We start from the raw sequence: 144,179 nt of genomic DNA, 5'->3' as shown, positions 1-144,179 counted from the left end.
CCACCCAAATCTGGTAATTTTCTCATGCAGAGAGGCAGTAACATGGGGGCAAGCATTGTCACGAAGAAGTTTTACACAATCAGCATTAATGTTATGGTGTTTGTTATGATGGGCATGACACAACTTAACCAAAGTTTTAATGTAGGCTGCAGAATTCACAGTGGTCCCTTGTTCAGCAAAGTCCACCACTAATACACCATGCATATCCCAGAACACTGTCACAAAACTTTCCTTGCAGACTGAGTCACTTTGAACATTTTTGTATTGGGGAATCAGCATGTTTCCACTCCTTAGAGACCTGCTTGGTTTTGGCTGTGTAATGATATGCCCAGGTCTCATCACCAGTGATAATTAGTTTCAGAAAGTCATGCGCCTTGGTGGTGTAACACATTAAGTGATTCTAGATTGTCACCATTCGCCGGCTCTTGTCGTTGTCTGTCAGGTTCTTAGGCACAAAGTGAGCACAAACTTTACAAAATTTCTATGTGTCATCAACAGTATTATACACCACATTATAAAAAGTGTTGAACTACTGCAAAAAGGTTTGCAGTTGCACATGCCAGACGTTCAAAATTACTGCCTTAGTGGCGCCAACATTCTGTGGAGTTGCTGCTGTTACTGGCCACCTGGAGCATAGTGTATCACTAAGGTTCACTCAGCCCTCTCGGAAGAATGCACATGACATGGATACATTGCTATGGTCCATACAGTCATCCCATCATCTCCATACATGTCATACATGTGCCTGTGAATTTCAATTGATTTATGCCCTTTGGCCCATAAATATCGAAGGACATTTCGCTGCTCTTCACTAGTTAATGACAGTAACATGTGCACCCCATTTCATACTTCAAGCCTCCATCGTTTGTGCTGCACATGGAAACAAAATACCCTCTGTAGCACAAACTTCAAAGTATATCATTGTGAAATTTCAACATTCCAGCTGCAATACCAGGGGAAACAAATTATTGTGCATTAATTTCCGATTCTCCCTCATATTTTGCCTATTTGAAAATCAGTACTGCAGTAATCACAAAATGAATAATATTTAAAACATTAAAATTTTTTTCGAGACAATTGAATATGAAACTGCCACATAGCATTTAAAACAAGAAAGGTAGTACTGGAAAACCAAAAAGCATAAGCAAATATTCACAAGAGCAACCAAGCACAAATTCAAAGTAAATATGGTAACTGAAACACACAGATTATTCAATGCATGATAATCAGCTTGGGCTTGGCTCATCCCCAAAATGGTTAATCAATTCAGTACAGATCCTTTTTTTTTAAAAAAAAAAAGAAAAAAAAACATAGACTACGCATTAAATTGACACCACAAATAAATGGCCAATAGCACATGAGCTCCAACCATGACAGAAAATTAGTGCAGACAACTGAGCCTGTTTGACCCATATATGCCTAAGGTTAACAGAGTAAAATTGACATAGAAAAATAAATTACAACATGCATATGGGCCATTTAGTTCTGACTGAGCAACCCAATAAAAGTAACTGAACCTATTTGACCTGCAAATACTTAAAGTTAACTGACAATGAAATGTAGTAAAGATAACTAAATCTAGGAGATACATGCACCACTAGTGCAGATAAAAGCAAGTCATTCTGGATCAGGTACTCACAAAACAGCACTATGTAAAATGTTAGTCCTCTTACAATTGAATCAATTTTTGACTCGAGCACACAGTCAGAATGTTGATCTATGTTAAGGGCAACGGCCAATGTAACAGCCAATAGTATAAGCTGCACCAGCTTACAGTTAGAGCACCAAACAAAACTCAGTGGCAAAAGTATAGGAGTTTTCATGAACTGCGGCGGACATGATACTGTACACAAGACATGGTGTTCACTGTTTCTTCCTGGGTAACAGTTGGGAGGATTAAGGACAGTGTATGTGGCCACATCCACCAACCTAGGTAGAAAAAAACAGACCTAGTTGATCTCCTAAGTACAGTCCACTGAGGCAGAGGAAAGTGGCGCATCTCCAATGGGTATAGGTACACTCCACAAAGTAAACATCCGCCATACAAACATAGCTAACAGACCTGCATGACTAGCAAGTTCAGGCCATGATCCAGACAAACTCCTTCACTGAAAGTTAACTGCCAACAGACCTCTAGCATGAGCTGCATGTGTGCTTAAATCCTGCTTGAGGCACCATGAGGTCACCATTTACTGAGACACTAGAGAAGCCATAGCTAAGTAATCAAACCCAAAGAGTTCCACATGCAAAAGAACTCACATGAGAATGCATGCATTGCTCAATTCTGTTTAGTGATATGTTGTGCTTACACAACTAACTTTAAGAAAGGAAATCAGTTTTGGAGAGCCCATCAAACTTTAGATACCACTATCACTGTGAAACATAACAGACCAGTTTCGAAAGCATATTGAATAGATTAGTACCACAGGTCTCAGGTCATTGAGAGCAAGCCATTACCCAGATTCCAATTAACAAGATAATTATAATGTCAGAACCAATAATATCCATCTTGTAAATGATGTAATATGTAAATGGTTATATATAACAGGGTATCAAACCTATGAAACTAGATCAATTTTGAAAGTGTTGTATTCTGTTTTAGTTAAAACATACTGAAATAGTAATATACCATTCAATATACCATTGTTGGACAAAATACTTGTAGCAGAGTTTGGAACAACATGAGAATTGATGTTATCCATTTTTATATCTAATGTATGTAACAAAATTTATTAATTTTCAAAATAATTATGAGACTTTGCAAAATAATGAAAACCACTACATGTAAACAAATAGTCAAAAAAGAAGTACTGTTAATAGTGGCCAAAGGCTTCAGTCAAATGTACCTCAAAAACGTGGTAGAATATTAGGCTTAATTTTGTTATTGTGTAAGTAATGAAACAGTAAAGTCATTGTTTGTTCTTCATTTTGATGTAAATTCAAGTGATACTACTGTTTTCTGGCTGATTTGTATGTAGGAAACTAATATTAGCAATTATACCATTTCTGCATGTATGTTAAATTAACTTGATGAAATACTTTTTAATTGCAATATCTAAAAGTACGCTGCTGGTGGTCTCACAGTAGTGTTCTCGCTTCCCAAGCACGGGGTCCCGGGTTTGATTCCTGGAGGGGTCAGGGATTTTCACCTGCCCCAAGATGACTGGGTGTTGCTGTGTCATCTTCATCATCATCATCATTCATCCCCATTATGTTTGGAGGAAGGCAATGGCAAACCACCTCCATTAGGACCTTGCCTAGTGCGGCAGTGCGGGTCTCCCGCATCGTTTCCCTACGCTCTGTCAAGAAGCATGGGACTTCATTGCCAATATCTAAACATTGTAATATCAACAATGAAGTAATTGTTTGAAAGTGTAAATTACGAGGGTGTGAGTTGGGAAGTTCATGGTTCACCACCTGTCTCGCTCTGAGTAATAAAATGCCATAAATGTATATTGGTGTATTCTTTACTTAATTCACCTAGCATGCAGAATGGATACAGATTTAAATCATTTTCTTGTAGAGAATTCCAGGAAATTGAATGAGAACAATTTAATTACCTGAGTTACTCCACCCATCTGAACTGTTTATATTTCACTAAGTCTTAATTGCAACCAGATTTTATCACTTCACTGTTAAGAAATAAAATACATTTAGTTGAAGAAAGTTGTGTGTCAAGTGGCAGGTAAGAGATTTCATAGGTCTGAGGAAAACAAGAGACTACATCCAATAGAACTAAGCCTACCAAAGATTAGATTAGTTACATTCAGTTTTCATTCTACAGACCCAAAAATGAAATGATTCTCATGGGTGTGGAACAAGTCAAAAAGTATGACATAAAACATTTGAATATAATACTCACTACTCTGATCATTTGTCAGGAGGTTGTCAAAATAAGTGAATACATTATGGTGAACTGGAACTGCTAATATTTACAGAATCCATACACTTCTGAATGAAACATAGTTGTGCACTATTAATAAATTTATCATACACAAAACAACTAGTCTTGACTGTTGTAATCAACAGTACTCTTTGTGCATTGGGAACAGCCTTATTTTATTCATTTATTTTTAAATTAGAAAGAATGTTGCTGATATATCAGTTATCGAACCAAGCATGAGATTGCATAGTACTGGTAGGTTCCAAAAAGCTGCAAGCAGAAATGCTATTTTGCAGGGTATCGTGTTTCAGATTTTATTGACCATAGAGGTAAGGGGTCAAGTGTTTTGGATAGCCTTTGCCTTAGGGACCGTTTGTATACCTTTCAGAAGATTGGGAATGCTGCAGCTATCCCACAGTACAGAGTCAAAATTTAAACATTGCACACTTCCCCCAGCCCAGGGAAATTAAGAAAACCAGTTAGTTCTTTTGCATTCGGTGTGGCCAAGGGTGGTCTGAGGCAGCTTATAAGAGCACCATTTCTTCAAGGGTGGTACCTGAGAAAACCCCAAAATTCTATTCATGGCAAGTCATTGAAATATTTACTATATGTTCTTAAGGTCATGTTCTCAGGGAATTCCAAAACTTTTTTTGATGCCGTTATCTGTTATTGGGATCTGGAGGTCCAAAGTTACCGTAAATCACAGAAAACTGCAAGAACCAGTTTTTAGTCATTTTTACACCATGAGCTGCAATTATCTATATAACTAAACATAGTAAATTGCTCAAATTTTGACTGCACTTTCTTTAGACATTTATCTGGAATCACCACTTCGCCATTTTCAAAAATCTTTATCCGTTATCAATGTATTGCAGACAGTGGCAGCCGAAGAGAGAGGAGACAGTGCCAGTAGGAAATAAAGAGAGAGGAGACAGTTGTGGTATGAGAGAGAAGTGGGTGGCACTGAAAAAGAGAGATGGATGAAGACAATAGCAGTGAGAGCCAAAGAGGGAGGATATGGTGGTGGTCAGTGAAACACAGTGGCAGTAAAAGTGCAAGAGAGATGGATGGAGATAGTAGCAGCAGGAGTAAATGAGAGAGGAGACAGTGGAAATGATAAAGAGAGATGAGTGGAGACTGTACATGGGTTTGGAGGGTCTGAACCCCCGTACCATCAAATTTTAAACTAAAAAGTATGCCCTATATCCCAAATCCCTTACACCAACATGTTAAAGTTTCCTAGTCTAGGGATAAAAATCCCAAGCAAACCATCCCAAAGGACATACACACAGAGGAGACAGTGGTAGATGGGGATAAATACAACATACTGCAAGTAAGAAAGAAAGAGACAATGGCAAAGGGGGAGAAAATGAATGGGACAAAAACAATGGCAGCAGGACAGAGAAAGACAGTGCAAGTGGCAAGGAAAAAGACAATGGAAAGCAAGAGCAAGACAGAAGGATGAAGACGAAGACAGTGAGAGAGACAGACAGGAGAAAGTTCCATTGGGAGGAAAAGGAGACAGTGGGAGAGAAACATATATAGACAGTGGCAAAGAGAGGGAAATACTGAGTATGAAGGCTTCACTACAAATAGAGACTAGATGTCTGGATAAAAGGATTTGAAATGTTCTGCGTTGAAAGAGTATGAAGACATTTGCATACCAAAATCTTTGGTGAGAAAGGTGGAATGCGGGCTGAAGCAGACGATTTGACACTTTCTTGACAGAGTCTTTAAAGAGGTGCATGTCTTCTGTCTTTTCTGTGCTCTGACAGGAACATTTTTCAGCTGCTTTGATATAATTGCTGTTTATCTTGCAATAGTAGCTTAATTTTCTTGATTGCATTTATATTTTTCACAGGGAGTTGTTAGTTACATATCAGTACATACTCTGCTAACCACTGTGAAGTGCATAGCAGAGGGGCATTAGCATGGTGCCACTTGTTGGGATTTCTTCTTTGTTCCAATCATGTACAGTGTGTGGGAAGAATGACAGCTTAAATGCTTGTGTTTCACTGTATGAGGTCGAATAAAATATAAATGGGACTTCAGTTAAAAAAGTCATTTACTGAAAAACAAAAGGCAGTTACAATTTATTTTTACACATAGTTTCTCTCTTTAGAAACACATTTTTCTGACTGAGAAGGAAAGTTTCTTTTATCACTGCATCGTGGAATGAAACTGGTTGCATCAGGAGCCAACTGCACACAAATTCCTCACCCCTCACCATTTTCACGTTGTTGTCCTTCTAGAGCTTCTTTAAGCAGTCCAAACAAATAGAAATTGCAGAGCAATAGGTCCAGGCTGTACGGAAGATAATCAAGTTGAATCCAGTGCATTTTGCGTAGTTTGGGGTGTAGTATATGGCCTGGTATTGTTGTGGAGGAGGATGACCTATTGAATTGGTTGGTCTCTTCCTTCTCAATGATATGTATCCCTCACCTTCTTCAACAGCTTGCAGTAGTACCACAGTCCAACATAACAGTCGTGACACTCTGTCTGGTTTTTGTTACCCATAATGATAGCAGCACCCCAAGTGGCCAGCAAGCAACACTTCTGAATACAATATTGGATGAGTGTGAATAGTAATGATTATACTGGTTTGAAACATAGTTTTTACACTAGGAAGTATATGTAGTGCCATAAAAATCAGCAATAACTAAAATACTACAGCACATTTGTAATTATTTAGTTTCCTAAGGACACAGGGAGGTATGAAACAGTACATCACAGGACAGCTCATTCACAATTCTCTTGCAACAGACCCATATTTACTGGATAATGTCATTTTCCTTTAGCAACAGAAACTTGCTAGTAAACGCCAGAAGACCTAACACATCATATATCTACCCAACAAAGTTGAGTTATGTTCACTATACTTTCAGCCAGATCAGTGAATGTGGAATGTAGGAAACCTATATGGAATGCAATACTTACATTGTTTAATCCACCAAATAAGCCACCACACCTGTAGCTTGAAGGGAAATTACACAGATGTGATAATAAATTGTGGAAAGCGATAGAACTGTTTCCCAACACAGAAGAAACCAGTTCCACAATTGTTACTAAATCTTAGTCACAAACATCAATAATAATCAATGCATGTTCTTTTGAAGCAAAGGTAAGTTATGTTTTAGGTAGCCTGGTGTGAGTTACAGTATGGTAGGTTCCTGCTCGGCTTTCCTACCGGTGACCTGCTGCAACGAGTTCACAGGTAGGTGTAGGTAATGGATCAAAAAATTACATTCACAAAAATAATCATGTATTAGGAAGTCAAATGAGGTGTAAGAATGGGTAAATCACTAAATAAATAGGAAAGTTGTTGTTGCAGAATTTTTTACATAAATAGATTTCTCATTGATTTCCTCCCTTTTTAGTATATTGTACAGTATTTTGATTTTTCACATTAACAAAGCCGAAATTACATTGTTTGCTCTTATTATACAAAAATATGTCTGATCACATTAGAGGCAAGCATACTACTGCCTCACTCTGTGGAAATAACAATATTCCAAAGGACTTACAATTTTTCTTAATGAATGAATTCCTACTAGTTTCCGTTACATTATTGATTTCGATTATTATTTCATAAATGAGTCCAGAAATAAACATGGTAAATGGTACAGGATTGCATAATTAATAATAGAAATTTTAAATGTGCAAATAATTCATAATTTCAAATGTTTCTAAAAAAATAATTTTGACAGTACATTTGGAACTAGTACTTATTGATTATATCATTGAAACTAAAATATTTTATAAAGTAATTCCTTTTCATAAATTTTAGCTTGAAATATAAGATACTGTGTATGAAATTATATGAAAGTTTTCAGAAAAGCAACTGAGATTCTACTGACCAGTCCAAAATTTGGAAAATAATACTGGTATCAACAACTACTATTGAGGAAAAGTAATGCTAGAGGAGGATGTCCCATTACGGACTCAATAAAAATTTTTTAAGTGTCAAGAAAAGTGCCTATCATAATAACAACAAAAAATGTGCTTCTCAGGCATGAAACAAGAGTTTCTATTGTCTTGCTTTCAGCAGATAATGTTGCAAATATACACATATTTGAAAGTATTTCTTCATGAATAAGTTGTAATTTTTGTCACTGAATTAGTGTGATTCAGCTGTTTTTACATGTACTTCAGGGTAACTTATGTCTCTTGGTAATTACTATTGCATGAAGTACACAAAAATAGCAACTACTTTGTTAATTACTTAGAAAATAAGTAAACACAAACATTATACTTACAATGCATGTGACTAGCTGTTATCTGGAATGCTAGTGCTGCTCCATCTGTCGAATGACAACAACTTCCACACCAATGAGGGTTGTGACTGTATGTATTAGACTGTGGTAGTATGCAGCATTGATTGTGTGTCCTTTTTGCACATGCAAGAAATCAATGAGCAAAATGCTTCACTGGGAAAGAAAAAAAAAAAAAAAAAAAAAAAAAAAAGAAACCACAGTTGAAAGAAATTTGTCAGCTGACAGCTGAATCTTGGCATTCACTGGGCTCATTCCCCTTTCATCCACTCTTTACTGGCTTGTTTGGAATCGGGAGTGTAGTGATGGACCAACATGATCTGACTCAAAAATGAGTCACATTCTTTCACAGTCCTTGGTGTACACCTCTGACAGACCTCCAAAAGTCTCAACTTCTGATTTTTGGTCAAAAGGTGAGGGATCCATCTAGAACTTACTCCAACCTCTTCTGCAATTTCTGATACTCTTGCCTGTTGATCATCTTCAAGAATGTCTTGAACCACATAAATATTTTCACCTGTAATGCTGGTCCAAGGACAGTGACTGTATTGCTGATTTTCCACAAATTCAAATACTCCCTTGAAGTCCTTATGCCAAGCAAACAGCCTTGCAATTAGTGTAATTTTGTCTTTAGTAGAGTGATATGTAGGAGCTGAAGAATATCTCTATATTCTTCACTTAATACTGGTTTTCGAAATTTAGTAAGAAGGCTTTCATAGGATAATTTGCAACTGTCTTCAAGAGTCTGCTGTTTCGAGGTTTTCAGCATTTCTGTGATGCTTGCTTGTGAATCAAACAAACCTGTCACCATTCTGCTGCTCTTCTTTGCATACATTCAGTATCCCCTGTTATTTCTATTTGGTATGGGTCCCATACACCTGCACACTTTTCTAAGATAGGATACACAAATGATTTGTAAGCAGTCTCTGTTGAAGACTGGCACATTTTCCCAGTGTCCTGCCAATGAGCCAAAGTCGGCCACTTGACTTACATACAACTGAACCTATGTGATCATTTCATTTCATATCCCTACCAATTGTTTTACCCAGGTATAAGTGACTTATTCTAATTATGAACCACTGATAATAAAGCCCTAGAATACTTTTTTTGTTTGTTCTGTGAAATGCATAACTTTAATACACTTAAAGCAAGTTGATAATCTTTAAACCACTTTGAAATCTTATCACAATCTTGCATGGCACAGGTGCCAACACACCTCCTTCGGGCAGGCCTGAAGTTACTATTACTTCTGTAGATGACTCTCCATCCGAGATAATATGCTGTGTCTTGCCTACTAAGAGAGCCTCAACCCAGCCACACATTATGTATTAATAACCCATATAATCATACTTTGGTTAGGAAATGATGGTGTAGTAGCAGGTCAAAGGCTTTTCATAAGTCAAAAAATACTGCCTCTACATGATTTCCTTGATCCATTGCTTTCAGGATGTCATGTGGTATTCTGTATTTATTATTTATTTGTTGCTCAGGCAAATCTAGGATTGTACAGTGTACAAAAGTTATTCCATAATTACTACTATGCGCGTTTCTTTAAATGTTTTATGCACATCACTTCAACAAAAAAATAATATTACCATACACAATATTTTATTACTTTATACGCTTCACTGACACAATCTTAATCAGTTCTACATTTTGTTTTTATATATCTATACTCCCTTTCCGTATAGAAGCAGTGCTTGACCAAGTAATCCTTCACAGTTGATGTGAGATTATTAGTGCCCCTTATTATTTTTGTGGATCTGGACAATATTGTATTGTATTTGTCAGTTGTACATTTAAATCATTTATTTGTCTTGTGTGGCAGCTGTTTACAGATTCATTGAGGATGATTCAAGGATGGTTAATGTTTAATTTTTTATAATAATTACATTTTATAGTATGTAAATAAATGGAACTGATAGTATTTATAAATAGGTTTCTGCTTGATGATACTTCATATACTCTTACCATTAGTGTAATAATCTTTCTCTGTTATATAAATTACTTCAAACTTGCTCCACAATTCCCCCAAATACTACACTAAATTTCTGTACCAAGTGAGCAGTAAGCAAAATGTATACTCCTGAGATTATCATTTAATTGGACAGGTAAAAAATCTACTCACCAAGCAGCAGCACTGGAGAAGTCTGGAGAAAGGGATAGATTTTGGAAAAGTCACCCAGAACCATGGGTCTGGGGAGACTTACTGGGTAGGATGAGAAGGAAAGACTGATTGTTGGGGACTGCACCAGGAGAATTTTGAAAACCGAGAGCTTAAAGGTGGAAGACAGCACAATATGCAAGACAGAGATTACTGCTAAAACATTGTTTATGAGTTAATAAGAGTGAAAAACTAAGTGCATTGTACATAACATTGTATTAATAAACAACAGTACTTACATTTTGACAGTTGCCATCCCTTCCATGTCAAACATTCCCTTCCATACAGCCTTGGGATTTGACACGAACGTATTTGTGATGCAGACTGATCACAGCAATAAACCACCATTCTGACCTCAGCCTTCACTGGACGTAATTACCCTACCAGCCTACATCAAAAGCAGATTTCCTGGGCCATCACATCCAGTCCTAGTACTGCTGATCCTCGAAAAAACAACTTTGGAGCACACCATTGGTCACTCTATAGTAATTTATTATCCAGCTACTTTGACAAGGCCATGACTTCTTGAAATAATGCCCTGAAATGAGATCCATTCCTTCTGAGATTTTGCTCATTACCTAGGATATCTTTTCGTCATCCTCCCAATCTCTGCAAAATTTTTATCAGACCCATGCTCCTTCTGCACTCATTTTCCTGCCCTATAGCTCCTACTTCTGTGGCCATCCCTGCTGCAAGATTTGCTCTGTCCACCCTCTTACCACCACCTATACCAGCCCTGTAACTGACAAAATATATACTATCAAAGGGAGAGCCACTTGTGAAATGACACGTTATACATCAGCTATTATATAAACACTGTTCAACCTTCTACATCAACATGACTACTACCAAATAATCAGTTAGGGGGAATGCGTATAGGCAGAGTGTGTATACTGGCAGCACAGAACATCCCATTGCAGAGCATGCACTACAACATAACATGACCACAGTGCCTGTTTCATCATACACGCCATCTGGATTCTTCCCCCAGACACCAGTTTCTCAAAACTCCATAGGTGGGAACTACAACTACAACATATCCTTGGTTCTCACCACCCACCTGGCCTTAATTTCTTCCATCTCAGCATTTCTTCACTGTAACTCTCTTTGCTTCACTCCATTTTACTTTCCTACATCTTTCATTGTCTTTCCCATCTATTTTTTTCAAGGCTCCTTCCCACCTCTGTTACATAGAATGCACTTAGCTTTTCACTCTTATTAACTTGTGCATGATGTTTAAGCAGTAATCTCTGTGCGCATATTACCCTGTCTTCCACCTTTAAGCTCTCAGGTTTTCAAATCTTGTCCGATGTAGTCCCCAACAACCAGTCTTTCCTTCTCATCCCATACAGTAAGTCTCTCCTGACCTGGGGTTCTGGGTGACTTTCCCAAAATCTACCCCTTTTCCTAGACCTCTCCAGTCCTTTTCCTTCACGCCTCTTCCTTCCCTTTCAATCCTTCTGCCTGAAGAAGGAGCCACTGACTCCGGATGCTTGTCAATTACAACCGTCTTTTATGTGTGTGTTCTACCACTGCTTGGTGAGTAGACTTTTTATCCATCCAGCTACATTACATTGTCAAAAATTGAATATTTTCATTGTGAGATTATCATTTGATGTACGCTTTCTTAGTATTCATATTCTCAAACATGGTTTGCTCAGTTTTGTCTTTTTGTAATCTACATGTGTATCCAATTTCTTGCTCTGTAATATGCATGTACTGAGAAATTTTGTACACTCTGTTTTTCTATTTGCCACTCCATTTATTTCAATTTGAGGATAGCTGGTGCCCTTCTCTGGGTTATGAATAGTTTTTTTCCAGATTTATAATCAAACAATCTGTATCAAAGTACTTTTATACATTCTTTGTGATGACTTTAATGTTGTCAAAGGTTTCTTTGGTACTTTCTGTAATTAAAATGCTGGCATCATCTACAAATTCATGTAGTTTTCTGTTTCTACTGTTTATATCCAAATCATTTTCATAGAGTAAAAACAGGATCAGATCCAGTATAGAACCTTGGGAAACTCCATGTTTGACTACTAATATATCTGACTGATGGATACTAACTGTGCTATTTACTTCATGTGTTATCTCTATGAGCTATTTCCTATCATGGAGGTATGATTTAATTCTGTTATGTGTTGCTGCCCTAATAACCCAATTCTGAATCGTATAAAATAATTTATCATAACTGATGGTATCAAAAGCTTTCAATTAGTATATGAATATGCTTTAGTGATGTTCCTTCTACAGGTACAAAAGAATGTTAAACAAACAAGCTTTATCATTTGGTGTGTTGACACAGAGGGGTATCTTTTGAGAGGCTAGACAATGATGTGGCTCCTGAAGAGGGGCAGCAGCCTTTTCAGTAGTTGCAGGGGCAACAGCCTGGATAATTGACTGATCTGAGTTTGTAACACCAACCAAAATGCCTTGCTATGCTGGTACTAGAAATGCCTGAAAACAAGGGGGAAGTACAGCTGTAATTTTTCCTGAGGGCATGCAGCTCTACTGTGCAGTTAAATGATGTTGGCATCCTCATGGGTAAAATATTCCAGAGGGAAAATAGTCCCCCATTTGGATTTGTGGGTGGGGACTACTCAGAACAAAGTAATGAGAAACTAAACTGGCATTCTACAGATAGGGGCATGGAATGTTAGATCCATTGATGACACAGACTAGAAAATTTAAATAGGGAAATGTAACATTATGAAAAGGAAAGTTGCTACTCACCATATAGTGGAAATGCTAGGTCACAGATAGATACAACAAAAAGATTGTCACAAATAAAGCTTTCAGCTATTAAGGCCTTTGTCAACAACAGATGTACACACACACACACACACACACACACACACACACACACACACACACAGACACACACACGACTCTGCAGTCCCAGGCAACTGACTGGTTTCAGTTGCCTGAGACTGCAGTTGAGTGTGTGTGTGTTGTTGACGAAGGCCTTAATGACTGAAAGCTTTATTTGTGACAGTCTTTTTGTTGTGTCTATCTATGACTTAGCATCTCTGCTATATGGTGAGTAGCAACTGTCCTTTTCGTAATATTGTTACATTCCATCCTGGATTTTACATTGTTTAATTAAACAGTGAAATGGATATGTTAAAATAAGATATCGGGAGAATTAGTGAAGTTCAGTGGCAGGAGGAACAGGACTTCAGGTCAGGTGAATACATGGTTATGAATACAAAATCAAATAGGGGTAATAAAGAACAAGAAAATAGGAATGCGGGTAAGCTACTACGGAAGATTTAGTGAACACATTATTCTAGCCAAGATAGACACAAAGCCAACATTGCCATAGTAGTACAAGCTTATGAGTCAACTAGCTATGCTGATGATGAAGAGATTAAAGAAATGTACGATAAGATAAAAGAAATGATTCAGATAGTTAAGGGAGACAAAAATTTAATTGTGATGGGGGACTGGACTTCGATAGGATGAGAAGGAAAAATTGTAGGTTAATATGGACTGGGGAAAAGGAATGAAAGAGGAAGTCACATGGTACAATTTTGCATTGAGTATAATTTAATCATCGCCAACACTTGGTTTAAGAATCTGAAAAGGAGGTTGTACATGTGGAAGAGACCTAGCAACACCAGAAAATTTCAGATTGATAGTGAGGCAAAAATTTTGGAACAAGATTTTAGATTGTAAGACATTTCCAGGACAGAAGAGGGCTCAAGCCACAATTTATTGGTTATGATGTGTGCTCCAGGGAAGTGTGTTGGGATTCTTGCTGTTCATGTTGTATATTAGTGACCTTTCAGACAATATTTATAGTAACATCAGACTTTTTGCAGATGATGCAGTTATTAATAATGAGGTGCTATCTTAAAGAAGCTACATAAATATTCAGTCAGATCTTGATAAGATTTCAAAGTGGTAGAAAGAGTGGTAACTTGCTTTACACATACACAGATATAAAATAGTGCACAAAATGAAGAAACGTAGTATCCTATGACTATAATTCCAATGAGTCACTGTTGGAAACAGCTGACTGATGCAAATACCTGGGTGTAATACTTCATAGGGATATGAAATAGAATGATCACATAGGCTCGGTTGTGGGTAATACAGGTGGTAGACTGGTTTATAGGTAGAATACTGAGGAAGTGTAGTCAATCTACAAAGAAGATTGCTTACAAATCACTCACGTGATTGGTTCTAGAATATTGCTCAAGTGTGTGGGATCCATACCAAATAGGACTAACAGGGGATACTGAACGTATTCAGAGAGGGGCAGCACAAATGGGGAAGTGTAGTCAATCTACAAAGAAGATTGCTTACAAATCACTCATGTGACTGGTTCTAGAATATTGCTCAATTGTGTGGGATCCATACCAAATAGGACTAACAGGGGATACTGAACGTATACAGAGAGGGGCAGCACAAATGGCCACAGGTTTGTCTGACCGATGGGAGAGTGCCACAAAGATACTGAAGGAACTGAACTGGCAGACCCTTGAAGATAGGCTTAAACTATCCCAATAAAGTCTATTAACAAGGATTGGCTTTAAATTATGACTCTAGGAGTATACTTGAGCCCCCTTTGTATTGCTCCTATAGGGATCATGAGGATAAGATTAGAATAATTACTGCATGCAGAAAGATGTCCAAACAGTCATCCTTCCTGCTCTCCATATACAAATGGAATGGGAAGAAACCTTAATACCTGTTACAACAAGACATAGCCCATGCTATGCAACTCATGGTGGTTTAGAGTATAGCTTAGATGTAGATTAAAATTAAAGAAAAACTTGTAGAAGCTGCACTTATGGAAGGTCAGTTTGGATCCTGGAGAAATGTAGGAACACACAAGGCAGTACTGACCCTGTGACTTATCTTAGAAGGTGGATAGATCATGTAATTAATGAGGAGATACTGAACAGAATTTGGGAGAAAAGAAATTTGCACTACAACCTGACTAGAAGGGATTGGTTGACAGGACACATTCTGAGACATAAAGGGATTGCCAATTTAGTAGTGGAGGGAAGTATGGGGGTAAGAACTGTAGAGGGAGACCAAGAGATGATTATCGTAAGCAGATTCAGAACGATGTAAGATGCTGTAGATATTGAAAGATGAAGAGGCTTGCATGGATAGAGTAGCATAGAGAGCTGCATAAAACCGGTCTTTGGACTGAAGACCACAACACTTCCTCTTTCTTTCTTTAGAAGATTCCAAGCCGCTTTCATCTTATTGGCTGCATTTCTTAAGTGTCTGTCGTCATTCACCATTTTGGCTCTTTTTATTACCTTCCTGAGGATTGTTTTATAGTTTTTAAAATACTCATCAAATTCATGCGTTGAGTAACAGATTTTAGTAATTCTATTCAGAAAATGTGTCCATCCACAGGATTTTCTAATACCTGGAGTGACCCATTTATCTGCGTGACTGCTTTTTGAACTCTAATTTTGGTGGAAATGCTACACCAAACTGATATGTAGTTGTATCAGTGACGATGATGAGGTCCCATACTCTGAGGAATGTAGGGGACAATGTGGGAGACCCACACCGCCGCCTAGGCAAAGTCCTAGTGGAGGTGGTTTGCCGTTGCCTTCTTCCGACCATAATGGGGATGAATGATAATGATGAACATGGCACAACACCGAGTTGTCTCGAGGCAGGGAAAATCCATGACCCCGCTGGGAATCGAACCCGAGACCCCATGCGTGGGAAGCGAAAATGCTACCGCAAGACCATGAGCTGTGGACAGTTGTGTCAATAAAGACATTAAATTTCTCAGGTATATTTGCAGTGCTTTATGTTTGTTCCACGACTCTTATGTTTCTATATATTTTCTAAATGGTTTGATCTCCTAATCATTGTTAAGTTGTACTCTCATATATGCTTGTCAGTTTGTTGGCATTATCACTTTCAATGTGGGAACTTATGGCTTGTCGATAGTGGTCTTCAATTCCAGTCTTTAATATTTCTGCTTTATATTTGTATTTTTTATTTGGTCCAATTAATTTTACATGTACAGTACAGCACATCAGATATTAGACTTGTTAGTGGAAATATATCTTCATATAATAGAGGGAAACATTCCACGTGGGAAAAATATATCTAAAAACAAAGATGATGTGACTTACCAAACAAAAGCGCTGGCAGGTCAATAGACACACAAACAAACACAAACATACACACAAAATTCAAGCTTTCGCAACCAACGGTTGCTTCATCAGGAAAGAGGGAAAGACGAAAGGATGTGGGTTTTAAGGGAGAGGGTAAGGAGTCATTCCAATCCCGGGAGCGTAAAGACTTACCTTAAGGGGAAAAAGGACAGGTATACACTCGCACACACACACATATCCATCCACACATACACCAGGATGGATATGTGTGTGTGTGCGAGTGTATACCTGTCCTTTTTTCCCCCTAAGGTAAGTCTTTCCGCTCCCGGGATTGGAATGACTTCTTACCCTCTCCCTTAAAACCCACATCCTTTCGTCTTTCCCTCTCCTTCCCTCTTTCCTGATGAAGCAACCGTTGGTTGCGAAAGCTTGAATTTTGTGTGTATGTTTGTGTTTGTTTGTGTGTCTATCGACCCGCCAGCGCTTTTGTTTGGTAAGTCACATCATCTTTGTTTTTAGAAATATATCTTCATGTTTATATGTGTTTTATTTGTATTAATGAATACAATTTTTTCAAGCTCTGAATTTTTTTTTTTTTTTTTTTTTTTTTTTTTTTTTTTTTTTTTTTTTTTTTTTTTTTGGGGGGGGACTCAACTGCTGAGGTCATTAGTCCCCTAGAACTTAGAACTAGTTAAACCTAACTAACCTAAGGACATCACAAACATCCATGCCCGAGGCAGGATTCGAACCTGCGACCGTAGCGGTTCCAGACTGCAGCGCCTTTAACCGCACGGCCACTTCGGCCGGCTACTGAATTATAATTAAAGCACTTTAACTACAAAAATAAAACTGAAAATATGAATAAACTGATATTAATGATTACAGTCTTTACATGCTACAAGTAAATAGTCATATTTATGAAATATGTAAGTGATAAAGAATGTGTTATATACTTAACATTAACATTCCAGCCCAAGATGCTGGAGTTGGTGGTTATGTGTGGATGAGATGTGCTTGGTTGTGTGTATCTCTCTTTTATTGATGAAGTGTCTTTCAATTGTGCCTGTCTGCAACTTGACATGTCTTTTTTATGGTGAGAAGCAATCTGTCTTTTCCTGCATAGTTGATGTTCCTCCCTAGTGTTTCCACTGTTTGATTAACATTAATTTTCTTTTTTCCAGACTATAGAAGCAATGTATTGATAGTAATTTTTTATTTTTGTTTTAAATTTTTTAGATCACTTATTACTGCAGTTTCTTTTGGTAACTTATTGCAAATAATTGTACTGTGGTGCAATGTCTCTTTTTTGCACAAACTGTTTTTTATTTGGAGCACATGAAAGTCAGTTTACTGTATTGTGTTATGATGATGAAGATTTCCATTTTTGTGGAGGACACTAAAATTTGTTATTGCATATTTCTTTATAAACACTGCACTATCAAAGAGGAAGAATAGTCAGCAGGGTTTGTTCCTTTTTATTCCAGCTATGATTCTCACTATAATTTTTTTGCATCCTGAAGAGCTTTAGACAGGATGGTGAGTTACCCCAGAAAATGATCCCATACTTCAGAACCCCCCCCCCCCCCCCATGAACCATGGACCTTGCCGTCGGTGGGGAGGCTTGCGTGCCTCAGCGATACAGATGGTCGTACTGTAGGTGCAACCACAACGGAGGGGTATCTGTTGAGAGGCCAGACAAACATGTGGTTCCTGAAGAGGGGCAGCAGCCTTTTCAGTAGTTGCAGGGGCAACAGTCTGGATGATTGACTGATCTGGCCTTGTAACATTAACCAAAACGGCCTTGCTGTGCTGGTACTGCGAACGGCTGAAAGCAAGGGGAAACTACAGCTGTAATTTTTCCCGAGGAAATGCAGCTTTACTGTATGATTAAATGATAATGGCGTCCTCTTGGGTAAAATATTCCGGAGGTAAAATAGTCCCCCATTCAGATCTCCGGGCGGGGACTACTCAAGAGGACGTCGTTATCAGGAGAAAGAAAACTGGTGTTCTACGGATCGGAGTGTGGAATGTCAGATCCCTTAATCGGGCAGGTAGGTTAGAAAATTTAAAAAGGGAAATGGATAGGTTAAAGTTAGATATAGTGGGAATTAGTGAAGTTCGGTGGCAGGAGGAACAAGACTTTTGGTCAGGTGATTACAGGGTTATAAATACAAAATCAAATAGGGGTAATGCAGGAGTAGGTTTAATAATGAATAAGAAAATAGGAGTGCGCGTTAGCTACTACAAACAGCATAGTGAACGCATTATTGTGGCCAAGATAGACACAAAGCCCATGCCTACTACAGTAGTACAAGTTTATATGCCAAATAGCTCTGCAGATGATGAAGAAATAGATGAAATGTATGATGAGGTAAAAGAAATTATTCAGGTAGTGAAGGGGGACGAAAATTTAATAGTCATGGGTGACTGGAATTCGTCAGTAGGAAAAGGGAGAGAAGGAAACATAGTAGGTGAATATGGATTGGGGGGAAGAAATGAAGGAGGAAGCCGCCTTGTAGAATTTTGCACAGAGCATAACTTAATCATAGCTAACACTTGGTTCAAGAATCATAAAAGAAGGTTGTATACCTGGAAGAATCCTGGAGATACTAAAAGGTATCAGATAGATTATATAATGGTAAGACAGAGATTTAGGAACCAGGTTTAAAATTGTAAGACATTTCCAGGGGCAGATGTGGATTCTGACCACAATCTGTTGGTTATGAACTGCAGATTGAAACTGAAGAAACTGCAAAAAGGTGGGGATTTAAGGAAATGCGACCTGGATAAACTGAAAGAACCAGAGGTTGTAGAGAGTTTCAGGGAGAGCATAAGGGAACAATTGACAGGAATGGGGGAAAGAAATACAGTAGAAGAAGAATGGGTAGCTCTGAGGGATGAAGTAGTGAAGGCAGCAGACGATCAAGTAGGTAAAAAGGCGAGGGCTGATAGAAATCCTTGGGTAACAGAAGAAATATTGAATTTAATTGATGAAAGGAGAAAATATAAAAATGCAGTGAATGAAGCAGGCAAAAAGGAATACAAACGTCTCAAAAATGATATCGACAGGAAGTGCAAAATGGCTAAGCACGGATGGCTAGAGGACAAATGTAAGGATATAGAGGCTTGTCTCACTAGGGGTAAGATAGATACTGCCTACAGGAAAATTAAAGAGACCTTTGGAGAGAAGAGAACCACTTGTATGAATATCAAGAGCTCAGATGGCAACCCAGTTCTAAGCAAAGAAGGGAAGGCAGAAAGGTGGAAGGAGTATATAGAGGGTTTATACAAGGGCGATGTACTTAAGGACAATATTATGGAAATGGAAGAGGATGTAGACGAAGACGAAATGGGAGATAAGATACTGCGTGAAGAGTTTGACAGAGCACTGAAAGACCTGAGTCGAAACAAGGCCCCGGGAGTAGACAACATTCCATTAGAACTACTGATGGCCTTGGGAGAGCCAGTCATGACAAAACTCTACCATTTGGTGAGCAAGATGTATGAGACAGGCGAAATACCCTCAGACTTCAAGAAGAATATAATAATTCCAATCCCAAAGAAAGCAGGTGTTGACTGATGTGAAAATTACCGAACTATCAGTTTAATAAGTGACAGCTGCAAAATACTAACGCGAATTCTTTACAGGCGAATGGAAAAACTGGTAGAAGCGGACCTCGGGGAAGATCAGTTTGGATTCCGTAGAAATGTTGGAACACGTGAGGCAATACTAACCTTACGACTTATCTTACAAGAAAGATTAAGAAAAGGCAAACCTACGTTTCTAGCATTTGTAGACTTAGAGAAAGCTTTTGACAATGTTAACTGGAATACTCTCTTTCAAATTCTGAAGGTGGCAGGGGTAAAATACAGGGAGCGCAAGGCTATTTACAATTTGTACAGAAACCAGATGGCAGTTATAAGAGTCGAGCGGCATGAAAGGGAAGCAGTGGTTGGGAAAGGAGTGAGACAGGGTTGTAGCCTCTCCCCGATGATATTCAATCTGTATATTGAGCAAGCAGTAAAGGAAACAAAAGAAAAATTCGTAGTGGGTATTAAAATTCATGGAGAAGAAGTAAAAACTTTGAGGTTTGCCGATGACATTGTAATTCTGTCAGAGACAGCAAAGGACTTGGAAGAGCAGTTGAACGGAATGGACAATGTCTTGAAAGGAGGATATAAGATGAACATCAACAAAAGCAAAACGAGGATAATGGAATGTAGTCAAATTAAATCGGGTGATGCTGAGGGAATTAGATTAGGAAATGAGACACTTAAAGGAGTAAAGGAGTTTTGCTATTTAGGGAGTAAAATAACTGATGATGGTCGAAGTAGAGAGGGTATAAAATGTAGACTGGCAATGGCAAGGAAAGCGTTTATGAAGAAGAGAAATTTGTTAACATCGGGTATAGATTTAAGTGTCAGGAAGTCGTTTCTGAAAGTATTTGTATGGAGTGTAGCCATGTATGGAAGTGAAACATGGACGATAACTAGTTTGGACGAGAAGAGAATAGAAGCTTTCGAAATGTGATGCTACAGAAGAATGCTGAAGATAAGGTGGGTAGATCACGTAACTAATGAGGAGGTATTGAATAGGAGTGGGGAGAAGAGAAGTTTGTGGCACAACTTGACTAGAAGAAGGGATCGGTTGGTAGGCCATGTTTTGAGGCATCAAGAGATCACAAATTTAGCATTGGAGGGCAGTGTGGAGGGTAAAAATCGTAGAGGGAGACCAAGAGATGAATACACTAAGCAGATTCAGAAGGATGTAGGCTGCAGTAGGTACTGGGAGATGAAGAAGATTGCACAGGCTAGAGTAGCATGGAGAGCTGCATCAAACCAGTCTCAGGACTGAAGACCACAACAACAACAACTTCAGAACAGAATGCATATTAGCATAGAAAACAGTCATTAGACAGATCTTATGACAACAGTTTTCAAGCACTTTCATTAAACAGCACAAGGTACTTAGTCTCTGAAATACACAATCAGTGTTAATATTTCATCTAAAGTTATCCTGGAGCCAGATCCCCAGAAGCTTTTTATTAGCTATATCTTTGTCTGAAATCTGAATTTTTATAGCCTCTTCACTGTTTCTCTTGACTTTATGAAAATTTAATGCTACTGTTTTACTTTTATTTATTATTAGCTTGTTTTGACTGATCCAGTTTACAACACTAGTTAACGTTTCTGATAGTGTTGTCTGTACATTCCTGCTGTCTTCCAACTGACTAAAATGCTTGTGTCATCTGCAAACTGGATAGCACTATGACACTATGCTGTTAATGCTAGGTCATTTATATAAAGGGTGTGTCTCCTATGAGTTGACAGGTGGTTTTTTTCTGGTGTTATAGCAGATATTTGCAATTTCGATTTTTTAATTGTGTGGATGGAGTCAGGCCAAGCAAATAGTGATCATCACATCTTTCATGTGACACCCATTGCAGATCAGGAAGCTTTGGTCTGTTTTCCATTGCAAACAAAATTATTTTTAAAGTGGAATTTTATGTATTCATTCAATAGGGTGGTCTCAGATTAGTGTGATATTTGTTTTATTGGTATGTACTAACAGGGACAGTAAAACTCAAAGAATAATCAGGACTCCAGCAATGACAGGCTGCCCCAGCCAGCGCTATCTGCAACAGCCAAGCATGCAGCGCTACTAAGTCACTGCTGGATTGCTGTTTATTCTTTGTGTTTAACTGTCACTGTTAATAAAAATAAAATTAAGATCAGACTAGATAGTTTGGGGGCTCCCTATTGAATGGGCATGTCATATTCTGATTTAAAAATAGTTTTTTTTTTGTAATGGAAAACTAACTGATGCTTTCTTTTGACGTGGGGCATCACAAAAAGACATGACAAGCAGTAATTGTTTGGGCTGACTCTAGATACACATTGCACAAATGAAATTGCAAATATTTACTTAAAAAATGATGGAAAATGTGCACGAAGACTTTTAGGAGGCACACCCGGTATATCAAAAATAGGCTGGGACCCAGTACCGAGGTATGCCATACTTTATTTCTTTGTACTCAGAACAGTTACTGTCTTCTTGAAATGGTATTCCTGCTACTTGCTTGCAGTCAGTAAGACATAATCCAAACCAGTTGTTAGGTGTACCTCAGATAACAATATTCTCAAGTTTCTGCAGCAATAGGATATGCTCTATGATTTCAAAGCCATTAGACATGTTGAGGCATATGTCAGTTACTTTTTCTCCACTATCAAGTTTTCTCTTTGTAATGTTCTTGGTTAGAGTTAATAATTATTTGACCTATAACAATTTGTCCATTTTATTTGGACTGTTGAGCTCCGTGGCCGTGGATAATGATATTTCACTGTAAAAATACAGCAACCAGCCACTTTTTAATGCGTTTTATTTATGCCAATATGCATTTCGGGTTTGCACCCATCTTCAGCTGGCAAATTACATGGATCTTCAGTTACTACAGTAGTACAATCTCGACAGCAGTTTGGATGCTGCAGCAGGCCTGTGCAAAAGCAACGATTCCAATCATTTACTTCAATTTGCTTTTGCACAGGCCTGCTGCAGCATCCAAACTGCTGTCGAGATTGTGCTACTGTAGTAACTGAAGATCCATGTAATTTGCCAGCTGAAGATGGGTGCAAACCCGAAATGCATATTGGCATAAATAAAACGCATTAAAAAGTGGCTGGTTGCTGTATTTTTACAGTGAAATATCATTATTTGACCTATTTTGAATTTTATGCTACAAGTTTCTCCTGTGGGGAAATGTATTGTGATTTCCAAATTACAAGAGTCTAAGAGATTCAGTAACTTGTTCTTACTTAACGGGGTTTGTTAAAGCCTATAGTGCTTCACTATACATGAGATATATTGTGTGTAATAGCACAACCTGAGTCTGAGCAGTCATGGTACTTCTGTACACTCAGAAGCATTAAGCAAACTGTCAGTCAAAGATCACTCGTGTGTGGTCACAGTTGATCACCAGCGATATCGTTTCTTGTTGCAGAGTTTCCACAAGTCTATGTTGAAAATACCACAGACGAGGATGGTTTGCTTATTTTTTAGTTTGAATTAATGCATTTTCCACATGCTGAAGAAAGTAGGGGCTTCTACAAATGTTCTGAGTGATGGCAATTCTGTGGCTATTTCAAAATGCTGTTCACTGTCTTACATTGTGCTAGGTATTTGTAAGCTACTCCTTTTTTGACAAAAACACTGTTTCCATCATATTGGAGAGTTTTTCTACAAGTGTATGCTGCCAATTAATAGTTTGTTATGTTCACTGTTTGTAACGCATCCCATCTTACACATTGCTCATTCAGACACAGTACAAAAGCCTCAGCTGACTCGTCTGCAGGCATCATTTCCAGTTCTGTTACCTTATTGCGTAGGAACTGAACAATCTGATAGAACAGCATAAAATAATGGAGTGCTTCAACGAGTACCTATCTTTGCTTTGTTTGCTGACTTTCTTGTTAAATCTTTCATGTGGATATTCTGTTTTTCTGGGGGATAGAGATCTATCATTTTTTGACCCATGAAAACCTGTAACAAGTCTGTTTTCAATACACTGCCACCTCAAATGATCAGGTTTGCCATCAATGCTCTGTCACATCTGTGGAGAGTTCCCCATACCACAATGATGAAACTCAGATGTTGTGTGATGGTGCATTGCCTTGCTGAATGTGCAGGTCCCCTGTGGTCTGCTGTAGGTAGGTGTGGATGTGCATGCTACCGGACAGTAGTTTCCTGTGTTGTTTACAGCCAAGAGACTAAGGTAAGCTCATCAGGTCTTCATTTCATTCTGTGTGAACGTTCTTGATATGAGAATACCTTGCTCACCTACCCGAAAAGTGCCTTATTGGCCTGTGGTTTTTGATGCACTTGTAGCCTGCCAGCAATATGTACCAACAAATACCATTATTTGACAATTCAAGCATTGTTCTTCCCTTTTCTGAGCATCCAGTTGTTGGGTTCCTGCACCTATAACAAAAAGTACTCCATATTCTTGTCAATTTTCTTGAAGGCACATAAGTGGGCCATGAAATAGTAGTTTTGACAGATTGTTTTATTATGTAAAATATATAATTGAATATAAAAAATATGTGCATACTAAACAACTCACACATTAGAAAATCGTGTAGGATTATGTGATGTACTGGGTGGTGAGTAGTATATCTACCATCTTCAAATGACAACAGTAACATCATGAGTGCAAATAGCAATGTAATACAGAGATGAAATACAAGTAGATAAATTGGAAATTACTTTACCATGTAACACATATCAGCTGATCTCACAACACCACAAAAATAACTTTCTCCAAATGTCTCCCATTCATCTGGATGCATTGGAGGCATCACAGGAAGACCTTCATAACACATCTTAACGTATCTCGTGGAACAGTGCTTGTTTCATGGCAAATGACAGTCTTAACTTTGTTAATTGTCTGCAAATGCCGAGGCGCATTCCTTCACATAACTCTAGAAGAAATGCTCCCGAGCTGTTAAATCTGGGGAGTGGGATGGTCACATCACATTGCCAAAGTGGGATATGATACTATTTGGAAATTTTTACTGGAGTGCAGCCATACTTTGGTGAGCTGTGCGAGCCATTGCACCATCCTACAGAAACCAAATATCATTCAGCAACCCTCTTTCCTGAAATTATGGAATGAGGAAATTCTGCAACATTTTGAAGTACCAGTCAGCATTCACCATTGCTACACATCCAGTGTCATCCTCTCAATAAATAGGGGTTCTTAACCCCACAGCTGCCAGCTCTTGCAGCTTTTGGATTCAACTGGGGCTTCTCACATAAATATTATGGATTTTCCTGAGACAAATACCAGACGTTTTGCTTGTATCCAGTTTGAAGTTGGCTTCATTGGATATCAGTATTTGTTTTAGAAGCACAGCTGTTTCGATTAATCATTGTGATACATCAATGCAGTTGATGAGTATGTTTTGCCTGTCAATAGCCCTCAACTCTTGAATCACAAGCAGTTTCTGTGGAAACTTCAAATCATCTAGTAAGTAGCCCAGTGAACGTGGTGACACTTGTATGTGCATGTCACCGTGCTGAACATCTGAATGTGTTGATCGGCGACTCCATGGCGTGTTGTGTGCACCACGACCAAATAGTGGATAGATTTTCCTTCAAATTCTATCTGAGTGTGTGTTCAAGTATATGCACACTTGTTCCAGGTTCCCACACATTCAGATAGTTCTTCCCTGGCCTTGTAATTGCCAGTTCAAAACACTACCAATGGTCCTCTACAGCCTCACCCAGCTGAGAATACTGTGCTTCTTGGGTATAGCCAAACGGTGACAATTACTGTTCCATCACAATACCCACGGAGTATCTGACACACATTCACTGCAGTTCACATCTGCACATACCATCACTTATTGGTATACTAATTGCCTGGTTCCCTCCTATTCAACTCACATTTGGCCAGTATTGGCAACTGCAGCTGGAGATACAGTACAAACCACCCCATATACTGTCACACACAACAACCGACTGTACAGTGTAGAAATAAACATAAAAGAGCTATATACATATTGTCAAAGACAACAATAAAGGAAGCCAGCATGGCATAAAAGAGTAGTTTAGTTTTCCACCTTATTTTATTATGCAACACATCAATAAGTTCAGTATTTTGGAGGGAAGTATGGCTCACAAATTGTGGAAAGCTATACTCTATAACAAAGAGCCTGGTTTTACACTTTGTCACTACTTCTCTAATGGAGAAGATGGTATGCTTACTGTCGTAAACTGAAACATCTGTAAATTAAATTAACCTTTCTTACTCACACTTTATAAAAATGTTCAATAAATTTGTCAGACAGGTCACTTACGAGATGTCCAGCCCTTGGGGTGGTGGTGGAGAGTGAAGCGACACAATATCCAGTCTCCATCTAAATAGATTATAAGGTTTTAAGGGACCAAATGGCTACGGTCATTACTCCCTCCATACTGGGTATGTAAGAATCATGGGAAAAACCATTCAGTTTTAAACTACAAACAAAGAGGGATAAAAGAAAACTGGCACAGGGCAGTGATAAATAGTGTTAAGAATAAAATTCTAAGAGAATGAGGGGATAAATTGTAAGAGGGTAGAGTAGACTAGTAACCAACCCAATGTTGATTCTAATAGGTCTACGACTTTGCTTCCAACGTTTTGTAATAGATAGTAGTAGCGGCAAGTGGTGATGCAGATGGTAGGTCATGTCATATAATAAGCTCATGCATTTTTAAACATAACACCATCAAAATATTAGTTGATTTGTAATTGCATCGTAAAAATATTCTAAACTGAGTATGGCAACTTACAAGCTCAATTCTCATCATTTGTGGGAAGTTTTAACTTTATGTTTCAATATGAAGAAATCTATGGATGAGGCTCACAAAATGCTGGATAAGACTTACAGCGAGTATCTATTTGTGAAAGAACATGCTGATATTGTTTTCAGTTCTTCAAGAAGGGCGATTTTGACATCAAAGACGAGCATGGCGATGGAAGAGGAGGAGAAGACGAGGAGGAGGAGGAGATTAGTGTTTAACGCCCTGTCAACAACGAGGTCAGTAGAGATGGAACACAAGCTCAGATTACAGAAGGATTTGCTTGGAGCGATTCAGAGAAACCTAAATCAGGATGGCCGGATGCAGGTTTGAACCATCGTCCTCCCGAATGAGAGTCCACTGAGCCACCCTGCTCAGCCAGAGTAAGAGAGAAGATTTTTGAAGTTACTGAAACCAATGGAAACAGTCACGCAAGGTCATTATTGAAAGCAATTGATGCGTTTGAGTCGAGCACTGAAAGACAAGTGGCCAAAATACACAGATAGATACGAAAACGTGATTTTGTAACATGGTAATGCTTGACTACATATCGCAAAACCTGTCAAAACACACATGGAAACGTTGGAATGGGCAGCCCTAGACCACCCCCTGTATTCTCCAGACATTGCTCCCTCTGAAGACCACCTTTTTCGATCAATCAGTGGCTTGGCTGATTGCCACTTCTGGTCATGTGAACAAGTGCAAAATTGAATTTATTCACGGATCTCTTCAAAAGACACCTAGAGTTCCTCCACTGTGGGACTGGTATGTTGCACAAAAGATCGGAGAAAGTAGTGGATGGGCTTTGAGTCATAAACTGTTGTACATTTTTCACAACAGAGCCTCAAACTTCAAGAAAAAATGACAGAAGCGTAGTTGTAGATCTAATGTAAGGAATCAAACTCCTACATATAATACATCTTCAAACATCTGATTATTTTGCAAATGAATGGTGTTAAAATTTAACATTAAGCATGTAAAAGTTTATCATTGAAAATAGAAAACCCTAATTATGTTGGTCTTATTAGTTTTGTGTTATTCACTCACACACTAACTAAAGTTTTGTACGTGTCTTCAGTGGTGTATGTGGACACTGTCTGTAAAATGGATAATGAAAAGTTAGTGGTACAGAGATAAAAAAACGACATGCTCGATGTTGTTTCATCACATAAACAACGAACATTCGGGAAGTGATACAATGTTTTCCTTTTCATTATTTTGTGGGGCGGCAGGTGAGAAAAAGTTTTAAATTATGTTTAAAGTTTGTTGAAGTCACAAAGTGCTTTCAGTATCGAACACTTGGTAAGTATATCCTGGATAACTTACTCTCTGTTTTAAGAAAAGGTAGTTTTTCACGCATCTTAATGTTTATGGTGTCATAATTCTTGAACTGGGACTCATAGAATGGTATAATTTTACAGGTACATCTTCGATGGTGGTATAATTGGATACGGTCTGCAAAAATGTGTTGTGACTGGAGGTAGTAGCAAATAAGTCATAATTAAAATGTCATACCTGATGCTGGAATATTGCTGCATGAACAGTGAAAATATAGTAAGCAATAAGCTTTCTTCTTTTCATTATTTTGTGGGCAGTGTCAGTGACAAAAAATTTCAGGAATGTTCATAATTATGTGTAAAGTTGCTTGGAAGTCACTAAGTGTTCTCATTCTCAAATACTGGATGAATATAGTCTGGGCGAAGAGGGAGACCAAGAGATGAATACACTAAGCAGATTCAGAAGGATGTAGGCTGCAGTAGGTACTGGGAGATGAAGAAGCTTGCACAGGATACAGTAGCATGGAGAGCTGCATCAAACCAGTCTCAGGACTGAAGACCTCAACAACAACAATTTGCATGCTTTGAGTTTGCTGTCTCAAGGCACAGACACAGTTTATAACTTTAATACAAAATTATTATAAGTGACTGAAGAGATTTCATGGATTCCTGCAACTACATTAACTCATTTACTGTAACAAGCTCAACAACTCTCTTAGAAAAATTAAAAAATTTTTGTTGCAGCCATGTTTCAGATTTCTTCCCTGAGAGCGCAGCAGTGAGCAGTCAGAAAGATAGTGACAGGTGCCGAGAAAGCATATGTTATTCTCAAAATGCATTGACATCTGTCTGCCGTACCAGTGCAAAACACTTCAGAATGAAGTCCAACAAAGACCCACCAACTGAGAAACCCATTTGGCAGCAGTTTAAAGTTTCGGGATGTTTCTGCAATGGGAAATCAACAGGTTGGCCTACAGTCAGTGAGGAAACAGTTGACCTAGTGTGGGAAAGTTTTGCACATAGCCCACAGAAATTGATGAATAGAGGAAGCAGAGTGTGGGAACGTAACACATTAAGGAAATGACTGAAGCTGATGCCTTACCACTTGCAACTGCTACAAGCACGGATTCCAGATGACATTTTGAATTTTCACCACAGTTAATGGATGAGGATGGGTTTTGTGAGAAACTCATCTTCAATGGTGAAACAACATTTTTTGTGAATGGTGCACTGAACAGGCACAATGTGCATATCTGGAGGTCAGAAAATCCCCATGCTATCATGCAGCACATTCAAGATTCACTTAAAATTAATGTGTTCTGTGCAGTCTCATGGTTTACAGTATAAAGTCCTTTTCCTTCTGCAAACAGGCTGTTACGGGACACGAGTATCTGGACATTGTAAGGGGTCCATAGGCCCTTACTATAACTTTGCACTTGGCACAGGTCGATAGGACGAACAATCGATTGTGACGTGTTGAGAGAGCGAGTGTCGAGATGCACCAGTGTGGTTGGCGGGTGTGATGTGTGTATGTGAAGGCCATTGTTGAAATAAGGTCTTTAATGGAGAAGGGTGTCGCCATCGCCGTGGTTAGACCCCTATGTAATAGATTAATACCGGGAAAGTGAAGAAGTATCATTACGAAAGTGATCAGTGACGTTACTAGTGCCGATATTTGGTTTCGCGTCTACCGCGCCGGCCTAACCTTGGATTGCAGTGTTGGATGCAGTGATGGATTAGCGTGTGACGATAATGGAAAATGAAGAAAGCCTGTGCTGAGATTAGCCATAATTAGACATGTATGACAAAGGCAGTGGCTATCTCCTTTTTGTGTTTTGAGAAGAATATAAGTTCGTAATTAGTAAAACTGTGTTGGTGTTCCTCATTACCAGACATTCAGTATTATAGTATTGAGCAGAACGAACTGGGAAGTAACAACTTCCATAGCAGTCAATTCCGATTACCAGCCCCATTAGGTTCACGGTCGTATTAATAATAAATATTGGACTGCTATTCGATCAGATCAGGCCGGGATAATAAACGGAGGTGTTACAACATGCTAGAAAATCGACTCATGCCACATATGGAGACTGACAGTGTGGATCCCATCCACCAACAGGATGGTGCTCCACCCCGCTCCCACCACGATCTGCATGAATTTTTAGAAAAGGAAACTGAGAATGGTTCGGTCGTGGAGGTGTTGATGATCAGCAATTCACATCATAGCCTCCTCACTTTCCTGATCTAACACCATGTGATTTTTTTTGTGTGGGCTTATGTGAAAAATTCAGTGGTGACACCACCTCTACCAACAAATGTACCAGAACTGCAAGCTCACATCAAAATTGCTTTTGAACGTGTGTGTTGAGCGCACGCGCAAAGTCTTGTGACAATATTTCAAATATAGCCACAGCAGATCTGTGGAATCACTCCAGCCATTTATAATAACCTTGTACTTGACTTTTTGTGGTAAACATTTAACTTAAGATTACACCTCTTAATGAGTAGATTATGACAGTGTTTTAAATCCAGTCTATAATTATATGAAGTACTGAAAATAAAATTTTTGTTGCCTGTAGAAGTTATCAGAAATGAAACCTTCAACTCTTGTTCCTCAGTGACATCTGTATTTGTAAATGGTTATGGGTATCACATGACCATTTAGAAAGACAGATGTCAGTGGGAAACAATTAGAGCTCCATCACAGCTCACCTTGTGGCAGAAAGCACATACTCTGCACAGGACCAGAAGCCCCCAACTACCATACACAGCCAGCAATTGGCTTTTTAATAAGAAGAGTACTAAAACATTATTTTCATTCAATTAAAACTCACAGTAATGTTAAAAGTAAGTATATCTGGGGGAGGGGAGGGTGGTGGGGAAGGTTCAAACCAACCTTACATCCAGGGCAGCCAGAGGCCCCCCCTCCCCTCCCCCCACTTATGGTAGCGCAGGAAGGTTTCAGATAAAATTACACGATCCATTCAGGCAGGTGAAATTAAAAACCTAATTCACTGTTTGGACAGTATTAGCTAGGATTTTACAGAATGACTAAGCCAGATGCAAAGCTTTCCGCATAGCACCTAGTGTGGGACACTGACAGGATAGGACTGTCTGTAAGGAGGGGTATGAAGATTACAACAGGCTGAGGCAGCTTGTTGTGGGATGCATCTGTGGGTCAGATACCCCCATTTTGAATCTACTAACACACTATCTGATCAAAAGTGTGGGGACACCTATTAGTAGACATTAATATGGGGTGTGTCCACCTTTTATCTCTATGACAGTTTGAACTCTGCTGGTGATACTTTCAATGATGTGACAATGTCTGTGGAGGATTGGCAGCCCATTCTTCCTCAAGAGCTGAAACCAGAAAAGGTAGTTATATTGGGTGCTGGAATTTGGAGCAAAGTCGACACTGTAATTCATGCTAATGGTGTTCCACTGAGTTCAGGTCAGGGCAGGCCGTCCATTTCAGGAAAGTTATTGTCCACAAACCATTGTCTCACAGAAGCTGTGTTATGGTAGAGTGCATGGTCATGCTGATACAAACTATTATCTCTGAATTGTTCCTATGCTGTAAGCATTACACAATGTTGTAAAATGTGTTCATATCCTTCCATATTTAGGATTTTCTTAGGGGCAATAAGGGTATGAGATCCTAACCATAAAAAACACCCCATACCATATCACCACCTGCTCCTTACTTCACTGTTGGCACTACAGTTAATGGTAGGTAACATTCTCCAGGCATTCGCCAAACCCGTATCCTCCCGTCAAACTGCCACAGGGTATAGCATGATCATCACTCCAAATCACTCATTTCAGTTATCCACTGTCCAGGGGCATTGCTGTTTACACCACCTGAAGCAACACTTGGCACTGTCTACAGGCACGTTGCTTATGAGAAGTTGCTCGACCACTGTAAATCATTCTGTTGAAATCCATATGTGTGGTTACTTTGCTAGCTTGTCTGCAGGCAGCACTTTGGAAGTCACGAATGATTCCTTCTGCTGATTTCATGCAGTTCTTTTACAACCTCCCCCTGCAATGCTTGACTATACCTGTTTGCCAGTCAATGAAGTCTGCCTGGGCTCAGTTCAGCTGTGATAGTTCCTTCACTTTTCCACTTCACAACCACATTGCTAACCTGAATTCTAACTTTGCATCATGGAATTTGTTGTTGACTATTCTCACATTCAGAAGTAACTGCTCATTCTGTGAACAGTAGGTGTAAAAACCAATGATCTTAAACATTGCACAGAAAGCTGTGCAGTATGTAGTTCATATCATTTTCAGTAAGTTTCCAGCAGAACTGAAAATACTGACTGATAAACCCCAAGTATCCAAATTGAAGTTGAAAGGTTTACTTATGGCACACACGACTCTGTATAGGAGTTCCTCACAGTAGTTAAGAATTCTCTCTGTGTGTGTTATTTATTTGTTTATTTTGTACATTATGTTTTATTGATTCTTTGTTCACAGATTTTCCAATCTGGATTCTGTAAATTATGTAGTGCCTCATTCCATGATCAAGTAGCTTTGGCTCTCATGGTCCCCACAGAACATTATTTTTTTATACACTTATTCCCACATTCATTTACACGACAAATTAAAGGTACATCCCTATATGGAATTGGCATAATTAAAGGTGAATGAAGAGATCTATCTCAATTTTGTCTGTCTTAACTTTGGTTATAACTGGGAGGAAGCTATAAACCACAAAAGATGCTGACAGTGACACACCTATTTCTCATGTGGTAAAAATTTAGTACAGTACATCCCATATACGACTTGATGCAGTGGGATACCAGACCAGAAGGATGAAAGCCTCAGACAGATGAGGAACAGAGACAGAAGGAACATCGAATCTCTCTGTGCTGTTATCATTATTTGTGTTATGTGCTTCCACAGAAATGTCATTGGCCAAGCTGACAAACCTGAGTATAGATCACAGAAGGTATCTCAATTCATTCCAGAATTTGATAAAGATTAAACCACAAAATATAAACTTTTAGCAGTACATAATAAACACACTATGATTACTGCAGTTCTACCACACAGTGTACAAACTGACATTGGCAGCAATTAAAACCAATAAAATACAGGCCGACATAACCCAACTTGTGTAAATATTCTAAGCTACAGACAGCATCAATGCTGAGTTGTCTTATTGTGGACAATCTCTAGTCTTCACAAACACAGCAAATGGGGCAATTGTGGAGTATACAAATAGAAGGATCAAAAGCTCATCCTGCTGTATCAGAAGATATTAGCATGTTGCACACATGGATGAGGGTAAGTGATGGTATAACATAATACTTGGAAGACTAATACGTAAATAAGCAGTGAAAGGTTGAAGACAGTAGAAATCTCTCGCCTGCGTTTCCTCAGCCAGCTCCTACCTGTTGTCAACTACATAAGGCCATCAAAATGATCACACAATTTGGTTACAGTGCGGAGGGGGAGTTGAGATGGAGAGGCAGGCCAAAAAGCTGGGATCTATATTGATCACCTTGTTTATGTGCCTTCCTATTGTTCAATAATTCGTCTATACTCTACGACTGTCTTCTACCCTATGACTGATGGAGTGCAAAGATTTATAGTGCTATATTTCAATGGAAAGAGCAGCTTATAAGTATCATATAGATTTATCTTAATTTTAGGAAATCTGAAAACATGGACTCACAGGCAAATAGCTTCCACAACACTTGAGGACGGAAAAATTTCGTCAAAAAAAATGTTTTCAGCAAAAAATGGGTGATTTTTAATGAGAATGCACCAAAATTGGTACAAGAATAATGTAAACTTCACAAAAACATCAAGCAGGGGTGGGGGGAGAGAGGGGGGAGGGAGGGGGGGGGGGAGAGAGAGAGAGAGAGAGAGAGAGAGAGAGAGAGAGAGAGAGAGAGAGCGAGCGCATCTGATTGTGGGGGAAAAGAAGGGAAGGTAACACTGAAATCAACCATAAAATAACTGATTTTTTAATGTCCCTAACAATACTACATGTATCACATCCTCCATCTTTTTATTCTTTTGATGATAGTGTCTTAGTGTTATGTCTTTATTCCTGCAGTAGAACCAGAACGGTTTTCCTAGTTCACTCAACCAAATAATGCTAGACAAAGGTTTACTATTGTATTACTTCTTGTTGAAACAGTCAATAAGTTAGGCTAGCAAGACAAATTACTTTAATTCTTCTAATTAAGAATTCTTGTTATTATCCCAATAAATTTATTTAACATAATATATGCACTGCATACAGAACAACTCCAACAATACAACTGTATTGTGTGGTAAGTGTTGCAGGAATTTCAAGTCTATAAACAATTTGTGATTCAATTAACTATAACAAGAACGCATAACAAATATGCTTAAACATTTGATACATGACACTAGCTTTTAGGTTTAGGCATTGGCTGGGGTACATATGATCAAGCAGGTGAACACTGTTCTCACAAGGCCCATAGTAATATGAAACAAAAGTAGATTTTTAGCAGTAAGGAACACACAATTTCATATAATTGCACACATCAATTAGCTACATACAGTTCTCAACTGGGGATTTCAATTTAAACCTCTCTGAAAACATTACAACTGACTATTAAACATATTACATTCTATCACGTAATCTTGTCTTTTATTCTGTAAAGCAGTATAGTCAAATTTAACTTGTCATTGTTAGGCCTGAAGTAACATTCACACATGTAGATAGGGTACACACTTCATAAACCTCATGTACTCCAAACATGCAGCATAAATGAACATCACAAAATATACAGAGCACGAAACAGTGCAACCACTTTGCAAAAAAAAGTCTGAAACTGTCTGTGTAAATACTAGATACAAATTATTATAAAATACTTATGATGTTACACACTGATCAGGCTCAGTATATCTGTTTTTTATTTATTTTTTTCTCTAGGTGGGGAGGGAAGTACTCTGCATATTTACATATATTAATAAATGTATATATAATTTTTCTCTTATTTACATTATCCGCTAAGTACAAATTCTGTACATCAAATGTTTTGTGGGATATGAGCCTCAAAATATGTAAAGTTCCATAATTTACATACAAACTCAAAATTCAATATAGATGTCAACTGAATCAGCAGAAGACTTATTTATTTTGAAAGGCTAAACTGACTGCATGTCATACCAATAAAGCTTGTAAAAAACCACAAAACAGATTATTAAAAGTGACTATTTCAAGTACACTTAATGTCTTTCTCTTATCAGTACAACCACTTTTGCATGGGTGAATACAGGATTCCTTTCTCAATGGACATAGTTTTGCTTAGGTACATCTCACATCATTTCACTATTCCTAAAAGAAATTGGTTAAAGTTTAAAGACAGTACATTCTGAATGAATTGCATAGGGTTGAAATTCATAAAAACTACTCACTTCTAATCTGTAATCTACTGTATTTCTAATGCAGCACATAATTTAATACAGCAGTACCTCATAGTTTGGTGGTTAAGTCTGACAATATGTCATTCCTCTCTGTCACCGTACAGGTCAGTAACTGTTACACACAGGGATATGATGGATGGGGGAAATCACAGCAGTGGAATACAGAGTTCAGTTTTTTTCAGAACATTATTTCTACTTTTTAGTAACAACTTTACAGGCTACTTACAGTCAATCATAGCTGTTTCCACACACACAAAAATGGTTACGATTCTCAACGAAAGTGCGGGTAGTATTTTAGTCATTACTGATGACAAATGTGAAAAATGTGTCGTCTGGAAAATTGGTTTGTCAGCAGCAAAAGTAACAGTGCAATAAAGTGACAATCTTCAAAAGAGAGACTTTCTCCTCTTTTCATTATGAAACTCATTAGACAATTCTTAGCCACAGAATTGTATAATAGTCAATTAAATCTCCTGAAAAACAGCTTGCACACTTTATGTTAGGTTTCTGAAAACCACAAATGATAAATGCATAGCGGTCAAAGTCAAAGCTTTTGGCATAATGGAAGTTATAATCTGTGGAAACTGTTGTGTAATGCATGGCAGTAATTGAGATAATAATGAACAGGGCAGCACACACACATAGTTAAACTATCTATGGAGCTGTATGATTAAGCATCCGCTAATGCTGCCTCTAGAGTACATTTTCAAATCTTAAGATTTATACATATACTATAAACTACGGTTCACAGATTACTACTGAGGAACAAATGAAGTGAAACATTGCTTTTCTTCCCCGTGCATCACACTAGGAGCCTTAAAATGTAAATGAGTACCTAATGAGGGAACAGTCACACATTTCCAGGAAAACGGTAACATGTAATGAGACACAAAAAATGCAGACAGTTTCACTTTAGCAAAAAATGTTCAACTGTAAGAATTACATTAATCTCCTGAACAAATATTTTATTTTTTTACATGCAGTGACAGAGAGAACAGGTCTTTTCAGAATTTCATTTACAACATAGCTATAGGTGCTTCAATCTCCATCCTTAATCACTAGGCACAGCCACAATCAAAACTAACAACTTTTATACATATCATGCTATAGTTATAACGACATATGTACAACCGTCACAGAAACCGTGTTACTTAAGTAAATCCCAACAAGTGACTGACAAGAGTGCTCTTAACAGCACAACATGCAAATTAACATGTTGTCTGGAGGAAGGAGGGAGTGTACAAATTTCAGGAACACACCCTCTGAGTCCACAGTGCTTAGTGACCCAGTGCCAATGGGTTCATCGAAGCCAATGACTACCTCCGCTCCTCCCCCTTCGAGGATTTACACTTCCGACACCTCATGTAGCTGCTGCACCTTCCCCCACCTGTGCCAATCGTGCCCTCAGTGCTGCATTTTCCCGTTTCAGCTCTTCATTCTGCCTTCTCAACTGTTCCAGTTCCTTTTCACGATGACGTGCAGTGTCTGTCATGTGGATGTTGGCTTCGCGCAGCTCATTTATATACTCGCAGGCCTTCGCCAGAATTCCGCCTTTGCTCTGGTAGACAATACAGGAATCATAAATTTAGTATAAGCAGAACAATTTTATTCTTCATGAATATTTCATAAATCCACAGATGCAAGGATGTGGAACAAGTCAAAACACATATTTTATTCCTGCATGTCATTTATATATAATTAATATAGGTATCACATATCGTGATACATGCAAACTGTTTATCATTCACACAAAGATAAAAGGGATCTAACTATGTGCTGCAGAATATCATTAAGTAATTACATAAAGATTTCTCTAGTAGGAAAGGTAGTATTATGTTGGACTGAAGAGACTGGTAGAAGAAAGTGCTAATCTCAATTTAGCAGCAGTTAGGATGATCACTTGTGTTTTCGTATAGTAACAAATAGTTACATATGTACTACTAGAGTATGGCTGTCTAAAAAAATACATTGCTTTGTAAAACTGTGTGTGTGTGTGTGTGTGTGTGTGTCCATATAGTTTATTATCTTTAGATCTATAAAAGACATATCCTAATATAATAAAACCAAAGTGGCACTGTCAAGAGAGAGAAACAAAATTATATAAACACTGTCCAACAGCTAGTTAATTTTGTTTGTGTATCTTTATTATGCCACTGTGGCTTTGTTATATTAGGATATATTTTAACAATATAGGAAAAGACAGATTGCTACTTGCTGAAAGATCAAGTTGCAGACAGGCACAATTAGAGGTCTTAATTGCACCTGCAACAACTTAATGTGTAATCTTTACAGTAAGTAGCAATCTATCTTTTGCCACATTTCTGGTATTCCTAATTGGGGTTTCCACTGCAAGATTTAGGGGGAATTAGTGAAGTTCAGTGGCAATAGGAACAGGACTTCAGGCCAGGTGAATACATGGTTGTAAATACAAAATCAAATAGGGGTAATAAAGAATAATGAAATAGGAATGCGGGTAAGCTACTACGGGCAATTTAGAGAACACATTATTCTAGCCAAGACAGAAACAAATCCAACACTTGCCATAGTAGTACAAGTTTATATGTCAACTAGCTATGCAGATGATGAAGAGATTAGGGAAATGTACAATAAGGTAAAAGAAATAATTCAAGAAGATGGAACAGATTTCAAACATTTATTGCTTCCAAACTACAGAAAATACGAACATAATCCAACATTCCTGGGAAGAGAAAAGTTCAAATTTTTATGCATTCAGTGTGAGCACCATGTGTTACTTGACAGATATCGAAATAATGGCTCAAATCCAGCCACACACAAAGCAGCTGATCTCTGGTTATTGAATTCGTATGTTCAACAATGCAATGTCGCAGACTTTAGTGTCAGGAATGGGGGAATAAAAACACAGTCTTTTATTTAAGCCCACAGATAGAAGTAACAAGGTGTGAGGTCTCCAGAACTCACACCTTGTGGCTTACCTGTGGGGTTATGTAAAAGACTGCATTTTTATCCTCCTCAGTCATACCACTCTTGAAAATCTATGGCAGTACATTGTTGAAGCTGTGAATTCAGTGAGACCAAATGCTCCGTGTGTGGCAGGAAATGATCCACCATTTTGATATCTGTTGTGTAACATATGGTGCTCACATTGAATGCATAAAAATTTGAACTTCTCTCTTTCCAGGAATGTTGGATTGTGTTTCTATCTTCTGTAGGCTGGAAGCAATAAATGTTTGAAATCTGTTCCTTCTTTTTGAATAGCTGTCTTATTTTAAACAGATCTGAATATTTTCACCACTAAACAGAATTAATACTCTGATAATTTTTGTCACTGCAGACAGCAATAAAAGAAACAAATTTTATATTTCCTGGATCACACTTTATTCATCATGATGTTACAGATTGTGGTAGTAGTATGTGTTGTAGAACGTAAACAAAGTGTTTGATACACCACATGCAACTAGCACAGGAACAGTGAATGGAAATGTGAAAAATACGCACCTGTCTCAATTTAAAAAAGAAAATCACCTGCCTATACGATATGAGGTGTTTTCAAGCCCAAACTTTTAACTAACTTGTGAACAGTTTATTACCTCCTAGGGCTTGTACAAATTTGAACTGAGTTATAGAATTTGGTGCTACTGTATTTCACATGTTTTTGAACCAAGTTCAAGTCACAGTGCATGTCATATTTCTTCTAGTATTACAACGTCCACAGCTTGTAGTCTGGTGGTTAGCGTCCCTGCGTCTAGATCGTGGGGTCTCTAGATTTTAAGAGATTTTCTTTGCTCGGGAACTGAATGTTTGTGTTATCCTCCCCATTTCACATCAATATGCAAGTCACTGACGTTGCATCAAATAGAGAGGCTAGAATCTTGTGACCGAATAACTGCAAATAGAATCCAGCCAGTAATGCCATTCATTCTGTGGAATGTTTCATTTCTTTCATGGTGAGAATGGTTCCCAATTATGAAGTTCATGACTGAGCAGACTGTAGCAGGGAATTTTTTAAGGCACACCACACTATTCTGGTAACCCCCTTATGTTCAATAAATACTTTTTTATGCTGGTGAGTCACTCCAAAACCTAATTTTGTAACACATAAGAGAGAAGACATAACCAAAATAGGCAGAGCTCGAGATATGTGTATCTCCAATGTTGGAAATTATCTGCAGCTCCATCTATACTCCGCATGACACTTCACAGTGTCTGGTGGAAGATACTTTTCTGTACCAGTGTTACTTCCCTTTCCCTGTTCCAGCTGCAGATAGTTTGCAGGAAGAAGGATTGCTGGCAAGCCTGTGTGTGCTCTAAGCTCTCTAATTTTATCTTCACAGTCTTTTTGCGATATACATACAAGGAAACAACATATTGGCTTACTCTTTCAGGAACTTACACTCCCTGAACTTTAAAAGGAAACCAAATTGTGATGCAGAACGTGTCTCTTGCAGCATCTGCCACTGGAGTTGGGTAAGCTCCTCTGTGATGCTTACGGGCTTACTAAATTAACCTAAACAAATTGTGCTGCTCTTCTTCAGATCTTCTCTGTATTCTCCACCAATCCTATGTGGTATGGATCTCAGTTTGTCAAGCAGTGTTTCCAGTAAGCTACTTTCTATGTTGATGGAGTACATTTCCTGAGGATTCTTCCAATGAATCTCAGTCTGACACCTGCTGCACCTGCAATTTCATGAAGTCATTCCACTTCAAATCGCTTCATATGCATACTCTTAGGTATTTTATGGAAGAGACCCCCCTTCTAGTGGTTGTTCTGCTATTGCGTTTTCATTAATCACAAGTCTTTGTGTACATGTACTCTTAATACATTACTTTTTTTTTATGTTGACAGTCAATTGCCTCCCCCTGCAGCAAGTGCCAATTGTCAGCAGCTCTCACTGTATTTTGCTACAATTTTCTAACTTTTTGACTTCTCTGTATACAACAGCATCATCTGCGCAACGCCTCATCGTATTTCCGGTGATACGGACTAGGCCATTTGTATATATATATATTATGAAAATAACGACCCTGTAACACTCCTATGGGGAACATCCAAATTTACTTTCATGTCTGAAGAATTTTTTCCAGTGAGGATTACATGCTTCGTTCTGTTTTCTAGAATCTCTTAAGTTCAGTCGCACAGTTTGTCTGATATTCTCATTTCTCGTATTTTGTCCATTGGGCCGCAGTGCAGACTGTATCCAAATCTTTCTGAAAGTCAAGGTACATGCTATCTACTTAGGTACCTGCACTGATACTTGGGTCTTCAGAAATGTCATAGTACATAAGCATAAAACAGGTTCCAAAATTTTACAACAGACGCCCTTCAGATAAAAAAAAGCCGATAGTTTTGTGTATCTTTTTGATGATACTTTTTGAAAATGAACTGACCTGTGTTTTTTTCCAATTCTTAGGAATGCTATGCTTCTCTAGAGCCCCAAGGTACATTGCTGCTATGAAAGGAGAAAGTTCTTTCACATACCCTTTGTAGAATGTAACTGGTATCATGTCACACCCAGTGGCCTTTACTCTGTTGAACGATTTTTGTTGCTTTTATATCCCTTGGTCACTTATTCCAACATCTGTCATTTTGTCATTTGTGTGAAAATTTAAAGGAGAAACTACAGTATGCTTCTCCTCTGTAAAATGATTTTGGAATAGACATTTAGTATTTTGGTCTTTTCTGTATTATCCTCCAAATCTCTCACAGTCAAAGTGTCTGAACAGATGGGTTTAATCTGTTTACCGATTTAACATAAGACCAAACTTCTTAGGTCTCTCTGTCAAGTTTGCAAAGAGTGTTTTACTTTTGAATTAATTGAACAGTTCATGCATTACCCTCCTTATGCTAATTTTGACTTCATTTGCTTTTTGTTTGTCTGTGTCTTTTGGTTATGTTTAAATTTGCAGTACAGCTCTCTTGGCTTCGTTTTGTTTTAGGGTGCAAAACACACGGCCATCTCAAACTGGAGAAAATGAAGAGGAATTAAAAATGACTACACATCAATCCCAATCAATGGAAGAGAAGACAGCTAAAAACAAGACATGGAGAAAGATCTATAAAATACACCATAGAGAAATGGAGGTCCAGAACTAAAAATTAAGTGGCCTTCACCATATTGCTAAAATAGATAAAAAGCAAAACGTGGTCAACAGCCTGCATGTCATTTGCTAAAATGGCCGATAACTCAGACGGCAATCACAATTGAGAACATACGTGGTAAAAAAAAAAAAAAAAAAGGGCATTCTGCGAGGAAATGGCAGAATGGTGAACTGTCAAAAGCTGAGCACAATGTGCACAAAGTGGTGGGGGAGCACCACTTACCAAATGGCTATGGCTCGAAAGACAGTGCCCAACAGGCAACCTAGTTAAAATGATCTCCTCGCGGCGAGAGGAGGTTGTCCAAGCTGATGGGAGAGGCTTAATTCCACAGAGCTTGTTCCCATGAAAGGAGTACGAGAGGTGATGCCAAAGTGACATCACCTGCTGGCAGACAACAACACTGAGATCAGGAAGGTAAGAACTAGCGGCTGAGATTTGAGGACTGCAGCCTTGGCAGCAGCGACAGCCCACATCGAAACTGAGTTTATTGTGTAGTATCTCTTCCCATGTAATTTTAGAAAAGCCAACTATTAATACCAAAGTGCAGTAGAAGTACCTCTGCTACATCTGTCAGCTACAATTTATTCAGAAATTAATGAACCAAATATTGTGTGTCTTGTTCTCAAATGGAATTTGGGACATTACTGCTAGTCACACACCTGCTACCTACCATGTAGGTAACACGACTTTTCAATTCTTGAATGTAGAAATTCAGTATGTTGAAAGCATTACTATTGAGGCACATTTGTAATTTTGCTTTGAACCTGTTTAAAATTCCTATTTCATGTTTTTTGTTAGATGGGAGCTGGTTGGCTACAACTGTATCGAAGTCGGTAACACAACTCTAAGATCTAGACAAGGAAGTCAAGTCTACATTAATTTGTTTTGTATTGTGGATGTGTAGGTCACAGTTCCTGTGAAAATGGTTTTTACTGCAAAAAGGAAGGAAGAGTAAATGGAGAGAGAGAGAGAGAGAGAGAGAGAGAGAGAGAGAGAGAGAGTTACAAGATCCTTAGAAAGAACCCTGAAATATGTACAGTTATCTACCTCACGCCATACTGTTATTGCTCACTGCCATTGAATTATTAATACTATATTTACTTTGCATGTACTGCCTCACATGATGATTTCATACGGTAAATAGTAAAAGTATACAACATAAGCCAACATCTTGTCCTTCGATGAGCACAATGATTTTGGTGCTTGGTTCCATTTACGCTAGGAACATTGGGCAAAAAAGTTTAAGTTTAGTCCATTCCAACAGCCATTTGTATAGCCATTCCGATATCTGACTGTAGCTATATTACAGTATATTAAGCAACGTTTTAATGACAAACTGGACCTGGTGCCAACAAAGAACTCCTGGACTGATGGTTCAAATTTGGTCCAACGGTGTATCGGACCTTGGTCTAAGAAAAGTTTAAATTGTTTGAAAAATCTGGCTTCGTTTGGATTTCATGTGCAACTACGTTTTTTGAGAGGTTCTTTACACACACCACTTCTATGCCTTAAACCTGTGTGAATGAGTTCAAATCTTTTAAGAAGTTAGACAAACACATGTAATTAATGGTTGTCCTGCACTGTGAATGCTTTATCTGTCACAACAATATGACAATCTAAAGTTGCACATAAAATGTATGTAAAATCCAGTTTCGTGCAAATCTCACATGCTGAGAAGTTTTAAAGTGACACAGATGATGATAGAAAAATGTATTCTTACAATAATTAAAGAAGCATTTGCAATAATCTTTCATCACTCAGGGTTTATGTGCGAAAAAGCATGCATCTGCACATGAAACAGTGTTTCATAGAAATACGTTGCATTTTAAGAGTTGCATTTGGACATAACCAGTTTTAATTATTACAGTTGATTATCATTTCACTTCTTATATGTATAAGATTTTATTCACCAGTGGCTAAAAATTACTGATAAATTGTTGAACATGCAAAACAGTGCTTGAACCAAACCAGACTTATGCCCAGCCCTCTACAAAATGATATATTGTTTAACGGAGCATTTAAACCTTTATCAATGACCAGGCATAAAATTGAACTAACCCAAAAATTGCTACAAAAATAATCATCAGAATTATCATGCAAACATTGCTTCACAGTTCTTTTTTCAGCATTTAAGTTTGCTTTTTTGTGTGCACTGTATAAAGCATTTATGGTTATTTTTGATATGTTTGTGTATACAGTCTCGTGTATATGACTAAAGTGTGTTTAAAGAAAAAGAACAAAATTTAAAAAATTGAAACTAAAACACAAAACCTCCTGCACCGTGTGACCTTGACGAGGGAGTAAAGCTTGTGTGCTCTGAGGACACATTAAGCTACACTGGACAACTTCAGCTACAGCAGGCAGGTAACTGTAGAGACATCAAACTAACAATGCCCAGCTCAAGCAACATGGTCCAAAAGACAATTAAGACTTGTACCCGATTGATTGTCATCCGAATGAACAAAAAACAACATTGGTTGCAAAGCTATGGTAGGCTAATATCAAAATTATGGTAGAGTAAAAGTTGGGAACCACAATAAAATATTATATACTGTTTACTACGGCTGGGGAATTTTCAGGATTTTGGGCACAGGATCAGGGACTTTAGCCTATAAACTGCAAGATGCAGGTGTACCAACATCTTGCAGCTGAGTGGTTAAATTGTAAAAAAAGTGCAAATGTGTCTTTGAAGCTACCAGATAAGTCAAAAAGCTAGTTCCCTTCTTTCATATCCCTAACTCTGCCCAGGACATGTTCACCTTTTTTGTGCTATGATAGAAGCAGTTTTTATTCTGGTTAATTTATGTTTCTGCTAACTTAAGTTGTAACTTGTTATCCAAATGGACACCAAGGAATTTTAAATAATCATTAATGTCTACTTCTGGTGCTGGCAGATAATTACTGTTTGTCTGAAATTGCAAATCTGAGTCTTTGGAAGATTAAGGTTTAAACACTTGGCTGTGAACCACTAGTAGATCTGCTCAGCTATCATCTGAACTGTCTCTGGCACATGTTGAGTTTGTACCTTTGATTAGTCTGCTAGCCCTGGATAGTCTCATGATCCTGATTTCAGCCAAAAAGATGTATGTGCAGTGATTCATGATGAGGTGTGAACAAGTAGTGCAATATTAGTTTTGCAAGTAAATTGATGTGGCAAGTAATTACACCCCTGCATGTTTGCTAGCTTTTAATAATTTTTTGTTGTTTTATTAACTAAAATGTCTAACATTATTGTAAAATGATCTGTGGATGAATAAACAAATTTGTTGCCCCACCTTATGGAAGTTATTACAAATAGAATTCCACTCATCCTGTCATGAAGTACTCAGTATATGTACACTCGACATTTAGACTTTAAAGTATCAATAACTGATGTTTACGCAAAACTGATATTTTCGTGTCTCTGGCCTACAAAAGGATGTTCTGTGTCATCAGAGTCTGAGTAACTGACAGTAGCTAATGATTGTTAGTAACTAATTTTGCCTACTTCAGAAATTAACTGAATTACTGGAAAAACTATAAAGAGCTTTCTGTTACTAGATAATCACTTACATTTCCAGCTATGATGACAAAGAATGACATAACCTTTCTGCATCTCATTTCTTTTTTGAAATTCTGGACAGAACAAGGATACAATACAGGGAGCAAAAGGTTATATATAGCTTACAGATAAACAAGACCACAGTTACAGGAGTCCAAGGACATGGAAGGCAAACAGTGGTTGGGAAGGCAGTGAAACACTGTTGCAGCCTATTCCTGATATTGTTCAATCTGCACACTGAACAAGCAGTAAAGGAAACCAAAGAACAATTTGGAGAAGAAATAAAATCTGACAGAATTACATTGTCAGCAGCAAGCGTTGGAGACAGCCAAGGACCTGAAAGAAGGGTCTAACAAAATGAACAGTGTCTTGAAAAGGGGTTACAAGATGAGCATCTAAAAAAGGATAACAAGGTTAAGGAATATAGTCAAATCAGGCAATATTGAGATAGTTAGATTAGGAAAGAGATGAGATTTGCAATAAAGTGCAGACTGCCTATAGCACCGAAGTATTTCTGGGGGGAAGAAGAGGAATTCTTAACATCTGATACAAATTTAGTGTTTGAGAAGACTCTTCTCAAGTTATCTGTCCGGGGTGTAGCCTTGAATGGAAGTGAAAACGTGGATGACAAGCAGTTCAGACACACACAGAATAGAAGATCTTGCAATATGGCACTACAGAAGAATGCGGAAGATTAGATGGGTAACATTAACTAATGAGGAGCTATTGAAGAATTGGTGGCAAAAGAAATTTGAGGCATAACTTAACTAAATGAAGGCATTGGATGACAGGACGCATCCTGAGACATCAAGGACTTGTCAATTTGGTATTGGAGGATCGAAAATTGTAGAGAGATTGAGGGATGGGTACAGTACGTAGGGTCAAATGGATGTAGGCTGCAGTAGTTTGAGACAAAGAGGCTTGCATGACAGGATGCAGGCTCTCTGTGTTGCTAGTTTCGTAGGTACATGTGGAGCCCCCCCTAGTGTGGCTGGCTCCACTCTGGCAATATTGCCATCATTCTGTATATCTGCACACAGCAATGTTTTTCTACAGTAGCATGAATGTCAGTTATGTCACCAGAATATCAATAAACAAATAAAAAAGAATATTTGTAGAATGAATATTATTCAACAGTGGCATGTAATCTGTTGTGAAACATCCACTTGGGTGGGAGTGAGGCAGGCAAATTTAAACTATCAGTCACGACTCATTGTGTCTGGATAGTTCTGTGGTCAGTATGAATACTGTCTGCTGACGAGAAGGGTTTGAGACCCTGTCCTGTGTACAGTTTTAATGTGACCAGAAATTGTAAATTATTCAACAATGAAAGATACTTCCTCCAAAATTTTTCCTAAGCACAAAAATGTTACAAACGCACCTATCGCAATCAGGACTTTGGAAGTAAATCATAGGTATAACATAGAGACACTATTACCCCTGTCAACTGAGTTCCCGCTACACCATTACTTTCACAACAGCTCCACCGATGTAGATTCCCACAGCTATGTGAAGGTTCATTCCCAACACAGGGTTCATACTGTGAAGTGGTGTCAAATTCTATTCAAGTAATTGAATGCTTCACTCAGATTTAAAATGAGAGTTGAGAAATTATTATTATTAACACGACAAAGATAAACTATTACAGCATTACAAATTATTCTGAGACGTGTGCTCTTTAACCCCTTAACATGTTATTTCTCTTCAAATTATGTTCCAAAAAATGTTAATGTACTATGTCCTATAATGAATGACATTACATAGAGACAAAGAAGGATAGCTTTTAAAAGCTCAAAATGATGAGTTAAAAAGTTTTGAAGATCACCATTAATAAAATCCAAGTATACTTGTCCACTGGACTTTAACCAAAATATCCTGAAACTTAATACATTTTAGTTTCTGGGTAGATATGAAGTCATACCATATATTTCACAATGATTTCCTGTGAACACAAATCTTTGAGGACCTGGGTAGAGAAAAGTGGATGTGTTTATTTTGTACCACTGGTGAACAGTTGGCAGTGAACTGATGTACAGTCATGACTTTCAGTGACTTGTAAAATCACTTTCTTCTCAACTTTCTGCACTGCTAAATTCACTGGAAAACTCACAAGCACTGCCTAAACAACAATATAGGACAGAGGATGAAAGCACAACTTTTGTTGTAGAGTATCCATAGTTTCACACAGTAAAAACTACATTTTTGGTGGCAAATACCTCAAACAAAACATGGCAGTCAGGCTACAAACATAGTACTGGATGCTCTCCAGCAGCTGAACATTAAACTATGAGCACTGAAATGCCTATAGTGAGCCATTCTTTCCAAAGTTGCCCGAGTATATCTGGAATTTTAAGTTTCTGTCAAAATAATAAAAATCATACAACTCGAAATGTTAAGACGGTTAATGTTTGATTTTTCAATGTTTTAGTCACTGTTTAAAATTTTTATTTATTTATTCAGGTATGACCAGTCTGACAGCCTTGCAACCTAATAATTAAAATGCAACTGAAGCCTGTATGAATGACTTTTAGGTATTTTTATGGCACCAGATAATATCCACAGAGTGACGTGCTATGAGCTACATGGGCAATTTCCAGCTACCTTCTTGTTTTTCCTGGTCTTGTCTTGTGTCTTCATGGGGTCGGCATGTTACTCTGGATGTGGCAATGTTAGTGTTAGACGGTGGCCAGATGCCTCTGTTGGAATTCGTGCATTCCATCATTCTGCATTAATTGCTACCCCATGTGAAAGCGTGAACAAGTTTTCTAAACGTTTGTGTATCATTTAACTGAGGCATACTGTGGGTAACAGCCCGGCATTCACTTAGTTTGATTTGGGAAACTACCTAAAAATCAATACCCAGGCCAGCCAGCACACTGGCCCTTTTAGTTAGTGTGTGCAGCCTATCGACAGATCAATGACCAATTAATACAGAGAAGATATAAATGATGAAACACTACTAGGGCTGAGGATTGTTACTACTTTTTGGAAAGAGTCGGTGTGTAGTAGAAAGTTTGCCATGTGGTGATAACTTTTAACTGCATAAACTTTAGTAAGGTCTGAGAATAGTAAATGTAAGGTTAATGAAGTGATGTCCATTTTCGGTCAAACATGGTATGTGGCAATATGTACCACTAAATAGGAGTGTGTTTCCCTACATATCCTTAATGACAAATAATACTCGCAAATGAAAGCCTTAGAAGTTATTTTAAGAAGTGCACAAATATTGTGTGGACCTGTTATTTTTGCTTGCACGTGGAGAATCACGCAGAGATGACACGTATCTTCAAGAAGGGATGGCAAGTGCAATAAGTTCCAGAGAGAAAGCACCCACACAGACATGAATATAAAAAAAAAAGTTCTTATCATTACTTTGGATGAGACCTAAGTCCTTGGTGAATATATATTGACAACAGTTATGTGGCTTTTCGCGGATGATACTGTAGTATACAGAGAAGTTGCAGCATTAGAAAATTGCAGCAAAATGCAGGAAGATCTGCAGCGGATAGGCACTTGGTGCAGGGAATGGCAACTGACCCTTAACATAGACAAATGTAATGTATTGCGAATACACAGAAAGAAGGATCCTTTATTGTATGATTATATGATAGCGGAACAAACACTGGTAGCAGTTACTTCCGTAAAATATCTGAGAGTATGCGTACTGAACGATTTGAAGTGGAATGATCATACAAAATTAATTGTTGGTAAGGCATGTGCCAGGTTGAGATTCATTGGTAGAGTCCTCAGAAAATGTAGTCCATCAATAAAGGAGGTAGCTTACAAAACACTCATTCGCCCTATACTTGAGTATTGCTCATCAGTGTGGGATCCGTACCAGGTCGGGTTGACGGAGGAGATAGGAAAGATCCAAAGAAGAGCGGCGCGTTTCGTCACAGGGTTATTCGGTAATCGTGATAGCATTACGGAGATGTTTAGCAAACTCAAGCGGCAGACTGCAAGAGAGGTGCTCTGCATCGTGGTTCAGGTTTCGAGAGGGTGCGTTTCTGGATGAGGTATCAAATGTATTGCTTCCCCTAGTTATACTTCCAGAATAGATCACGAATGTAAAATTAGACAGATTCAAGTGCGCATGGAGGCTTTTCGGCAGTCGTTATTCCCACGAACAGCCTGAATAACAACTTTTTGCAGTGCAGACTGCTGTGAGACTAGTAGTATGAGAGTCAATGACGTTCTGGAAGGGCTGTGGAACCATGCCAACCCCAGCTGCACTAGGTTTATCAGTGGAGGATCAATGATGCGAACAGCACAATCGAAGTAGTCCCACACATTCTCGATTGGGTTTAAATCTGAGGAGTTTGGTTGCCAGGGTATTACGGTCTACTCGTCCTGGTGTTCTTCGAACCATGCATGTACACTCTGAGCTGTGTGAAACGTTGCCATCGTGCTGAGGAAAAACAAATTAAGTGTAGGGTTGGACACGGCCCCAAAGACCGTGGCATGCTTGAGTCGATCCACTATGCTTTCCAGAATGACATCACCCAGCAAATGCCTGAACCCTTCTGATGATTGTTGCTCAGTGCTTGTTTTCAGATGTTTTACACCATACATGCCAGCGGCCACCTGTGTGATGGAGCACAAAACACAATTCATCTGAAAAGACCAGTTGTGATGTTGGAATGCAAATTCCAATCTTTGTCATCAATGAACAGCAGTCAGCAAGGGTGCATGAACCAGATGCCTGCAGGGGAGGCCCATATGCAGCAACGTTTGCCGAACAGTCGCTCAACTGTTGCACATCTATTTGCCCGTACACATCTCCACAGTCATAATTCATCCCTGTCATCTATGGTCTGTGGTGCACTACAGTCACCTCGGTGCCAGTTTTTTTGGTAGTGCCATTTTGCCACACACAGCGACATATGATCAGTTTACAAACTCAGCCATTTCAGAAATGCTTCCACCCTTGGCCCAAAACCCAATGATCATGCTCTTTTGGACATCAGATAACCCCCGTTTCTGTATAACGACAACGACTGTACTGAGGAAATCGAATGATTTCTTTTTAAAATTTCATCCATCTCAGTTGCACTGGTATAAAATCCAGCTATAGTAGTTATCAGATTCGGGCTGACAGAACCATTTTCAAACCACAAACATTGCTATTAATGCTAATTATTCTTATAAATTGGTGCCAGAAATCACAGCAAAGTATACAGTGGGCAACAAGTGCCCTCTCTGATCTTAGTTTATGCGACCGTTGCTAATGACTGACACAACCAAACTCCTATGAGCAGCATGCCTTGAATAAGCAAACAACTACACTGTTTTCTGCATCCTCTGCCATGCTTTCTATACCCTCCACTGCTAGTGCTACCACTTGCTGCCTGAGTGATTATCCACGTTGATGTCAAACATGGGCATTGTATATATATTTATTTTCTAAACATTCTTTTATTTATTCTTTCACGTCAGGACTTTTAATACTGACCTTCACGCGAGTGGAAGGATAGAGAAACTTCTCTGGCACACAATTATAGATACATTGTGACATTTAGGTTGCAAACGGTTTTTAGTCTGTGTGCAGGGTTGTTAGTGGACTTTTGTATAACACTGACATATGGTGTATTTGCGGATATGATAGCCATCGGTTTTCTGAGGCTCAATTTGGAGTCAGAAATATCTAAAAGCTAAACCACACAGGTAGAATGGATGGAAATGCATTAATTTAGTGTGATTCAAACACAAAATTTCAGTGCGAAAGTTAATATAATAATCATTAAACCTAGTAGACAGTTGCATGTGAAGAGTTTAGTGTAATTATCTTTGAAAAATAATCACTCTTTCTATACTAATTGTGTTTCAACATTATCAAACAGAACCTTTTGTGAACCATATTCCAGTAGTAAAGGATGTAGTGTACAACGTTGGCTCTGTTTCAAATAGTGCAGTTAATGACAAGTTCATGGCTTGTAGAAAATAAACTATGGCTAAATCACAGTAAGACTTAAATTTTACAGTTTCTAACACACAATTCAACAAAATCTGATGTCTTAATTTCACACAATGAGCATATGATTAGTGTAACTGAACAGTTTAAATTTCTAGGTGTTCAGATAGATAGCAAACGGTCATGAAAAGCACACATTCAGGATCTTGTTCAAAGACTTAATGCTGCCACTTCTCTACTTGAACAGTATCTGAAGTAAGAGATCATTTGACACTAAAATTAGTCTACTTTTTTTATTTTCATTCACTTATGTCATATGATATTATATTTTGGGGTAAAACTTCCCTTTCTCAAAGGATATTTTTGGCTCACAAATGGGAAAGCGCTGGTAGATAGACACAATAAAATACACACACACACACACACACACACACACACACACACACACACACACACACACACACACCCCAAACTTTCACAACCCACGGTTGCTTGATCAGAGGGAAGGAGAGGGAAAGACAAAAGTGTGTGTGTGTGTGTGTGTGTGTGTGTGTGTGTGTGTGTGTGTACCTGTCCCTTTTCCCACCCAAGGTAAGTCTTTCCACTCCCTGGATTGGAATGACACCTTACCCTCTCCCTTAAAACCCACAGCCTTTCGCCTTTCCATGGGCTGCGAAAGCTTGAAATTTGTGTTTGTTCTTGTTTCTATCAACGTACCAACGCTTTCGTTTGGTAAGTTACAGAATCTTTGTTTTTAGATATATTTTCCCCACGTGGAATGTTTCCCTCCAAACAAAAGCACTGGCAGGTCGATAGACACACAAACATACACACAAAATTCAGGCTTTTGCAAGCAACGGTTGCTTCATCAGGAAAGAGGGAAGGAGAGGGAAAGACGAAAGGATGTGGGTTTTAAGGGAGAGGGTAGAGTGTCATTCCAATTCTGGGAGCGGAAAGACTTACCTTACCTGTCCTTTTTTCCCCCCTAAGGTAAGTCTTTCCGCTCCCGGGATTGGAATGACTCCTTACCCTCTCCCTTAAAACCCACATCCTTTCGTCTTTCCCTCTCCCACTTCCAGGTCCACTCCCTCCAAAACCTCAAAATTCCAATCAACACAATCTGGAACCACAACACCCTAATTCAGTAGTTAACCTTTCCTCCAAACCTCTCTCCCAATCCGAAACCTCTGTCCTATCCAAAGGCCTCACCTTCAGCCCCACTCCCAGATTCAACCAAACAGCCCTCGTCAAAGATTTACTGTCCTACTCTCGTGCTCTCTGCTGGAAATATCACTTTGCCACGAAGAAAAATGATCCTAATCCTACTCCCAATGATCCAACTCCCCAGGACACTATCCAAATTGAACCCTGCCTGGAACAGTTCCGTCCTCCGTCACAGCGGGACCCACCTCCTCTTCCTCAAAATCACCCTCTCCAAACCTTCGAGGAATTTCTGACTTCCAGCCTTGCATCTCAATCCTTCTTAAAAACCTTAATCCTACTCCCAACATTACCACTGCTGAAGCCCAGGCTATCCGTGATCTGAAGGCTGACCGATCCATCGTCATTCTTCCGGCGGACAAGGGTTCCACGACACGTTTATTGTTAACATTTATTGTTAACAGGGAATGACAATATCAGTTTATTCCCAAGAATTAGCAGGTGTCACTCAGTTAATACTGAGGCAGAAATCCAGTTTGCATTTGAATCGCTCTTTCTTAACTCTTGTACAGAAAGGTGTGCAGTATACTGTCACATCCATTTTCGATAAGCTACCACAAGAATTCAATAATCTTTGGAGTAATCCCTGTGAACTGAGGAGTTCCCTCATGGGCCACTCCTATTGTCAAGGAGGAAAAATTAAGCTGATTCCTATTTTATATTGTTTATTGCGTTTACTCGAACTTATGGTTTGACTTATTATGGGTTCATACACATTTTGTTTTATCTGTTATTATTTTTATGTTTTAGTTTCATGTACTGACACGTTCCATAACCTTGGAGATTTGATTCTCAATTTGGTACTATGGAACTAGACACGTAAATACAATAACAAAATTAAGCCGTCCCGACGAAAACAAAGAAATCTGAGAGACGAAAAGTCAACACTGACAGTCAACAATAGTTGGTAACTATGGATAGTACTACAGCATACAAGGGAAGAGATGCCACCTTATACATTTTCAGTAGAGACTTTCCATATCCAATTCCTGTATGTCTCATACTATTTGTGCTGTAAACAGTGTATGTTGGCAACTCATGTTGTTAAGACTGTCAACTACAGCAGTCACCCACCACATCTTACAAAGTTAAAAGTACAAGTTTCTTACCTGACCAGTTTTTGTAGATTCAGGTGAGCAGTTCGGTATGATCTTGCTGAGTTTCCCAATCCAGTTGTTTATTTTATCCCTGCGCCTCCTCTCAACTTCATTATGCGTTGCTCTTCTCCTGTCATCACGCTGAAACACACACTAATCATTTACTTAAAAATATCAACATGAACAGTACAATTTTTACAATATTTACATTTGAGAAGTACTTGAATCTGCAATATCTTTAAGGGGAATGACATAGATATGATTTGTATAATACAGCCAACTGGTTGCAACAAAATTTCACTTTAAGCTGGTTTCAAAACCCACTATGGGTGTCTATCAGAAAATCCAAACAATTACAAAACCATTAACACAGAGAAAACCAAGAGTAGAGTGTTATTATACTGAACAAATTTATGAGAAGACTATACTAACATATAGAAAAGATTAAGAACAAAAAGCTCTCATCATATAAAATACATCATAAGAAGATAATATCTGAACTGCATACACTGGACCAAACAAAAACTTGGTAATTGTCAGTATAGTTATAGCTACATGGCACAGCACACCGTACACCACTAAGGGCTGTAAGAGAAAACAGGCACTAGATGTGGCATCAGACAGAGTGTCACTAGCTGAAGCTGCTACAATGTGATCACAAAACAAGTCGTGCCATCTATTAACAGTTTAAGAAATCAGCTGCTATAATTAAAAAAATAAACAACATACAAGAGTTTATCTCACAAGTCAATTGCCAGTAATATGCAAATTGAAATTTATACAGGCAATCCATAGCAATTATTCTACACATTTTGTATGAAAATGATTACAATGTAATAAATAAAAGGGAGAGAGGAAGGCAGTATTTTAAAGTCCGCTCTGACGAAAAAGACGAGTCAATTTTAGGTGTTTCTAAGTAAGGGCTTTATATTACTGGAGGAATTTTTATTGCATAGTTGCAAATGTTCATTCAGAATTAAATTGTCACAAAGAGAAAAGTGTTTAAAAATTTTGTAACACTGAGTATTTTAAGTCTAAAGCCATACTGTCGTGAACTTATGGTCAACAACATATGAGATTTTGTACCTCTCCATTAAGGAGATGGGGCCTGGTTAAGTTAAAAGAGCCCGAGTTCATTGAGGTTTTTGAAGTGACCTTTAGGCAACGATTAAAACAGGAAAAGAATGCATTAGAAGGTGAATGAGTGGTCTTGAGAGATGAAATAATGAAGACATCAGAGGACTGAACAGGCAAAAAGACAAGGCTTGGAGGTAATACTTGAACAACGTACAAATCACTGCACTTAAATAACAAAAGTAAAAAATATAAAAATGTAGCAAATGAAGCAGGCAAAAAAAGGGAACACAGACCTCTACAAAATAATACTGACAAGAAGTACAAAATGGCTTAGTAAAAATAGCTACAGGACGAACATTGAGCTGGAGATGTATGCAAGACTTGGGTAAGAAGAAATTTTTGGAGAAACACCAGTTTGGATATCAAGAGGCTAGATCGTATTCCAGTACCAACCAACAGCGGAAAGGTTAAAGGAATATACAGGAGGGTTATACAAAGCCAACATACTTGAAGGGAATATTATAGAAAGGAAAGAGGAAGATGAAATGGGAAATAATATATGACAACGTCTTTCATGATGGTACTGTTGTGTAACACATTCCTGGACTTCTTGCAGTGTCTATTTACGATAAAACCTCATCCTTTGTCAGGTGCCACTGACTGACTACACTGCTGCTGAGGTGGCTTTATATAGTCCATAGACGACTTCCAATTGATAGGTAATTACATAATGCTGCCACAAATGGTATCAAAGTCTGCACCTTTGGTGCCACTGCTCCCGTAATACCGTAAACATTGCGACTATTATCTCTGCCTCTTCTCTGCATCAAGAGCTCGCTTCCGTGCACCACTAAGATTGCATCCACTGTCACGGTTGAAGATCCTGTCATACATTCTTATTTCTACAGCCTCCTTAATTACAGAATCTCAGAATGTAAAAGCATAGGACAAAACCTTTGTTTTATCAAACAGTATTTTGCATTTTCTGTGAGGCTGTGCCCAGCAATTGCAAATTTCTCCAGTTTTCGCTTTTTAATAAGCCATTAATGTTCTGAACAGTGGTCAGAAATGGTTTGGATAAACTGACTGATTTAATTGCTACCACACTCACGATGAATGTTACAAATCCCAGGGATCCTGAAGCTGAGAATATCATTAACAGATCGCAGGACCTCTATCTTCATAGCTGGTCAAAAAGTAAGTCTTATACCTCATCTTCCCACGATCCTGCCTGTTTTGCTCAATGTAGCACTGTAAAAAGGAAGGAATACGGTCCGTAGCTGATCACGTGAATGTTTCAACATTTTTCACATGTAGTTCAGATGGTTGATTTCAGAATCCAAGTGGTCCTCAGCAGAAACAGTTTCTGCTTGTGTACCCACGTATTTACAATTGCTCTCTTCTGGACTGGATGATGAAAACTCTGAGCACTAAGATATAGATCTGTGTGCGTCGACTTGTTGTACACCGAGTGGCAAAGATGTACATCCAATTTTAATTGTACCAACAAATTTAAAAATGGCAGCCACCTCCTTTCTATTTTTGTACATACTGTTCATATGTTCAACAAAATGCTGAAGAGCTTCTCCATTAGATGGCCAGACCATAGACATATTGTCAATGTAACAATAAAACAAAAATGGACATAGGGGAGTCAAACAAATTTGACGCACATTCCTGAAAATGTTCCATAAAAAAGTTGCTCACTGCAGGAGACAATGGAGAACCTATAGCCATTCCATCCACCATTTCATAAAATTTACCACTACACAAGAAGTAAGCGTTCGTCATCTCATGTCTGAACAACTTTATCGTATCAGACGGAAAATGCTCTGACAACAGTTTTACTGTGTCCTCCACAGTATCTACTATCTTACAGAAAATGATAGCTATTATGAGGGTGGAAAGACGCGAAAGGGAAGCAGTAGTTGAGATTTTGAAATTATGAAGATAGCTGCGGTAAAAATACAGGGAATGAAAAGTTATTTACAACTTGTACAGAAACCAGATGGCAGTTATAAGAGTTTAGGGGCATGAAAGGGAGGCAGTGGATGAAAAGGGAGAGAGACAGGTTGTAGCCTACCCATGATGTCATTCAATATGCGCACGCACGCACACAAATGGAGTAGCAATTGAAGTTCAGAGAGAAGAAAAGAAAACTGAGGTTTGCCAATGATACTTTAATTCCAGAGACAGCAACAGACTTGGAAGCGCAGTTGGACTGAATGGACAGTGTCTTGAAAGAACGATAGAAGACGAATATAAAAAAAAGCAAAACATGGACAACTGAATGTAGTCTAATTAAATCAGGTGAAGCCAAGGAAACTAGACTAGAAAACAAGACACTTAAAGTAGCAGATGTGTTTTGCTACTTGGGCAGCAAACTACCTGATGATGATCTAAGTAGAGAAGATGATTGGCGACAGCAAGAAAAGTATTTCTGAAAAGGTAAGTCCTAAAATTAAACATAAATCTATACATTAGGAACTCTTTTCTGAAGATATTTGTCTGGAGGGTTAATGCGGAACTTCCTCAGTTATGTAGGAATCATTAATTTTGTAATTGAGGGGGGGGGGAGGATGGGGAGGGGGAGGAGGGGGGGGGAGAGAGAGAGAGAGAGAGAGAGAGAGGAGTGTGTGTGTGAGTGTGTGTGTGTGTGTGTGTGTGTGTGTGTGTGTGTGTGTGGGGGGGGGGGGGGGTAAACATCGTAAAAGGAGACTAGAGGTTGACTACAGTAAGGAAGTTCAAACCGATGAATGTTGCAGTAGTTATGCAGAGATGAGGATACCTGTGCAGTACACATTAGCATGAAGAAATGCATCAAACATATCTTCAGACTGAGGGCCACAATAACATCAAGGATTAAAGTTATGAGAAGTATATTATCACTATAATATCAGTAATGCTGTGGTACACAGCATTTAGTAATTATTTTTATCAGTGAAAGATCTTACCTTTAAGACATTCACACTAACATGAAAACATAGCCTACCAACTTAAAAAATCAGTTCACAGCCATGCTTACATGCACAGACAATAATCTTCACAGACATATTATCTTGATTACCAATGAACAGTCGCTTACGAAACTACATACCGTGGGCACTATCCCCCTTCCCAAACTTGATTCAGATGTTCGTGTAGCCACAGGCCTTGCAGTTTGTGTGGTGAATACCTCAGGTGTGCTGCCAATCACATATACTTGGCCTGCAATGAGGAAACAAAAGTTAATATTGTGAGCAGCAGGAATACATGTCCTGCATAGGTTCGAGCAGTTGATAAGAGTGCTGTACATAATAATTTCAGTTTTCAAATTACTTAAAATTTTCTTTGCGTAATGTTTTATCTGCATTCAAACTGTTACTCAAATTCACATTTGTGCCCATTTACAGTATCAACCAGGAGTGGGAGCGAGTCATAAGTAATAGGGTGGCAACTAATTAATTTTGATTGCACTCTTAATCATGCCATTTTGCGATTTCATCTACGGAGTCTGACAGAAAAATGTATACACTCTTTGTCAGGCTCTATTGAGATATCGATATTGTCATATGATTTCAGTTACGAGTGTGTCCTAGTATGGGCTTTGGCTCAACAGATGTTAGTACTTTCATCTCGGTATTAAGAAAACAAGATAGCTGGAGCACACTTGACATTTGAGCAACAAAAATGTATTGTGAAATGGTTTTAAAGTTTGATAATGCTGCTGAAGTGCATTGTCAGTGCAGGTGGGAGTTTGAAACAGAACCACCAACTAGCCTAACAATTATACGCATCATTGACAAGTTTGAATTGCATGGAACAATTTGTGATATTCACAAAGTAAGATAGGGAAGACAGGATACAGCTAGCTACAAGTCCTGCTCTCGTGTTGGACACTTTTGGTAATTCTCCACAGAAGTCTGCTACACAATGTGCACGTGAAGTGGGGGTTAGCAGTACAAGTGTATGAAGAATTCTGAAAGCTGTGAAGTGGAAAGTTGACATTCCACGATTACTGCAGGCGATTAATCGTGACAATCCTGATCGCTGAATGCAATTTTACAAATAGTATCAGCAAATGGTAACTGATTATGAATAATTTGTGATGAAGGTAGTGTGGAGTGGTGAGGCACAATTTAAACTTAATGGAACTGTGAATCAGCATAACTGTGTGTACTGTGCACTGGAAAATCCGCATGTTTATGTAGATAAAGCAGTCAATCTACCAGGGGTTCATGTATTGGGTGGACCATCATCTAGGCTCTTAGGACGACCCTTTTTCTTTGATGCTACTGTCACTGGAGAAATGTACCTGGAAATGTTACACACATCAATTTTACCAGGTATACATGCACTTTATGGAGCTGATGAAGAGGTCTTCTATCAGCAGTATGGGGTGCTACCACACTACCACCTAGCCGTACAAGTTTCCCTGGATGGTGATTTTCCGGGACATTGGATTGGACAACGAGGGCTCGTTGAGTTCCCTCGACGCTCGCCGGATCTAATACCTATGGACTTTTACTTGTGGGGAACTGTGAAAGCTAGAGGAACTTTGCTGGGAGATTACAGCAAAATGTGCAGCAATCACCACTGTAACAATGACTGATGTAGTTGTGGTGATCACTCGTCGTTCTGCTGTGTGTATAGCAACCAACAGTGAACATTTTAAACATTTAAAGTAACGATGTGCTAAACTGAAGGTTGTACAACATGTGTCATCAATTGCTAAATGTAAAATAAATATACTTTTTGTTCCTTGAAGGATGTATACATTTTTCTGGCAGACTCTGTATTTCCTTAAGTATGAGGATTTGTGGAGACTCGCGAATAGCAATAATCCATGTTGTTACTGTATAGATTCGAATTGGATGGTTAACCACAGAAGGTTTTAACAACGTACACATTACTTAAAAATTTAATCACTAATCCGATTAAAACCTGCTGTCCATGATCTAAATACATCCATAACTAAATACATCAGAAATGACACCATACTTCCTAATATTTACAGAGAGCGCCTTTGATGTCTCAGATGGATATTAGTATGAAGTGGGTGCTACCACTGACCATCGCAATAACCAAGGTTGTGCTAATCTAAGTCATTTAATTTTCTAGCTGCCTGACAACACTCAGAAACTTGTTTGACAAGTGGTTTCGAAGGCAGCATCTTATAAATTCAACCAATGGAATCAAGAATGGCACACTGGCAGTGTACAACATGTGTTCAAAAAGTAAGGTGACTTTGTATTTTTATGAAAGAATATTTATTTATTCATCAATATTCATGTTCTTCCCTCCAATGCAATCCCCCCCACAGATACAATACACTTGTGCCAATGTTTATTCCAATATTGGAAGCACTTCTCATAAACACTTCTCATAAGCACTTTCTGGTACAATCTCAAGTAGTTCCAGCGTTGCAGTTTTTATTTCCTCAATTGTTGAAAATATGTGTTCTTTCATAGGTCTCTTCAGTTTTGGGAACAGGAAGTCAATAAATCTGGTGAATACGATAGCTGAGGCATGATTTTTTTTTTTTTTTTTTGGGGGGTGGGGGGGGGGGTGGGGGAACACACACACACACACACACACACACACACACACACACACACACAAAAGCAACGATGATGAGCTGGTGCATTGTCACGATGCAGAAGCCCTGAATTGTTTGTCCACAATCCTGGACATTGTTTGCCTATTGCTTCTCACAAATGGCGCATAATGTCAGGGGTGCAGGGGGGGGGGGGGGGGGGGAATTGTGTAAAATTTTGACGTCTGATTTAACTTGGCATGCTTTTTTCGGTCTTTGCTCTCCGCGATGCTTCCATTTGGACAACTGGGCTTTGGTTTCACCGTCGTAACCATAAACCCATGTTTCGTCACCAGTTATGACCATTTTGAGCAAATAAGGATCATCACTGAAGTCATTCAGCAGCTCATGTGACGGATCTTCTGATCAAAATTGAGAAGATTTGGAACTAACTTCGCTGACACGTCTCATGCCCAAAACATCTGAAAAAATTGCATGACACGCGCTGACCGATAGGCCAACATCCTCAGCAACTTCTCTTACGGTAATTCAACAATTTTCCAAAATAATTTTCTTCACAGGTTCAACATCATCATCTGATGTTGATGTGGTGGAGCACACAGAGCGAGGTTCGTCCTTAGCATCTTCTTGGCCATCTCTGGAGTTTGTACCACTAGTTTTTTTTTGTTTTTTTTTTGTTTTTTACTTAGAGTAGACTCAGCGTATGCCACTGTCACCATTTCAAGTGTTTTAGAGCACTTGATTCCATTTTTCACAAAAACTTCGATCAAATTCTTTGCTCTATTTTTTATAATTGAAAATCGCCGAGCACACTAAAACATGTCTAACCTTTTTATCTGTCAGAAACAAACGAAGTATGCTGAACACCTTAAACTGTGAACATATTTCCAGGACATGTGTAAAAGAGAGAGAGAGAGAGAGAGAGAGAGAGAGAGAGAGAGAGAGAGAGAGAGAGAGACAGAGAGAGAGAGACAGACAGAGAGAGAGAGAGAGAGACAGAGACAGAGAGAGAGAGAGAGAGAGAGAGAGAGAGAGAGAGAGAAGAAGAAGAAGAATATCGATACTCAAATGTACGTTGCCAGCGCAATTTGAAAAGTCACCTTACTTTTTGAACAGTCCTCTTATGTCACTGGAGTTTCCCTGTGTGTATGGGAAAGTTTTAACTGCAATTTAGTATTGAATTTGAGGGACTTCTCAGTGGAAATGAGCATACAGCATAGTGGGCCAGAAGTTACCCATTTGGGGAAGTTCGGCTGCCGAGGGCAAGTACTTATTGCATTCGATGCCACATTGGGCGACTTGCGCGTTGGAGATGGGGATGAAATAATGATGAGGACAACAAAACACCCAGTCCCTGAGTGGAGAAAATCTCTTGCCCCAGCCGGGAACCAAACCCGGGCTCCTTGGCATGGCTTTCCGCCGCGCAGACACTCAGCTAACAGGGGTGGACAGGGAATTCTCAGTGGCTTCAGTACAAGGCATGGTAGTAGCTAATGGAGGAAGTGTACATTATGTAATGTCATGTCCAGTGCTGAGACTCATTTACAAAGGACCTGAAATCTGAATTACTAACAGATGTAAATCAAATGTGTGCTTTCGGCTGATCAGTAAGTCAACTGATCCATTGTTGATGCGGGATAGCAGCTGGTCAAATATTCAACAAAGAAATTCGCCAAACGGTGGTGCAAATTGAGAAGTTATTTTATTTTCGTTACCTGTTTCGGCAATTTATTATGCCATCCTCAGGCCTCACATGCGCCTCTAAAAAATAATTGACACTGGCATACTGGGGCCATGTGTTCCTGGATGTCATGAATTCTCAGGTGCTGAAGCAGTCAAGTTTTCGAAGAAAGCACTTAATAATTCACAACATACGGAAAGATATGGACCCAGTATGGCAGTATCTACTATTTTTGAGAGGTGCATATGGGGCCTGAAGATGGCATAATGAATTGGCGAAACTGGCAGTGAAAATAAAATAAAAGAAATTCTCAATTTGCACAGCAGTTTGGGGAATTTCTTTGTTAAATAAAGATCAGAAAAGTTGTTGATTCTATTTTTCTGCCTGGTATTTCAACCAATGACCCAGTCATCTACAGGTACTCCATGGGCTCAAACCAGACTGGAGTAAACCTAGCAACACAGCTTGTAGCAAGTGAAAAAGTTGACTGAGCCCGTCATCGAAATATCGGGCAGAAAAATACAATCTATGAATCTGTTGAACACCGAAAAGCTCAACATTAATCAATCATGCCAAGGAAAAGGGTGAGTAGCCACTATCGTTTTCGTAATATTATGGAGATAAAACTCAAACAGAACTCGGACAAACTTAGTCCTCTTACACAAATGTTCCGAACACTGGCATATGTGAAGAATGCAAACATTGTTATCGAAGCATTTTATACTAGTATGCAGCAGGGCAGTAATTATGAATGTATGTTGACAGTATTAATTGAAAACTGTCAGTAAAATTCGGCAGAAATAAATTTATAAAACTGACATTAACTCATTGCACATTTATGAAACAAAAACCGACAGTTCTAGATATGAAGTTAATTATAATTAATTTCATAAAACCCTTTGTTGCCTGTTGCTACTTCTAAGTGCTGTACCATCCCTTTTGATCCTTGTTTATTCTGACTGCACACACATTTCCCACATCCTGGGATAATGGTAGATTTAAGTACATGTTTATCTTGAGTTAGAAATACTTCACTGCCTTTTACATCTTTTTTGCTGTTCAAAAAGAATGTTAGTATTGTCTCTGATGATAACTGAAGATCTGCTTTGAAGATACCATATTTGTTTTGTGTACTGTCACACCACTGTCACCAATTTTTGTGTTTACTAGGATATTTATGAGGAAGATTAGGCCGTATTTTCATCTCGTGCACTTTTTTTGTTAAGGGCAGATGCAGGACAAAGTTCTGAAAAAATTATTCATGCTTTCAGAATAACGTCACAAAGTTTCATAATCTAATTCTGGCTAGAAATACATTTTTTAAAAGTTAGTTTGGGTGTCTGCACCTGCCAGATCCTCTATCTCTATGCTGTGATCCACACCTTCTCTACACTAGAAATTTTTCGTGCATTAATTTTTCATTCAGACAACCGAAACAAATTGCAGACGAGTCTAAAAGGCTGCAAGAAATATTATCTGTGCTTGTTCCTTTGTTTACAACATTTGGGGGGGGGGGGGGGGGGGGGAAGAGAGACAGGGGAAAAAAAAAAAAAAAAAAAAAAAATTGTGTGCTACAAACTTAAAAGTCAGTTTTTAGTTTTACATATATCAACCCGTTTTGCTCAAAATGGCTCGTAAGAGTGGACGCATATTCAAAAAAAATGAGGAAATATCAAATGTCATGTGTACAAGGTACAGGAAATTTAAATAATGTTACGGACGGTGCTCCTAAGTGTGAAAAACAATTTTTGACAAAGTCACCGAGCTCATCAAAGAAGAAAATTAGTGAAGGAATGGAGGATGCTGTGTACAGTGCCGGAGACAAGTCTTCTAGTGGATTTAGATTGACTGACATAAAAATACTTGCATGTGGTAACTGTGGGCCAAAGGACCCTAGACTGTACAACGAATTTGCATTTTTAAGTAATATTCATATTTTGTGTAAAGTTTGTAAATATGGTGTTCAGTTCAAGACTTCTGCTCTTCATGGGAAGATGTTTGAGGTGAATACCAGATTGTGTTATGCCATGAGATGCTTAGGTATAGGCAGAGAAGGCACAAATTTGTTTTGTGGCTTGATAAACATGCCCGATTCAGTGATTACAACAGAACACTCCTCAGTCCTCTTGAAGTTAAGTGCAAGGAGAAGTGGAAACAGCTGCTGAGGAAGCTGTAGATATTAACAATGAAGGAGAAGGACACTGTGTAGTGAAGGCAGATCGGTGTGTCTCTTGTGATGGAACCTGGATGAAGAGGGGCCATACATCACTTCATGGTGTATCACCTGTCATTAGTGTGGATACAGGGTAAATCTTATACTTCAAGTGATGAGCAAATATTGCTCTTGGTGTGACACAAGGAAGGACAGTGATGGCAGTGAAGAAGGAAGGTGGTAGCAGGAACACAAGGAAGTGTACAGAAGGAATTACAGTGGTAAAGTGGTGGACTGGAAGCTGCTGGGATGAAACTAATATTCCGAATGTCAGCTCAACAACACGGTGTTAGGTACGTGAAGTATCTAGGTGATGGATATTCCAGTGCTTTTAAGACTGTTTCAGAGACCAATACTTATGGCTCACAAACAAAAATTTAAAAACTGGAATATGTGAGGCATGTTCAAAAGTGAATGGGAGGTAGACTTCTCAGATTGAAGAATGAAATCAAAGCAAAAAATCAGAGGATGAAAAGCCACTGTGATGTGTTACCACACTGGCAGGTATGGAAATTCACAATTCACAAATACATTACGGAAAACTATCGGGGATAACTTACATATTGTGAAAACAATGTAGCAAGCCATGAGGGCAATGTTCTTTTACAAATTTTCCATGTATGACCTCAACATTCCCTTTGTGACGTATTGTGTTGCAAATATCGTCAGGCAGTAGCAAGTGGAAAGCCATACACCCACAAACATGGTTTGCTGCTTGCTGTTTTAGATCTTACAAAACCAACTTTCAGGTACCTAGCCAATCCCGAACTGCTGAAAAAATGTATACACAGAAAACACGCACACACACAGAAAGCTACAATCACCTTATGTGGATGCATTGTACAAAAATAGTAATTGTGTCCTCAATTGTTGTGAAGATAGCTGCATGTGATGCCCGTCTACTGTTCAGTAGTGGAAATTTAGGTAGGATTAAGTGCCTGCAGAGACTAGGCTTCCATCCAGTGGCATTCACTATGAAGATACTCATAAGCACCAATGAAGTGCTACTGGAAAAGTTCAGTGAGGAGAAGAAAAAATGCAGAAGTTGGCTACCTGCGACTGAGCGTCTTCGCTATATGGTGAGTAGCAATGTTTCTTTTCATAATATTGTTACATTCCAGCCTGGATTTTCCATTGCTTAACTGTTTTAAACTGACTTTTCTCAGGAACTATACCACCTAACATCCTGAAATTTGGCATACTTCTTGAGCGTTACTGAATAATCCCGTGCAGCACTATTCCGTTATCTTTTCTCTGAGAAAAGTTCTTCTTTAAAATTTGGGGAAAAAAATAAGCAATCCTGGATAATAAGGACTGAAGAATTAATTTCAAAGCAACTATGACTTTAAACAAAAATCTGTTCCACACATTTTATTGTCCTCTTATGCAGAAGTAAACTTTGAAATTCTCATTTTATGGAAACAATGATGATGATAAAATTAAAATCATTATAAAATATATGTCGATACGCATTTTCAAACAAAAATTTCACAGAATATCAATCATTATGTTGTACATAATAGTCTCAAGTTTACTATTTTAACTGTAACATTTTTGGAGATCTAAGTACAAGAATGCATTCGGCCCTATGTCTCTACTTATTTAGAAATAAAGTGAAAACCGCGTGGCACTTTACAGTACCACCTGGCCACGTGTGCACTTTTTGTATACACTCTACACAAGCGTAGTTTGTTGCTTTCTTTGAAGTTTTCCACTACATTTTACTAGCTTCGTTGATCTTGTGTACAGGTTTGGCTCCGTTTAGTCTTCGGTTGATTCTCATCACTGGAAATGGTATCTCACAGAAAACCACACATTTTCATGTATCGACAATACTAACAGATGATGAAATTGTTGCAGCTCTTCTTGAAGGTTTGCCACAGTAATTACGTTATGGAAGTAGAGGACGACAAAGATGATGACTGCTGAAGCCAGTGATGCTAGTAACGTTGCAGCTTGAGGTTTGATGCAATTTTTGTAATAGCTTCAGGTTTTGATGCCATTTTTGAAAACGACATGACAAAATATTCACCAATTTTAGAGCAAAATCAGTTTACCTGAAACTGAAGGAAAATGCAAAAAACGAGAGATAAATGATTACTTACATGAATACACTCAAATACGTATAAAGATGCTATAGATCGAAACTGACAGAAGGTGAAGTAAACTAAGATAACTCAATCATATTCTTCAGTGGGAGTTCATATAAACCATACAATCTAATGAAATCTGTATAACATGGGTACAAACTGTTGTGTATTGCAGAGAAGGTCACATTCATGCCTTTCACATATATCGAGGGACAAGTCAATCTGGAGAGGGAATTTGAAAACTATGTTTTAGGAGGAAAGATTGTTTCAAATTTATCAAAGAAACTTTTTTTGGGTTGGGGGGGAGGAGGAGGAGGGGGAGGGGGAGGAGAGAAAAGAAAGAGAGAAAGAGAGAGAGAGAGAGAGAGAGAGAGAGAGAGAGAGAGAGAGAGAGAGAGAGAGAGAGAGAGAGAGAGAGAGACTGTACTTCGTCGACTACTTACTTTGCCCTGCCTCAAGGCTAAAATCAGAGAAAACCTTGGCTTGTGGTGTAATGATGATAAAGAGGAAGGGTTTCACATTGGGCCACTCACTTTCTAAAGAAATGACTGATTATAGAATGTCAACCTCTAACCTCTGAAACTGGGATACTTTTCTGGAAAGTCAACTAAACAATGTGCCTTGTTTCCAATTACCATGGAATAGAAGTAACGTTTATGTGCAGAAAGCAGAAGCACAGCACTAAAATCAACATTCAGTGCTCTTCTGCAGCAAAGGACTAGAATTGTAATACGGGAGTTATGAACCACGCCAGCAGATTTAAATATGCTCATGGGATGGAAAGGAGAACCAAAAAGTATTTGTAAAAGCATATGAACTGTGTTGTGAGCTGTATGGAATGATTCAGCTTCTGGAGTTTAGCAGAAATGTTGCCGAGGACTGCTGGTTAGGACAAATGCAAAGCACACCAGTACCAGGGCTGCAAGGCTGTGTTTACAGAAAACAACAAAAGGGAGAGATCAGTCCCAAAGGATGTAAGATTAGGAAATAGAGAGATCATTTGGTCACTTTTACAGTGAACAGAAGGATATGAGGCATGAATTTCAATCATTGTTCAGTCTAGACAAAATTCAAAATGGTTATTTTATGGAGTATTTTTCAGCTGCAAAGAAAATAAAAATATGTTTACTGAATTCCACTTAGTAATCGTGTAATTGCCATCCTAAATATAACTTAGTTGTAGCCTTAGTACATTCTAATGTATTTTAACTCATTACCAAGGAAAAGGGCTGTACTCAGAACTTTGGTTGGCAAGCCACTGGAGGGCCAGATGATACTTTGAAGCATCAGCTTTGTAAAATGGCGAAAAATTTTTAAAAAAATGTTGACTTGTTTCTACTTTCTACTGTGATCCACAACAAAACTGGAAAATCTGTGTTTTAGACAGTTCAGGCAACAAAGAATTAAGTATTAACAATCCTACAAACATTTGGTGCTCGTCATACACTGTCCAGTTGTATTAATGTGATCATCTGTCTAAAGGCTGAATAACCACATATTTAAAGTCAATCACTACAAGATGTGCAGGAAGAGTGTCAGCGAGTTTCTGGAAGCTATCATTGCCCAATCAAGGTGTCCCACAGATGTTGATTGGGTTTAAATCCAGGGAGTTTGGTGGCCGGGGTAGTATGGTAAAATTCTGCTGTTCTTTGAACCACACATGTACCCTGCGAGCTGTGAGATATGCCGCATTGTCCTGCTGGTAGATATCATGCTGAGGAAAACCTAACAGCATATGTCTATTGATCCACTATGCATCACAGAATGGCAAGATCATCCAGGGAAAGTCCCAAAAACATACTACAGACCATAATGCTCTCTCCTCTGGCCTGGACCCTTCCAACTATCAACAGCCATCTGTCTGATGGAGCATAAAATATGATTCATCTGAAAGGCACCTGCCACCACTCAGTGGAAGTCCAGTTGCGGTATTGGTGCGCAAATTCCAATGTTCATCGCTAGTGAACAGCAGTCGGGATGTGTACATGAACCACGAGCCTGCTGCTGAGGCCTATATGCAGCAACATTTGCTAAACAGTTGTTGACGAGACACTGTTGGTAGCACCTTGGTTCACGTGGGCAGACAGCTGCTCCACAGCTGCATGTCCATTTGCCCATACAGTTACCTGCAGCTATCAGGCCATCTATGGCCTGTGGTGCACCACAGTTTTCTCAGTGCTAGTTTTGGATAGCACCGTTTTGCCATGGGCACACACAAAAGAGAGATTTAAAGCACAGTTCCAAGCACTGTGAGGAACGGGCACTGTGACCAGAGGAAGAAAATCTTTTTCAATTAGGCAGGTAGACACCCTCCACCTCCGCTACGCCCCTTGAGGTCACCCAACCACCAAGTCTGTAGCAATCTTTCTACCTCGTTTGTTTGAAATACAGTTTGCGTGCCTATTATATACTAATAATGGAATATTACAAGTACGGAAGTAAACAGCTCATCATTTCATTCATACATTAAAAAAAAAAGCATGTGATAGCATACATACATCCACACTTTTAAAAATCCTCAGATCACATGGTCTTCAGCAAAGATTAATGCGAATTATCAAACTAATTTCAGCCAACACAAATTCCAATGTAACATTCATATAAGAAATTTCAAAAGCTTTCACAATAAAAGCTAGTATCAGACATGGTGCTGGATTATTCCCATAGCCTTTCAATGCAGCCCTCTATTGCACCATGAAGATTTGACAAAAACAAAACTCACCTAAAATTTAAACTGGAGCAACGTCATCAATAAGAAAAAACTGTGTAGGGTTTGTGTATTACTTAGCTCTCTTCACTGTCAAAATGGAAAAACTTTGTGGCTATATCACCAGTCCATAAAAATATCACCTAAAATAGATGAAAAGTATCCCTCTGGGAAACAGACTGTGCCCAAGAAACCCAGTTTATAAGTAAAGTCTTCATAAGCAATCAAAAACTTAAAATAGTACTCTAGTATAAATATCTTTGAGAGATCATTAAGCACAACTTACATGAGAAAGAACCACAGATAAAAAGAACCAACAAAATGAAAAACGCTCAATTCCAAACAGGGTCACTATATAATAAGAAATATGTATCAACAGACTCGAGATCCAACACTATAAAACCATAAATCTCCTGGAAGCCACTTTACTTGCCACACCCTGTTCCAAATTCAGAATGAAAGAACTGTCCATCTCCTCAAGACTGAAAAAGGACTAACCAGAAGACTCATTAAAAAAAAAAAAAAAAAAAAAAAAAAAAAAAAAAAAAAAAAAAACAACCATGAAGGAATCTTGAGAATCCTCCCCTATGAAACTTCTTATTAAGATATCGGCCTAATAATCAACCAGAATAATGAAGAAGAAAAATCTTTATTTCACATCTTGAACATGTAAGAAAACAGGATGTTGTCACAGTTAGTGACAAGAAATCTTAGACAGAAGGACAATAGATCTGAGGAATTAAGCAAGATCTTAAGGGGAGTTTGCAGGCAAAAATTCGAAAATTTTCACATTTTACAAAACATGCCCTAGAATATTATGTACTCCTTCCTGCTCAAAATAATGCATAAATTATCTGTGTGTAATGTTCAGTAGTATTTTATTTTTAATTTTGAAGTCTTACATGCGTATCTGCGAGATCACCTCACTTTGGACGTGCATCTGTTTATATGTGAATACCTTGGAAACTACATTTTATAGAAGGCTGTGATTTTCATCCCTGACAGAAAACATGTGGCGCTCGATGTCAGTCACACTGCTATTTCGCAGTTGCTTGGAAACTGTTTGTTTGTTTTGTGTGAACAGTGACTTTCGACGTAATCTGGTGCAGTTTGACATAATATAAACATGCCTAGAAGTGCTAGTCTATTCAAGAAATGCAAGTTTGGTGGAAACCAACACACTAGAAGTGTAAAACCGCATGTTGTTCAAGAGTTGGAACCAACAAGCAGTGTAAAATCAAATAACCTTGATATGCCACCAGAAAACAAGGGACATGCGACCTCACACAATGCAAGTAAAATTAACTTACATAAACAATTCGAGGAACTAGGATTACTGCAGGATCATTTAGTACTTCTGGTATGGGCTATGTTTTATGTGATATGAACATTTTAATTCAGATGTGTGATACATTGTGCTGTAATATTTGTGGCAGAAAAGTAATTATTGAAGAGATTTTTCTGCAAGAATAGGGCTGCACTGGCTGTGACAACAAAAAGTAATTTGTAATGTCAAATGAATGCAAGAATAATTTTTATGAGGTAAATATAAGACTTTTCTATGCCATGAGAGCTATCGGAAAAGGTCTTAGTGCAGCTCAGTCTTTCTGTTCGGTTATGAATCCACCACCACCACCTACAAAAATTCAGAGGTATACTGAAGTTAAAAGAAGAAGCTGTTGAATCTGTTACTTACTTGTCAATGAAGGCTGCAACAAATGAAGCTGTTGAAGTAAACAAAGGCAACAATGATACACCAGTTGCGTTTAATGGGACATGGCAAAAGCGTGGTCACACGTTGAAAAACTCAGTTGCCACAATCACAAGTGTAGACACAGGTAAAGTAATTGATTTTGAGGCACAAAACATTGCTATAGCTCCTGTGACAAAAATGGAAAAAATGAACAAGAAAACTGACAGAAAAATTATGAAGGAACTAGTGGAGGAGTGGAAGCTGAAGCCGCAATGAAAATGTTTAGCAGATCACTGCAGGAAAGGGGTGTATGATACACCCAATTACTTGGGGACGGAGATTCTAAGGCATATAAGTGTGTTATTGAAGCAAATCCATATGAAAATATTGGGATAAGGAAATTGGATTGTGTTGGGCATGTGCAAAAGAGGATGGGCACACATCTCAGAAAATTAAAAATCTCTTCACACCACCACACTGTCTGATGGCAAGCCATTTAGAGGTCAGCTGACTGATAAAACAATAGATCAGCTCCAGAAGTAATATGGAATGGCCATCAGAAATATCATAAAGGATACAGAAAGTATGAAAAAGCAGTCTGAGCCACACACTTCCACAAACTTTCAACCTACAGAAAACTGACACATGCACTCTGTCCACCTGGACCTGAATCGTGGTGTAAATTCCGGAAGGCTGAAGTTTCAGGAGTTTCTTTTGAACACAAGAACTCTATTCCTCAAGCTGTTATGGAAGCAATAAAACCAATTTATAGGGACCTAGCACAGCCAGACCACCTCCGAAAGCGTCTACATGGGCAAACACAGAATCCTAATGAATCATTCAACAACATTATCTGGACACAAGTGCCCAAAAATGTTTTTGTAGGGCTCAATACACTAAAATGGGGAGTTAGTGATGCTGTATTGAACATTTAATGATGGAAATATGGGAAGAATACGAGTTCTAAAACACCTTAACATCACTCCAGACTACCACATACTGTAAAGGGCTTGAAGTTATTGGAGAAGATAAGACTCGCCAAGGCACAGCATGCAGCTCAGTTCACCACCAAAGAAGCAAGATCAATCAGAAGACAGAAGCTTTTGGAGAAGGAAGCTCACAACGATGGTGATGATGACTACGCTGCTGGGTGTTTTTGAGACACTTTTAAATTACAAGTCAATTTTTATCACTTTATACTTTAAATGTGATTTTCTCAAAATGACATTTTTCATGCTTTATGTTCCTTTATATCAAAACCTACTTGCGATTGCTATATAAAACTTTGGCACCTATTTCTTTATAATATATTGTACCTACTGAAGCACAACTATAGTAATAACTTGAACAGAAGGCCATCCAGGGCATTATGTTACAATTATTTCTAATAAAAAATAGCATAATGGAAAATACATACATATATCTCTTCTTTTGTACCTCATCTCTTAATTCTGGTACAGCAGACATAAATAACATGGATAAGACAGCTGTAAAATTGTACAGTGTTATCTTCATTGGTTCCAGAGCTAAAGGTACATGAAGTAGTGTAAATTAACTTTGCCCACATAGGCCCTGCGAACTCCCCTTAAAGCAGATGTACTCCAGATAATAGATGCAAAAAAGATAAATTACAAATTCTCAGCAGAAATGACATGTAGGAGGACTACAGAAATTTCAAATAAATTGAGAAAAATACTCTGAGAAAGAACAAAACCGAATGAGCACACTGCGAGAACTGAACAGTACAACCTCCAAAGAAAACCTGAATATGATCAACTGAAGCAGACCAATGTAGCTAATGAAGTTAATAACGTACAGTGTGCACTTTAAATCTCTACATGTTATCTTATATGTAGAATTATGGGCAAAGAGAATGGCTGGCCACCACTTACAAACTAGAGGCAAAATTCCATTCCAACCAACAGACACATTTGAATGCATATAACACTATTTACAGCTTTACGTGACATTGGTTCCTTTCTCTGGATGGAAAGGTCAGTCTGGGAAGATTAGGAAGGAGGGGCAGGTCACCGAGACAGGGATTCACCTGTTGTGGGCATGAAGAGATACAAAGGTGATGAGCGGGCATCAGTTTTCTACTTTTAAATGTAGCCTTTGGCAGCATTGGAATTTTAGCTCCTGAAGAACATTTGCTTTGTCTCTCTCTAATTTTTCAGTTTACCTTCTGTGCAATATGAACTTCTCATATCTATAAATAGGTTTAACTGCTTTGTACTTGTGAGAATTTTTGTCATAGAAGTTGCAGACAGACCATCTTATATAACCTCTTGTTTTTATATAGACTATGTAACTTATGTATCGTGTGATGAAATAACAAATATACCAAGGAACACAACTTACCATTGAGAGGATTCGTCAGCACAGCTTGGATGCCCGGAGTTGCAGGCCCCGCTGTAGCAAACGTTGTGCCATCCCCTGCAGTTGCCACAACCTGTGGCATCTGGTGCTCCGGGCTGTCCCCACCTGTCACCTGGACCACTCTGTACGTAACTGTACCTGCATTAGAAAATTTTCTGCATTACACACCACTCATTATCTGTAATGTTCTGCTTCCATAAAGCGATCTACCCTTTATGAAAATAATGCAGACATCTATGCTGATGTCAAGATATGCCTTTAAATGAAAATTTTGTCACTCATTAAGACATTACACCACAGGCTGAAATACTATAATACAAAAATTAACTTTTGAGCTGAATGAAGATACCTGTTTTAAGTATTTGCCCTTCAATCATTTCCACATAATACAGGACGTTTCAAGAATGTTACTGAAGTATTTACGTACAGGTTTAGGCATAAGGTTTTCCCCCAGTTGCTGGAGGTTATTCCTTAGGTTATTTGGAACAAAAAAATGTAAATACAGTAATGTGATCAGATGCATAATTAAGGAGCTACAAAACATGCCACGGTGTGTGTGTTCACAGGACACACGATCAGTCTTAGGTAGACAATTGCAGCGAGTGGTATGTTTGCATAACAACCATGCGGTTGATACTGCAGTCACTGCTTACTGTTATTGTCTCTTGTGTACAATACACTTTCTGATACTGTACAAGTTTTCATCGCAGGAGTATGGAGAGATGGTATACATTTTGGGCTTCTGTATTGGTAACGCAAAAGCTGCTGTTGCCAAATATCACCATCGGTATCCTAATAGTAAGATTCTGAGTGCCAAAATATTTAGCGGAACATATCAAACATTGCTAGAAACTGGTACCCTTCCCAGAATTCGTATTCACTTCAAATGACATCGTGGCATCCAGAAAGAGGAAAACATTCTTAATTCAGTAGAGCGCAGTCCTCGTTCAAGTACAAGATGCCTAGCTACTCGACTGAACATTTCACAATCAAAGGTATGTAGGATTCTTCATGAGAATGGGCTGTCTCCTTTTCATGTGCAGAAAGTTCACCATTTAGAGCTACATGATTGTGCCAACTGTTTGCACTTTTGTAATTGATTAAATGGAAATCGGCAGCTGTATCGCCTCATTATGTTCAGTGATAATGTAGCCTTTACAAGATATGCCAACAACACGCATGTCTGGGCAGACGAAAATCCCCATGCTACGATAGTATCTCAGTTTCAACGCAGTTTCAGTGTCAACGTCTGGTGAGATGGTGTGTGTGACCAATTACTGGGGCCGTTTATCCTCCCGGGAAATTTAAATGGTCAGATGTACAGTAACTTTTTACAAGAAAACATACTGCTGCTTCTTGAAGATGTTCCCCTGAAAACAAGACACCGCATGTATGTCCAACACGACAGGTCACCTGCACACTTCCGCGATGTGGTAACAGCTTTAATCAGCAATTCCCACATCAATGGATAGGTCACAGGGGCCCCATCAACTGACCAGCCAGATCCCCAGATTTAACATCCCTACATTACTGCATCTGGGGTGGATGAAATACATTGTGTACGAAGTGGAAACATGAGAAGAATTGATACAACGCATTTTCAATGCCGCAATGTCAATAAAGAATGAGTATATGCAATTACGAAATGCTACTACCGTGGTTCACTCCCGTGCGAATCTTTGCCTTCAAATGCAGGTAGGAAATTTTGAACACTTGCTTTAAATCCACTCCATGCATTTTTGATAGTGAAATCTTATAATAAAAGTTTTTTCCTGCCATTTTCCCGAGTTTTTCAATTACTGTAGCTCCTTAATTATGTATCTGATGCCATTACTTTATTTACATTTTTTGTTCCCTGCCGAATGAGAGTCGAGTTCTAAGGCTAACCCACCCCTCTCGGTAACATTCTATAATGGAGGATACACAACAATGGACATTTGTGATACATTAAAGCAGCTATTGACAAACTGCAGCTCTAAGTTGGACTGCAAAATGTGCTCACACAGACAGAACATTTTGATAGAGCACTGTCCATGAAAAGCAGATTTTGGTTCAAGTAGTCTTGATCCATGCATGATTTTTAGCTTACTTGTAGTTTTTAGATGCAAAGGAAATATCTACGCATCTCCTAGATGCTACTATTTATTAATGTTTTGACCTATGAGTGTTTCACAATGCCGCAATGTCAATAAAGAATGAGTATATGCAATTACGAAATGCTACTACCGTGGTTCACTCCCGTGCGAATCTTTGCCTTCAAATGCAGGTAGGAAATTTTGAACACTTGCTTTAAATCCACTCCATGCATTTTTGATAGTGAAATCTATGCCTTTACTGTCCGCTTAGCTACAGAATAATGTTCAGGATAATTTTCTCAATTGATTACAGAAGTCGGTTGTGAGGGAATGTCACAGATCATGTTATGTGGGTAAACTAAAGAGGCTATGGAAGAGAATTGCAATACTTATATTAATGTACTTGTAACAATGATCTTTTGTAAACCACACCTTTCACAAATCCAATATTTACCCCAAATAAAATGTAATACAATATTTATGTACTTCCAAGTAAATAACCCATGCTGCATGGCGGTACAGGTAAATATTCTTGTCAGTAGGTGGACATAAAAAGTTTTTCTGGGTAACGAGCCACAACATGTTCTAATGTAACTGTCACTAAATAGATTTAAAAAAAAAACAGACATTATGGGCATACACACAGTGGTCATCATCAAAGCTGTCCATTGCAGACCAGTTACTAAGTGGATAAAAACTGATTTGCGGGCTTTGTTGTACTGCCCGAAACATTGACTTTACAACATGACATGGCCCTGCACATACAACACTTGTGTTAAACTAAACAACAGTTTGATTAAAACCAAATACCTGAGATAGTAACGATGTAATCACTGCCAAGTCTATATAAATGTTGTAACACTGGTGTGTATAGAATGTGCATAAGCAGTCCTTAACAGCAAATTTAAATTCACACTAAAATAAAATAAAAACAAACATTACTTATCTTTAAGTAGGATCTCAGGCTCATAAAAATGGTTACAAGCATGACTTTTTCCAACAACATTTATGTGGTCTTATTTTTTGCAACAGTAATTTTAATTAATCCAGAATTCTCTGTTAGTTTGAAAAAGTTTCTTATATGTCACACAAATTGTGTGTAAGATGTCTCACTGTTTCATAGAGCAATGGATAGATGTGCTGTATATGAAAATGTTTTTCTGAATTATGGGAATAGAATTAAGCATTGAAATCCTTTTGAATTTGCACGTGACTGAATTATTATTCAGTGATTTCTATAAATTAATGATAACATGGTTAGATTCTTCAACATTGGAAAGAAATCTTCAGACAAATCTGTCTATGAGGGCAAAAGTGAATCAACAGATAAGTTACTGCTACAAGTAACTCTCATTCTCCAGTTCACAAACTGAGTCAACAACAAGAAAGCACATCAAGTTTGACAAAGTAACTATATCAGTGATATGCACTCATGAGCAGTGTCTACATAATTTTTTGAAGTGTGTACAGCAATAACAAAATCAAAGTCACTCTGTTCTATGGATAAAAGACATATGTCTATTTAGGAAGGCAATTAATGTTGTACGACTGTTCAAGGAACGGAAATGGGGTCAGACCACAGTCTAGTAATAAGCATAATGAAAATCTAATTGAGGAAAGAATCTACAATGAAAATCAGACCTGGAAAAATGACCCAATTTGATCAGGAAAATTTAATAGGGACAGAAGAAATACCACAATACAAAGTTGGAGTTTCAATTAGTTTCAAGTGAAATGAGAGAAAAATATATCAGTAATAAGTGTTGCAATAGAATAAAAGAAGTAATCTTCACAGGTACAAGCAATAACCTGAAGAAAGTAAACAAACACAGAAAGAAATTGTTTGATAATTAAGAAAATGAGGTAGCTGAAGACACTGATATGAAATTACGCCGGAAATGATTAAAAGCAAAAGAGAATCCTGAGATAAAACTTGCTTTTCAGCAAACATCACGTCTCAAGAAAAAGGAAGAATACCTAAAACATGAGATTTAATTTATTTACAAATACGTGGCTCAGTCAACAAAATTAGAAGAGGTTCACTTTATAAAACCCATATGATTCAGGACAAGGATTTTGGATACAGAGAAATTTTTGTTTGAGTAATTGGCTTTGGTCAAATACACAGGAAACATACAGCAAATGTTGTAAATAATAAGGAGACTTAAACGTGATGCTACTGGTGATTTTTTTTCAAATGAGCTAAGCTACAGAGCAGTCTGTTACCACAACCATGTTTCCTAGTAAAAAAAAAATGCCCGTTTGTAAGCTTTACCAACCCACAACCAAACTGTCACCTTCCAACGCAACCTTGACCTCGGGCACAGCTACAGATTATTCTGTTGCCACAACCGGATTCTTCTTACTATGACATTTGTTGGCTTTGCCAGCTTACAAAACTGTGAATATATGCACTAAAAGTTGACATGACAGCAGCCATGAACATTATGTCAGAGATCAAAGCCAACGACTCATACCGAACATTCCTCTTGACCAAACGATTGAAATTACTAAACAGAACAAAATTTTATTGAAAAGCAATAAATATTTTAACAATTTGTTTGAATTGTTCTGATTCAGTATTGCCAATTGCAAATTACAGCAGCAGCCTTAATAACGACCAAATACCAAAACCCACACATGGGAGGAGGTGGAAAGCATGAGACATTTAAGAAATGGCACAGCAGTCTTGAAAGATGCCAGCTACCTAGGTACAAAAATACGGAGAGGAAGCAAGGTATAGATGTCTGTTTTGTTTGATACAGGTTATCTGCAGAAGACAACACTAACAGAATAGAAAGAAACAGTAATCGTCCCAACATATAACAAGACAGGGAAGACAACAGAAACTATGGAGAATATCTTACAGTTAACAATTCATTGCTACACGATGTGAAATGATACGCAGTAAATATAATCACGGATTATCAAAATCAACTACTGACAATAATCTACATAATCAGAAAATAGATGAAAAGTATGGAAATGTAAACAAAAAATAAATAACTTGTTTACTGATTTTTATGAAAGCATATCATTCCACTGAAAGACCTGAGTCCAAACAAGGCCCCGGGAGTAGACAACATTCCATTAGAACTACTGATGGCCTTGGGAGAGCCAGTCATGACAAAACTCTACCATCTGGTGAGTAAGATGTATGAGACAGGCGAAATACCCACAGACTTCAAGAAGAATATAATAATTCCAATACCAAAGAAAGCAGGTGTTGACAGATGTGAAAATTACCGAACTATCAGTTTAATAAGTCACAGCTGCAAAATACTAACTCGAATTCTTTACAGACGAATGGAAAAACTGGTAGAAGCGGACCTCGGGGAAGATCAGTTTGGATTCCGTAGAAATGTTGGAACACGTGGGGCAATACTAACCTTACGACTTATCTTACAAGAAAGATTAAGAAAAGGCAAACCTACGTTTCTAGCATTTGTAGACTTAGAGAAAGCTTTTGACAACGTTGACTGGAATACTCTCTTTCACATTCTAAAGGTGGCAGGGGTAAAATACAGGGAGCGAAAGGCTATTTACAATTTGTACAGAAACCAGATGGCAGTTATAAGAGTCGAGGAGCATGAAAGGGAAGCAGTGGTTGGTAAAGGAGTGAGACAGGGTTGTAGCCTCTCCCCGATGTTATTCAATCTGTATATTGAGCAAGTAGTAAAGGAAACAAAAGAAAAATTCGGAGTAGGAATTAAAATCCATGGAGAAGAAATTAAAACTTTGAGGTTCGCCGATGGCATTGTAATTCTGTCAGAGACAGCAAAGGACTTGGAAGAGCAGTTGAACGGAATGGACAGTGTCTTGAAAGGAGGATATAAGATGAACATCAACAAAAGCAAAACGAGGATAATGGAATGTAGTCAAATTAAATCGGGTGATGCTGAGGGGATTAGATTAGGAAATGAGACACTTAAAGTAGTAAAGGAGTTTTGCTATTTAGGGAGTAAAATAACTGACGATGGTCGAAGTACAGAGGATATAAAATGTAGACTGGCAATGGCAAGGAAAGCGTTTCTGAAGAAGAGAAATTTGTTAACATCGAGTATAGATTTAAGTGTCAGGAAGTCGTTTCTGAAAGTATTTGTATGGAGTGTAGCCATGTATGGAAGAGAAACATTGACGATAACCAGTTTGGACAAGAAGAGAATAGAAGCTTTCGAAATGTGGTGCTACAGAAGAATGCTGAAGATAAGGTGGGTAGATCACGTAACTAATGAGGAGGTATTGAATAGGAGTGGGGAGAAGAGAAGTTTGTGGCACAACTTGACTAGAAGAAGGGATCGGTTGGTAGGACATGTTTTGAGGCATCAAGGGATCACAAATTTAGCATTGGAGGGCAGCGTGGAGGGTAAAAATCGTAGAGGGAGACCAAGAGATCAATACACTAAGCAGATTCAGAAGGATGTAGGTTGCAATAGGTACTGGGAGATGAAGAAGCTTGCACAGGATAGAGTAGCATGGAGAGCTGCATCAAACCAGTCTCAGGACTGAAGACCACAACAACAACAACATCATTCCATTCACAGTCAAACATTAGCAACATAATGATGGAATTTGTAATTTTAATTAAACTTATAAATCTTCGTAATATGTACATGGATGATAATATAAGAATGGTTTTGCTAAGTGGAATAAAATCTGACCATTTTAAGAATAAAACTGGACCAAGACAGGGAGATGCTTTGTTCCCTTGTATATTTTGGAGAAAGTTGTTAAGAACTAAACTAGTACTTGCTAGGGCTCTCCAGACAAGGTTAAAGTGTGCAAAGTAAAACAGAGATTAGGAAATACGGAAGCGTCCGATCCCGCCCGTCGTCTTTGACCCATGACGTCACAAATACGGCGGAAACAAAAACACACACACTTTCCACAAGAAGCCTAATGACACTAACGGGACAAGCGCGGGAAATGGGGTGTTTTGGGCGGGGGGCAAACGAAATATAAACAAATTTAGACGCCTTGCGTAGCTACAACGTGGAAGTGAAGACAGCCATGCATGAATACCCACCCACCTCCCCAGGGGTCGTAACCCCTGCAACCCATAGAAGATAAAGATGCTTCAGTAGCTGATTAGTGTTTTTTGTCTTTTTAAAATAAAAATCTCACGGGATAGAACGAACAGATCAGAAAGATAAATATAATAAACTAAAACAGAAATTGGAAGAAACAGATAATTAAAATAAGTAATAAGTGTTTTTAAATTTTAAAAAAATCTCATGAGATAGAACGAACAGATCAGAAAAGTAAATAAAATAAGATAAAACAGAACTGGAGACAGCCACACTCAAACCAAACTCCGCGCCGTCATGACGTCACATACGACAACACCCTTACGTCACGGGTCAAAGCTGACGTGTGGGATCGGACACTTCTGGCGGCCCCAGAGATTATATAATTATTTGTACTCACAAAATGAACCTACAAACTCTGTGTTAGAGTAAATGATGAGAAACAAAATTCTTGAGAGAGAGAGAGATTTAGAGCTGAACAAAGCTTCAGCACTGAACAGTTCAAATTCCTGGGTGCAAAGATAGGTGAACAAATTCAGAGACAAGCTTAAGTGATAATGACAGTGCAAAATATTAATAGAGCCTACTACTCCATACAAAAACTTGTATGTATCTAAACTACTGACAAAGGAAACTATGAAGAAGTTCACTTCACTTTACATCTCACAAGGAGTTCACTATAAACTAGTTTTGTTTTCAAGATCATATTCCACTGACAACAGTTACAACAGCTTAACTGAATAAACGATGGAAAACAAACAACCTGACCATAGTTAAGGGATAAATTGAACTCTGGCAGTTACATAGATTTCTGATGATCAGAGGATGAAGTGGCGTCTTCAGATGTTACCAGTTCCCACACATACATACACGAAACAGCTATTCAGAAAATGTGTGTATCAAGTTTGTTGACAATTGGTCTATTTATTACAACAGAATAACTTATTTTATTTGCTGTTACAGGTTATCTGACAGATAACGCACAATAAAAGTTGTTAACAGCTGCTGCGGAAGATGGCCACGCAAGCAGACGTATTATTTTATTTATATTTCGGAACTCTTTTTTGAATATGAAGAAACCTACACTACCACCTTTTTAATTATCAAAACACTTCCTACACTAAGATCCAATTATTTTAAAACAGGTATAGTTACCATAGCCTACAGAATTGAGTGCAGTTACATTAAACTGTCAACAAAATATAATGCGTACTGTGTATAACACATACTGGAAAGGTGTGAGGCAAGAAGGGGGGGGGGGAGTGAAGAAACCAAACAAAGCCCCCCCTCTTTAGGCTATTACTGTAATCATCTAGTCTTTAATGACAATTGTACTAACATAATACAAAAGGAAACAATGTGTTTGCATCTGCTTACACAACAGGTTTTCACACTGTTCAAAATCTACACAGCACGAGAGGTCCTCAGGATAATTCGCTGAGCGCATAATTATATCTCAATACAGTTAATCACCAGACCAGTCCTAACCTACGAGAGAGAAACGTGGAGTTTAACTAAAACTGACGAATGTTACCAATTTTTAAAAACAGTTTTTTAAAAAGTCTTTGGTCCACACTATGACAATGAATTGCACAACTGGAAATGAAGACAACACAGAAATTCACATGCAATTACAACAACTATAATGAATTCTGAAAGAGTTCAATGGGTAGGCCATCTGATGAGAATGACAAGAGGTGGCATTTGGAGGCAGCCACTAAGATTGGCACGGATCAAATTCAGTATTATCACCTACCAACATTACTCACATCAGCAAGGGAAACATTCTCACACACACACTCGGTAATACTTAAAATTCCCCTGGCATCTGATTAAGATGCAAAAATAAGTAGTATAACAAATTAAATACAACAGAAAATATACTTTAGGCATGATTAATAATGAAGTAACAGCTTTAATATGATGTGTGAACTGAATCCACGAGAGACCGTCTATCAGTGCACATTTCTGCCGGTATCTACTGTTGTAAAACAAGTTTTTATGTCTTTTTACATTAACTCACCTGAATCTGCTGCTCTAAACTGATATTGTACTTCTTCATCACCGGCTTCCAACAGCCCTTGAGTTTGTGCCAGCTCCGCCACTGCACTTTGATCTTCCACAGACCCAAGCGATCCATCCTCTTCGACTATTGTCAAACTCTGTGCAGCTATAATGTCTTTTGAGTCAGTTACACAGTCTTCACTTCCATCACCGTCCTTCTCCTGACTAGTTAAAAAGATGAGGGGAAATCTTTCAGATTCCATTGTATCAGCCATACGCTCACATAACTTACTGCACCATTAACCTAAGAATTCACATTTGAGTCTCAAATTTGTACACGTTTATCGCTATCTTACCGCAAGCGTAACACAGACTTCATAATTTCCGACTCAAGTGATATCTGAAACACAGTATGAAGCTCATGGAGGAAATTACGTAGTACTATCAACAAACAGCTCAGGCAGGCTTATCAGGACTGGCCACCCAACTATTTATGTCAAAACTCATTTTTAAACAACACAAGGTGACCTTCAGCGGGAGATTGAAGATGATAACGCCCAAGATCCATCCTTAGTCTGTCTTATCACTCCCTGTCAATAAACATACCTGTTCTCCAAATCATGATCGAATATATCCATCGTAAACACCTCACAGCAATTTGAATTTGCCAGGAACGTGCCGACTGATCACGGGGCCAAACAACAGGGTCATGTGAGCAGCATGTAATGGCTACCCGCCCTATCGATGTAAGCAACAACAGGAATAAACGTGCTTTCAAGGATTTAACACATTGTAATCATATGCGCATCATTACACATTTCAGGATCTCATTAACTTATATGCTTCTACTTCCATGAACATTCTGCACTTCAACTCATAATTTATCTGTAAATACGATTCGCAGCCGCCCTGACCACTGCAACCACCGTTTGCGCATAAACCTGTCATGGTTACTAGAACTCCTTCAATGTTGGGCCTCAATAAATGTTATAGCAACCCGTGTTGCTGACGATAATCCTTCAAGTGCTTGATGCTACCATAAAATCAAAATTTTGTGACTTTGAACGACTATTTTGCGAATCAGTCGCCAAAACTATAAAGAAAAGAAAGTGCGTGGTACATCAAATTTCATATAACCATGATTTTTTTAAACTTTTGATCATTTAAGAACGTCTATGCGCGTTTTCGAAGTACTGACAAAATTACGGAACAGATTTGCTAACGCAAATGCAGCAAAACTTTTTTTATTATTGATGAACGTATGTTTTTATTGGATGGTGACATAAGATCAATGTTGGTGTAAGTGGTTGATTATAAATTAGGTCAAAAGGCAGAGCTTTTCCTGTTTTTTATCATAAATTTAAGTCTTATGTTTTGGCAGTAGCCTGAAATTAATAAAAACTTAATGAATTATAGATTGCCTTCTAGAGGTTGGCTATCCTGGCGGCATTCCTTCTCGTGTTGCTGGAAGCTAGGCGGTTGTTGAAAACCGCTGTGACCTGTGAATACGCGCGGTGGCTACGTCCCCATAAACTTCGTTTATGATGTTGCCCACGGTTTTTCGTAATTTTTATGTGACTTCATATGATTTAAGAATAAACATATGTTGTTGTGTTCGATCACAAAAACAAGACCGTTAAACCGATATAGACTAGGAAGGAACGAACGGAACATGTCAAAAAATTAAAAAAAAGGGAGTCTTCGCCTGAGTAGTTTGTTTTAAATTATAGAATTTAAGATAACACAAACAACTGCTTTATTTCACAACTGTATATCGCGGTTACGTAGTTCCTTTTGCAGTGTAAATCTACGAAAATAACTACGTACGCAATACATTTCCGCGCAACAAAATTGCGTTCATAGATTAAAATGATGCGTTAACTCAACAACCAAACTGTCAATAGTTACTGATGGATAGCTATTGAATAATGTAAAGAAGGTCCTTAACAGCCTAATATCTAGAAACATATATAAAATAAGGTAAAAATCACAATAGGCATAAAACTGTTTTAGACTTATTTCGTTATAAAATTATTATTTAAAATATTTTTACACAAGTGCAGATCCAGAAGGAGAGGGGCCAGTCTTGGCATCATATCCTTATCTCAAAAAAAAAAAAAATGACCACTGACATAAACAGCTTGTTATGACAATATTACAACACTTTATAAAATTCATTTTTCTTATTATTAATATCCAAGGCGTCGGTTATGGACTTACATGTGGGTTTGGGGGTAAGTTATATTTGAAGGTAGGGGGGGGGGGAGGAGGGGGAGAGAGATAGTAAAAACCTGTTACCAATCCCTCACCCCTCTCACAGCCGAAACCTGCATCCTTGACTGTTTTTGCATTTTACAGAACTGAATAAAATTACCCACTGAAGCTGGCACAAAGGTGCTGAAATATGTTTGAGTACTGAAAAGAACTGCTGTTTGCATAACAGAACCTGAAATTCCATAGTGTAGCCTTCAAATACAGCTCCTGTTAGAGCTACAAAACCAAACGATGACCATCACTCACTTTTATTTTTCCTGTGTGAATAATGTTTCTGCAATCTGATGAGCAAATATAAAATCAATAATTTGTGTAATATATGAATACGTTTTAAGGGTCTGCTTAAATTACTTATCTGTAGCTTAGAAATGTCGACACTATTTTCAGCAGTATTCCACCAGCTTCGCAAAAAGCAGCCGTATAATTCTAATATGAAAGAACGAAGTTTCTGTGCCATCAGAGGAGATGTGTTAACTGTTCTTCAATTAGGTCAACAAACTTGTTGACCTCCACACTTGTCGGATCAAGTACATGGAAGTAAGTTTTTGCACTGGCAACAGATAGGTTTCATGCCTTTCCTTGCATGCATTATTGCGCTACACACATTACTGTTTGTGAAACTGAAGAGAGTTGTCTGAGAAATACTTGAGTTAAATGGTGGCAATGTAACCCTCAATTTTCGAACATAACAATGGAAACCTTGAAGCTGCCTTCAGCTTACAGCCACTGCAGGAAGTAGATTATTTTTTCAAAAGTCCTTTCCAGTATTATTACAGTTTCTAGAGAAGGTTTACCCACAATGTTGTGATCACTAGAGTTTTCTCAGTCCTCTTTAAAACTGCACGAATAATGTAGGACTTGCGGAGAATTGATCTGATGCACAATGAAAATGTTATCTGTGCAAGGGTGGCACCCCACACATTAAACGGTGCACACCTGCACAGAATATAACGGAGTGTTCGTAGATGCACACTATGGTTTCAGTGCGCCTATGCGACGGTAAAACTGGAAGATGAAACACTGAAAACTGCAATTTTTTTGTAGTTGTTTATCATCATCTGAAGGTGGAAAAAACATAGAAAATGTCGTCAGTGGGTGACAAGTGCCACAAAGTCGAAGGATATCTGGCAGAAAAAGTCTTTTAAGTGGTTTATGTGTAGGTAATGATCAGTAGGATTTCAAAGGTAAGATTTACAGATGATAGTGCTGTCCTCAGTGAAAGCGGTGAAGACTTATAGGACCTATTGAATGAACAGTCTGATGAGTCTAATGAGGATTAGTACAAATGAGATTTGTGAGAAACTTAATATGGTCAAGTAGGCAAAGTGAAGTGATTCTGCTACCTTCGAAGTGAAATAAAACGTGACCAACGACGCAAGGAGAACATAGAAGACAGATTAGCACAGGTGAAGAAGTCATTCTTGGCCAGAAGATGTCTGTTGTAGTGTGCGGAGAATACTGTGGCCGCTAGATGCACAGACAACAAGGCACACATGAGAAGAGCAGTAATTAATGAAGACGGTGCTGCTTTTATTGAAAACAATGATAAAATAATTCCATTAGAAGAATGTGAAAAAAATTCAGCTGCCGTTTTGATAAGTTCTTCTTAAAAAACCAAAATATAATTAGAGAATATTTTGCTAGAGGTAAATATAAAGGAGTAGACTGTTCTTATGTAAGTAAAATTTAGTGAAAAATATCAAAACAATTAGTTAGAGATAATTTTAATTATTTAAATATTTTGTGAAAAGATGATGCAAATTGAAATCATATTTATCATGAATTTGTTGGGTGAGATTTAAATTTTAATGAATTTAATGAATTGTATAATAAATGTTGGAATAAAGATGAATTTGGTTTTATTATGATAGATATGACAAGAAATTTTGATGACTGTAAATATCCATAGAAGATTTAATATTTTTAAATTGTGAACATAAAAAAGTTAAACATAAAAACGTTTAATGTAAATGTTGAACATAAGCATTGTACATAAATGTTGAACATAAAATGAAAATTATTATCATAGTTATTATTCTTAAAAAATGTTTGCAAAATACAATCCAGAAGTTTTTGAAAGCACCAGATGAAATACAAGGGTAAAGGAGCAATTAAAAGAAGTGTTTAAGAAATGGATAGAGCCAAGAACAGAATATGACAAATTTAAATAAAGAAGATCAACCAGTTATCGAATTGACAGCTTAGGAGAACATAATTTAAAAGCAATTAAAGAAAATAGATATGAAATGATAATTAAATGGACACCCTAGCTGCAAACAGGCGTTGACGTACTTCTTTGGGGACATGTTGAAAATGTGTGCCCCAACCAGGACTCGAACCCGGAAAATAGATATGTTAAAAAACAAATGGTTCCTTGTAAAGAAAAATATGATGATTTGTTTGCTATTCCATCAACACTGTTAGAATCTTTGTTTGGGGAAAGTTTATTTCATACTGAAAGGCCATCACCACAAAGACGAAAATAACTCCAAGAACTGTAGGAAAAGGTAGAAGAAAAGGAAGAAGAGAAACATATTTTACCTAAAAGTACATATATTAGTCCAAGAATATCAAAGTATATTGGGGTTTGTATGACAAACTTTTTGGTTTGCATTTCAATATGGTAAACTGAAGTTAAATTTAACAATGATAACATTTTATCATGGATAAAAATTACACAGCAAGTGATGATTTAATTAAACAGTTGACTAAAAATGAAGTTGGAGACGAATATTATGAGGAAGATTTAGATAAATATGAAGATACAATAGTACCAATAAATGCTATTTTTCATAATAATGATCCTCATACTAATAAAACTAAATCAAGTATAGGTGCAAAATATGATAGAATAATCATACCAAATGGCAGAAAATAAGAAATCAACAAGCCCCAAAAAGAAATTAGGTAAAGGTTTAGTAAAGAAATGTTCAGAGAAACCAGGTAAATATGTTTCGATGAATGATGTTAGAGATGTAATCAATAGATTAGCAGTATTTCATGATGAAGAATTAGCTGGATATTAAAATTATCATAATGAAAATGTTGAAATGACTCAAATGTTAATTAATAAATTTAGTAATTTTATTATTAATGATCCAGAAGGAATTCCATATTGAATGAGAATTTTTAATAATTTACCACATACGTTTTCGAAAAGTGAAAATATGGAAAAGGATTTGATAATACATTGATTAACAAAGTATCATTTTAAATGAACATTCTATGTTATCGATTATTTGGTTTGGGATTGAAATTAGTAGGAAGAGAAGCTAGCACATGACATTTCTTATAATGATTTGGAAAAAATACAGATAAAAAACTTCAGTTATTTGCAAAAGTACAATAATATAATTTGTGGAAATTTGTGTCTATTTGTTTTAAAAATATATACGAATTATTCATAAATGAAATTAAAATTTAATAAATGGACATTTTTGGAAATATGTTATATGCTAAACTCAAAAACGATTTATAAAAAATAAAAGATTTTCAATCATGACAACCAAAAAATAATAATAAATTAATTTCATAATTTGAAGGTTTTCAATCAAAAATGAAAAATATTGAATCATCAGTAGATTGGAAAATATGTAATATATTTAAACAATTTCAAAAAGAATTAAATGCCATTTTTAAAGTACCTAGAGGTAGCATTGCTTATAAAGGTAGAAGAATTAGGAATATAAATGATCCAATAGATGCAAAAGATGTAGTGAACAAACAATACTTACAGAATGAGTTATCCAATCTTGTTACAAAATCCAAATGCACAAGTACTCTAACACAGTTGAATAATTGTATTACTAACCAGAACTATGTAAATACTTTACAAAAAAGGAAACTGAAGACGTATTTTCAAGAACAGATTTCATCTCATACTTAAATGGATTAAGAAATTTTTGTCAAAATTATAATACAAATAATTTATTGAATTTATCTTTATGACTGGAGATGAGGAAAAAATTCACTATTTCAGTGAATATGATTTTATTCTTGAAAAGTGATTTAACATTTAATGATTTTGATATTTGGATGAGTGTTCTTGACAATATGTACCAAATAACTCCTGGTGTGCAGTCGGTAAAAATAGAACACAAGCAAAATTTTCTAACTGTCTCATTAAAATATTCTGTTAAAACTGTACCAGTTTATGTAAAGATAATTGCATTTGATAAAATAATGTAATTTTTTTATTCTAAATAAATGCGGTATGTCAATCACATTTACTGTAGGTGTGCAAAACGTTTACTGAAATATATAATCCTCATACATTAGAAACTAAAATCAGGAAACAGAGGAGGGAAGGCCATCGTCTGGTATGTAAAAGTAAAAAGAGTATATTCGTTGAAAAAATGTTGTAGGTGATGATCTAAATATCAGTGAAGAAATTATTAATGAATTACATAAACCAATGAAAAAAATTTAAAAGTAATAAATGTAATTTCTTTTGGAATAGATGATTTATGTCCAGCTCATTTAGTCGAAATGGATTCAAGTAACCTGAATGGAATTTCAAAAATAAATACGGGATGTAAATATTTAATAATGTTATACATATTTTGACAAAATTTTCTTGGGCTATTCCAGTCAATGATAAAACAAGTTAGATTATAGTTGATTCTTCCAAAAACGTGTGCATCACTAGATCACAATAAATTTGAAAACAGATAACGGTAAAGAATTTTATAATTATGAATTCAAGAAGTAATGAAAAAATTTAACATTCATCATTATTCAACTTTTAGTAAATGAAAAGCATCTGTTGTTGTATGATTTAATAGAACATTGAAAGAAAAGATGTGGAGGAAATATGCTTGTCAAGAAAATTGTAAATGGGGCTACTTAGTTTAGAAATTAGTTGGTGAATATAACAATGCAAATCTATCAACAATGCAAATGATGCCAAAAGGTGCAAACGAAGAAAAAATCTTGGTCAAAACTGTTTATGTAGTAAATTTGGTAGATACGGAACCTAAATATAAAATGTGTGATAAAGTAAAAAGGAATTTTTGAAAAAGGATATACTGCCATATGATCAACAGAAATTTTTGAAAGTAAAGAAGTTCATTCTAATCCATCATATATAAATTGAAATATTCAGCCAGCAAACAAACGAAAGTAAATTTTTATAAACAAGAACTACTGAAAAGGAATTTTCTGGTCATTTATCTTGTTGGAACAGCTTTAAATTAATAAGGTAATAAATTGTACGTTAAATGGTTAGGTTTTGATAATTTGCACAATGCTTCAGTAAATAAAACTGATGTAATTTTTAAAATGTTAATAAAATTTTTTATATATAAATGGAGAGGGTTATTGATAGCTTAAACATGTTTGATATTGAAGATAATATTCTTTATGCTTACTGTTTCATTAAAGAAGATGGAGCATATTTTGATATTCAAATATAGATGAACAAAACGATTTTGTGTCAAAAACATTTGAGGGTTTTAAAGTTTGAGTTGTTGGAATCACATACTTTTAATGACTTTTGTGTATTAGATACAAAAATTTGTATAAATGTTATTTAAAATATGATTGTGAGGAAAGTACTTTCGAATTTAGTTTTATATTCTAAGTAACTGTCATTAGATTAGTTATGTTATCACATAGTTGTTTTCATGAGTAATTATACAAGGTATTAAAATAATTTCGGTGGCAAATAATCCTAAAAACTTCTTTCATTCGTGAATATAAATTTATTGAATTGGGTTCATAATTAATTCTTAAAAATTTTTCACAATTTAGATGCCTATTTCTGATAAAATCTATTCGATATTGTAAATTTTTAAATTGTGCTCGAATAATGCAATATCCATAAATAAAAGCAAATAATCTTAAAGTAACAAAAGTTGCTATTAAATTTCATTCACATAATTGAGGGATACCATGTGGTAATAAACTATTTATTGATTCATTTCCTTCACATGAAATGTCTATAGCTCTATCAAATTGTTGATCTGACATTTTTATATAATTATTCTTGATTTTATCCAGTTATTTTAAATGATTTATCTGTCCTTTGTAGAACCATTTTACATTACTCTTTATTTTGTATTCGCCATGTTTTCGAACTCATGGTATTACAACATTAGTAACCCGTTTTTAAATAGTTTGGTTTCACTTTTTTCATTTTAATTTCAAAGTACAGCATCCAGTTCCAGTAACAAAAATGGTGGATTTTTCATTTCCTTTTAAGGGGGACTTAAAAACACATTAAAAATTTGTTAATACCATAGTCTCATTTTTGTCAATATTTGTTCTAATTGCTTAAGTTGTGTCTGTATATTCTAAAAAGTTAGCCACATCCTTGGCTGTAAACCATAGGTTATTATTTTCATAAACAATTATTATCTAATTTTATCTTTATATATAAGTTTATTGTTTTTTAGGTTCACAGTTGACATCATTCATATGTAGTAAAATTTAATAAATTTTTATTTTTTAATGCCAATATAATTTTGTTGAAAGTTAGAAAGCGATAATAAAATGATTTGTTCATCATGCAATCAAGAAAAAGAAATTCTTAAATATATAAAAATAACAAACCAGAATATGTCTTCAAGAATTGTTTGTATTGAGTGTATAAAAAAGCAAGAAAAATAAATAGGGAAAATAAATATGAGCATATTAAATAACATGTTGATAAATAGAACAAAAACATTTATGTGAAAATGAAATTAAAAATTCTTCTAAATAAATTCGTAACTGAGATCAATAAAAATATAAGAACATAGCTCTTACTTATCAAAAAGATGAAGACCGAGATTATCAAATATTGAATGGTTTTGTGGAAAATTTATTTGTATAATATATTTGGGAAAAGATCTAAGATTACCATTTCCTGAAAGAATATTAATAACTGATTAATTTATCATTGTGGGCAACTGTTTAAATCTTGTAAAAAGTCATCACTTTCACCTATTGTTTTATTTTGGTTTAGAACGACCATATGGTAATACATTAATTCCACCTTGTAATATAACACGTTTGATTACAATTACATTCAGCTGCGTAGATTTCATGTTTTAATGATGTAATCAAATTTTTTACTATATTGATTGTCAGTTAAATACATTTCATAATCATCAGTAGTAATTTCATGTTTCACGACATATTTCTTAACACCTTTAGATTTTTTCCCTTCTTTATCATTAACATTTTTCCTAAAACTTTCTCATTTGCATGCAGAATTCCGTATATATTATCTTTTGAATAATCGTGTATGGCCAAGTAATCAAACATCAATTTTAAGTCTTCATAGAAGCCTTTAGTTCTTATATCAAAAATGAAAGAATCATTTTCCATATAACAGAAGCTACTATTATCACTGTATTTTGGCTTCATAACAGTACAGTGACAATTACACATATTCATTTTCGAAATGTCTATAATACTCGTTTCAGTATACATTGGTTCATTGAAGACAATTTTTCTCTTTTTCATGCGAACTAGTACTAGATTTTCTCAAAATAGAGTAGTATGTTCATAATTCGGTTTTGAAATATGATTCATGTATTTTCTTGGATCTGTTATTATTTTTATATTTTGTCTATTTCTAGTTTTTTCCATTGTGTTCACAAATAGCGAACTATTCAATGTCTTGTAGAAATTTTTTTGAAAATCGTTAGCTGCCTTTTTTCTCATTTCTGTATTAAAATTAATGTATTTCTCCATTCAGTGTGACTGTTCAAAAGATAAGATTCTATGAATTTCTTTTAATTTTAATCTAAGATTTAAACATTCTTCTATAATGCAAAACATTTTTCCTTATTAATTGATGTTGTTAATAATTTATTTCTTCCATCTGGTGCTATTGGAAAAGTCTTGATTTATATTATGTATTTTTAGGATATACCTAATCGACTTAAAATATAAATATATTAATTACCATATGGTATTTTAAGTATTTCTTCAGCATTAAAACATGCTGGTTCCAACGAACTGAAATCTTTAAATGTTAAAAACTGAGACATTGCCAAACCATATATATTATTTGCGCCGAAATATGCAATATAATTTCATTGTTCTGATGACTTAAAATTTTCATGTATTTATTATTTGATATAGCGTATCTTTTAATACTTTGAGAAATTCTGTTTTGAATTTCTTTCTCAAGAAATAAAATCATAACAATATCGTTTAATAAGTCTAACCAAGTTTTATTATTTTTAACTTAGAATCGCAAGATAATCCTGGTGCTGTAAAACACCAAGATGGATCGACTTTGTAAGGTGTATCTCTAAAATTTTCAATATGTAATATATAATTTTGTATGTTCATGTAAATGTTTTGTATTTAATTTTGTCCAAAGTTTTGTTGCTCTATTATAATCTTCAACAGATATATCAACTACATTAAACCTCGAATGAAACGTTCTCTTTAAGGTATTTCAGCTTTTTGGGGATTTTCTTCAGAATCCATATAGTCATAACAATTTACGCATTTTTTAATTATTAAAAATGTAAGGATGTAGAGGCTTATCTCACTAGGGCCAAGATAGATACTGCCTACAGGAAAATTAAAGAGACCTTTGGAGAAAGGAGAACCACTTGCATGAATATCAAGAGCTTTGATGGAAACCCAGTTCTTAGCAAAGAAGGGAAAGCAGAAAGGTGGAAGGAGTATATAGAGGGTCTATACAAGGGCGATGTACTTGAAGACAATATTATGGAAATGGAAGAAGATGTAGATGAAGATGAAATGGAAGATATGATACTGCGTGAAGAGTTTGACAGAGCAGTGAAAGACCTGAGTCGAAACAACGCCCCAGGAGTAGACAACATTCAATTAGAACTACTGACGGCCTTGGGAGAGCCAGTCCTGACAAAACTCTACCATCTGGTGAGCAAGATGTGTGAGACAGGCGAAATACCCTCAGACTTGAGAAAGAATATAATAATTCCAATCGCAAAGAAAGCAGGTGTTGACAGATGTGAAAATTACCGAACTATCAGTTTAATAAGGCACAGCTGCAAAATACTAACGCGAATTCTTTACAGACGAATGGAAATACTGATAGAAGCTGATTCCTCACATACGTGAGGCAATACTGACCCTACGACGTATCTTAGAAGAAAGATTAAGGAAATGCAAATCTACGTTTCTAGCATTTGTAGACTTAGAGAAGGCTTTTGACAATGTTGATTGGAATACTCTCTTTCAAATTCTGAAGGTGGCAGGGGTAAAATACAGGGAGCGAAAAGCTATTTACAATTTGTACAGAAACCAGATGGCATAAGAGTCGAGGGGCATGAAAGGGAAGCAGTGGTTGGGAAGGGAGTAAGACAGGGTTGTAGCCTATCCCCGATGTTATTCAATCTGTATATTGAGCAAGGAATAAAGGAAACAGAAGAAAAGATTGGAGTAGGTATTAAAATCCATGGAGAAGAAATAAAAACTTTGAGGTTTGCCAATGACATTGTAATTCTGTCAGAGACAGCAAAGGACTTGGAAGAGCAGTTGAACGGAATGGACAGTGTGTTGAAAGGAGAGTATAAGATGAACATCAAAAAAAGCAAAACGAGGATAATGGGATGTAGTCGAATTAACTCAGGTGATGCTGACGGAATTAGATTAGGAAATGAGACACTTAAAGTAGTAAAGGAGTTTTGTTATTTGGGGAGCAAAATAACTGATGATGGTCGAAGTAGAGAGGATTTAAAATGTAGACTGGCAATGGCAAGGAAAGCGTTTCTGAAGAAGAGAAATTTGTTAACATCGAGTATAGATTTAAGTGTCAGGAAGTCGTTTCTGAAAGTATTTATATGGAGTGTAGCCATATATGGAAGTGAAACGTGGACGATAAATAGTTTAGACAAGAAGAGAATAGAAGCTTTCGAAATGTGGTGCTACAGAAGAATGCTGAAGATTAGATGGGTAGACCACATAACTAATGAGAAGGTATTGAATAGAATTGGGGAGAAGAGGAGCTTGTGGCACAGCTTGACTAGAAGAAGGGATCGGTTGGTAGGACATTTTCTGAGACATCGAGGGATCACCAATTTAGTACTGGAGAGCAGCGTGGAGGGTAAAAATCATAGAGGGTGACCAAGAGATGAATACAATAAGCAGATTCAGAAGGATGTAGGTTGCAGTAGATACTGGGAGATGAAGAAGCTTGCACAGGATAGAGTAGAATGGAGAGCTGCATCAAACCATAAAATTTTGGATTCTCAACTTATGTCCACAGATGCAGCAATTTACTAGATTAGTTGGATACAAGTAGATGATGTTCTTGATTGATATTTCGTACTGAATAGTTGCCTCCTTTAGTTTGTCAGACACACTAAACTCGAAGTAAATATAGGCAGGTCTGACTTCAGTCACTTCAGAGAGTACAATAATACAAGGCTAAGCCGAAATGGACCAAATATCTGATGGCAGTCCTCGTACACAGTAACAATAGTCAGTAAAAACATGGATGCCAATTTCTGAAGCCCAGAGTGCGCTGGAGGCCAATGTCAGAGAGACAGAGGGTTGGAGACGGTGGCTGGGACCTCGTAGTGGTTGCAGAGGCGCAAGTTTCAGGTTGTTGTGGTGGCTGGAACTGTTTGGAAAATGTGTTAAGACCCTTGTTTGGCTCCACGAACTGCACTGGCTTCACAGCAGCTGGATGAAGTCCTAAACACACGCTGGCGAAAGTGTATCCACTTGGCACTTGGAGGGGACGTGATTCATAGATGAAAGTATTGCCTGTGAATGCAACATTGTTGATGGTGATATTTGCTTCACTGGTGATGAGGCTGGTGCGTTCGTGGCAAAACTATCACCACACGGTTCTGTGACAGCTGCTGGATTTCCCTCGACAACAAACTGGTATACTGACATTTTTCTTTAGAATGTTTATGTTTGGTCTTCCTGAGGTAACATTGCAATCAGGCCAGAGCTTCAGCAACATGCTGAATATGCATTTATCGCTGGTAGCTGGGGATGTAGCAGTATGTGAGTCAGCTGCGTTGTTTCTTTGTTCCTGGTGATGAGGTCTTTCATGTAGTTGTGCTGAGCATTGTCCAGTTGGAATGGGAACGGTGTATCCATTGTGGTTTCAGCCCCTTGGGCACACAGTAGAAAGAATGGTGTGAAGCTTTGTGTTTTGCTTCACTGTGTTGTGTGTGAATGCCTTGATGTACAGTATTATTTTCCAGTCTCTTTGTGTGACATCAACATATATTACGAACATATCTGGCAACATCTTACTAAAAAGGTGTCTCCAAAATACGACTAACAGGCTGAATCCAATGAAGAGATTTAATCCAGCCCATGCAGTAGGGAAAGTTGTTTCTTTAAGTAATGCGCTATTCTTCTCACTTATTTATAGAGGCCGCTGATAACACTGTACAACTGAAAGCATGTAAAATATGCTTCACTTCTTTATAAATAACAGAGATCCAGCAGTGTGCCCTCTGCCTGCAACTGTATGTGACTTCCTGACTGTGTTTGTGGCGTTGTTATTTCACTTTTTTCGTTAGAATTCATGAGCAATATGTCAGTTCAAAGCAGAAAGAGAAAAGTCGATAATGAGTGTCGTATCTTTTGTACAACTTGCTGTGAATTATTTTGCTGTAGAGAAGAGAAGAAACCTATTTGTGGTATATGTAACGAAGATATTACTGTTCTTAAGGAAGAGAATATTCGTCGTCACTATGAAAAAAAAACAAGGTGCACAGTATATAGTGCCATTGCTAGGTATTTTGGTGCCTTAGGCCATAACTGAAAAATGATGCTCTTTCTTTTTTACTACAATCAGTCTCCCCAATACCCTCCCTCCCCACTCCACCACCACCAATATCCAATGGCACAACAATGCAAATCTGCCATTAATCTTTTCATCATGAAACTAAGGTGACCAGACTTGGTCATTTTCATTCTTTGTCCTCAATTCTCTTCAAACTGATTAAGGATAACAAAAGTGCTCTGTTTGTTATTTTTTGCCCTCAATTTGTGTTGAACATTTTAAACTAGAACTCAACAGAGTATACCTGTGCAATGAGATTATGTATCAATTATATATTTCATTTTATTACAAGAAAATGAACTAATAAAGGTGGCAAACTATTGTGTGGTATGAATGAATTTGTCCTTGATTTAGAAAATATGCTTTATTGATGGGAGACATGTTGAGCATCAAACTAGGTTTATGGATTTCTGTTTTAACTGAAATATTTTTAGAATGAGTAATAAATCTCATCTTTTTCAACATCCACTTTCAATCGATTAAAAAAATTCAATGACGTTTTGTTTGCATTATCTATTGAGAGTTCTGCAACTTTTATTAGCGGCCCCAGTGGTGCAGTGATCTAAGCGATTTGTGTTTCTTACTCAGTAGTGGTTGCTTCAGTTTTGAGATAGGTAGAGGCAACGTGATTACTTTTGTCTAAGCAAGTAAGAGTTCTTAAGTAACTTTTCTGTATGCTTTTGGAAACAGTTCGGTATTTTAATTTTTCCTCTTTTCCATTTTCTCTCCTCATTTGCTCAATTTTTTCAGTGTTTGAACTGAAATTAATTGTTTCTACCCACTGCTGCACCTACAATTTGGAGCCTTAGGTGGTCATCTAGTCTTGCCAGTTTCTTATTTTTTGCCCTCAATTTTTGAAATTTCCCAAAATAACTGAAGTAGGAAGAATGTCTTTAACATTTTAAACTAGAAAACATTTTGCAAGAAAACATTTTTAGGAAGCATGTTCTGGGAAGTGAAGCCATTACGAAAGTAAGTTTACAAATTGCCAATGAAATCACCAAACTAGTCAACCATTCACTAGCGGGGATTACATGAAGACATTCATTTTCAGTTCAGCTTAAGAAGAATCTGCCGACAAAACCGAACAATGCAAATCAGTTACTCTTTCAGTAAATACAGTGGCGTGTTGCGTTGATGACATTTCTTGTAATTTTTCAGATAAACTACAAGAAAAGGTCTATATTTCTCGATGACTCTCCAGACATCTCTGATACTATTCAAGTCTGGTTCCTTGTTTTAGAGATGTTAACACAGATTTCGAAGTTAGTAAAGAACAGCAGATCTGATTTCCTTGTATGAGACAACAGCAGGTGAGGATACTTGCGGGTGGAATCTTTGCCAGGCGTTCTCCCATACCACATAACAGTAAGGTGGTTAGCATGGAGGACAATTCTGGATAGTACCTTTTCTTTCTTCATCACTGCAAATGGAAATCAATGATCTTCAACTGTTGATGACATGGACCAGTTTGAAGAAAGAACCCTTGCTCGATTTTAAAGTTTCCTCCAGAACAAAACTATCCCAAGATTAAAGATTTTGCATGAAGGCACTACCTACAGATGTGAATAAACATGTTCTTTCCGAAATTTACAAAAATCTAAACACAGAAGTGACATGGGTAACAAACATTTAAGAGATATTTTACTCATATGACAAACCATGTTAGAGCCACAGTTTGAGAAAATTTTCGATTCAAAAGATAAAAATATGACTTCACAGTAAGAGTACAAAAGAGCAATAAAGTCTGCCAGATGTTTAGAGTGAATGTTGGGTTTGTAACAACCAACAATAAATTTCGTTATAATTTTCTTCTTTAATTTCTGTAGCAATGTGTTACCTGGCCACCTCACTGAGATCTTCAGCTTGATATGTGGCTTTTGTGATCGAGTAATTTGGATACTCTTGTACTAATGAGTTCTGTGAGGCCATTCTTCTGCGGTGGTAGGTTGTTATCCTGTGGTTGATGTTGCAGTATGAAATTACCTCTGATACTAGTCTCAACTGGAAAACTTTTCCATGACCAGAGATCATTACACGGGAAACTCTGCAGTTCACAATGATATCTTCTGTAAAGAAACCTTCAAAGTTCCAGAGGTTCAGCAGTTGGTGCAACCTTGGTGATGGCGTAGCAGGAGAGGTAGTCAGTGTACAATATTATACATCGATTTCTGTTTGGGAACCACACCAAGAGGTCGATTCCAGTACGATGGACTGGTGTAGCATTTCCTGGGGCAATAGGATAAGAAAGGTCGGAGATTACTTGCTGAGTCGCAGCTACATAAACACATCGCACACTTGTTAATATTCTCAGTAATTTACAACCTGTACTCTACACAACAATTTCTCTTAAAATTTGCCTACACTCCAAACATTTAGCAAATTAATAAAGCTGAACCATGATGATTATTCACTGCAGGAATCCAAAAGTAAGCAAACTTTCAACATTGCTCAAAAAACTAAATGTGACACTTATCCTGGAACCTAGCAGATCTATAGGAATAAAAATTTTCTTAAATTACTTTAAGGGGCATAAGAAGGGAAGATTTACTCTCAGCTGAAACCTTACAAGGACGAAAGTAAATTGTACAGAGCTCTACAGACTGTTTAACTCACAGATAAAAATTCGAAATGGCTTGCTATAGCATCCACTAGTGAACACTGTGTAGAAGTACTATTTGGAACGGTTCCTCCAATTTTTGAACAGCTTGTTTAGGTTGGAGGCGCTGCGTCGTTATGTGCAGTGGTTATATCACCAGCCTTCGAATTCCTTCATATGACAGAGAGAACAATATCTCATAGCGTAGCTGAAACATGCTGGTGTTACAAACAAGCACTACAGAGTTTCACTGATACATGCGCCCTGCACAAGCGTATTACGATCTATGAAATAAGCAAGCATACAATGTACATGCTTTAATGACATATCTATAATACCACATACATAATCTGGATACCACTGAGTAGTTTAAATCAGGCAAATGCCTCTGTAATAAAGTGTGTACACAGAAGTAGTAAATCTCTACAGCGCAAGTAGCACTGTTACATGGGCGAATAACAGTACACCATAAGAATGGAAAATCGTGCAATGGCGACACAACCATCACAGTACGTAGCACCTGAAAGAAATGAATGACCAAAACAGTGTCGACATACAATTCCCAAGTGCTCGGCTTATTCACATTCCGTAACTGCACACTGCACTCGTGTCAAGAATACATAATCACAGTCCTCCGTGTGGTGGACCATGTCCTACTGAACGTATCAACAGCCATTGACATTTCCCATCACAGAATAAAGAGAATGAAGAATGAGGAGGGAAATGTTGCTACAGGGTTCTCTGCTCCACGAGACTAATACATAATGTTCCCGTGACACAAATAAACAATGTCTAACATTAAAGTCACTAGTTCTGTTAATGAAAGAAAATAACGTGACTTAAAGGAGACATTTCATAATTATGGTCCCTATTACATAAGTTTGGCTACAGGTGCTCTTTTGTTCCTATCTCACAGCCACGGATTTCTTTTCTCCCCAGTTCTGTTCAGCACCCACACATTAGTTATGTGATCTACCCACCTAATTCTCAGAATTCTTTTGTAATACTACCTTTCAAATGCATCTACTATCTTCATGTCTAAACTGTTTATCATCCATGTTTCACTTCCATACATAGCTTCACTTCACAGAAATACTTTCAGGAAAGACTTCCTATCACTTAAAAGTACTCGTATATTCGATGTTAATAAATTTCTCTTCTACAGAAAGCTTTTCTTGCAATTGTCAATCTACATTTTATATCCTCTGTATTCCGGCCATAATCTAATAATTCAACTAAACTAAACTCCCTGCGAACAGGCCTTGGAAGGCCCAGCGGTATCGACCAATCGCCGTGTCATCCTCACCAACAGGCGTCACTGGTCGTGGACATGGATGGGTATGTGGTTCACACACTGCTCTCCCAGCCGTTTTCGCTACTTCTCACTTAAGTAGCTCCTCAATTGGTCTCACACGGGCTGAGTGCACCCAGCTAGCCAACAGCGCTCGGCAGAACATGACAGTCACCCATCTAAGTGTTAGCAAAGCTCGACAGCATTTATCTCTGATGACCTGATAGGAATCACTGTTACCACTTCAACAAGGCCGTCGGCCGTTATTACTTTAAGTGTCTCATTTCCTAATCTAATTCCCTCACCATCATCTGATTTAATTCGATCACATTCCAATATTTCTGTTCTATTTTTGATGATGTTCAGTATCTTCATATCAAGACGCTGCCCATTCCATTCAACTGCTCTTCCAAGTCCTTTGCTGTCTGTGACAGAATTGCAATGTCATCGGCAAACCTTAAAGTTTTTATTTCTTATCCCTACTCCTACTCCAGATTATCCTTTGTTTTCCTTTACTGCTTGCTCCTTTTACAGATTGAATAACTTTGGGGATAGGTTACAGACCTGTCTCACTCCCTTCTCAACCAATGCTTCCCTTTCATGCTCCTCGACTCTTATAACTGCCATCCCGTTTCTGTACAAGTTGTAAATAGTCCTTTGCTCCCTGTATTTTACTCCTGTTTCCTTCAGAATTTCAAAGAGAGTATTTCAGTCAACATTGTCCAAAACTAAGTCTACACATGCTACATGCTGCCTTTACTTAACCTATCTTCTAAGATAAGTTATAGGTTTCAACATTTTCTGGAACCCAAACTGATCTCCACAGAGGTCGTATTCTACCAGTTTTTCCATTATTTGTAAATAATTAATCTTAGTATTTTCCAATAATGACTTATTAAACTATTAGTTCGGTAATATTGGCACCTGTTCGCTCTGGAATTTAAATTTTTACGTTCTTCTTGAAGTCTGAGGGTATTTCACATTTCACATAGATCTTTGCACACGAGATGGAAGAGTTTTGTCATGGTTGGCTCTCCCAAGGCTATCAGTAGTTCTGACAGAATGTTGTCTTTTCCGAAGCCTTGTATCAACTGAGGTGTTTCAGTGCTCTGTCTTCTCGCAGTATCACATCTCCCAATTCATCTTCATCTATGTGCACTTCCCTTTCTATAACATTTCTTTCAAGTTCATCTCTCATGTAAAGGTCCTCTATATACTCCTTCCACCTTTCAGCTTTCTCTTCTTTGCTTAGGATTGGTTTACCGTCTGACTTCTTGATATTCATACAGCTGCTCTCTTTTCCCCAAATGCCTCTTTAATTTTCCTGTAGGCGGTATATATCTTTTCCCTGGTGAAATATGCTTCTTAATTCTTACATTTGCCCTCTAGGCATTCCTGCTTAGCCATTTTGCACTTCCTGTCAGTCTCCTTTTTAGACGTTTGTAATTCCTTTCGCCTGCTTCATTTGCTGTATTTTTATATTTTCTCCTTTCGTCAATTAAATTCAATATCTGCCGTGTTACTCTAGGATTTATACTAGGCCTTGTATTTTATCTATTTGACCCTATCCTGCGTTCACTAGTTCATCTCTCAAAGCTACCCATTCGTCTTCTACTGTAGTCCTTTCTCACGTTGTACTTAATCGTTAGTTAATGCTCCCTCTGAAACTCCCAACGAGCCCTGGTTTTTCGTCTTATACAAGTCCCAAATCCGTAATTTCTTAATTTTTTTTGCAATTTCTTTAGTTTTAATCTAGAGTTCATAACCAGTAAATTGTGCTCAGAGTGCACATCTGGTTCTGAAAATGTCTTATAATTTAAAATCTGGTTACAGAATCTCTGTATTACCATAATATAATCAATCTGAAAACTTTGGGTGTGTGTATGCCACATTATTTTGCGTGACCTCTACCTGCGTTGGTCGAATGCTGGGTTGTCGTTTGATGACTGTGGCGTAAGTCCGAGTTGGCCAATATCATTCCTCGTGGCGTGTCCGACAAGCGGTGGAAGTTGGAGCCAAAGACCGATGCAATTCTTCAGAACTGGCTATTACCTTCTGACGTATGGAGATCGAGTATCATGGCCTTTATCTCTTGTATATTCGGTCCCGCAGTTTTGGCTGCCATAAAATGTGATATCTCTTCTCTTACAAACTGGCCTCTGGGAGAGGCGAGGTGACGGTGGTCTTCCACGTCTGACTGGGATCCACACACGGGAGTTAACCATTCTTCTGACGTTCGACTCTTTCCTGTTAAAGTTCGTCGATAAGGTGGCACTATTTGGTGAGTTCTTCTGTTGTTGTGGCATCCTTTCCCAGAAAAGCTTGGTACATATCTTCTGTGACACCTTTCATCAAATGTTAGGTTCTGTCGGCTTCTGTCATATTCAGATTCACGACGGTGAAAAGGGACGAAACGTTGTCGGTATGAGTGCGCCGACATGCTTACGAATATGTTCCAAAACGCCGCGCTTAAAATAGGGTTTTTTGGTGCCCATACCTTGGGTTCTATTGGTGATAAAAAGGTAGGGTCAAGTGTTTTTTATAGCCTTTGGACTAGGGACCATTTGTATTCTCAAGAGAAGAATCGTCTTAGTGTCACTGTACTACAGTACAGGGTCAACGTATGAATATTATACACTTCTTCTTGCTTAGACAAATGGAGTAAATCGGTTGGTCCCCTTTGCATTTGATGTGGTCAACGGTGGGCTTGATGGGACTTATGGAGGCGCCATTATTTCATGGACGGTTCCTCGGAAAACCACAAAAAAAGGGCTTTTTACTATATTTTCGCCGTCACCACCGGACCAAAAGCCAGCCAAGGATTCGAAGACGGTAATGTACAGACAATGGCTGGAATTTTTACGATGTGTTCCTAATATCTCGTTCTCACTACGAAAATTTTCTTGATATCTGTATTCTCTTCCCAGGTACAGAGGTTCAAAGTTATCCTATTCGTTAGGTAGATTGATTGATGACGGGTATACCGATGATAAATCCGTGTTTTAATTAAACTGACAGGTGTATCAGTGAGTGAATGAATGAATTATGCAATTGTGTAAATTCGTTGTCGGTTACCGAGGAACCCCCCCCCCCCCCCCCCATCAAATAAAAGCGTCGTTCACCATTTTTTCGCCGTCAGCAGTAGGCCAGATCTGAGCCGCGGATTCCAAGGGGAACTACCATGAACGTTTTCTTGATATCTCTATCCCTTTCCAGGATACATAGGTTCAACTTGTATAACTAAAATAACATGGGAAAATTATTAAATAAATTGATTGATGATTGATGATGACGGCTATATGTGTGATATTCCCTGATTTAAATTTAAGGGTATACTCACGATGAATGACTGAATTACGCATTTGCATTAATTTTGCGGGTACATTTCGTCAAAATTGTTAAAAATATGACTGTTTGGTAAGAAATCCCAGACGCGAGTTCCAGGACGGCTATGCACAGCAAATAAGTCTGACTCTCATCATCCCTGGCGCTCGCCCACTCCCATTGCCTCCGTCTCTTTACTCCTCTTCCACTGGCACTGACTCCTCCACTCTTTACCTAGCACTACATCACAGTCACTGCTCACTATCTTCCATTATTTACCACTTTTCCATCTCTTTCCCATTGCCACTGCCTCTTTCTCAGTCAGAACAAAAAAGCACGAATGTTTTTGCATGCCAAAATTTTTGGGTACATTTTAAAGGTGCTGAGAAAGATAGAATGAGGCAGCTGTTACCGCACATTTCAGTCAGAGTGTATTTTTAAAGAGGAGCATATTCACCTTTTTTGTGCTCCGACCTATCGGTCGGTATATGTATGACTGTATCATTTCACCATGACGTTGGGCCACTTTTTCAGTATTGTTCTTCTGATAACCGGACTTCCTATTGAGTGTCGTCACTGGCTGGAATCCATACGAACTGTTCAGATTCACTTCGTTGTTCTCGAACGGTTGCTCGGCTGTGGCGTCTAAAAGTATGCATATGCCAAACACATCATGTCACCTGACTGTTGTATTTGCAAATTCTGTCGAGTTCTGGTATTCCGGCCAGCCTGTGGATGGTTTTTAAGGCAGTTTCGATCTACTTCGGCGAATGCGGGCTGGTTCCCCTTATCCTACCTCAGTTGCACTATATCGGCGATTGCTGCGCAAACACTGTCTGCATGTACACGTACACCATAATTAAATTACTCTACCATGCAAACATTTGGGGTTACACTTCGTCTGGTATGAGACGTTTCAGGGGGCGGGGGGGGGGGGGTGTCCACTGGAGGCTGAACCACACAATAACCCTGTTGGGTTCGGTGTGGTGCGGAGGTGGGTGGGTGTGCTGGTGTGTCATGTGTACCGCTGTGGGCTACGGCGGGACAAAGCCTGTCCATCGTTTCTAGGTCCCCGTTTAATACACAGTACACACACCTCCTAACGTCGTGTCGGACTAAGCGCAGCATCTCAACGAGGCATAGACTCCCCTTCAGAAATACTGAGCCGTGCTACCTCTATAGCTGTCCATGATTGCGAAATTGCAGCTGGTGCAGGATTTTGTGTACGATTTGACCTCTCGATTACGTCCCATAGAAGTTCGATGGAATTCATGTCTAGCGATCTGGGCGGTCAAATCATTCACTCTAATTGTCCAGAATGTTCTTCGAATATTTGTGGCCTGGCGACAATGCGCCTTGTCTTGGGAACACTAAGTCCTTAATGGCTGAAAGTGGTGTCCAAGTAGCCGAACATAACCATTTCCATCCAATAGTTGGTTCAGTTTGACCAGAAGACCCAGTCAATTTCATGTAAACACAGCCTACACCACTATGGAGCCACCACCAGTTTGCACACTGCCTTTGTTGAAAACTTTGGTCCATGGCTTCATGGGGCCTGCGCTTCACTCGAACCCTACCATCAGCTTTTAGCAACTGAAATCGGGACTCATCTGACCAGGTCACCGTTTTTCAGTAGGCTATGGTCCAACCGATATGGTCACGAACCCAGGAGAGGTGCTGCAGGCGATGTTCTGCTGTTAGCGAAGGCTCTCGCGTCACCATCTGCAGCTATAGACCGATAACGCCAAATTTCGCCGCACCGTCCTAATGGATACGTTCGTCGTACGTTCCATATTGATTTCTGCAGTTATTTCACGCAGTGTTGCTTGTCTGTCAGCACAGACAACCCTACACAAAAGGCACTGCTCTCGGTCGGTAAGTGAAAGCCGTCGCCCACTGCATTGTACATGGGGAGAAGTGATGTCTGGAAGTTTGCACGCTACATCTACATCTACATCTACATTTATACTCCGCAAGCCACTCAACGGTGTGTGGCGGAGGGCACTTTACGTGCCACTATCATTACCTCCCTTTTCTGTTCCAGTCGCGTATGGTTCGCGGGAAGAACGACTGTCTGAAAGCCTCCGTGCGCGCTCGACTCTCTGTTATTTCACATTCGTGATCTCCTCGGGAGGTATGAGCAGGGGGAAGCAATATATTCGATACCTCATCCAGAAACGCACCCTCTCGAAACCTGGCGAGCAAGCTACACCGCCTCTCTTGCAGTCTGCCACTTGAGTTTGCTAAACATCTCCGTAACGCTATCACGGTTATCAAATAACCCTGTGACGAAACGCGCCGCTCTTCTTTGGATCTTCTCCATCTCCTCCGTCAACCCGACCTGGTACGGATCCCACACTGATGAGCAGTACTCAAGTATAGGTCGAACGAGTGTTTTGTAAGACACCTCCTTTGTTGATGGACTTGACACTGTGGATGTGTGTCCCATGCATCTAGCTCCAACTGACATTTCGTTTTCAAAGTCTGTTAATTCCCGTCGTGAGACCACAATCACCTCGGACTCCTCCTCACTGGGTACAAATGACAGCTTCACCAATGCACTACCATTTTATACCTTTTGTACGCGATACTACCACCATCTTTATTTGGATACGAGGCGTGTTTTTTTTTAAATAAGGTCCGTTTTGTTGTAGACACTAGTTGTTGTTGTGATCTTCAGTCCTGAGACTGGTTTGATGCAGCTCTCCATGCTACTCTATCCTGTGCTAGCTTCTTCATCTCCCAGTACGTACTGCAGCCTACATTCTTCTGAATCTGCTTAGTGTATTCATCTCTTGCTCTCTCTCTACGATTTTTACCCTCCACTCTGCCCTCCAATACTAAATTGGTGATCCCTTGATGCCTCAGAACATGTCCTACCAACCGATCCCTTCTTCTAGTCAAGTTGTGCCACAAACTCCTCTTCTCCCCAATCCTATTCAGTACCTCCTCATTAGATATGTGATCTACCCATCTAATCTTCAGCATTCTTCTGTAGCACCACATTTCGAAAGCTTAGACACTAGTAATTTGCGCGCATACGGCGAGATTGTGCGGCAAGCCTCGGTAACAACTGTGCTCAGTTTCAGTTCTGTAGCTAACCTGTACGATTCTGTTCTGTGCTTTCAAAATGTTTAAGGCTATCAACTCGTCCGCCGCGTGTGAGGTTCGCTCAGTGATACGGTTTTTGTCAGCAAGGAACCTGTCTGCTGCAGAAATTTGACGACAGATTTGCGAAGTGTGCGGGGATACTGTTATGAGTGAAAGCAAAGTGAGTAAGTGGGTACGAAAATTTAATGATGGCCGCGTCAACATACATGATGAGGACCGCTCCGATCGCTCTTCTTTGAATACAAACGATTTGGTGGCTTCAGTTGAAGCGAGGATTCGTGAGAACAGGCGCTTCACAGTAACAGGTCTCTCAAACGAATTTCCTGACGTGTCGAGATCAGTGCTTTACAACACTGTTTCTGAACACCTAAAGTTTAGGAAACTGTACTCCCGTTGGGTCGCGAAACTCCTAACAGAGGACCACAGAAACCAAAGATTAAGTGTGCAATGAAGTTTTTGACTCGTTATCGCGAAGACGGTAACGGCTTCTTGAATTAGATCATAACTGGAGATGAAACATGGGTTTCGCTTATCACGCCCGAATCGAAGCAACAGAGCACGGAATGATAGAAATGGAAATGTCGTGTGGCTAGGGCCTCCCGTCGGGTAGACCGTTCGCCTGGTGCAGGTCTTTCGATTTGGCGCCACTTCGGCGACCTGCGCGTCGATGGGGATGAAATGATGATGATTAGGACAACACAACACCCAGTCCCTGAGCGGAGAAAATTTCCGACCCAGCCGGGAATCGAACCCGGGCCCTTAGGATTGACAGTCTGTCACGCTGACCACTCAGCTACCGGGGCGGACCACGGAATGATGACACACACACTCACCTGTAAAGGTGAAGGCCAAACAGACTGTCCCAGCGCAAAATCAGGACGTCGGCGTTTTGGGGTAGGCATGGTGTTTCGTTGATCGACTTCATGCAACGAGGAACGACTATCAATGCAGAAGCAGTCTGCAAAACCCCGAGAAAGCTACGCAGAGCGATTCAAAACAAAAGACGCGGCGTGCTGACAAAGGGATTTGTCCTTCTCCATGACAATGCATGACCTCACACTGCAGGTCGGACCCGCGATTTACTGGACAGTTTTGGCTGGGAAGTTTTAGACCACCTACCCTTCAGTCCTGATCTTGCGCCGAGCGATTACCATCTGTTCCACCACCTCAAACAACACCTCAGTGGCAACCGTTACAATGATGACGATGTGAAAACGCAGTGAACTCTTGGCTGTCGGAGCAGGCGGCAAGTTTTTATGAAGAGGGTATTTTAAAATTGGTTGAGAGATGTGATACGTGTTTGAACAAACTTGGCAACTATGTCGAAAAATAGAGTGAAGTATGTACTTTCTGAAAAGAAATTTACTTTTTTGAAATAACCTTTCGTTGTGTACTTATGTTCAAACGGACCTTACTTAAAAAACACGCCTCGTATGTGGGTTTCGCTATCCCATGACTTTTGTCGTCTAAGTGTAGAGCTGATCTGCTGGAGGAGAGGGCAGTTATTTATACCAACATCAAATATTTCAGAACGCTGGTATTTATACAGACACCGAAAATTCCAGAGAATACAAACATGATATTGTAAGAAATGCAACTTTAAGAACGTTAAAGACATTTGTTTTGACAGAGCACAGAGAAACTATGTGATTGTGAAACTGTTGCGTTCATTTGTTGCAGTTTATGATAAACTGTTATGTGTTCGTCATTTCCTTGAGAGTGATCACATTCAAATTCATACGAACACCTAACTCGGGGAAGCAGGCATCTCTCACTCGCGTACCAGGCGTACAAATTAGGTGCGTCGATAGGAGATTCCTATCATATGACACACGTACCGTCACTAATGCTGTGTATGACACACAATACGTGTTTTCCGGTGAACGATTCGGTGGACTTGTCGACTGTTCCTCAAACGTTTGCGGTTCCCATTCAAAAGCCACTTCCTTTTGGCTGCTAACAGAATAGTTGTACAGAATCAACTGTCATTGTAGGTCCATTCCTTACACTTCCCTATTGCAAACGCAAGTTACACCAAGACATAGACACAAGTCTGAATACAGCGAACAACGAAAAAAAAAAAAAATCTGGCAATTTGGAGGCTTGAATACGCATCGCCTGCACGGCAATTCAACTCTGTGACCACTCCACCATGATGCTGTTACCATTTTGTACTCCTCTATATTGCACTTCTTGTCGTTGGAGCGTTCACTGTTTCTATTTTGCTTTTTTTTTTCACTGCTCAGTACGCCTTCTTCCTGTTTTTATGCTTGATCCGTGTTCAGTTTTTGAATGAGCTGTCCATTGGGCTCTGTTATGACTAAATCTGAATGGGGTGCGTTGAGGAGTTTCCCTTGTAAGCATCGCTCATCCTCCGCAACGATTTTTATGTATTTCTGCTCTGTTCGCAGTACACGGGATGAATTGCTGTTACAACCCAGTATAGGAGCTCTGAAAGCAAAAAGTGAAGTGTTTTGTTAGCCTTCCTTGACACGTACGCTATCGATATTGCAACGGTAAGCCTCTGCGTAGAATTAAAGTATACGTTTGCTATTATAAAGGTATACCCTAACGGCAGTGTTATATCACTTCCGTTTAGGGCGAGAGACTATTACACAGTACGGAAGTGACGTCAATGAGACGCATCCTCGATGCCGCAGGCGCCGTATTGATTTTTGTGTACTTCGCTGTTTCGTATTATAACTTGCAGTATGCTGTTTCAAGGCAACGGCGCATTGAAGATTTATCACAAATACAGCATCCTTATAATTAAATGTCAATTAATGACGTGTGAACGATGTAAGCCATGAATAGATACTACATTGACTGACACGCAAGACGAAAATCGCATGTCTTTGATGTAACTTCGTGAATAAGTATATGGATGACGGAGCCCAAGGGGGTCGGTTCGTGCCCTGCTGTTTATTAATTTATTCTTAGTTTTTGCGTTTTTAATACATTGTGGGACTTTCCTGTGAATATATTCTGCAATATTTGATGTCATTTCCACATAAATACGGGTCCCCTCGATAATAAGTTTCTTTGCACTATTTAATTGGAAAACAAATGACGAAATAAATATTTGGCTGTTTATTTTCGAATATGTGGCGATTTCCGAGTGTGTGGTTATTAAGGTACCTAACAGGACAGTTTAAAGTGCAGCAAATGAAACGAGCGGCAATAAAATCCATATTTTTCCTTGCCACAATTAGATGGCTATTTATTTCCGAACGCAAAGATCGTGAAGAGAGAGGCACTTCACATGTCACAGCCACTTACAGCACTTCCGGTGATATAATTCTGCCGGCAACGACTAGTTAGTATCAAATGCCTCTCTTATAGCGCCTGCCGCGGTCTTGACGAGCATCCAGATGTCGTCCTCGCTCTAACTAAACAGTAACGAAATGACCGCTGTTCTTTGGACCTCCTGTATCTGTTCTATGGATCAATGCCGGTAAGAATTTCTGGCCGACGGGCTATACTTAAGGAATGGCTACACTAGTGATTATTTTCTTAATAACCCCTTTCTTAAGTATGTTATATTTTCTTACATCCCTGTCATGAATGGCATATATCATCCCTACAACTACATTTCTGGTCATAAAAATTGCAGCATCATCACTTTCTTACATAAGCATACGATAAACATTTTGGAATCATCGCAAGAAGTAGACAGGCTATACAGGATGGTCCATTGATCGTGACCGGGCCAAATATCTCACGAAGTAAGCATCAAACGAAAAAACTACAAACAACGAAACTAGTCTAGCTTGAAGGGGGAAACCAGATGGCGCTATGGTTGGCCCGCTGCCACAGGTCAAACGGGTATCAACTGCGTTTTTTTAAAAATGGGATCCCCCATTTTTTTTACATATTCGTGTAGTACGTAAAGAAATATCAATTAGTTGGACTACTTTTTTCACTTTGTGATAGATGGCGCTGTAATAGTCACAAACGTATAGGTACATGGTATCACGTAAGATTCCGCCAGTGCGGACGGTATTTGCTTCGCGATACGTTACCTGTGTTAAAATGGACCGTTTACCAATTGCGGAAAAGGTCGATATCGTGTTGATGTATGGCTATTGTGATCCATGTGCCCAACGGGAGTGTGCTATGTATGCTGCTCGGTAACCTGGGCGACATCATCCAAGTGTCCGGATCGTTCTTCGGATAGTTACGTTATTTAAGGAAACAGGAAGTGTCCAGCCACATGTGAAACGTCAACCACGACCTGCAACAAATGATGATGCCCAAGTAGGTGTTTTAGCTGCTGTCGCGGCTAATCCGCACAAAAGTAGCAGACAAATTGCGCGAGAATCGGGAATTTCAAAAACGTCGGTGTTGAGAATGCTACATCAACATCGATTGCACCCGTACCATATTTCTATGCTCCAGAAATTGCATGGCGACGACTTTGAACGTCGTGCACAGTTCTGCCACTGGGCACAAGAAAAATTACGGGACGATGACAGATTTTTTGCACGCGTTCTGTTTAGCGACGAAGCGTCATTCACCATCAGCGGTAACGTAAACCGGCATAATATGCACTATTGGGCAACGGAAAATCCACGATGGCTGCGACAAGTGGAACATCAGCGACCTTGACGGCATTACGGGAGGAAGGATAATTGGCCCCCATTTTATCGATGGCAATCTAAATGGCGCAATGTATGCTGATTTCCTACGTAATGTTCTACCGATATTACTACAAGATGTTTCACTGCATGACATAATGGCGATGTACTTCCAAAATGATGGATGTCCGGCACATAGCTCGCGTGCGGTTGAAGCGGTATTGAATAGCATATTTCATGACAGGTGGATTGGTCGTCGAAGCACCATACCATGGCCCGCACGTTCACCGGATCTGACGTCCCCGGATTTCTTTCTGTGGGAAAAGTTGAAGGATATTTGCTATCGTGATCCACCGACAACGCCAACGCCTGACAACATGCGCATGTGCGAACATTACGGAAGGCGAATTACTCGCTGTTGAGAGGAATGTCGTTACACGTATTGCCAAATGCATTGAGGTTGACGGACATAATTTTGAGCATTTATTGCATTAATGTGGTATTTACAGGTAATCACGCTGTAACAGCACGTGTTCTCAGAAATGATAAGTTCACAAAAGTACATGTATCACATTGAAACAACCAAAATAAAATGTATCTACGTTCTGTATTATTTTAATTTAAAAAACCCACCTGTTACCAACTGTTCGTCTAAAATTGTGAGCCATATGTATGTGACTATTACACCGCCATCTATCACAAAGCGAAAAATGTGGTCCAACTGTTGTTGTTGTTGTCTTCAGTCCTGAGACTGGTTTGATGCAGCTCTCCATGCTACTCTATCCTGTGCAAGCTTCTTCATCTCCCAGTACTTGCTGCAACCTACATCCTTCTGAATCTGCTTAGTGTATTCATCTCTTGGTCTCCCTCTACGATTTTTACCCTCCACGCTGCCCTCCAATGCTAAATTTGTGATTCCTTGATGCCTCAGAACATGTCCTACCAACCGGTCCCTTCTTCTTGTCAAGCTTTCGAAATGTGGTCCAACTAAAACATTCAAATTTCTTTACGCACTACACGAATATGTAATAAAAAATGGGGGTTCCCAATAAAAAACCGCAGTTGATATCCGTTTCACCTATGACAGCGCCATCCAGCGGGGCAACCATAGCGCCATCTGGTTTCCCCCTTCAAGCTAGTTTCGTTCTTTGTAGTTTTTTCATTTGACGCTTATTTCGTGAGATATTTGGCCTGGTCACGATCAGTGGACCACCATGTACATAAGGCTGTATATAAGGAAAGATTCCGAAGAGGGTTTCTAAAGCGTAAATCACATTTGAATGTTGTTTCTTCGTGGGAAATAGTGTTATACCTCACGTAATATATAAGGCTCGAGGAAAATTTGAGTAATGGAACCCACTACCTTACATCGGACGGCGAATGTTTCACAGAAACGAAAGTAACAGAAGGTGCACTCCAGCGAAGCGTAGAGGAGGACCCTTCAAAAAATAAGTTATACGGCGTCATGTCAGACAAGTAAGTTTTACTGGATGCTCCACTAATAGCCCTTTTATACACTGACGAAATAAAAATGGCAATATCAAATTTGGGGAAATCATTTGTCTAGGTAACATATTAAGTCATTAATATGCAAGACCACAGGTTAATGTATACGTTAATAACCAGTGTAACCGCCAGAATGTTAAATGCGTGCATGCATTGTGTCGTACAGGTGCAGGATGGAGTTCCATGCCCGTTGCACTTGGTCGCTCAATACAGGGACGGTTAATACAGGGACGCTGGGGGTTGTTGATACACTGTAGTGCATGTTGGCTTACAACAGCGGTATGTGGGCGAGCGTTATCCTGTTAGAAAACACCCCTGAGCCGTGCGTGGCTCTTGTTCCCACCGTCATGTATTTTATACCCTGTTTCTAACATACTTCCACCTTACTACATTAATTTAAATTACTACTGTCACTGAGTTGCTGCTTTGCCTGACCGTGACGGGTGCTAGCAGCGTGTATCGATATATCCCCTCTCGAAGTATCTTTGCTCGACTGCTATTACTTCCCGGTCGTTGTCTGTCGTAAGAGTTCGGCTCGCGAGTTCAGGTCTGCCAGTCAGTTGGAACGCGTCTGAAGCGCAGTCCGGACCTGCCAGTAGGGGAGTTGCAATGCGGCACTAGTGCAGTCGGATTGGAGCAGTGAGGTCTGCGCCGACATGGCTCGCCCGACCATTGCCGCCACGCATCACTTGAGCCGGGCCACGGTCTTGGTGGATCGTCGGTTGGTCGTCCTACCGGACGACGCGGTTTGGCTCGCCGATGGTTCATCAGTCAGCTGTGTGTGTGAGCATCGACTCCCGATTTGTCTTCGTGTGTGCTTAGCTGCTGTTGTATCGTTCAGGTCATCGTTCAAGTGTTTGTCAGGTTGTGTGTGTAGTTGGCGTTAGTTCCACTGACGACGATTTTAAATGTTGTCGACATACTGGCTCTGAGAGGTCGGTCGCCTCATCGGGCGACGTGTAACTGGATCTCTGAGCGCTTCTGGGCCCCTTCAATTACCGTCTTGTGGAACTTGGATCTGTCCTTCCCTGGTGCAGGGATGTTGCTTACCCAGTGGGCGTGTTTCGCCTGCGTGGTTGGGTCTGAGCCAGTATTTCTGCCATCGTGTGTCTGGAAGTAAGTGGGAGACGGACCAGCAGTGCAGTCGTGATGGAGCAGCGGTCGCGAATGGACCAGCAGGAGTCGGTCGGTAGCAGCGGGCCGGGGAAGTTATCTCCACGCGGTGCAATCGGCTGGGTCCGCTGGCAGCCCTGCGCAGTGGTGTGGAGCTGTCCAATTGCTCTGAACTTCGTGGTTGACCGACCCAAGACGTCAAGGTTGAGTAGTGGTTTTAAGTACCCAAGCTACATCCATTCATATTGTGGTTAATCTCGGTGGTTGGCTGTTGGGGAGGTTTTCCTCTGAGCAACACTGTTTGTGTTGCTGAAATTTAGCTGCCATGCTGTGGAACTAACTATATTGGTTGACCAGTCAAGTGCATCAGCGGAATTTTCTGCCTTGTGGCCGTTAGTGTTCCGGTTACGTGCCCTGGCCATTAACATAATTTCAGGCAGTGTCCTTTCCTCACCTGTTGTTGCTGTCCAACATGGTGTGTAGTTTTGACAGCTTAATACATACACATATTTGATTGTGGATAGTCACGCCCATAACGTTATGTGTTTGAGTTCTCATGTTCCGACTGGTGACAAGCAAGTCGTTTGTCGGTCGGTCCATGGCTGTCCCTTGGTTGGGTTCTGACGGATCAAGTGTAGTTGGGCTCACCACTTGTCTCACCTAAGTGAACAAGGGCAGACTGACCTCCCTGGAGGCTTCTGTGCCATGTTCTTTATTGTCCTTCTCACCGGTGTTTAATTGATTGTTTATAATCTATCATAGCCAATGATTTAAAAAATTCTTGTTTTTACTGGATTTTATGCATTTTTGAAATTTGAAAATTCAATTGTGGTCCTTCAGCCACTTAAATCCTTATTCTAAAAAAAAAGTGGCCTTCTGCCTTTGAAAGGGTATGGTAAATTATTTTAAAATCTTGAAAATTTTATTGTGGGCCTTCAGCCATTCGTACTGAATCTTGTTTATGTTTGTCTATTCACCCTTGCCTTGAGGCTCTCAGCCTCACTGTGTATATTTATATGTTAATTATTTTATTTGCAATTTTAACTGCATGTTTTTACCACTTGAGATTCATCTGGTTGCTTTAAGGTTCTTGTTTGAAGGTCTTCAACCATGAAATAATTGCCTTTTCAAACTCGTAGTTCTAAAGGTTCGGATATGCGCCGTTTTGGTTTAAAGGTGTTATTAAATTACAATAAATTACAGTTTTGAGTGAACCTGACTGACACCTTATTTGGCCCTTTCCAGAGTCCTAATAATCTGTTTTACCCAGCGGGTTTAGCAGGCGTTTTAACCCCCTTGAATCCTGTTCACAAACGGCAGCACCACAGGTCGAATCACCAGATTGACGAACACATTTGCAGGAGCGTGTGTGGGATAGCCACGCAAGTGCTCCTGCTGGCATAGCAAATCATACCTCAGACCCTCGGGCTGTAACTCCAGGTGTAGGTCCAGTGTGGCTTGTACGCAGACAGATCGCTTGCAGGCCCTCAACTGGACTCATGCTAACCAACACACGGCCGTCATTGGTAACGATGCAGAACAGCTTTCGTCAGAAAACACAAGAGATCTCCACTCCGTCTTCCAATGAGATCCCACTTGACACCATTGAAGTCGCAACTGGTAGTGGTTTGGTGCCAGTAGAATACACCCTACAGGTCGGGTGGCTCTGAGCTGTCGTTGAAGTAACCGATTTGCAACAGTTCTTTGCGTCACTGTGGTGCAACTGTGCTCAAATTGCTGCTGTAGATGCAGTATGATGTGTCAGAGCCATACGCCGGACACGATGGTCTTGGCATGGGACGACATGTCTGGCTTACTTTCTGAAGCTCCTACGTGCTAAAAGATGGCCAATGGCTATATATCATTCAGTGCTGAAAGTCGCAGGAATAAATGGCCAAGTCGTATGGCCTATTTTGGAAGCGAATCGATGCAAGGAGACGTCGAGATTTTCGTTGAACTGCATGATATGCATTGGCTCTAGAACACTTGTAAAGGTTATAACACTATACCTCAACAGAACAAATAGTCCTGCTATGGGAAAATACTATTATACGAGGAATTGTGCATTTATTATAAACCTGTTATATAATGTTACCCCTTTTACAGGAGTTGACTGTGATGTATGACTGATGGATATGGAAATGAGACTATTAGTTCTTTTCTTAGGAGTTTTCTAGCTGTTAGAAAGCAACAGAGTAAAAAATGGAATAATACTGAATCTAGGACCTTTCTGTACCAAGTCCATTAAGTGGTTTCTCTAATGGATTTATGATCGCCAGCCTATCTAGGCAAAGAAATAGTTAAGATTCAGAAGAGGAGAAGAAGTAAATTTGACCTATTTTTCTGCTGTTCCCTAACTTAATTTCACAAATAAATATAACTTTTCAGGATATTGTTCTGAGAAAGACACAGAATTCTTTTAGCTGTTACACCAACATACATACATAGTTTTGATCTCGAATTTTTAGTCATCACTATGTGCTAAAGAAATTTGGCTAGAAAAATCTGCTAATATCATAACACACACATAACATATGATCTGTCAAAAGCCAATGGCAGAATGCGGTCACTCTATATAGTCATTCAGTATTTTTTGCAACCCTACTTCAGTGTTACTGGACCACACAAGCGACTTCCTTTATGTAACTCTGTACTTTACTGAATCGCATTTATAACTGAAAGAGTTTTATCTTTATTTTACTCAAAGCTTATTTACTAATTTTCATTTTACTTATTGCTACAAAGAGTGTAAGAATATTAAAACTGTTAAATTTGTCTGAAAACATCTACTTTAGTACTGAAGCAAAATTTCACTTCAGCACTTCTACTACGTAAATCAACAGTACTTTTACCTTCACTTTAGAAGTTAGTTCACAACAATTATTTTCAAACATTTATTCGAAGGTGAAAATTAGTGCTTATTATCTTTATTATTATTCTCGTGTCAGAAACGTAGAGGTACATGTACATAGATTTTACGCAGTTATGATCAAATTATTTTTGACCAGAACTTGGTCACTTCCAGTGCATTTTCTGTTGCTTGTTGAAGATCATCTTCTGTACGGGAGACTGGGCACAATCGACACCGAAGCATGTGCCAAACTGTCTGCTCTTCTCCACAGTTACACCGAATATCATTTGGATCAGTGTATCTCCACCCTGCCAAGTTAATTTTTGACCTTCCAACTCCGGGTCTCAGTCTGTTCAGGGACTTCCAAGTTGTCCATTCCCCGCCATGGCCTGGAGGTAGAGCTTCAACAACTCTTTTCCAACCAGGCGGAAGCTAGGTCGTAGCTGTCCATAGTTGTAACCTAGCTTTTTCAGCAGTGGCTCCAAGTTCCTTTGATGTATTAAGGAAACTCTTCCTTGACTTCAGTGGTTGCGGGTGCGCTTCATGCCCGCACAGAGGATGGGTAATTTCCTGTTCCACTGCCTTTCTTTCCTTGTTCGCAGGTATCTCTCTTCGAATAGGGGGTAGTGCTATTCCTGCGAGGTGGTAAAGCCTTTCGACTGGAGTGAATTTCAAGCAACCTGTCATAGTACTGCAGGTTTCGTTGAGAGCTACATCCACCTTTTTGGCATGAGTGCTTGTAGATACTGTATGAAGCACATTAAACATTTTTATAACAGAATCACTCGGAATAATCAAACACCAGGAAAGGACTCTATATAGGTCAATGATTAGGAATAAAACAAGTGGGTGGACCAAATGTTGTTTGTTGTTGTTGTGGTCTTCAGTCCTGAGACTGGTTTGATGCAGCTCTCCATGCTACTCTATCCTGCGCAAGCTCTTCATCTCCCAGTACCTACTGCAACCTACATCCTTCTGAATCTGCTTGGTGTATTCATCTCTTGGTCTCCCTCTACGATTTTTATCCTCCACGCTGCCCTCCAATACTAAATTGGTGACCCCTTCTTCTACCAACCGATCCCTTCTTCTAGTCAAGTTGTGCCACAATCCTATTCAAAACCTCCTCATTAGTTATTTGATCTACCCATCTAATCTTCAGCAGTCTTCTGTAGCACCACATTTCGAAAGCTTCTATTCTCTTCTTGTCTAAACTATTTATCGTCCATGTTCCATACATGGCTACACTCCAAACAAATACTTTCAGAAACGACTACCTGACACTTAAATCTATACTCGATGTTAACAACTTTCTCTTCTTCAGAAACGCTTTCCTTCCCATTGCCAGTCTACATTTTATATCGTCTCTACTTCGACCATCATCAGTTATTTTGCTCCCCAAATAGCAATACTTCTTTACTACTTTAAGTGTCTCATTTCCTAATCTAATACCCTCAACATCACCCGACTTAATTCTACTACATTCCATTATCCTCGTTTTGCTTTTGTTGATGTTCATCTTATACCCTCCTTTCAAGACACTGTCCATCCCGTTCAACTACTCTTCCAAGTCCTTTGCTGTCTTTGACAGAATTACAATGTCATCGGCGAACCTCAAAGTTTTTATTTCTTCTCCATGGATTTTAATACCTACTCCGAATTTTTCTTTTATTTCCTTCACTGGTTGTTTAACACAATAATTATTAAAAAAAAGTTGCCTTTGAATTATTGGTTCATTCTATATCATACAGTTCGTAACCTGTTGGCTGTAGGCGTTGGGTGTGGAGGGTACTAGTGGCGGTTAAACTACACATGTTACGAAGTAGCGACTAATTAATTATTCTGAGCGTCGTTTTAACGTCCGTAACTTAGCCCAACAACTAGTACCAACGCCGTAATAACTCAGTAGTCGCCATCTGAGGCTACTGTGCAATAATTTCCAGGCAAGGCATTACCTGCTCAGTCCGAGTGATTTCTCTTTCTCTGCTGCCTAGAGACTGCGCCTTCTCGTCCCCGCTCTCTCTATAGGTAGCGCACCAAAACCTAAATCACGATTTACGCTTCTCACAGGAATTCCTGTACGGTACAAAAGCACACCATCTTTTACATATCACACATCCTACACATCCCTAAGCGTGCACCATTTGATACAAATGACAACTTGCCAAATATATAAAATTACATACACGAACGTTTTCACTTCATTAATCCATATCAAAATATTATTTAGTAAATTGTACATTTCACATATTTCTTTACACAAGTTACAAACAGACGTTAGCAAAGCATTCTAACATCACATGTATCATGCTTTCCAAATAATCTTTGCGTGTTACTCTTTAAAAGCAAAAACATTATAAATTAATGACTGACTGGATAATACTGTTAGAAGGTAAATTGTAAATCCAGGTATTCCTTTATCTTTGTCCTCTAGCCTTGGGGAAATTCTAAAAACTGATGGGGAAAGGAGGGAAATCGGCACTAGTGCAACCAATCAAAATGTTGAAAACTTGATGAAGAAATGCAGACAGTGACAGAAGAAAGAGATGCACTTGCAACTCACGCGGTGCTTATTTCTGTCTTGCGGTTATTTTATATGCAAAAACTACTGTGAGGACGATACTGATTCAGAGAAAATGCACAATACATAAAACGACGAAAAATCACTTTTTTATCGCAGCATATACTCAAAACCATCTGTGAACTAAAAATCGCAACATAGCTAATGCTTTTATCTGTTTCGATTTGCTGTGCACCTATTGTACTATGTCTCTTGTTAAGAAAAAAGTAATGAAGTTTGTTACAGTTAATCGAATGGTTTCATTCTGTCCAAGACTATATCCACGATTTGAATTTATCCAAACAGAAACAGTAAATGAATCTCAGAGATGTCATGCGATCATTAATAGTAGACCAAAGAGAGAACTGGCCTATTTTGGTGCTGTGGGTTGCCCACATCAGGGGCAGGTATGCACTCAGGGGCAAACCTATTGTTGTCCTTTGATTGACAGATATTTAACCTATTGTTCTCCTTTGATTGACAGATACGTAACCTATTGGAAATGGAAATGCCGTGTGGCTAGGGTCTCCTGTCTGGTAGACTGTTCGCCTGGTGCAAGTCTTTCGAGTTGATGCCATTTCGGTGACTTGCGTGTCGATGGGGATGAAATCACGATGATAAGGCCAACACTACACCCAGTCCCAGAGTGGAGAAAATCTCTGACCCAGCCGGGAATCGAACCCAGGCCTTTAGGTATGACATTCCATCGTGCTGACCACTCAGCTACCAAGGGTGTACACTTAACCTATTGATCTCCTTTGATTGACAGTTACCTAACCTATTGTTCTGCTAAAAGTATCATTCCTTTTGATTGACAGCCACTTAACCTACTGTTCCCCTACCCCCTCCCCATCCCCCCACCCCTCAGGAAACCTCCCCCCTCACAGCTACAGGTACACTTTCAGGTCTGAGTCATTTTAATAGCCCCTCTCACTCTTATCAATTTGATTGACTATTTCATTAAATTGATCAATTAATTAACCTCTCCCCCTCTGGTGAACCCCTTCACCTACCACCATCCATCCTGGCAATTGGTAGGAAAAAGACTCAGTTGATTGGTCATTTGGAGGGACTTCGGTTGCAGACAATGTATAGAATATTGTTTAATTATTTACGACAGTGTATGGAATATAGTTTATTTATTCAGTTAAAGAATTTGTCTGGAAATCGATTGCTATGTATGGAATATTGTGTAAACAATTTAGACAAGGTGTGTAATACAGTTTATTTAAACAATTTTTGGGTTCAAGGCACTGTATGGAATATATAGAAATTGGTGGCTCCTTGGTGCTGTGGAAGAATCTCATAACAGGAAATTCTAGGGTATATAGTTTATTTATAAAAAATTCACTTTGTGGGGGTTGGATTTCTCTTGCTCATTATTCTGTGCTGATTGGAAACATGTAGGTGTTGTAAGAAGTAATTATATGGGGCAAACATGTTGCATAATCTACTGTTGGGCACTGTACTCTGGGCGTCTTAAGCTAATGTTCGGCCCTTTGTTGGCACCTAACCTATTGTTCTGTTAAGTGGTTTTCCATGTCACCCCCATTTCCTTAAACTATCATACCGCCTTTGATACCAAATTAAGTAATTAGTTATGTCCTCCCACCATTTTCTGGTACTCTTTTCGAATTTCACATGCTTTTGAACACCATTTCTGCTGCATTCTTCTTTGTCACCCACCACCTTAAACTAATGCACTGTGTTTTACATAAAAATTATGCAAATTAACCTAGTATTCTGCACTACCTGCTGTTCTGCTTCATGTCACCCAATCACCACCCCCCCCTCAACTATTGTACCACTAACACCATGTTGATAAACAAAATTTATGAAAATTAATTAAATCGATATTCTTCACATGTATGGGGTAGGTTCTTTAATTTGCAGCATCCTATTTGTTGGTAAAATCGATGAAATATAGTTTAGACAAAATATCGCTAATAAAAAACACATTCAACCACCCGACGGCTGACGCCGCCGACTCCGCACGTGCCCGCGGAGTTGGGGTGCTGTAGACCTGAATTAGCATTCAAGGGTGGCTCCAAGCATGCAGCAGCAAGAGGTATCCAAGAAAACATCATAATATGGCGATGTGTATAAAATAGTTTTTTGCTGCTGAAAGAATCGCCTGCAGAAAGAAAAAGGCCAGGCAGTGCTCCCACACTGGTCAAAGCAGCAGTTTGATGGGTAAACTCAGTGATGAACGGTGTGTCCCATTAAGATTGCTAGGAAGAATGCAGCCTGTGCTATTCTGGGAAGCATTGCAACGTCTCTCTTGGCACTGGACCCACATCGCAGCTATGTGTCATGGCACCAGCAACGCTGCCTAGGTGGACAAATGTTTTGACACGTATTTCTTGGGTGTCATGTATGAAAGAGATGCCACTACCTCATCCTTGCAGGGCCTGAACTGACACCTACACGTGGTTTGGCAGCTGACGGCCATGTCATCACTTCGCAAGGACTGCCAGTGCAGCCCAACTCCTGGGGGCATGTGTGGAGTTGGTAGCGTTCACATTGGGGGTCGTGTGGCAGGATGTGTTTTTTATTAGCGATCTTTGTTTTTAAAGTATATTACATCTATTTCGCCGACCAATAGTCATCTGCAAATTAAAAAAAACTACCCCATACATGTGAAGAATATCAAATTAATTAATTTGCATAAATTTGTTATATCAACATGGTGTTAGCAGTAAAATAGTTAAGGGGTGCGTGGGTGTAAGTGAGTGACATAGAGCAGAACAGCAGGTTAAGTGCAAAACACTAGGTTAATTTGCAGAATTTTTATGTAATACGCAGTACAGTAGTTTAAGGGGGGTGGGTGACGAAGAAGAATGCGCCAGAAATGGCGTTCAAAAGCATGTGAAATTCCAAAAGTGTACCAGAAAATGGTGGAAGGACATAAATAATTACCTAATTTGGTATCAAAGGCGGTACAATGGTTTAAGGAAATGGGGGTGACATGGGAAACCACTTAATAGAACAATAGGTTAAGTGCTGACAAAGGGCCAAACATTAGGTTAAGACACCCAGAGTACAGTGCCCAACATCAGGTTATGCAACATGTTTGCCACATGTAATTACTTCTTACAAGAGCTACATGTTTCCAAACTACAGAGAATGATGAGCAAGAGAAATCCAACCCCCACAAACTGAATTTTTTATAAATAAACTATATATCCTTGAATTTCCTGTTGTGAGAACCTTCCTCTCCACCGCCAGATTACCATCTTGGATTATGTCATAGAAGGGACAAAAGTGCCCTCTGGTGGCAGTACTGTGTACTAGGTCAGTTGGACACACTTGATGGTGGTACTGCCTTTAATTGTTTAAATGAAGACTGAAAATTAACACTTATGTTCAGCACAGCCTGAGTCCTTCTCCAGCCAGTTCCTAGGAAGAGGTGGTGGTAGGGTGACTTAGGTTAGTGGAGGTAGCCCAAGTGCCCTCTTTCCCCCCATTTTCTTAAGTTAGTGAAGGTAGCCGTGGTGCGTTGCAATATCCTGATGGAATTTGAACTTCCGCCATTTTCCAAGGGAGGGGAGGGGGAGGGGATGGGATTTACCAGAGGGAGGAGAGGTTAATTAATTGGGGAGGGGAGGGGGAGGGGATGGGATTTACCAGAGTGAGGAGAGGTTAATTAATTGCTCAATTTAATTAAGTATTCAATCAAATTGATAAGAGTGAGAGGAGTTATTCCAATAACTCAGACCTGAAAGTGTACCTGTAGCAGTGAGTGGGGAGATTTCTGAGGGGGGAGGGGAGTGTTACGGGGTGGGGAACAATAGGTTAAGTGCCTTACAATGAAAATGAAGGAACCTTTTAGCAGAACAATAGGTTAAGGACCTGTCAATCAAAGGAGAACAACAGGTTGCATACCTGTCAATCAAAGGAGAACAATAGGTTTGCCCCTGAGTGCATACCTGTCCCTGATGGAGGCAACATGCCTCAACAAATGGACCAGAACATAGCTTGTCTCACTACTAGGAACCAGGTTTTAAATTGTAAGACATTTCCAGGGGTAGATGCGGGCTCTGGCCACAATTTATTGGTTATGAACTGTAGATTAAAACTGAAGAAACTGCAAAAAGGCAGGAATTTAAGGAGATGGTACCTGGATAAACTGAAAGAATCAGAGGTTGTAGAGTGTTTCGGAGAGAGCATTAGGAAACGATTGAGAAATACAGGGGAAAGGAATACAATAGAAGAAGACTGGGTAGCTTTGTAAGATAAAATAGCGAAGACAGCAGAGGATCAAGAAGGAAAAAAGACGAGGGCTAGTAGGAATCCTTGGGTAACAGAAGAGAATTTAGTTGATGAAAGGAGAAATTACAAAAATTCAGTAAATGAAGCAGGCGAAAAGGAATAAAAACGTCCTAAAAACGAGATCGTTGGGAAATGCAAAATAGCTAACAAAGGATGGCTAGAAGACAAATATAAGTTGGTTAGAGGCATATATCACTAGGGGTAAGATAGATACTGCCTATAGGAAATTAAAGATAAGTTTGGAGAAAACAGAACCACCTGTATGAGTATCATGAGCGCAGATGGAAAATTTTGAGTTCCAGACTTCAGCAATCGTTGGCGTATAAACGACTGAAGGTCTAGTTCTGTGGGCCCCATTTCCAGAATCGGCATACTGTTTGCCAGCTTGGCCAAATGGTCAGATCGTTCATTTCCCGAAATCCCATCGTGACCGGGGATCACACCAAAACTGTCCTGGCCCGCAAGATCAGCAGATCGCTCGCCAGCTGAACACGCATAGGACATCTGCAAAGAAGGAAAGCAGAAAGGTGGAAGGAGTATATAGATGGTCTGTCTATACAAGGGTAATGTACTTGAGGACGATGTTTTGGAAATGGAAGAGGACGTAGATGAAGATGAAATAGGAGATATGATACTGCGTGAAGAATTTGGAAGAGCACTGAAAGATATAAAACAAAAAAATGCCGCGGGAGTAGCCTTGGGAGTGTCAGCCATGACAAAACTCTACCATCTGGTGAGCAAGATGTATGAGACAGATGAAATACCCTCAGACTTCAAGAAGAATATAATAATTCCAATCCCAAAGAAAGCAGGTGTCGACAGGTGTGAAAATTACCGAACTATCAGCTTAATAAGTCATGACTGCAAAATTCTTACGCGAATTCTTTGCGGACGAATGGAAAAATTGGTAGAAGCCAACCTCGGGGAAGATCAGTTTGGACTTCGTAGAAATGTTGGAACACGCTACACAATACTGACTTATCTCAGAAGATAGATTAAGGAAACGCAAACCTGCGTTTCTAGCATTTGTAGGCTTAGAGAAAGCTTTTGACAATGTTCACTGGAATACTCTCTTTCTAATTCTGAAGGTGACGAGGGTAAAATACAGGGAGCGGAAGGCTATTTACAACTTGTACAGAAACCAGATGGTAGTTATAAAAGTCGAGGGGTATGAAAGGGTGATTGAAAAGGGAATGAGACAGGGTTGTACCCTATCCCTGATGTTATTAAATCTGTATATTGAGCAAGCAGCAAAGAAAACAAAAGAAAAATTTGATATAGGAATTAAAATTCACGGAGAAAAATCAAAAATGTGAGGTTTGCCCATTACATTGTAGTACTGTCAGAGACGGCAAAGGACTTGGAAGAGCAGTTGAACTGAATGTACAGTGTCTTGAAAGGAGGATATGAGACGAACATCAACAAAAGCAAAACGAGGATAATGGAATGTAGTCGAATTAAGTCGGGTGATGTTAAGGGTATTAGATTAGGAAATGAGACACTTAAAAGTGTAAAGGAGTTTTGCTATATGGGAAGCAAAATAACTGATGATGGTCGAAGTAGAGAGGATATAAAATGTAGAGTGGCTCTGGCAAGTAAAACCTTTCTGAAGAAGAGAAATTTGTTAACATCGATTATAGATTTAAGTGTCAGGGAGTCTTTTCTGAAAGTGTTATATGGAGTGTAGCCATGTATGGAAGCGAAGCATGGACGACAAATAGTTTAGACAAGAAAAGAATAGAAGCTTTCGAAATGTGGTGCTACAGAAGAATGCTGAAGATTAGATGGGTAGATCACGTAACTAATGAGGAGGTACTATATAGAACTGGGGAGAAGAGGAATTTATGGCACAACTTGACAAAAAGAAGGGATCAGTTGGAACGGACACGTTCTGAGGCATCAAGGGATCACCAAGTTAGTACTGGATGGAAGAGTGGAGAGTAAAAATCATAGAGGGAGACCAAGAGATGAATACACTAAGCAGATTCAGAAGGACGTAGGTTGCAGCAGTTACTCGGAGAAGAAGAAGCTTGCACAGGATAGAGTAGCATGGAGAGCTGCATGAAATCAGTCTCTGGACTGAAGACCACAACAACAACAACAACCAGTTTCTTTGGCGCTTCAGTGTAGAAGCACCCAAGGACGGAAAACATGCAAAATCGCTATCTAATTATTTGTTTAAATAATAAATGGAGGGGGGGGGGGGGCTCTGAACGGTCCATGACCCCAATGAACCTCGCCGCTCGTACCGTCTCCCTGGACTCGTATCTGTTGTTTTTTAAGAGAGAGAGAGAGAGAGAGAGACTGAACATATTTCAATATTAATCATGGGAAAACAAGAAACAAGTAGCTAATCGTGTAAATGGTCGTGTGCAGGCATATTTTTTAGACTAAAAAACTGTAATACAATACCGTAAATCAGAGAAGTTTAACTCTATAGCGAGAGGTCGCAGTTATGGACCAAGAGGCATGGAAAAGATTGAACGAAACTACAGTTACACTGAAGCGTGTTTCACCCTTTAATTGTGGTCTGTTGTCGCCTCAGGAGCGGATCTACATCTACACTCTGCAAACCTCCGTGAGGTGCACAGCAGAGGATACGTCCCATTTTACCAGTTATTAGGGTTTCTTCCTGTTCCATTCACGTATGGAGCGCGGGAGAATGATTGATTGAATGCCTCTGTGCGTGCAATAATTATACAAGTCTTATTCTCACGATCCCCCTGTGAGCGATACGTAGGGGGTTGTAGTATATCCCTAGAGTAATCTTTTAAAGACGGTTCTTGAAACTTTGTTAAAAGACTTTCTCGGGATTGTTTACGTCCGTCTTCAATAGTCTGCCAGTTCAGTTACTTCAATATCTCTGTGACACTCTCCAACGGATTAAACAAATCTGTGAGCATTCGTGCTGCCCTTCTCTGTAGACGTTCAATACCCCCTGTTAGTCCTATCTGGTATGGGTTTCACATACTTAAGCAATATTCTAGGATGGGTCGCACGAGTGACATGTAGGCAATCTCTTTTGTGCACTTTCCCAGTATTCTACCAATAAACCGGTCTACCACATTCTTTACCCAGCACTGAACCTATGTGATCATTCCATTTCATATACCTACAACGTGTTACACTCAAGTACTTGTATGAATTGGCCGATTCCAACAGTGACTCATTGATATTATAGTCACAGGATACTACACTTTTCATTTTGTGAGGTGTAAAATTTTACATTTCTGAACATTTAGAGCAAGTTGGCAATCTCTGACCACGTTGAAATCGTATCAGGATCTGACTGAATATTTATGCAGCTTCTCTCAGATAGTACTTCATTATAGACAACCGCATCATCTGCAAAAAGCCTGATTTTGCTGTTGCTATAGTCTGCAAGATCATTAGTATACAACATGTCCACAAGAGTCCGAACACACTTCTCTGGGGCACACCCGAAGTTACATCTACATCTGACAATGACTCACCATCAAAAATAACAAGCTGTGTCCTCCCTACCAAAAAGTCCTCAATCCAGTCACAAATTTCAGTTGATACCCCATATAATCGTACTTTTGACAATAAGCATTGGTGTGGTACTGAGTCAAATACTTTTCGGAAATCAAGGAACACTGCGTCTACCTGGTTGCCTTGATCGAAAGCTTCGAGTATGTCATTTACTCACTGAAAAAACTGTGGACAGGGTGAATTGACCTTAAAGGTGTCTACGTTGAAAAATAAGGAAATTTTCGCCCGATAGCACTATTTTAAGTTGAGAAACTGAGAAATTTTCAGCTCGCGTTCCTCGTAATTTTTTTATCCTCTCTTCCGTTAATAAAGAGAATGGTGGAACGAGTCGTTTTGCTTCAGACCAGTGTTCAGAGTTCGAGACTCGTTGCACGTGAAGAATTGATTGTCTGAGCAGCCGTAATACCGTTTCTCGCTGAAGGTATCGCACCGTCCTCACATCGACAGGCTTTCATCGAAATGTCCCGCATCGACTGCCCTCCGGCAAACCGCAGGGAGCGGTCACTGGCGCGTGTTGCCGTACTACACTCTTGCTCATAAATTAAGGGTAATTACAGAATGTGGTACCACACAACGTGGCACTACACAAAACTGGCGCTAATACTGTAGGCACATAGGGAACACACACGACACAGATCTGTAAGTCCACGGTATTGGTGATAAGTTGAGAAAACCGTCGTGAAACACTACAAAACGCCACTGTTTCCTGAGCATGTGCCCTGACATCAATATGGGATATGATCACCGTGCACATGTACACAGGCCGCACAACGGGTTGGCATACTCTGGATCAGGTGGTCGAGCAGCTGCTGGGGTATAGCCTTCCATTCTTGCACCAGTGCCTGTCGGAGTTCCTCAAGTGTCCTAGGGGTTTGAAGATGTGCAGCGATACGTCGACCGAGAGCATCCCAGACGTGCTCGATGGGGTTTAGGTCTGGAGGACAGGCAGGCCACTCCATTCGCCTGATATTTTCTGTTTCACGGTACTCCTCCACGATGGCAACTCGGTGGGGCCGTACATTATCATCCATCAGGAAGAACGTGGGACCCACTGCACCCCTGAAAGGGCGAAGCTACTGGTGCAAAATGACGTCCTCATACACCTGTCCTGTTACAGTTCCTCTGTCAAAGTCATGCAGGGGTGTACCTGCACCAATCATAATCCCACCCCACACCATCAAATCACAACCTCCATACAGGTCCCTTTCAAGGACGTTAAGGGGTTGGTATCTGGTTCCTAGTTCACGCCAGATGAAAACTCCTGTTCAGACTATACCTGGACTCGTCTGTGAACATAACCTGAGACCACTGTTCCAATGACCATGTACTGTGTTCTTGACACCAGGCTTTACGGGCTCTTTTGTGATCAGGGGTCATTGAAATGCACCTTGCAGGTGTCTGGGCGAATAGACCATGTCTGTTCAGTCTGTGTCTCCGGAGACAACTGTTTCAGTGTCTGCAGTAAGGTCCCGAGCAAGGCTACCTGCAGTACTCCATGGCCGTCTGCGGGCACTGATGGTGAGATATCTGTCTTCTCGTGGTGTTGTACACTTTGGACGTTCCGTACTGTAGCGCCTGGACAAGTTTCCTGTCTGCTGGAATCGTTGCCATACTCTTGAGATCACACTTTGTGGCACACGGATAGCCCGTGCTGTGTTTGACCAGCCTCCAGTCGCCCTAGTACTCTACCCCTCATAACGTCGTCAATATGTGTTCTTTAGCCATTTTCAACACACAGTCACATTAGCACGTCTGAAAACGTCTGCACACTTACTCGCTGCATAGTACTCTGACATGCACCAACACACCTCTGCGTATGTGGACTGCTGCCAGCGCCACCGCGCGACGATCACAGGTCAAATGCACCACATGGTCATACCCCGAAGTGATTTAAACCCGCAGACCGCTCACCAAGGCGTTGTTTCACCATGTATCAGCATTATACTTAATTTATGAGCATGAGTGTAGTTCGAAGAGTCGGCTCAACACTCAGGAGGTGGGTTCAGAGCACATACACATGGCCCTCCCAACTCGTTTTCTGCACAAACCCAGCGGGGTGGCTGAAGAACTGGTATAAAGCAGGCTCTGGAGTCACGTTGTGGTGGATTACAATTAGAAACTGCTTAAACAGGAACCGTCATAAAGAAATCGTTTTGGGGAAGGCGAACCAAAGACTGCGTGTGCCCAGCAGAAAAATTAAAAGAGGCAGTAAACCTACTAAAGAGATTGCTTGAACTACGCTTTTCCGTTCTTTTCTGGAGTATGCTGCGCTGTGTGGGATCCTTACCACACAAGACTTGAAAGTCGGACATTCACACTCTTTTTTTGGAAAGTTGACCACTGATTCTGTTGTCGCGTGCAGTCACAATCTCTGAGTCCGAGATATTATTATCGCGAGTGGTAGCGAGCGAACAGTTGTTGGTAATAGGTCGCGCACGATAAGGTGGCCGATGTGGAGAGACAAGTTTTCGTCCAACGAGCTGGGCGAGCTCATTCGTTTGTTCAGAAGGGGAGGCCAACAACCGTTTGCCACCTATCGGCCGGTCGGCGATGACAGAATCGACGCGCACGATTTTACAGAAACGATTCGGTAGAAAAGATCATTTTTGCGTTACTTGTGGCTTTATATGTCAGGTTCATTATGACCTGACGATCACTTGACCTCTTGACCCTTTAGACCTCTTAGCAACAAATAATCCTGAGTTAATAACGAGCGTCAAAACCGATTCCGGGATTAGTGAACACAGGGTTGTCGTAGCGAGATTGAATATTGTAATCCCCAAATCCTCCAAAAATAAGCGAAAAATATACCTATGTAAAAAAGCAGATAAAAATTCACTTGACGCCTTCCTGAGAGACAATCTCCACTCATTCCAAATTAATAATATAAGAGTAGACCAGATGTGGCTTCGATTCAAAGAAATAGTATCGGCAGCAATTGAGAGTTTTATACCAAATAGATTAACAAACGAAGGAAGCTGATCCTGAGAACTTTATTGCAGCGCGTCAGCAATCGTGAATAATTTAATGATTATAAAGAATCCGCCTCCGGTTTCTGTTTGCAGTCGAGGCGGTTTCTTTATAATAATTAGAAGCTGATCCTCCTTGGAACACAAAACGGGTTAGAACACTGTTGCAGAAACAACGAAACAAACATGCCAAATTTAAATAGACGCAAAATCCCCAAGATTGGCGATCTTTTACAGAAGCTCCAAATTTAGCGCGGACTTCAGTGCGAGATGCTTACAACAGTTTCCACAACGAAACTTTGTCTCGAAACCTGGCAGAAAATCCAAAGAGATTCTGATCGTATGTGAAGTATGGTAGCGCCAAGAAACAATCAATGCCCTCTCTGCGCGCTGGCAATGGAGATACTGTCGAAGACAGTGCTGCCAAAGCAGAGTTACTAAACACAGCATTCCGAAAAGCCTTCACAAAAGAAGACGAAGTAAATATTCCAGAATTCGAATCGAGAACAGCTGCCAATATGAGTAACGTAGAAGTAAATATCCTCGGAGTAGTGAAGCAACTTAAATCCAGGCTGTATACAAATTAGATTCGTTTCGGAGTATGCTGATGCATTAACTCCATACTTAATAATCATATACAAACGTTCGCTCGACGAAAGATTAGTACCCAAAGACTGGAAAGTTGCACAGGTCACACCAATATTCAAGAAAGTTAGTAGGAGTAATCCACTAAATTACAGGCCCATATCGTTAACGTCGATATGCAGCAAGATTTTGGAACATATATTGTGTTCGAACATTATGAATTACCTAGAAGAAAACGATCTATTGACACACAGTCATGGGTTTAGAAAACATCGTTACTGTGAAACACAACTAGGTCTTTATTCACATGAAGTGTTAAGTGCTATTGACAAGGGATTTCAGATCGATTCCGTATTTCTGGATTTCCGGAAGGCTTTTGACACTGTACCACACAAGCGGCTCGTAGTGAAATTGCGTGCTCATCGAATATCGTCTCAGTTATCTGACTGGATCTGTGATTTCCTGTCAGAGAGGTCACAGTTCGTTGTAACTGACGGAAAGTTATCGAATAAAACAGAAGTGATTTCTGGCGTTCCCCAAGGTAGTGTTATAGGCCCTTTGCTGTTCCTTATCTATATAAACGATATGGGAGACAATCTGAGCAGCCGTCTTCGGTTCTTTGCTGTCGTTTATCGACTAATAAAGTCATCAGAAGATCAAAACAAACTGCAAAGTGATTTAGAAAAGATATCTGAATGTTGCGAAAAGTGGCAGTTGACCCTAAATAACGAAAAGTGTGACGTCATCCACATGAGTGCTAAAAGGAATTCATTAAACTTCGGTTACACGATAAATCAGTCTAATCTAAAAGCCGCAAATTTAACTAAATACCTAGGTATTGCAATTACGAACATTTTAAACTGGAAGGAACACACAGAAAATTTTTTGGGGAATGCTAACCAAAGACTGCGTTTCTTTGGCAGGACACGTAGAAAATGTAACAGACCTACTAAGGAGACTGCCTACACTACGCTCGGCCGTCCTCTTGTAGAATACTGCTGCGCGTTGTGGGATCCTTACCTGATACGACTGACGGAGTACTTGGAAAAAGTTCAAAGAAGGGCAGCACGTTTTATATTATCGGGAAATATGGGAGAGAGTGTCATAGAAATGATACAGGATTTGGGCTGGACATCATTAAAAGAAAGGCGTTTTTCATTGCGACGCAATCTTCTCACGAAATTCCAATCACCAACATTCTCCTCCGAATGTGAAAATATTTTGTTGACACTGACCTACATAGGGAGGAACGATCACCACGATAAAATAGTAAAATCAGAGCTCGTACGGAAAGATATAGGTGTTCATTCTTTTCACGGGCTATACGAGATTGGAGTAATAGAGAATTGTGAAGGTGGTTCGATGAACCCTCTGCCAGGCACTTAAATGTGATTTGCGGAGTATCCATGTAGATGTAGATGTAGATGTAGATTTAGTTAACGGTCATGGTTACTGGGATATTTGCGTGGAAGAAAGATACTTCGCGAAATTCGAAAAAAATTACAAACGGAAGTTGAGGTCATTATGATTTTGCGTCTGGTGCATATTACATAATATGTTGCTGGATATGAAATTTATACCGAATGTTTCTTTAGACTTGGTTGGAGGCCTGTATCTGTCACCAGTCTCGAAAAAAATGATCTGACGTAGCGCACTCATTTGCGATCGCACCGCGCCAGTGATAAGGCCAGAGTGAAATATCCACAATATTCCTCATATTTCAAAAACAGTTCGAGATATCGAAATGAGATTTTGGCAAATGATAGCACGCAAAGAGGAGAGTATTTTTCTGTATGGTTATTATGCAAAACTTGATTATCTAGTTATTCCACTAACTACAGGCTTTTCCGATGAAATAATGTAATTTTTAAGGTGGTGGTGGTGAGTGTTTAACGTCCCGTCGACAACGAGGTCATTAGAGACGGAGCGCCACATCGCTCGGTAATTTTTAAGGGCCACCGATAGATGGTGAAACGAGTTGCGAGTCTTGGAACAACATAAGTGAAGTCATTACACGTTTTTTTACACCGAGGATGTGTTTTTTCATAAGCTACTGACTTTAATTTTCCTCAGTTCGTCACTTAATGGAATACTGTTTCAGACTTCTCTCGCAGTTGCGTCTGCACAACATGTTATTAAAGCGACACTGTGGAAACTTAGCTGCGTTTTGGCATTAAAAGGCAATTTTTAACAAGGCAGCAAGAGAAAAGAGTAGGTTTTAGTCAAAGTTCTCCACTCGTGATTCTTCTCTGAAAGTTACAATTGGTTAGCAAACCAGAGGAAAATAAATCGCTGCATTTTCGGCGGAATGCTTTTTAGATACTAACCAGAGAAAAGGTGACAAATCTTTTCGAATGGTCACCATGCAGATGTGGGCATGGAGGGGCACCGTTTAATATTTGTAAAATGTGAGTGTATGCTTCAGTTTAGAATGGCATTAAAGCTTTTACTAATAAAATTGCCTAAGGAAAAGAAAGGTCTGAGTAATTCTTGTCAGAGTACGAATCTTCAGTTTTCAGAATACAGTAAATTAAAAGTTTTTATAGATTCCTTTAATTTTTTACACTTTTTGAGGCTTGTTTACTAAACCCCTCCTGATCTTTTCATTTCCATAAAAATAAAACAAAGGAACACTTGCATCAGTAGTTGTGACCCTGCTTTGCACTCCGCATGGATCGAAGTACTTGTTTTGAGGTGTGGCCGAGCGGTTCTAGGCGCTACAGTCTGGAACCGCGCGACCGCTACTGTCGCAGGTTCGAATCCTGCCTCGGGCATGGATCTGTGTGATGTCCTTAGGTTAGTTAGGTTTAAGTAGTTCTAAGTTCTAGGGGACTGATGACCTCAGATGTTAAGTCCCACAGTGCTCAGAGCCATTTGAACCATTTTTGAACTTGTTTTGAATTATTCTAGCACTTTCTAGGATACAATATGTTTATGCACTTGCAGTGGCAAGACGAGGTAAATTTTCTGTTCCCTGCAGGAGCATTGCAGTATAATTGTTAGGAGACGTTAGAGAATATTTTTAAACTCCCAGTCAGATACGAGAGACTTGAGTTTTCATGATTTATAGGAGGAGTAATTAAATCGTTTTTTTTTTTTTTTGTTCTCTGCCAGATTACTGAGATGTCCTATAGTAGGTGGTTCCAGAAAATGTTTGGATACTGATATATCGGTATAATGCTTTTCATAATACAAGTTGCACTTCTACGTATCAGATTTTATGATAACAATAGTAAAGGTTCACAAGCCCGCCCAGTTAGCCGAATGGTCTCACGCACTGCTTTCCGGACGGGAAGGCGTGCCGGTCCCCGGCGCGAATCCGCCCGGCGGATTAGTGTCGAGGTCCGGTGTGCCGGCCAGTATGTGGATGGTTTTTTAGGTGGTTTTCCATCTGCTTCGGCGAATGCTGACTGGTTACCCTTATTCCGCAATAGTTACACTAAGTCGGCGATTGCTGCACAAACACTTTCTCCACACACGCGTTCACCATAATTACTCTACCACACAAACATGGGGGTTACACTTGTCTGGTGTGAGACGTTTCCGGGGCCGAACCGCACAACCACCTCTGGCCGTAATAACGGCCTTGATACGCCTGGGCATTGATCAAACAGAGCTTGGATGGCGTGTACAGGTACAGCTGCCCATGCAGCTTCAACACGATACCACAGTTCATCAAGAGTAGTGACGGGCGTATTGTGACGAGCCAGTTGCTCGGCCACCACTGACCAGACGTTTTCAGTTGCTGAGAGATCTGGAGAATGTGCTGGCCAGGGCAGCAGTCGAACATTTTCTGTATCCAGAAAGTCCCGTACAGGACCTGCAACACGCGGTCGTGCATTATCCTGCTGAAATGTGGGGTTTCGCACGGATCGAATTAAGGGTAGATCCATGGGTCGTAACACATCTGAAATGTAACGTCCACTGTTCAAAGTGCCGTCAATGTGAACAAGATGTGACCGAGACGTGTAGCCAATGGCACCCCATACCATCACGCCGGGTGATACGCCAGTATGGCGATGACGAAGACACGCTTCCAATGTGCGTTCACCGCGATGTCGCCAAACACGGATGTGACCATCATGATGCTGTAAACAGAGCCTGGATTCATCCGAAAAAATGACATTTTGCCATTCGTGGACACAGGTTCGTCGTTGAGGCGCTCCTTTCTGTGATGCAGCGTCAAGGGTAACCGCAGCCACGATCTCCGAGCTGATAGTCCATGCTGCTGCAAACGTCATCGAACTGTTCGTGTAGATGGTTGTTGTCTTGCAAACGTTGACTCAGGGATCGAGACGTGGCTGCACGATCCGTTACAGCCATGCAGATAAAATACCTGTCATCTCGACTGCTAGCGATACGAAGCCGTTGGGATCCAGCACGGCGTTCCGTATTACCCTCCTGAACCCACCAATTCCATATTCTGCTAAGAGTCATTGGATCTCGACCAACGCGAGCAACAATGTCGCGATACTATAAACCGCAATCGCGATGGGCTAGAATCCGACCTTTATGAAAGTCGGAAACATGATGGTACGCATTTCTCCTCCTTACACGAGGCATCACAACAACGTTTCACCAGGTAACGCCGGTCAACTGCTGTTTGTGTGTGAGAAATCGGTTGGGAACTTTCCTCATATCAGCACGTTGTAGGTGTCGCCTCCGGCGCCAACCTTGTGTGAATGCTCTGAAAAGATTATCATTTGCCTATCACAGCATCTTCTTCCTCTCGGTTAAATTTCGCGTCTAGCACGTCATCTTCGTGGTGTAGCAATTTGAATGGCCAGTAGTGTATATATATCGTTGTCAATCAAAAATGCTACCTCTACACCGGAGGTTGTAGTACAATGGTTATCCATTCAAAATTTGCAAGTATACAAAGAGAATAACAATACATTACATCCAAAAAGTTGGATAGCTCAGTACGATACAGTGCTACCGGAATCGTGGCTACAGAAATACAAGCTGGCATTTAGCTGCGGATTTTTACAGGGGTCGAACGAGGGACATACGCGCAATGTTACTGAGAACTGTCGCTCATATAAAGAATTCAGAGACGCTTTCCTTAACACATACTGGCCGCAAGGCATGCAGTAAAGTATCAGGCGGGAGCTTATGCCGGACAAGGCTCTAGAAGTGTCAGGATTCCGTTGCCCGGGGAAGTTCTTTGAGTCGCTGGTTAAGAAGAATTGGTTTTTGGACAAGACGTAAAGTCTCGAGGAAATTATGAGGCATTTTACGTCAAACTAGCTCTGCGCTACCAACGGCTCCTCATCGGAAGGTGCAACGACTCCATTGAATCATCACTGGACTATTTCAAAGAAATACAAAACGCAAGAGAAAGTAACAGAAACAATGAACGCAGTTGGCAAGGGTCGTCAGAAAGGAATGAGCAGACAACACGGGGTAAATTATAGATCACTGGGAAAACAACTCGAACTATAGAGGGAGTAGCCAGTCACCGCGAGAGAAGAGAAATAGAGGAGCAAATTACAGCGATAATTACATCGAATGGTAAAACGGAAACTGGAGCGAAAACCGAAATCCAAAGCAGTTCTAGAGGGATACTGGAGAACCACAGTAGGAAAGAAACAACTGGGAGAACAACAGTCGATGTTAGCAACAAAACCAACACGATAATCACATCCAGCTTAGGCCACTCAACCCTTCACAGGGGAAACGTCGCAGAAGTTCAAAGTGGTTCAAATGGCTCTGAGCAGTATGGGACTTAACTTCTGAGGTCATCAGTCCCCTAGAACTTAGAACTCCTTAAACCTAACCAACCTAAGGACATCACACACATCCATGCCCGAGGCAGATATTCGAACCTGCGTTCGTAGCAGTCGCGCTGTTCCAGACTATAGCGCCTAGAACCTCTCGGCCACCCCGGCCGGCCGTTGCAGAAGTCTAAATAAAAACTTACGCTCGGCTGTTGCGGAAACAGCTCGAAACAAGGCCACAGGAACCGCCGGAACGAGCAACATCAACACGATAGAATATGAAGACACCAGATTTATAGAATAGGCTTTTATAGTAGTTCAATTAGTTTAGAATAAGATTCTACATAGCTCTACAATGGATTAGTAAATTCTGAATGACATTTTGTTGCACGGTCTGCATTACCCATTTACTGAATTTCTAAAATTGATGTATTTGTTATTGTCATTCATCTGTTGAAGGACAATGTGACCGAGGTTGTTTCGACTGGGCCGCAGAAGTTTCGCTGGGAAGCCCTTACACATTATCCATACGGTCCCTCTCCCCCCCCCCCGCCCCACGCCCCCCCCCCCCGCCCCCTCCCCCCAATTCGATTTCTATGCTTAGATGTACCATACAGTGACGGAGAGTTGATTAAATTATGCGCGATGAAGCTACCATTGAAATACCAGCAATCATTAGTAGGTCGATGAGGCAATGACGTCGAAGCATTTAAAGGTATTCTAATGGAACTAGAGTTCATATTTTCGAAAGATGACGCAAGAAAAAGACGAAGCGCACGTGAAAACGAAAGCAAAAAGCAGTGGAATCCACAAGACACAGTACGAAGAAACAATAATTACGAACCATGTGATAACTTCGCACCAAGAAACGACAATAGATTTCAACAAAGAACCGTTTATGGATTTAGAAGAGAATATGGCAATAACTATAATTCACCCAGGAACGGCAACAACTATTACAGAGGAAATAACGACAACCGGAACGGGTACTGGAGAACCAATAGACCGACAAATTATCAACAAAGAAACCACTATCAACAAGATGAACAAGAAAAAAGAATACAGATAGAAGAGTTGGAGGTAAGACCACCAAACCCCGATAAACGTTCGAATTGACAGCTAAGCGCCCATGCCAAAGAGAATGACGCACCGACCCAGGACCATTGCAGCACCTTGAACAGAGAAGTAAATACCTTATCACGAGAAGAGAAGAAGGAAGAATCAAATCCGCAGGGACCAGATGAAAACGAAGGCAAGAAAATAACAATATCGTGTTGGGACAAAATTAATTGGGAGAATACTGACGAGGAAGATGAATTACCAGAGGCATACACAACGAATGTAGGAGGAAAGGACGAAGTAATGAGTATTGCAGAGCTATTTGAGATGGAAACCAGCGAAAGCGAATTCAGTGAGGATAATGCGCAATCGACAGAAGTTGAAAATAAGTTACGAGTGGGCACACAACCCAACGTATATAATGAAGGAAGTTATGAAGCGATAATTAGAACATTTAGATGCGATTATGTGGAAGTAGCGACGAAGAAGGAGAAGATAGACGAGGATGAGGAAAAAGTAGAGGCTGTTGAAGAAAGCGTAAATGAAGGAAGAAATAGAGAAGAGGAAATAAAAGAGAGAGAAGTAGCAGTCGAAGCTTATCCTACAGAAAGTTCGAAACCACAAGGGAAGTTCCTAAAAAGACTATGTATGATTCAGTGGAGGATTCGTTGATGCAAGAAGAAGAAGAACAGAACCAACCCTTCCAAATTCAACCAATTGTGAAGGCCATGGTAAAGCATATCCCAGTCAATATTGTAATTGATAGCCGAAGTGAACTGACTGCGATCTCAGAAAATTTATTAACGCAGTGTAATACCAATGAGGAATTGCCAGTTCTGAAAACACGTAAGATTAAAGTAAGAGGTCCTATTAGAAACAATGCTGCGGAAGTTACGAGACAAACAAGGTTAACTCTTTCGTGTCAAGGTCAAAAGATCGAAGCCAACTTCGTGATTATACCTAAACTAACTGTAGATTTGATTATAGGTGAAGATTTTTTAAATGAGAGACGAGCAATAATAGATATGGGGAAAGGTAGCGTAACATTCGGGAATGTCACACTTCTCTTTGAGCAAAAGCTAAAATTAGAAGAAATACCAGTTATGAACAAACAATTAAGAATGACGCGAGATAAAAAGGGTGAAGAATTAGAATGGTATGCACAAAAAGGGGAATCGCCTCAATTCATGTTAGAAGAAATCGGCAAAAAATTGCAAGAAGTTCAAGGTATTTTGGAACACAGTAACAGAGAATTAGAGGGTATTTTACGAGATAAAGCAGAGGTATTTTTACCTAAGACTGACAGTATTAAACACTTTCAGTACAAGTTTGAAGATTAATTTTATTACTGGTAAACAATCAGCACAATATTTCAAGGTTATGTTGCAGATATCGTCAGGAGAAAGAAGAATGAAGAGAGAGGAAGGTGGGAAAAAGAAAGTAGTTTCAATAAAAACAAAAACAAAAATAACACCAATAGTACCATAGATTAAGGTGAAGGGATAAAGCGTAGATAGTCTAACAGACAGAAATACTAAAATGCTATACACCACGACACTACACAAAAATAAAAAACGAATTTGAGGTTTCTTGTAGAAGTTAAGACTCAAAATATCTTAGAATTGTAACATGGAAAGGGCGCCGAAATTTGTAAAGCTTTTTAAGAAGGAGTAAAACAATGTAGGTGCTAGACATATGTTAGATGATTATAAGTAAAACTTTTTGTAAGAACCATTGTAAAAACTCCAGCAAGGACGAGATGCAATGACCCACAAGTTGCAACACGAGAAGTATCAAGAAAGAAAAGGACGTAATTAGCAAGACACGATTCCTACAAGGCAGAAGCGTCGAGAGAAGCGAAAAGGACAGCGAGACCAACAGTAGGCCCTTGTAGCTTATGTGGGCTGTATATCTGCTGGGACAGAACATGGAACCCTACAGAGACACGACAGGACACCGAATGCCAGAAGGGACCGGTGCAGGGACTGACAAGCAAACACCGGACTTTCACCACTCGTAAACCTCCGAGTGCCCCAACTTGGCAGAGCGAGGAAAAAATGGCCCAACGAGAAGACCACTTGGGCAAGCCACCACTGAAAAAAAAAAAAAAAAAAAAGTGTAAAAATCACACTACTGCTATTAAACAGCACACATGCACGAAACCGAAGAAAACGTCCACAAAGTAGAAATGACATCTCCAAACCATTTATCAAACTGTTACTAAGAGGAGAACTTCAAAGCGACTAGTTATCAATAAATATTTCCATATCCTGCCCAGAGAAGAACCAAGAAGCAAGTAAGAAGCAGAGAAAAAGCTGGAAGAACAGAAGTTCAAGGTTCGCAAGATTGAGACCAAGAAAGAAGATGGGTGAAGAATAGACGACATACCTTCCCAAATCCCTATCCTATTGTAAACTAGTCGTCTGCGAAGTATTACAACGAAAAACGACCGCTTTCAGCGACACATAACGATGGCATACAAAGCCAGTAAACCACGAGATTCTGCACTCACAGCTCCATTCCATTATGGGACCTCCACAACAGCAACACACACTTGCAAAGCCAACAAGGAACGACGAACGAAGCTGTACATCAAATACTTGCCCACATCCATCTCGCTCAAGTCCATCACCTTCGTGCAAAAAACATTCGCCAACCTCATGCTTAAACATTCATAGGATTGTGTGAATGTGTGAAATCAAATTATGTGATGTAGGAATTGTGCAAAAGAAACATGTGAAAAACTAAATAAGTTAAGCACACCAGACAGCTAATAAACTACAAAATAACAGTCATTGACTATGGACTTAGTAAAAAATAGACTATCGATAAAAATAAGTCACTAGTTCTGAAATGAACGGTATATAAAGAACAAAAGTAAGGCATAATAAACCCTAAAACTATATGCCACTTATTTTCTCCTCATAAAAATAAAAGAATAACTATATTTTACTTATTTTCTCCTTATAAAAACAAAGAATAAAAAATTATCTTGTTGGATGTTTTCCCCTTTTTTTTAACATTTGTACCATTTGTTAGGATAATATCTCAATACTTGTGTATGTATATTTCTTTGTCAAAGCAATTCTTGGAAATAATTCTGATTTGTTAGTGTAACAATGTTGAAATGAGTGTCTAGAACCAAAAACATTTCACTTGTACATGATACTTAGAAAATGTGTTAGGAATAGATTTTACTTAATTACTACATTTATAAAAAAATATATTTCTAAGAAAACCGATGCGAAAGACTCCTCACTTTCGATAACAGACTTCTTAAAAAACAAATTCACACTTAAATAAAGAAAGAAAATAATTAAAAATTAATAATAGCATAAAAATATTCTTCTCTAGTCATTTTTGAGAGTAATGTGGAAGAATATAAAAATATAAATTAGTGATACAAACTAACATAGAACCAGAATAATGTGGCTGAACAGTAGGCAACAAAATTTAGATAACGGAATAATTTTTGACTGACTTAGACAACGATTCAATCATTACCTAACTTCAGTGCAAAAATTAAGTTCGAAGGGTGGTGATATGTAAGGTGTCAGGCAATTCCAACACCTTCCATGAAAACCCTGACATGATAAGCAAATGCAGTAGTATGTCACATAGCTCCGAATAAATCGTGACATTAAATTAACCAAAGTAATACGAGTAACGAGTGAGCAAATGGAATACCACAGACTAACACAAGAATGCCTAAATGCATGTCATACCTTCCCACCGTGAGACAGACGCAGTTCCGAGGGGAGAAACGAGAACAGAAGCCGAGAGCAGAACCGTGTTAAGCGAGAAGGCCCTACAATATGGGACGGACACCCACGTCGCCAGCTAACCGCTAGGACCACCCCCCAGCCCATGTTAAAAGCTAGAGCCCTCCAGAAGAACAGTATAGATCTTACGATAACACGAAAAGGGCCACCCTAGCCGCAAGTTTTAGCGTGAGACTTTTCCGCGTCTCTGTTACGTCAGTACCACCTCCCAGCCCATGTTAAAAGATAGAGCCCTCCAGAAGAACAGTATAGATCGTACGATAACACTAAAAGGACCACAACAGCTGCAAGTTTTAGCGTGAGACTTCTTCGCGTCTCTGTTACGCTGCAATCTTTAAAAACATTGCCCCACCACGAAAAGTATAACGTTTCTCATTGCATGGACAGAATTTTTGTAGGTGGATCTTAAGGTTAACATTGAGACCCTGATTGGTCAGATGAAAACACAGCCAGATAGTTTTTTTAAAGCAACTGCGGTAAATTGTAGTAAGGAGAAGTTAGGAGAGAGTTGCTTCCGAGACGGCGAGGTGAGCGGAGCTGTGCTGCCCGCCGCCCTGTGACGAACACCAACAAGGTAATGAACGCACGCGATGCCGCATAACAGCGCATAAAGCTTCACTCAGAACTGCAGAAGTCTCATCTGTTACACCGCCTTTTTGCGTAATACTAGTGTCGATCGTCAATTAAAGCTCATGGTGTTCACATTTGCCACTTGAAGTAAAAATCTGAAACGTGATGATTTTTCTGTTATATAGTTATTGAGAAGCCACATCAGCCACTGTAATTTACGACAAGTTAGATAAGTAATTAAAGATAATAGAGGGTCACTGTAGACCGTTTTGATAGTTTTCTCTTTTGTGAAACTTAATTTAAACCTATATTATAGATGTGATATGGCATAGGTCATCCTTCGATCCATTGTAGAACTTGGAAACCCATTCAGGGAATATTCGTTCAGATTTTTGTTGAATGCAGTTGGTTTTTACCATCCTGTATTAAAACATTTCCTTTTATCAATAGTGCAATTTGTAAACAATGTTTTGTGAGTAGAATAAAATTTCCAATGGTAAACTTAACTGCTTTTTCGACGTTATTTTACCAGCTAACTAAAAATAGGAAAGCCTTGCACCCCTTCCACTAAATTTAGTTAGTATTAAGATTCTTTTACGGGGAGTGCAGTGGAGCTGACACTGAGATCATTAAGTATTTGGTTATATCATCGCTAGTCTCACTGAACTCTTCTGAATTCTACATGTCATGTGTGGTCTGGCGTCTCCTTACCAGCAACAGGTCCCAGGTTCAAACTAGTCAATTCCCTAAAAAAACACGCTCAGAGCGTCGTTGCGCGAAAGTGGTAGGGAGACACGATATAGAACAAACAGACACCACGCAGAATGTTAGACTACGTGTTACTGGGAGAAAAATTAAAAGATACAATTAACGTCCTAAAGAGACTGCCTGCACTATGCTTATCCGTCCTATGTAGCATCAGATCCATACCACAAAGGGCTAACCGAGAGCACCGAAAAAATTGAGAGAAATATGGTTTTTTTATTTTGGCGAAATAGGGGAGAGAGTGTCATAGATATAATACAGGAGCTGGGGCGGTATCATTAAAACAAAGGCGGTTTTCGTTGCGGCGAGATCTCTTCATGGAATTTCAATCACCAATTTTCTCCTCCGAATGTAAAAATATTTTGTTGCCTCTCATCTAGATGGATAGAAATTACCACCGTGGTAAAACAACGAAGAGATCGCAGGGACGAATTTAGTTTTCAATAAATGAAAAGCACCAGTTTGCTTTTCTTCTACAATATTACCTTTATTGTTAACCAGTTTTCGGCTTACAAGGCCATCTTCAGACATTTACTGAGTATTATCACCAATGAAGTTACAATGTTTGCAAACACCATTGGAAGAGAAGTAACACGTCTAGACTGAAGTAGAAACATACAGTAAGTAACATCTTTGACAGTGTGGTGGTAATGCAATGAAAAAGTAAAAATTGAACAGTACATAAATAACAATGGAGGAGACAAGAAAACCTTTAACACAAAATAGGAATAGCATGCCTACACAACAGTTTCTATTAATAAACAAAACTAAAAAAATAAATATTTACTATTAATAAAATAAATATTTATTGTATTAGTTATTATTAATAAAATAAATATTTATTTTAGGCATGCTATTCATATTTTGTGATAATTTGTTATTTATGTATTGTTCAGTTTTTACTTTTTCACTTCATTACCACCACAATGTCGAAGATGTTGCTTACTGTATGTTACTACTTCAGTCTAGACGTGTTACTTCTCTTCCAATGGTGTTTACAAATATTGTAACTTCTTTGGTGATAATACTCAGTAAATGTCTGAAGATGGCCTTGTAAGCCGAAAACCGGTTAACAATAAAAGTAATATTGTAGAACAAAAGCAAACTGGTGCATTTCATTTATTATAATGCTGTTCTACCAAGAACCGACGGAAGATTCTGTTAACAATTTAGGTTTCTCTTTTCCCACGTTCTATTAAACAACGGAATAAATAAATTAAAGGTGAATTGTTGAGTAATCTGGAAGATGTACACGGCAGCTGACCCCAAGCCCTGCTACTCGACTATAGTTTCCCTAAATTGCTTATCGGCAGCGGCGGACAGTTCCTTTAAAACAGTCACGACCGTTTTCTCTCCCATCCTTCCCCAATTTGAACTTGCGCTTAGCCTCTAATAACCTCTAACGGTCGGATGTTAAAAAGTCTAATCTTGCTTGCCGGTTAGTTTTCCTTTTTTAATCTCTGCGAGTGAATGACGGGGTGCCTGCTTGCATGGCCTTTTACTTACTACATAACCCTGCTGTGGGAAAGCAAGTGTGTTTGTCTCACAGTCGCCACTACACAAACTTGACAAAAGACATGGGATACCTCCTAATATCTTGGCGGACCTCCTCTTGCCCTCGCACAGTGCCTAATTGGCAACTTGGGTCCATGGCTTCGTGGGGTCTGCACTGCACTCGAATCCTACCATCAGCTCTTAGCAACTGAAATCGGGACTCATCTGACCAGGTCACAGTTTTTCGTTACTCTGGGTCCAGACGATATGGTCATGAAGTCTGGAGACGTGCTGGAGCCGATGTACTGTTAGCACAGGCACTCGTGTCGGTCGTCTGCTGCCATAGCCCTTTAACGGTAACTGTACTAGCGGATACGTTCGTTGTACATCCCACATTGATTTGTGCTGTTATTTCACGCAGTGCTGCTTGTCCTTTAGCACTGACAACTCTACTCAAACGCCGCTGCTCTCGGTCGTTAAGTGAAGTACGTCGGACACTGCGTTGTCCGTGGTGAAAAGTTGTTGTTGTGGTCTTCAGTCCTGAGACTGGTTTGACGCAGCCCTCCATGCTACTCTATCCTGTGCAAGCTTCTTCATCTCCCAGTACCTACTGCAACCTACATCCTTCTGAATCTGCTTAGTGTATTCATCTCTTGGTCTCCCTCTACGATTTTTACCCCCCATGCTGCCCTCCAGTACTAATTTGGTGATCCCCTGATG

The 144,179-nt window shown here is 39.1% G+C and overlaps 1 protein-coding gene across 3 annotated transcripts; it reads right to left on the bottom strand.

The window, feature by feature from the left end:
* Positions 1–34,263: 34,263 nt before the first annotated feature.
* Positions 34,264–82,725, bottom strand: LOC126210248 (upstream stimulatory factor 2). 3 transcript variants are annotated; one of them, XM_049939439.1, is made up of 6 exons: positions 82,144–82,725; positions 81,807–82,012; positions 72,664–72,819; positions 57,481–57,590; positions 53,319–53,447; positions 34,264–37,015 (listed from the first exon to the last, which is right to left on the bottom strand). In XM_049939439.1, the coding sequence occupies exons 1-6, from the start codon at positions 82,164–82,166 to the stop codon at positions 36,818–36,820; spliced, it is 822 nt and encodes a 273-aa protein (XP_049795396.1). In that variant the 5' UTR covers positions 82,167–82,725; the 3' UTR covers positions 34,264–36,817. The 3 variants fall into 3 exon arrangements, with proteins under 3 accessions (XP_049795396.1, XP_049795395.1, XP_049795394.1); XM_049939438.1 differs by having other exon boundaries at positions 82,394–82,725; XM_049939437.1 differs by having other exon boundaries at positions 81,807–82,725.
* Between the last annotated feature and the right edge of the window lie 61,454 nt (positions 82,726–144,179).

Source organism: Schistocerca nitens, chromosome 10 (genome assembly GCF_023898315.1).
Source record: "Schistocerca nitens isolate TAMUIC-IGC-003100 chromosome 10, iqSchNite1.1, whole genome shotgun sequence".
Taxonomy (NCBI): Eukaryota; Metazoa; Arthropoda; class Insecta; order Orthoptera; family Acrididae; genus Schistocerca; species Schistocerca nitens.
Note: the sequence above shows the minus strand (reverse complement) of the source record. Positions and strands in the feature narration are given on the sequence as shown.

Bases quoted from the DNA above. Each gene is read 5' to 3' on its own strand.
- LOC126210248 (XM_049939437.1), bottom strand. From the start codon at position 82,062: ATGGCTGATACAATGGAATCTGAAAGATTTCCCCTCATCTTTTTAACT. The intron at 72,820-81,806 runs GTGAGTTAATGT...TTTCTAATGCAG, and splicing joins GTTTAGAGCAGCAGATTCAG to GTACAGTTACGTACAGAGTG. The intron at 53,448-57,480 runs GTATGTAGTTTC...TGTGTGTTTCAG, and splicing joins GAAGGGGGATAGTGCCCACG to CGTGATGACAGGAGAAGAGC.